Here is a 104102-nt window from a genome sequence, read left to right on the forward strand (position 1 = left end):
TGTCATGATGAGACACGATTCCCCAACTGTTTCTTATATCAATTTTTAAATTCCTCTTTCTTCTCTCATTCACCGCTTCTAGAATTCTAACAGTTTGCTGACAACTTTGCATCCTATACCCTTTCGTCCTTAACCTTCTTTGTTAGCGAAAAATGACTCCCCAACACCGCACCAAAGGATCTTCTCGACCCCGCAACGCCGCTCAAGCGTCCCCTGCTCTGGTTATCCTTCCCCCCGCCGGGGGGTTTCCCCTTAATGAAAATGAGAAAAACGCTTTTTGGCACCAAATCTTCTCCACCCTTCCCCCGACTACAACTCGGGAACCCACTCAAGGGGCCATCTGCCAACCCTCTGAGTTGTCCACTGACAAGTTCATCGCCGAGTTGGCCCGCCAGGCCGGAGGGTTCTGCCACGAGAAGTCCCTTGAGGATGCCCTCATCACCGGCCGGGGCTTGGTCATCCGCCGTCCCTGGAAGTGTCGCGCAATCGAGAAAGGCGCGGAACAGCCCCACTTCTTCTACGTTTATGAGTATTTCTTCTTTGATCTGGGAATCAAACTACCCTTCTCTCCCTTCCTCTGTCAGGTTATGAGGGAGATCAACGTAGCCCCGTGCCAACTTCATTTGAACGCCTGGTCCTTCATTTGATGCTTCGAGATTCTCTGTAACACCATTGGTCTTGAAGCGAAAACCTCCTATTTCTTCTTTTTCTACGGCGTGGAGCCGAAATCCTTGAAGACCGAAAATCCTGAGTGGATTTCTCTGAAATCCCGCACGGGCTGACATCGCCTCCATCCTTTCAAAAGTAACATCAAGAGGGGGCCTGGGCGCCGATACTTTCGCATAATCGTGCACCCCACCTATCCTGAAGCTTTCACCCGCCGAGACGGGACTGCTCTGTTCCCTTTCTACTGGACTGAGAGTCCCCGCGACGTTCCACCGCCGTCAGATGCGTCACTGAGCAACGAAGACAAAGCCCTCCTTGGCTTTTTCGCCGGGTTCCCCATCCTCGAATGCTCACAGTTGCTTGAGGCTGCCCGCGAGAACACCCTCCGCTCATTCCTAGAAGAAATAAACTTTACTGAAGCTGCGTTTCTGCACGCCCTGGCTTCTGATTCACCTGAGTTCCCTCCTGTTTTTAATACCAAGGTGATCAAGAGGAAACGCGCTGTCGCTGATCCTGACGCCGAGGCTGTCGTTCCTCCATTGAAGAAGGTCAAAGGATCCTCTCCGACTGACCCCGCCCCAGACGCCGCTGGATCTGGAGAAGCTATATCGGGCCCAGCCCCACCGCCAGCAACTGATGATCAAGTTCCCAGGTCCAACGATAATACCACTCAGCCTTCTCCCTCAAAAAAGTCCCGGAAATCCAAAAGGGTTGATCCTGGACCAGATGGAAAGTCTGAGGCCGAGACTTCCTCGCCTCAGAAGTTGAAAAAGAAAAAAAAAGAAAACCAAGAAGCCCAAGGTTGGTGAAGCATCTGCCCTTCGCCAAGACCTGGGGGCGAAGAAGAAACGGTCCCTACGGGCCATGCGGGGCCCTCGCCTCGTCTCAAGGGAGTTCTCGCTGATCAACAGGCTTCTGAAGGCATTCCCCTAGTGATCCTTTCTCTTGACCGCTCAAGTCCTAAGATCGAGGCGACCCACCTAGGGTCTCCCTCATCTATCCAGTGAGTCCTAACAGTGGAGGTCCAACTCTCACCGCCTCGCCCATTCCTCACCACTCTTCTCCTGACGCTAATCATCCTATTGCCGATGGTCAGATGGGTTGTGCTCCAAACCACCAGCCTTCTCCTATCGACTTCATGCTAACCGAATCTTTTCTCGAAAGTGTGAGGAGGTTTGAGAATCCTGACCTTGACGATGTGGCGCATGAAGCCATCCTCAACCTTCTGCGCGCGGGGTGTCTCTTTGCCAAGCTATCCCAGGATTCCGCCTCGTCTACGGAGGTGGAAGAGCTTCATCAGAAGGCTGAGGGTTATCGCGTGGCCACGCAGAAAGCGTACGACGAGCGCGACAAGTTGCTGACCCAAGTGGTGACTCAAACGGCAAAGCTGAACAACTTGGGTATTGAGATGAGCCAGCGCGAGGATGACTTCTCTGCTTGCAAAGAAAGAACGGAGGAACTGGAGATGGAGCGGGACGAGCTGCAACAGGAGGTGAAGGCGAAGACGGAGGTGATCAACGCGAGCAGAGCCGCTTCTATTGTCAAGGACAGGGAAATCGCGTCCCTTCGCAGCGAATTGGGGGCGAAGAATGAGTCTCTCGCCGACGTGAGGTCCTATCTCGCGTCAAAGGCCCAGGCCCTTGCGGATATGGACTCCAGAATCAGGACCTCTCAGGCAAGGTTGGTGGCTGGAGTTGCTGCCGAGGTTGTGGAAGAACGTGGCCGCGACTTCTTTCTTGTAACGCCCCAATTTCTCAACTGAGGAAACACATTGGAAACCTATCAAAGTCTAAGTACTAATTTGCAATCCGAAAATGCAAGATAATTTTTTTTTAAGAACTAAACACAACATCGCTAAAGCGAATACACCTGCCACTTGTTTGATAAAACACTTCAACCATAGGTTTGAAAACATAACATAACCTTAATTAAACATCCATTTCCCAATATATAATAATAGTGACTTACAATAACATAAGCATGGTTCCAAAATAAGTACACACACTTAACCAGTGGCAAAAACATGGTTTTAGTTATAGAGTTTCAGAAGATGAAGAAGGCTCAAAGCATAACCTACTAAGAGAAAACTAAACAACTTCTTCCATCTCTACTCCGCCACTTACTATCTCCCCTCCATCTCGTACTTGGCTAAGCATCGCCGGAGGGCTCTTCACCGCCTAATAGCGTTAAGCGCCCAAAAACCAAGTAGCAAACAGAAAGGGTTAACTCCAAGCAATTACCACATATAAAAGAGAAAACATGTTATTCAAGTTTAATTACATAACATTGAAGGTATGAAAAACGGTAGAAAGGGGGGGGTTTGAATAACGTTTTCAAGATAAAGCTTCCACCTTAAAGATTTTGACAAATCTTTCGAGAACTTAAGTGCTAAGAATAAGAGATAGAGAAGCACACAAGGATTTTTATCCTGGTTCACTTGATGAATCACTCAAGCTACTCCAGTCCACCCGTTAAGGTGATTTCTTCCTTCTTAGAATGAAGGCAATCCACTAATCAGGTAAAGTGTTACAACTGCACTTGAAACCTACAAGTGACTAACAATTACACTGACTTAGCTCACACTAAGATTCACTCTCTTAGTCTTCTCTAGGATCCGATCAACCTTGATCTCCTAAAGGAACTAAACAAACTGTTTATCAAAGAATTGTTTACAAGAGATTTGCTTCTAAAAAGCTAATAGTAAACACAATGAATTTCAGATGAAAGAAAGCTTAGAAGAATTTGAATTTGTCTTACGCGTATGTGAATGCTTCTAGCCGCTTCTTTCAGTCTTCAGCCTCTTTTTATACTCCAAGGATTAGGGTTGAACGTTGCATGGGAAATGCTACCGTTGGAGGGCAGTTCTGGAAAATCCAGCTTCTGCTGTGTCTGAGACTGTTAGGTAGGTCGTCAGGAAGGTACAGTTGCTTTTGTACTTGGATAGCGACTTGACCTTAAAACCTAGGAGACTTCTGATCAGGGGAATGCTTCATGTTGGAACTTGTGAAGCCGGTTGATCAGAGTCAGAGGGAAAGCCCAGATCCTCTGACCATTGTATCTTCTGATTCTGAACTCAGAGGGAAGTACATGATCTTCAGAGTATCTTGCTTCTGGACATCAGAGTTTCCACTATTCAGCTTCTGGATCTTCAGAGTCTTCTACACCATCAGAACATCTGAACCTTCAGTGTTTCTTGGTTATCAGACTTTCTGGATCTTCAGAACTTCTAGTGACTGAGTCCACATCAGAGTTTGTATAACTTCAGAACTTCTGAAGCTTTTCCACTGTTCATACTGAACATGGTGAATGCGAAAGCGTTGCTTGGGACACTCTTTAAGCACAGTGCTTCTGATTTGTGTGAGATTGAATAGAGGTCAGAGCCTGTAAATAGCACACTCAGAAAAACACGTTAGAGTACCACAATTGTTCATATCAAAAGGTTAACTTGTAATCATCAAAACATAGAGTTGTACTACTAGATCAAAACTTGATCTTACAAACATGATAATTAAACTAACTACTTATATCAAGTTAAATGACAATTCATTGAACAACATAACATCAAAACCAAACATCAATATCATCAAACGTTAATGTCCTATAATGCGACTATATGCTACTACCAATATGGATCGATCAATAACGTCTCACAAGACGGGACGATCACGTGGGACAATCACCACCACACCGCCACTTAGCGCCTCAAAGGACGGGACAATCACGTGAGACAATCACCACCACATTGCCACTTTAGGACATCTCGAAAGATGGGACGATCCCGTGGGACAATATCCACCACATCGCCACTTTATAACGCCTCGAAAGACGGGACAATCACGTGGGACCACACCCACCTCATCGCCACTTTAGAACATCTCGAAAGATGGGACAATCCCGTGGGACCACACCCACCTCATTGCCACTTTATAACGCCTCGAAAGACGGGACAATCACGTGGGACCACATCCACCTCATTGCCACTTTCCCTATATGCCAAGTCAGTCAATGACAATTTCCAAACGAATAATCAACTCAGAATAACCACATGTTATTCATAATTTCAACAATAACCAATGGCCGAAGCCCAGAAAACGGAGACGCGTGTCTCTATTGTTTAACAACGACCTTAGCCTCAGAAAACATTTGGCACAAGTCTCAAAAAAACATTCAACATAAGCAAGTATACAACATAGCAAGCATACCAATATTTCAATCAATTGTCAATCAAATTAAACACCTTCATCTCAAACGCATGCAGTGCAATAAAAGCATGCAAGACTCAAGGACACTTCTATACTGAGTTACCCTTACCTTAGCCACTTTCTTTCCTAAGTTGCGACTTCGATCCAATCACGCCATCGCTCCTCGTACCGGCAAGCTTTCCTTCCATTCTTTAGCTCTGACACGAACACATTCTCGCACTTTGTGTCCTTAGAAATTTAATCGCTTTCAAAAAAAATGCTAAGCTTCAGAATCCTAACTTTTGCTTCAAAACTCGAGAATCTCCTCACACTCAAAACAAACACTCAAGAATTTTCACCAAAACTAAATCACACAAAACAAGTGTGTGTTTGTATCCTCTCCTTTGAAATTTTCAATTGTTTCTGTGTATGTTTTCCAAAGCAATTCACGTTAATATATATAGGCCTTAGCCAAGCAGGAGGTGGCGATGGACCATGCCCCAAGTAGGAGGTGTGGAACATGCAGCAACAATCATAACGTGGAGGCTTGGAGGATAGGCATGTTGCAACAAGCATGAGGTGTCATTCTTGGAGATTAACATGTAAGAAGCGTGAGGTGTGTGAAGGATTCTTCAACGTGTTGAGCAAGGAGAGAAAACAAGTGAAACATAGGGACCGTGAATGATAAAAAGGCTGAATGCCTTGTTATATGTATGTGTTTTTTTTTTTGGTTTTATAATATATATAAAAGTAGTTGAAATGGAAAGAATACGAACGAAATTTGACAAGGACGTGAGGATCAGAGAAAGAAACTGGGAAAATAAAGATAAGAAATGAGTGTGTTGCATTATTAATATATATTAAGATAAGAATAATGGTGTAGGTTGATTTAGGGAATGTAGGATTTAACTCATAGAGCTATAGAAAAAATATTAGGAAGATGAATCATTATCCTAAAAATTATTAGGGACTCTATGATATAATTTAAGATCACTTTGACTAAGTTAAAATGATCCATGAACAAGGAAATGAGTAAAAACTGGCTAAAGAATAATTGTGAGACAATTAGAACAAATATGACGTCGTCATATTTTGCGTCTAAGCTAAGTATGAATTTATAGAAAAAATGACAATAGTGATTATTATCATTTGAGGAGAAAATATTTTAGAAACGACCTACTCCAAAATATGACACAAAACTGATTAGGGAAATATTCTCCAGATGAAAAAACTTACTTCACGGAAAATATTTCTAGAGACGAAAGGATTAAAGCAACGCGGACGCAAACTATGGAAAGAGCTCCGAACACAAACCCCTTTGGTTCAGGGTCTTGCTTAAGTCCCTGCGGAGATAAAGTCTAACTTTATCGAATTTCTGGAAAACGAAACCTATCGATCTTACAGTCGATAGTTCTGTAATGGAACATTTGTCATAATCAAACATATTCTGAATTTAATTATCATATAGATAATTTTCATGACTCACAAAGGGTTCGAGTCAGGAAAATAACATAAAAATAATAGAATATAAATACTTATTTAATTAATATGACGAAAGTAAATAAATAATCTAGTTATTTATTTCAGGGTCTTACATTTATCGCCCAGGCTCAGGGCCAACATCTTACAAGGGAATTAACCTCGACGGAATGAGAGCTTTCAAGAGGGTTACTCCACATGGGCTTGTTGGCCTTGATGATCCCCCAGGCTTCACTGCTGAGCGTTTTGCTGGTGCTGAAATTGAAAGAGAAAAGATGTCAATGTAATATAATTAGTTTGCACTGATTTTCCTTTTCCCTTTTTGTATTTGAATATTGTTCTCATTTTTGTTTAGTTTAATTTACGCATGGTTTCGCTATAAATTTCCGCCTTGTGATCGCCTCGTCGACTTTTAGGCCTCGTTTAAATTTTCCTCCGTCGTTTAGGCTTTGTTTCTCCTTTCGCGCTCGTGTAGCGATTTTAAAGGTGTGCCAAAGAAACTAGGACTTTCGCTCAGTTTTGAATTGAGGCTTTTCTTCACACCAATATTTCCCGCAAGAGCAGGTGCGGCCTTGGCGGTTTTGTCCCGTCAAGGACTTACATTGCTAGGGGCCCAATGGCCATATGGGTTTACCCAGACTTACGCCTAGTTTGTGTTCTCGCCCATATTTCGGGGAGGCCTCGTATTCCCAGATTTCGGGGAGACTAAGGGGATGAGAGACCCACCCCATTTTGGGGATAAGTCGCTTTCTCGCACACATCGCCAACGAGCGGTCAGCGTTTCGCGCCGGACTTTCCCAGAGCAATCCCCAGACATCAAGGTTGTGTTGGGATTGCCACCTTCGGGGAATTTTTCCCACCGAGCGAACATGACATGTTAGTTGAGTTGCTATTTGGATAGCACCGGTTCGCGCCGGACTTTCCCGGAGCAATCCCCAGACATAAAGGTCGTGTTGGGATTGCCACCTTCAGGGAATTTTTCCCACCGGGCGACCGTTTCTTTGCAGTTTGAGTTAGGAGTATTGCTGGTGAATATCCTTTTGTATTTCATTCGTAAAAGATTTGTGTACATTGAGGGATGCCTCATTAAAAAACTCCCGAGATGGAGAAAAAAAGTGCATCTTTATTTTTGGTCCTATTCCTTCCGATATTCCTTCCGATCTTGTTCCTCGGCTGCATCCTCGCCCCTGTTGCCAAGCCTTCAAGCTCCCATGTCAAAGTATTACGCCCAGCACCTCGCCCTTCGTGCCTGACGTACTCGCCACCCACTCACTGCTGTTGCGGAGTTGCCTTTCTCGCCAGCTTGCCTCTAATTCACTCTCTCGTTCATTCCACTTGGCTTTTTTGTTCTCGAGAGTCATTGTTCTCGCCGACTTCCACTGTTTTGCCTTAGCCCTTCCCTTACTCTTGCTGCGGTATGTTGGGCCCCTCTTCCTCGCCTTTTGCGTTTCCTGAGCTCGCCCGAGCACCTCATTTCCCTTTTGCTTGCAACCTTGGCGCTGGAGAATTCCTGGGTCCATTTCCCGGCTCGTCGCCGCTTTCTCCTTCTGCTCGTTCGGTCCCTTGCTCGAAAGAGCTGGTGTCCTGAACCGCGGAAGTTCCCATAGTGTCGCATCCTTTGGGCTCCAGCTGAAGAGGTCGAAATTGTCCTCTACCAACTTCTCCAATCGTTGTTCCTGTCCGGGCGCGAGCCTAGGCTTGACCGCCAGCACCCCCTACTAAACTTATATCTTTCCAAGTCGTCAACAATTCCTGCCCAGCGTTCCTCTGCCTTGATATCTGTGAACTGCTCATTTCGCCCTGCCTTACCATCTTGCTTACCCTGGTTCTGACTGTCCCGTTGCCTCTTTACCTTCCTGTCAAGGATCTGTTCTGTCTCCTACTTCTGCCCGCTCAACCCGTCTTGTTTGTCTCCTAAAATCTCAACCTCGTGGCACTTGTGTCCCTCGCCAGCTTTTTTCTTTCCGTACATGCTAAGGCAGTTGTTGTAGCATTCTCTTGCCTTTCTCTGGTCCACCACGATCTTCCCCACTCTTCCGCACATCAACGGGTATTTCACCGCTAAGTGAGCTGTCGAAATTACTGCGCAAAGGCGGTTGAGTGTGTTTCTCCCAATGATGACGTTGTATGAAGCCACAACCTGCAACACTAGGTACCTCACACGAAAAAGTTTGACATTCTCATCGACACCAAAGATTGTGTCCAAATCGATATACCCTCGTACCCATACCTGCTCGCCCGAGAAACCTACCAACGTCCCAGTGTAAGGCATCAGATCTTTATCCGTCAATCCCAGCTGATCAAACGCATCCCCATAAATGATGTCAGCAGAGCTTCCCTGATCTAGAAGAACTCGTCGCACATTGAAGCTGTTTATCCTTATCATGACAACTACCGGATCATCCTTGTGCGTCTTTATTCCTTCGAAATCCGCCGATGATATCACGATGTCGGGATGTTGGAAACCGAAAGGGATCTCATATTGTTGTACCGACGTTACTGCCCTGACGTGCCTTCTTCTCGTCGAAGTTGTTTCCCCGCCTCCACCGAAACCACTTGCAATCGTATTTATCGTTCCAACCGGCGGCTCAAGGTCCTTATTGAAGGTTTCCTCTGCCCCTTTTTTCCGTGTGGCCAGTGTTTCCTTTTTGTCAGCGCTTGGGGTACGGCGGCGATCTTCCCGTCTACGATCATCCTGCTGGTGGGACCCATAATACTGGTTTCCTCGTTGTCGCTCCCCGCTCCAGCGATCACCACGGTCACCCAGCTGTGATCGCCCTGCTCTGATGAGCCTCTCAATTTCATTCTTTAGAGTAAAGCAGTCCCCAGTGTCATGTCCTGCCGAGCGGTGGTACCCGCACCATTTTGTCTTATCTAACGTTGCCCGGGGCGAGCCTGCCTCCTTCTTGCCTTCCTCAACTGCGTGTGTCGCCTTAACCTCACGCAGCAGCTCCGTCAGATGCGCACTCAAAATTTTCCCTGACTCCTCTCGCCGACGAGAGTCGGCTTGATGCCAGGGTCGGCGGCGCTCAAAATTCTCCTTTTTGGGATACAATGGTTCTCTCGGCACTTTTTCACTCGTACGCACCTTTCTGTCTCGTCTCTTGCTCCCTTCCGCTTTCTCTTTGCTCGGCTTGTCTTCTGGCGATGCATCCCTCTGATCGCCATCTTTCTCTACCTTCGTGCGCCTTCGCTTAAAAGCATCATCCTCCTCATCGAGTATGTAGGTGTTTGCTCTCGCCTGAATCTCAGCCATTGATCGGGCCGGCTTGCGACTCAACTTGCTATCTAGCTTCCCAGGTTGCAAACCGTTCTTGAAGGCACGGGCACAGGCATTTGGCTCTGACTCCTCAATTTTTACTGACGCGGCGCTAAACCGTTTCACGTACTGCTTCAGAGTCTCGCCCTCGGACTGGCGTACATTGTATAAATCCTCGATCGTCACTTGTTTGGTCTTGCTTGCCGAGAATTGGACTAGGAACTTAGATGAGAAGTCACGGAAATTCGTGATTGATCCTCGGGGCAGTGTTGTGAACCATGCCATGGCAGTGCCTTTAAACGTAGCCGGAAACATCCTGCACTTTACAGCATCGGAAGCGGCACTGATCACCATCTTCGTGTTAAAGTATAGCAGGTGTTCCTTGGGATCAGCCTTCCCGCATTACGTCTCAAGGACAATATTCTTCATATTATCTAGAATTGCGACTTCCCTTACTGCCGCCGAGAACGGCTCGAACTCAGCCACGACCTCGGCCTCGCGCTCCTCCTCATCCTGCTGTTCGAAACGATAGTACTCCAGTTTCTCTTGTAAATAATCGTTTCGCTGGCGGATGTCATCAACACTACGAATCAAGCGTCTCCAATCTTGACTGGAGATCGGTGCCTGTGGTGCCTGAGTCTCCTCTCCCGAAACCGGAGGTGAACGCACCGGTGTTCTCTGCTGCTCCGGCGAGGAAGGTGGAGAAGGCAACGGAGGCGTCGGAGAAGGAGGAGGCGGAGGTGGTGGCGGAGGAGTTAATCGATCCGTCTCCTCACGGTGAACTTGCTCGCGTCGCGACCTACCTCTCACGCGACGCGGTTTCGAAACACGCCGCCGCTCTTGATCCTCATCACGTCGTCTACGACCCGTTTCCATCTGCTTCGCTAGTGAGCCAAAGAATGCAAACAAAAATTCCTGAAAACTGAAGAAAATCGCACAGAAAATCGAGCTTCTCTCAACTGAATCACGATCCACGTAGTCCGGGAATCGAAATCTACCGATCTCCACAGACGGCGCCAAATGTTCTATCCTAAGAACATTGAATGGGGGTAGAGTACCCAAAGTGTGAGGAGAGTGATACGAATGTGTTAGAGAGAGAAGTTCTAACCGCTAGAGAGAGAGAGAGAGAAAATAACTGAATTTCAATCTGAATATTTCACAAATGAGCCAAGAGTCCCTTACAAATGGTAACTGACCCCTATTTATAGGTGTGGAGTTGTGCTTGACATTACTAATGTATCTTAATGGGCCAGTTGGGCCTCGGGGAGAGAGGCCCAAGTCCCTGGTGCGCTCCCCGCATAAGGCCAAATGCCCCTGGGCGAGGGACCCTGGGGTCTCGCCCAGTCCAAGTGTGTTGGGTTTTGATAATGATTGTTTGAAGAAGAAGAAAAAAAAACACGAAGAACATGGAGATGAAAATTGAAGAACACAAATAAAAGTGAGGTCATTATTGAGTAAACTAAATAAAAGCAGGGTCATTAAGCAAATACTAAATTAATAAGTATAAATTAGAAAATAGTGTTATGTCATTACTAATTTATTCATGTCATCTTAAGTGTATTTATTTTAGTGGTACACATCACTAATGTATGATACACTCACCTGAATTTATGGGCACCCAAGCATGCACCTTTTAAATTGTGGTAATCTAACTAAAATTCAGCTGATTTTGGTTTGGGTTATCTGGTTTGTATATAAAATAAATAAATTATTATTTTTAAACTTCTTAACAATTGTTGAAAAATAGGAAATCACTTTTAGCCTAAATAATTTTTTTTTGGTACATCGGGAAAGTAAAAGACAAAAAGAAAAAAACTACAAAGCTAGCAGATTCCTAGCCAAGACGGGATCAATCTGAGAGGGGGGTCCTCTAACCGAAGAAAATCACACTGCTGAGACAGACCTAAACCGGCCAAGCAATCGACCACTTCATTAGCACTACGGGGAACATGCTGGAGCTGAACACTCTACTGACGCTGAAGGAGCTGATTAATCTCCAGAAAATATGATGCTAAGGCATGGTAGTGAAAAGCATCATCCCGAAGCACCTCAACAATCTCTAAATAATCAGCACTACGAATTCCAGTGTCCCATAAGAGAGAGAGACCCATCCTCAATGTCGTCACTTTTAGCCTATATTTGATTCATTGAAAAACATAAAATTCAAAGTTTTATGGAAAAAATGATACTAATGGTTCTAAATGCTAATATCACTTTAATCAATATTAATTTTTGACTTAATTGCACTTTGAGCCCTCACTACCGGCATTTGTGCAAAGTAAGTCACTAATTTTTTAGAAAGTTAAAAATATATTATAAAAAGCTTGAAAGCTCTCAAGCAGAGAAAACAACCCAATCAGCAATAACAGCACCAAAAAAACCGATAGATGCCAACAAAGGACCAAAGCAACAACACTCCCCAAAGAAGAAAACCTTCCACATTCATGTAATATATTTTTTTTAGAAGCAAAAGAATGCATTATAAGAGAGTAAAAGAGGTACTCCAACCCATAATACAAAGAAGCAAGAATTAGAGAATAAGCAAAGAGTGAAGAGTGAAGACATACAAGAGGTAGAAGAAAAGTTACAGAAAAACATCTTTGAGGATCCTAGAGTCGGTGGCTGCACCCTCTCATCCAGGCAAAACATATATGGAGAACATAGACCTAACACATTGGTAGCTATATCACCCTTCCTTATTCTCTATTGCCTTGTTCAACTTTAGATACATTGTCGTTGATGTAGGTGTCATCAATCTCCTAAACAATTTTCCATCAAAAAACGCTCCTAAACAACTCTATTCATTGAAACTACAGTTGTTACTCTATTGCAAATTTGCAACTAAAGTTTAAGTAACACATTAATATATAAAAAAATATTAGCTTTTCTAATAAACCATAAAAGTATTTCCACCTTTAAAGAACCTTAAAGTATGTGGGTTGAGTGTGGGAGGTCCATGTTGGGGGACACAGGGGAGCTCATGGGTCGAGGAGTAAGACACCAAAAAATATCGACACCACATCTTAACCTAAAATCTTAATGCATTAGATTTATGGGTCACATCTCTTATAAAGTCTTCTCCTTACTCATCTTAACCAATGTGGGACTACAACTCACACTTGAATTCTCAACAATCTCCTCCTCAAGTGCGAGTCACCACCACATTATCATGGCCTACCTCCGTCGAAACGTATCCACCCTTGTACCGCCGTTCGCACCATGGTCCAATCATGTGCAACGGGACACTCCACACTGACCACATCATTAGGAGATTTTCGATACAAGGAGTCGTTATCATGGTCTCACGAACCATTAACTCTAATTCCACTTTTTAGGGGAGATAGGGAAGTTCATGTGCCGATGAGCAAGACACCAAGAGATATCGGCACCACATCTTAACCCAAAACCTTAAGGCATTATATTTATGGGTCACATCTCTTATAAGTCTTCTTCTCACCCATACTTAATCAATGTGAGACTCCAACTCATTCTTAACTAGGGATCAATCCTTAGATGGTGCAAATTATATTTTCAATTAAAAAAAAAGTATTTTCACCTTTCATGAGTGTTGTTTTTCATTATGGACTTAGATTGTTTTAGCATTACTTCATGGCACCTCAAAATAGCCAATAACACTTTTCAAATATGTCCACTAATCGTTTCGGACCTATCATATTCTCTTTTCAATCATTCTATTTTTTAACTATTAACTTTTTAATCAAACTTTATCACTATTTTTTAAATCTTTTTCAGTATATCAATTAGATTATGAAAATATCCATACACACTACATATACAAGTGACTTCAAATTCAACGTATGTGTTTAGAAACTCTCTAAAGTCAATTTTAGAGAAGCTTCTTTAAATATAATTTAGGAAATATAATTGATAAGTACTCCAATTTGTACAAAAAAAAACATACTGCAATTAAAACAAAATTAGGGAAATGGTAGGAAGAAAGATTTGAAATGGCATGCAAGTCCCAAAATTTGTTCCTACCGGATAGGAGAACATGTATTTTTGAGAATTGTCTTAAGGGTAACATTATAACAACGTTGTTCAATGGATAGTACCACAAACATCACTGCCCAGTTGTATGTATGGGGCTTAAAAGTTTGTGACAAAAGGTTTGTATTTTTTTAGGTCAACCACTATACTAGCCACTGAGCCAACGACAGAAACAGCTGATACTACAAGACAGACAACACTTATAATTTGCAGACCAATCCATCTCCTACTCCATTTTGGGATCTTCTTTTGTGTGATATACATCTCCACTGGGAAATAAACTGTTAAAGGCCAAAATCCCAATGCTCCAAGCAACCCCAAAACGTCATTGAAGAATGGAATCAACATTGCTATAAAAGTGGTTGAGATAACAAATAAGGTTCTCCAAATCAATCTAAATAAATTCAGATTGTAGGGAGCAAAACCACCAGGTAATGGAATTTTGTATTGCTTGTTAACTTTGGGAAACCTTTTCACTGTCCCTTTCTCAACAAATGCAAAGAGGGGTTGGGCATACACTTGGTATGCTCCCACAAGGTGAATTGCAATGGCTGCATTAGCAATGTCTATAAGCCAATATGCTTTAGAGTAGCCAAATCCAGTGAGCAGATTCCCAGGTGCTGCGTCTCCAAAACCAGCATAGCCAGAGCACCCACAAAGCATGTAAAATGTTGTGATAACTCCAATACTTATCTTTGTAGCCTTCTTCATTGTTTTAGCTTCACATGGTGGGTTTTTAATGGTGTCCTGTAGTCAGAATTTATTGTTTGTTAATTCGTTTCTATGATAAAACTCTCTTTTCATTTGTTTCAAAAGTGAATGCTCAATTTTGTCATTAAAAGTGTAAGCATAGAACAAATTAGTCTCTAAAAGAAGGAAATACTCTTGTGATCCTCAATTGTATTAAATGTCGATCAAATTATTTATTGTTGACCAACATTTGACACAATCCCGCAAGAATATTTATTTCTTCTAGAGATTAACTTCTCATACATTTACACATTTTTCTCAATTTTTACAAAAGAATTAAAGGAGCCAATTACCTGAATTTCAATGAGAATTTGAGAGAATGAATAGGCGAAGGCTATGTCACCAAGAGCTTGGAAAGTTCCCCATACTTTTTCAGCTTTTGTCACCGTACCAATACTAACTCCCGTGAGACTACCCTTGATGGTACCATTCTCTGTTTTCAAGATTAAGACAAGAATATCAGCAATGAAAAATAATGAAGAAGTTTTTATTATCATACACAAATTAAAGTAGGCATGTCACCTGCAATTTTAGTAATTCCCAGATAGAGACTAATTAAGGAATAAGTGAAAGACATGATTGCTGCAAGTATTGAGAGCCACCATGTTTGATGAAAATCTGGAATTTGAGAAAAGAAAATTTGGATTACTCCAAAACTGATCATATATGGGTTGCTTGAAATGGGACATGGGTCTTTTCCGCCTGAGGAATGTTGACAGTCAGTCCTTTTTATCGTCCTGTCATCGAAAACTGGTTAGATTAAAACAGACCCATCAACTTTACTCAAACTAAATTAGATAATCTTATTATTAGACCTGTGGAAAATGCTGAAAATTTCGTAATTTCAAAATAAAATTATTCAATTAAAACTGTAAATCTTTTTAAAAATATATTATTTTTTGGTAGAAAATGCTAAAAGGAAAACAAAAAGAAAACACCACAGCAGACCATGTGAAGAATGTCGGTTAGAGTGAATCACCACATGTAGAAGAACTCTGAAGCGAAGAGAGCACTAACGTCAAATTAGAGTGAACCACCACATCACATAAACCAACCTCCCAGCAAAGACGCAACTCATGATACATGCACTTAAAAATATATTATAATAATATTATATTTTTATCAAATAATTTTTTAATTTTTTTTTAGTGAATGTCCGCATAATGCAAGCGCCAAGAAAGAAATTTTGTGACGTGACATAGAATGGGGAACATTTTAATAAATACAGAAATCTATATCTAGATTCTATATGTTTTATGAAATAAACTAGATATAAAGTGTTTGTGTTGCATAGATTATTTATAATATTTTATAAAAATAATTACATATTTTCATTTTTTTTTTACATTTATAAAGAAATTTTAACCATTAAAATTATGATATTTATATCTGTAATAATATAAACATCATTAGGTAAATTAAATATTTTTACTATGATAAGTAATTTATTTATGTTTTTAATTCAATTTTTACTAATATATACGTAGTTCATTACTTATATTTAAAGTAACTTGTTTTAAAATAATACACATATATATCAGATTAATAGTAGATAACATGATAAATTCTATTTTAGTTTCATTTTATTATTTTAAAATTTTTCATTTGATAATTAATATTTAAAATAATTTTAATGTTAATATTTTAATCATACGTATGAAGAGTTTTTTATTAATTGTTTGACACAACAAATCATATAAATGGAATTATTAAATATTTAATATCATTATTGATGAATAGGTCAGTTTTAGTTTTTGCCTTAAAATGCAATTAATATTACTATTGACTATTGAGTGCAATATATATAATTTGAGAAGCAATAATTACATAATTAAAGAAATGTTATTATAATTATTTAACATTTTTCTCAATAATATTTTTTATGATTAAAAAAATTGGGGAAAAACCAAAAGCAGACTAAGGGCACCCGAAAAGTCACATAATAAAGCTCAGATAACATATCAATTTTTTTGTGTTGTGCTTGAAAAAAAAAAAAATCAATCAAAAGCAGTAAGGAAGCATTAACTCACATCATGCTAAGGGCACCCGCAATTGTGTATCCTATTGCAGTGCCGTAAAGATTCGAGTACTGGACTATCCCACAAATCTTAGCATTGGTAGTACCTGCAAAATACATTAACATTATGATCAATATAATGTTTTTTTTTTGTGAACTCATGATCAATATAATGTTATATCATTCTAATTCATCTTTTTAGTTAATGTGAGACCTTAACACACATATTTCAAGCCCAAATTGAATATTACATGTGTGACTTTCCAGCACAAAACATTTGTGGGTGACCAATATACGGTTGAACTCCAATAAACAGATCTAATCATCTAATAGACTCGGATACATAATTAGAATTCAGATTATGTCTAACTCATATACTAATGTGTTATGTATAGTTACCAAGAATATTCTGAACTGCTTCCATGAAAGAATAGCTTCTCTTTCTCATATTTTGGTCTCCATAACGATAACAATCAGCTAGAAGTGCTGAAGTATACCAAGTGATGACACTGAAGAAGAGCATTGCAACAGTACCAGCAACCCAACCCATCTGAGCTATGGCCCATGCTAAGGACAGAACCCCAGATCCTACAACCGCGGTTACAATGTGCGAGCTTGTAGTCCAAACGGTTCCTACCACAAATAAATTACACATCAACTATGAAAATCTCCATGGAAATTGGTATACAATTTTCTATGTGACAGAACATAATCATCTGTGGAATTAAGAATTGGGACAAATTTCTTATGTGACAGAACAGAATCATGGGGGGTTTTAATATGATAAAGATCTATAGTGCTAAGAAACAAAAATTAAATTGAATTGGATTTGTACCTGTTCGCTTAATACGGCCATCATCATCATAAAATTTGGATTCGGGCTGTGAAGTGCCACCATCTATGGAGTGCTCCACCATGTCTAAATTTCGAGGATGGCTCAGGTTTGTTCTGGATAAGTTTCCAACCATCAATTGGGGAAATGAGTCAGAAAATGAAATATAATCGAGAGAATATTGATTATTTTCTTGAGTTTTGTTCGTCCCTAAATTGAGTTGCATTCCCCGATCAAAGAACAATTTATTTATATATCAAAAGCTTTTTGAAAAATAGAAGTAACATTATTTATTATAATTATTACTATTATTTTATTTCCTAATAGAATTTCATATCAATTTTGATAATATTATTATTTAACGTTTAAAAATATTAAAATTTAATGGTGCAATTATTTGGAAGCTGGTCATATTCTTATCCAAAAAATAAGCTTTGTCATACTCTTAAGACCCTTAAGAAAATGATGCTTATTAAGAAAATATATAATAAGATCAATAAATGTATTAATTATTTAAAAAAATTATTCAATCTTCCATGTTTATCCTTAATGAATGTATTGAATAGTGTGGAAGAGAATTAATCATAAGTGTTAGTCAAACTTTAGAATTAGAAAAACTAAATAAATACAAGGAGTATATAAAGAAGAAGATAATAAATATTCATAAAATATTGTGGGTCTTATATTAAGGAACACTAAAATGTCTTTAGGAGGTCATATAAAAAGGAACGAATGAAATATAATTAATGTTTTAACATAGAGTTTTAATCCTAAAATTAATTATTATTTATCTTTCTTCTGTCAATTATATTAGCTCACTTCTTTGCTAAGTTTTCTACATCCAAAAAAAAAACTGATAAATATGAATAAAAAATCCCTTAAAATTGTACTATAAAAAGGGCAAAGAGGTATTTTAATGGTCTTAGTCCCATTAGCTTGGTAATATTAATGAGCTGATGAATTTTATATTTTTTAAAACCTTCTATAATCGGGTTTTGGAATTCAAATGACTATCAATATTGGGTTCCTTGGCTTTGGTGGAGTGGCTTCTATCCTCAATACGGAGCTTGTGGCTATTTGGCGTGGTCTACAAGTAGCTTGGGACCAAAGCTATTCGAAGATTATCTAGGACGCTACTAATTTCTTGAGAACCCCTCCCTCCTATACGTTTGCGCCTCTGATTTAGCATATCACAGTCCGCCTTAGTAGGCAATGGGTGGTGTAGCCACTAGCTAATTCATACTCTTAGAGAAGCGAATGCATATGTGCATTTCTTGGCTAAAGTGTGAGCGCGCCAATTGTTAGATTTGATTGTCCACCTCCCCAACTTGAGTCTCTCCTATGAGCGGATGATGGGCCTAGTTGGCCTATCTTTTTGTTTCTTTTTTTTTGTTTTTCTCTTCCTTTTTTGTCTTCTAGCACAAAAAAAAAAGACTATCACTAACAAACTGTCAAAAAGATGTAAAATTAACAAATTGCCATGTTTTTAGATATTTCCATATAAACATGAAATTATTTTTAGGTAAATTGTATGTAGCCAAAGGAATCATTAAAAAAAAAACCCTAAAAGCAAGTTGGCATTGAGCCCCAAACTCAATGACAAGTGGAGAATCATTGTATTCCTGAAAGCTGTAATCCAAATTGAGAGTGATTTTATGTATTCCCTTCAATCCCACAACAATGGACCCAAAACTGAGTTACAGCAACTTGTTCCCATAATTCAACTTTTTTTCATCTTTTCTTTTACAAATTTGTGCATATATTATGTAAAAATCCAAAATCAGCTTAATCAGAGAATAAATCTGATACTAATTAACACCACACACTCACACATACTAGAAATCAATGGTTCAGAAAAAAAAAAAACTGAATGATTGAATCCATGAATTTGACAAAGAGATCAAAATAGAAGAGAATTAGTAGCAAGAAACGGTCGGTACCTGTGTGTGTGAAATCCAAAACAACGTTGTGAGAGAGAGTTCAATCCAGCGAGTTCACAACCGAATGAATGCAGTTTAGTCCTTCTTATACGAGTGTTCGGTCTAATTCGGCGTGCGAAAGCGAAAGAGCTAGTATCTATTTATCATTTGGATGGACGGTGTAGAATGAAGCAGCTCTGACTTATAAGTCTAAATGTTCGTGTTCTCATTTTCCACAATCTCTGGCCCCTACCACTGCCAATGCGGTTAAGCGTTGACAATCAATCACTCTCATCAAATGAAATTAAGGTTTTCATTTACATTTTCAATAAATATTCATTATTATTAATAGCCTCACATTAATATATATAAAACAAGAAAGGGTGGTATTCTAGTATATCATTAATTAGTAGCGCGTATGAAAAAGAATTTGTTGAAAGATGCCTACTTATTTAGTGCATTCTTTGGTTTAAAGCCATGAGACTAATTCTTTGAGGCTCTGAGATTATTTTCAGCTATTGTTGTTTGTTGCTACTTGCTACGACGAAGTCTGAGTTCTATGACTATGACTCCAATAACTTCCGGAAATTAGTTCATTTTTTAGTCCACAGGGAAATTAGTTTCTAAGGATAGAAATAAAAGCAATGGGAGAATCAAGAATGGCTTATCCTATTCAAGTTGCAACATCAGAATCAGTGAAGTAGACATGGGACAAAAGTATAACATGGAACTTCAATAATTATATAGAAGCAGAAATCTTAAGATATGCCTTTACTTTTTTCAAGATATGATGGTAGTACTATATACAATTTGGTACCGAATAATCCAAATTAAATAAAAAACGTAGATTGAAAATAACACGATATTCAACAGCAATTATTCTGAAGTGCCATTTCTTAAATGTAAGCAAGCTAAAAGATAACATTACAATTAGGCCACAGCCATAACCTTTCTTGCTACCTGCCAGTTTGGTTTCCTCGCAAATGGAGAAGACACATCTCAAAGACTTTGGCCACGTTGACTCAAACGTAGCATTGAGCTCAACGGAAATTCAAACATTTAAAAGTCTGAGCTGAATGCTTTGTATTTCTGGAGGTCGAGCAGAACACCGACCACTGAGCCGAGACCAGCCACGACTGATACTAAGAGGCAGAACACGCTCATCAATTCCATAAGAATCCATTTCGTGCTCCATCTTGGGATCTTCTTTTGTATGATGTACATCTCCAATGGAAAGTAAACAGTTAAAGGCCAAAACCCGAGTGCTCCAATCACTCCCAGAACGTCATTGAAGAATGGAATCAGCATTGCTATGAGAGTGGTGATGATAACAAACACTGACCTCGAAACTAACATAAATATGTTCTGGTTGTAGGATGGAAGACCAGGTATTTTAACTTTGAATCCCTTGTCAATTTTGGGCCATTTTTTTGCTGCCTCTTTCTCAATGAAGGCGAAGAGGGGTTGGGCATACACTTGGTATGCTCCCACAAGGTGAATTACGATAGCAGCGTTAGCAATGTCAATAATCCAATAAGCTTTGGTGACGCCAAATCCAGTGAGTAAGTTCCCAGGTGCTGAGTCTCCAAAAGCAGCATAGCCCATGCAGCCACAAAGCATATAAAACGTTGTAGTCACTGCAATACTTAACTTTGTAGCCTTCTTCATTGTATTTACTTCAGATGGTGGAGATTTGATGGTGTCCTGTGTAATTACATTATAAATTGATGAGTTCGGATAAAGCTTGTTACACGTCATGCAAACTCACATCTCTTCACATGCAGAAAACGAGATTTGTTAGGATCCAATAGCAAAGTATGGGACTTGAGTCCTCTACATTGAAAGTATGAAACTCTAACGTCAGGCAAACACTGCAAGGCTCTGATACCGATTGATAAAAACCTTCAGAGAACTATACCAGAAAAGGTATGAACCTTGCAATTGGATACTAACAGGTTCAGTTATAAGTAGATAGTAAAAAATGTATAAATGCAAGGTGATGTGTGGGTATAATGTAGGCATTAGTCAATTATTTTATAGGATAACATTCTACTTATTCCTTACTTTTTTAAGCAGGAAAAAGGGTTACCTGAATTTCAAGGAGAACGAAAGAATATGAATAGGCGAAGGCTATGTTACCAAGAGCTTGGAAAACCGCCCATACTTTTTGAACCGGTGTCACAGTTCCAATGCTTATTCCTGTGAGGCTACCCATGAAACTGCCCGTTTCTATTCCAGAACCAATTAAACAAAATAAGTTAAAATGTCTGAACCAATTTTAATTATAGATTAATCACAAAAATATATCATGGATTCAAAATTCAGAAACTACACTCCTTGAACTTAAAAACTTCATTGGCTGCCTACCTACATAAGCTTTTTGAATATCTATCTATAAGAGCATAAATTTACACTGCTCTACATGATGATCTGATAATAAAAGTAATGTTACGAAATTTTAAATTTAAGAGGTTTTCTGCAATAAACCTATAATTGGAGGACTTATATGCCGATAAATCAAACAAATTGAAGCAGGAATAAAAACCTGTAATTTTGTAAACTGCAAGACAGAGACCAATTGTGGAATAGCCAAAAGACATGATTGCAGCAACTATTGAGAGCCACCACATGTTATGAAAATCTGGAATTTGAGAAAAGAAAAGCTGTATTGCTCCAAAAGCCATCATGTATGGGTAGCCGGACACATGACATGAGTCTTCTCCACCAGAGGAATGCAAACAGAAAGACTTTCTGATTTCTCTGTCAACCAAAACCAGCTAAATTAAAACAACATATCCATTCAATCATTACCAAATATAAACTTATCAGTACAAAGAAATATTACCAAGTGACAATGAACTATCATGCTACATGTTTCGGTTTTATTGAATGTAACTTTGCCAATTGCAATCAATAGAATAAATTTAATTCAGAAGTACTATTTAAATTGATTGTAAATGGATGTCCGTATTTGGAATACATTTTTTTTTGTTTTTAATAACTTTATTTTGGTATCTTCACTTAATGTTGTTGAAATGGTTAAACCAATGTGAACAAAATTAAAATCCATTAAAAAGTTATATACACAGACACACAAACAAAATAGAGATGATTTTAAAATTCTTTTTTAACACTAAGTAAATTCAGTTTAATTTGTTTGTATTCCCTTGTATATTATTTAAGATCAAATCAATTTCATAAATTGTATGATTTCAAAGATATATAGAATGTCTTAACTCACATGAGGCTCATGGAAGCCGCAATTGTATATCCTATTGCACTTCCAAAAAGATTCAAGTACTGAACTATCCCACATATTGTAACACTGAACCCACCTACAAAACACACATTACAAATGCATGTTATTAAACATCAATTTTGCATTCCATTTTAAAAAGAGTATGATTGTCGATATATATACAGAAACGTTAACTCAGATGACAGTTCTCTAATAAATTAAACCACAAACTAGAAAATTGGGCTAGTAATTTATTCTTTTGTCAGTAAAGTAGAAAATCACATCATCCGTACCCGAGTACCAAAACAATTTTCATGTTATATAATGCTACCCCTGTATAAATGTGTATAGTTAAGTTACCAAGAATGTTCTGAACTGCGTCCATGAAAGTGTAGTTTCTCTTCCCAAAATGGGAATCGCCACAACGATAGCATTCAGCTAGAATTGATGAAGTGTACAAAGCGACGACACTGAAGAAGATCATCACTCCAGGACCAGCGATCCAACCCATCTGAGCTATGGACCAGGCTAAGGAGAGCACCCCAGAACCTACCACAGCTGTTATTATGTGGGAACTTGTAGTCCAAACGTTTCCTGCCTCACATATAAAGATCTCAAATACCATTTCATCCAATCAAGAAACTGAAGTAATAGAAAAGTATATAACTAAATTAATCTGTACCTGTTCTCTTAAGACGGCCATCGTCATCGTAGAATTTGGAGTCAGTTTGTATAGGCACACCATCTATGGCCTCCTCAATGCCGGAATCTCGACGGTGGCTAAGGCTGGCTAAGGAAGCGTTTTCGACCACCATCTTTTATGGATAAGGGATCTAAAGCAAAGCAAAAAAATTGAGATGCCATAGTAAAATATCTTTTTTTGTTCATCCAACTACTGAGTTTCATTCACAAATCACTAACAACATATGAAGCTTGCACGAATAGAAGAGGCTGGTACATGCATCAGGTGGCATAGAGTAGTTATGGGCGGGTATTTGAAAAGTTTAAATTTTAAGAGATGAAATCATTATGGAAAATTTGAAAGGAAAACACTAGGTAGCTGAATTTTTTAGTCAAATTTTTGGCAATATTAGTTTATATGCCTACTTGCTTTTGAAATGGAATATAAGTTCCTAGTTCCTACTACTACTGCATACAAAAACCATCTAATCTAGGTGGTTAATTTTTTTTAAAATGGGATTAACTCAAAAGGAGTTGAGCAAAGTCGTAAGTGTCTTCACTCTCAAGAGAGAATAAAGTTTGACACCTTGACACACTATTTGTACAAAAAATCTACCGGTATCGTTCCATGTCTAAAGGATCTTACACCCAAAAAATTAAAGAATATGAGGAAAAAACCTTTACAAACCATCCGATACATCCAATGATCAAAGTTATATAAGGCCCATTTGGGTAGACTTATTGGAGCTTATCTACTAGAAAAAAAAACACTTGGGAGAGCTTATTTGAGCTTATCTGATAGCATAAGCGCTTGTGTAAGTGTTTGGGAGAGCTTATGCAAACAACTTATGGCCTACCATAAGTTATTTTGAGCTTATTTTCATAAGCTACTCAGGATAGCTTATGAAAAAGAGCTTATGCTTATATATAGGTTATTTTCAATAAATTTTTTAAAATAGCTTATGAATAAGCGCTTAATTAAGTTGTTTTCCCAAACGGGGCCTAGATAAGCATTACACAAGTGAGATTAAGGTTCTCATGAATGCAGTACCAAAAAACAGAATGTCATGAATGTGTTGAGGATTATTTCATGTTAAAATTTCACACAATCTTGATCATAAATATTAAATTGGTGAAGCCTATCAATAATTTTAAAATCTACTGAGAATGTTTTCGCAGCGGAATGAAAATAAAATTAAATTAGTCAGAGGAGGTGGTGGTACCTGGCGGTTCACGGCGAAGTGCGGCGGTTAGGGGTTCTGGTTCTCTGCTTTGAATTGGCTTGCTTGCTTAATTTCAAGTGAAGAGATTCCGATTCCGATTCTTTGTGGTGTGGTGCTGGTGCATGCAGTTAACCGGCCAATAGAAACAAAGAAAACTGAATCAATCAACCAATCAAACTTGACGCAGATGAGAGAGCATCTAATGAAAAGGGAATAATTCAATCGGAATTGGATAGAATAGAGAATAAAGAGAAGTAGTAGCAACTTGAGTTCACTTACTTGAGAGAGAGATTGAGAGAGAGAATCAGAATCGGTAACCGTCGCCTTCTTCCTGGACCCCACTCCGGCCGCCGAATAATTCGGTAACCGCCGCCTTCTTCTTCTTCTTCTTCTTCTTCTTCTTCTTCCTTTGTGGTGCTGGACTCAACTCGAGTCAGCCGCAACCCCTGCCATTCCGCTTCTCATTCTGATTACTTATTCAAATTTCATTTTTCTGCCACATGCTTTAAACAATCATTCATTATTATTATATTTTTATTTTTTTGCACTTGGAAAATTATTATTAATTTTATACTTTGTTTATTGAATGTATCTGTGAATTTTTTGTTACTATTCATCTGTGGAAGTAGCACTTTATATATTAATTATAAAGTGAAGAAAGCAGCATGCTGTCAGCATGCGACTCTTTAACTCAATAATTGATGAACTTTCTTCTAAGATTTGCTTGTTTAAAACATTGAGAATATATATTTTGTGATGAACAGTAAGGTAGTGTTTGGCCCAGCTTATTTCTGACTTAAAAGTCACTTTTAAGGTAAAGTTGGGCCAAGCAGATTTTAACATAAGCTCCTTAAAAAATAAGCTCCTTAAATTTTACAAAGAAAATGAAGAAAAGTAACTTATAAGCCAAGGCTATCAATAGGAGCTTTTTTGAAAAGGCTAAATTTTATTTCATGCATCTATTGTGTGGATCGCTAAGTCACTAATCATCAAACTTCGTTCTTCACCATTACATGCTATCAAAGGGCATCCGCTAACTGGTCGAATAGAAAGAAGGATGAAACTTGGAAGTGATGGTTTGAAAAGGAGGATGAACTCTGTCATGGTGGTCACAGGCCAAGACATGGTATTTAAAAAAAAATTGACAGGAACAAGACCCTTTCCTTCTTCACAAATTTTTGTTTCTATTTTGATTTTTACTGATATTGTTGACGAAATCAATTTCAAAGTGTTATGGAAGGGTTAATTTTGGTGTTTTTAACAGGGAAATGACCATGTCTGGAAAGATGGGTTGAGTCACTTGAGTGGATGAAAACTTTTTTAAATTGCAAAATTGCTTCCTTTAGATTTGCTTTGACCATTGTGTTTGATCTGTATAATACTTGTGGGCAAAAGTGTCGTGAAGCTTTGTGAAGGTTTGATCATGTATATAAAAGCGCAAGTCAAGTGTTTGACAAAATGTTTAGATGAGTACGTGTGAATAGCACATGTTATTTAAGGTGGAAAAATATGAAAATTACCAAACAACTTTAACCTTATATTTAAAGCTCTTATTTTTATCTTTAGCTTTAAAGTAACTTTTAAGTTAAAAAAAAGTCGGGCCAAACTCTACCTAAGAATAAATATTATGTAGGAACTTCTATAAAAAAGAATTTATAGGGTAACTTAATTATAACACTCATAAAATTTGAGAGACTAAATTTCCTTATTATAAGTCAAATTTTGGAAAGGAGGGAATGATATGGGTGGGCATATGAAGAAGTCATCACCTCCCCTTATTTGAAAGATTTTAAAGAAAGGGAGGGAAGGGTTTGAGATATTTATAAAAGAGAGGAGACATGTTATTTAGAACGATATGATAGCACACTTGAATGTTCTAGCTTCTAAAAAAGTTATAATATAATTAAAATTTTAAGTTATACTAGGGTTTTTGACAATAGAAACTATTATTTTGAGTTTCGTGGCATGTAAATTTCCTACTATAAAGCATTTTCCTTTCTTAAATCCATTCAAGACCCCTCCAGCCTATAAAAAAAAAAAATTCAAGACCCCTCCACGCTATTTTTTTTAGTTATATTTTTTTAGCATCTTCAAATTGAGGGGTTAGGAAATTTATAACTCTTAAGAGATTACCCTTCTTTACGTATCATTTTCTCCCTTAAGTTGTTCTCTAATACATCATTTTGCTTTTAAAAAAACAATTTAAGTATCATAACAAATGTTAAATCAAGATGGAGACAGACATCAATCTAAGCGTTAAATATCAACATAAAAAAAATATTGCATTACCTTAAATTTACAAATTTCATTAGCAATAAATCGAATACAACCAAAATTTTGAAGTTTCTCAATCACAACCTCAGAATGATTAAAGGGCAGAGCTACTGCTACCATTCTTGTCGCATATTGTAGTTGTGTATATGCATGCCAACTTTCATCCAAAAATGATAAAAACATCTTTTAGAATATAAAAAAGCACAATATTCTGTACCTCAGAGTTTCATAAAAATATTGAAGATCGAATATAATAGAAGGAAAGGTAAGAACAGATAACCTTATTTATTGAGAAAAAAATGTGTTGTTAATTCAAAAATCTAAATAATATATATGCAATGAAACACTTCCTCATGCATGTAAAGAAAATGTCATAATTCATGAAGATTAAAGAGAGTAATTAAGATTTGAAGAACATGCATGTAGAAAACAGAAGCATTTTGTAAAAGAAAAAGGGAGAAAATTACCAGAAAGGAAGAATGGAAGAAAGAAAAGAAAAGTTGTTTGGCGTTTGTACGGAAATAGAACCTTGCGCATCCTCTCGATCGCTTTTAAGTTTAGTTTTCTTTTTTCTTGGTTACAGAGGAAAAAACGCTTTTAAGTTTAGTTTGGAAGAGAAAAGAACATGATGATACAGATAATAATAATTGAAAAGAAAGGTCAATTTGAGAATCCAAAAATAACAAAAAGAGAAGCGGGAAAGGGAATGCCACGTTTCCTATATTGAAAAGAACAATCTCTATTCTTTTTATTTATTTACTTACTTATGATTGGAAAAAATATCTATTCAAAATTCATGGTTTGATTATATTTCCAGCTAGCACATCTTGGAGGACAATATATGTTGCTGGGGTGAAAGACTAAGGACAATAGACGTTGCTTCGGATGCGAGCGGTGGTCATTATGCGTTGGTAGGTGTTATTGCCACAACAATGGTATACACATACTTCATTTTTAAAATACTTTATTTACATTCATTTTATTTTATGGGAATTGTTATTCAGACCCCCCAACAGATATTTAGACCCTGTTAAATTCGTAAAATTCGAAAAAACCTTTTATAAAAAAAAAGATTGCTCGCACTGTGAAAGTGCGACCAAAAGGCACTTGGAAAGTGCGTCCATCACACACTTTCAACGTGCGTTTAGGTCGCACTTTCACAATACGAGCGAAACGCACTGATTTCTTTTTTTTTCCTGTTTAATTTCTGTAAGAAATTTGGGACTGACACTTTTTAGATAAGGTAATAGAACCATTCTGAACTCAAAATATGCAGTTAGAATCTCCAAATTCCTACACCTTCTAGTAGTCGCTTTAGAATCAGGAGCAGTGCGGTTTGAAAAATTGGACAAATTCCTTCATCGAAAGTCCTAAGATTTGTGTAATTTAGCCAAATTCCTTCATCTGGTATTTTATTTTTAATTTCAAACATTTTTTATTCCACCATAAATCTCCAAATATTCTAACTTGATTTACTGTGGAGGCTTATAATTTTTAAAAATCATCTGACATTAGTTCTGTACAAATTTACAGCAATTCGCCATTTAAAAGTATGTTTACTTCGCACTTTGTACCTGCGTTAACGACGCACTTTTAAAGTGTGTGCGTAATGCACTTCTAAAGTGCATTTATCTGCTGAGAAAAAATTAAAAACGACAGTAACAACTCCCTACAGTTGGAAATTTTCAAAAACGACTAAAGATGAAGTTTGTGGTGGTGGTGGTGGTGGCGGCGGCGGTAGCCATATGGGTGGTGGTAGTTGTGGGTGGTGGTGTTGGTGTGTGGTGGTGGTGGGTGAGAGTAAGAGGAAAGAGGTAAGGAGAGAGGAGAGAGAATGTGAGGAGGGGTGGGGTTTTTTTATATTTTTTTTCATTAAGGGTATTTAAGTATTTTTTCACTTTTTCAGGGGTCTGAATAGCTGTTTGGGGGGAGGTCTAAATAACAATTCCCTTTATTTATATCTCTCTTTTTTCTTATCATCTATCACATCTCATATTTTTTCTCTCTTACTTTTCTTTTTCTTCCTATCTCTCTCTTCATTCCACCTCCAAGAGAGGTTTGAATGGAACATTATTCGCTTTAGTATGTTCGCTAGAATTGACAATTGTCTGGTCTTCACCGCAGCTTGATGAGTTTGTCCCGCATAGAGATATTTGGAGATCGTTTGGTGACCTCTATAACAATTCTAAACCTCGCCCAACATATTTGAGGTAGTTTCTTCCATAGGGCCTAGAATCTTAAGCTAGATTAATTTCAAGGTCATGCTAGTTATTTTACTCTCTTCATCCCTATTTATAAGTTACTTTAGAGATTGTTTCGCTAAAACACGTTGATTCTTGGTCTACTTTAAAAAATGTGATTTTGAAAGTACTTCATTGCTAGGTAGAAAGAGGTAGAGATGATGACACAAAATGAGTTCCAATGACCTTTCCTATCATTATGGGGTATGAAGAAGGTGCATTCCCCATGAGATACTTTATTGGCAATGTCCTTGCTGACTCTCATACTCCAAAGGTCATTTAAAGCTCGATGTAACTGTAAACCGTAGCCTCTTCTTCTGAGAAGCCAACCAATACTCCTTTGTAGGGTTGTAATCTTTCTTTGAGGAGACCTAGTTTTTGGAAGGCTCCCAAATACATTATATCCATAGAAATCCCCTGGTCAATGAGCACTCTTTTAAATTTGTAACTGTTTAAAATGACCACTATGTGGTCTCCCTTGTGGGGAGAAATTCCCTCAATTTTTTGTTAGGGTGAATGTGATTTGAGGATGTTCAAAACTGAATCCAACGATACTTATCAACATAATTGACTTAGCATACATCTTCCAACTAGAGATACTCTCGCCTTCCTATATGAATCCTCCTACAATTGTGGACATTACCTCGTTAGCTTTCGGGTCTATGTCACTCAAGTTTTCCTCCAACATCTTTCCCCTTGCTCAGATCTTGTTCCCTTACTTGAGTTTTCGTCCTTCCTTTTACCTATGCATTGCTTCATGTGCCCCTCATTGATGGTCCTCTATATCTCCTATTGGAGAGATATACAATCTTTTATATCATGCCCGGCTGTCTAATTAATACACAACACTTGTCCTTGTCAGGACCAATATTATTATTTTTTTCCAATGGGGGTTAGCACAAAAGTTGTGTTTGAAATGCTTCCTTGAATATTTTGTGACTTGTTTGTGTTCACAAGTGAAGAGTGATAGCAATTTCGCAAGTGTACGGATTGATCGAAGTAATACAAAAGATTGTCGAACCACAGGGATAGTTGTTCATCAATTGCTTCTAAGAGTTTTGTGTTCAGAATGTGAAAAAGAAAGCAATATAAGTTTGAGGGTTTGTTGTGTTTAACACACTTGTGATGAAGAGCAAGAATTATAATTCAGATAAAGAAGTACCCTGGACAAAGCTCCACTTAGTCCAATTATGGTTCTCAAATCAAATTCTTATATGAAGTTCAGAATCCTTATCCATGATGTTATAGCCTCTACCTCTACTTGTTAATTCCTTAATCAAGTAAATCATTCAATTTCATTTGTCAAACCTAATGCCTTAGTGCCTAGTCAATTCAATTGAAGAATGAAGTTTATAAGTTCAGGCCAACACAATAAGTCTCTACCCTTATTCCTAAGTGATAGCAAACAAATCAATCTAATCCCAAGTCCCTTAATCCTCACCAACTTCCGTTGTGCAAGAAGAAAGCAAAACACTTGTGTGCACTCAAGAGAATATTGATTCAGAGAAAAGATACATGGAAAAGAAACTTTATTCATATAAGAAAATAAGAAGTTTAAACCATAATCAGAACTAAGGTTCACTTCACCCAAAGTACAAAGAGAAACTAGCCAAGCATGGCTATGAAATTCATAATGCAAATTAAAAAAGCAAAAAACCTGAATCAAGAGTGCCAAGAAGCCTCCCACAAGCTCCAAGAAACTAGAACTTAAGTTTTGCTCAGAAATTACAAAGGTCCCTAAAAGAAATAACAAAATCCCTATTTATAGAGTTTCCAGCGGTAATCCACGCATGCGTGGGCAAAACGCTCAAAATCGCACAGTTCGCAGCATCAGATTTTGCCACCATGCATGTGCGTGGATCAGACGGGATCAGACGGCGCACATGCGTGGGCATCAGGTTTTTCTAACAGGAGCTCCACGCATGTGCGTGGGATACATGGCGCACATGCGTGGCTCATCTGATTTTTCTTCAATTTTGTAACTCCCACTTCTCCTATCATCATGGCTCTTAACTTAGCTTTCAACCATCATCATTAGCCATCAAAAACCTATCAAACCGGAAAAGAATCTCAAGAAACCATCAAAACAACATATAACTCATTGGAACATGTCATTAATCATGATAATTCACCATCCTTTCCTTCAATTCAGCAAATAAAACCCCCAATGTGCAATCAACACTCATGAACTCAAAGGACTTCAGCTCAAAACTGACCATAGGAATTACTCTCTAACAAAACTAATAAAAAGACTAAATAAATTGATTAAAAACACCTAAACTAATGCAGATGCAATTATGAAATAAAAAGGGACTCAACTTGACTTAAAACTCAATAAATGACTCAAAAAGGAAAAGATAGAAACAAGAAGGACTCGATAAACATAGAATAAACCTCGGGTCATCAAAGAGTTCTCTTCACTTAGGGAACCTTGGTCTTGATTGCCTTCCTTTAGTCTGTTTGGAAGGCTTGCGCTCCCAAGTCTTCCTTTGGTTCTATATTCTCTCTTCTTCCCTTCTTTCTCTAGTCATTGAGTTCCTATTTATCTTAGTCGTTTTTCTAGCTATCTTCTAGGCTTCACCATCTTCATTCTTAATGAACCATGTTGCTCTTTCACGACTTTCCTTCATCGAGCCTATTGGGGTCTTGTTGAAATCTCTTGACCTTAAGCCAGCTGTGAGTGCTAGCATCCTAACACGCACAAAAAATAGGTTTTCTTGCCAAGTGAATGGAGGAAATGTTGAATCGGCCAAGGAACCTCGGGAGCGACTCTTCAAGTTTCTACTTCGTATTGAAAAGGCCTCCTAGGGTCATCCTCTTTGCTTTGTTGCATGGAGAAGTGGTCTATGATTTTGCTGGAGAAATCTCCAAAACCAACTATGCAATGGGTTGGTAGATTAATGAACCATGTCAGAGATGACTTTGACAAAGTCCCTCAAAAGAGTTTTCACTTAGGAATTTGTTAGCTCCGTGAACCGACATTTTGGTTTTCAACAATGGAAAGTGTTGGTCACAGTTAGTGCTTCCATCATACATGTCGAATTGTACATTCATGTATTTGTCACGATTGGGTTCCTTCATAATGGTAGCGGAAAAAAGTTGGAAATCCTCTTCCAATAACTCTATAGAGGTTGCCTTAGCCTTACCCTTCTCAGCTGCAATCGTGTTCACTTGGGCTTGTGGTGTCATGTTGTGTTCCCTGACATGACTTTTACGCAGGCACAAGTTCTTGGTGAATGAAGGTGGGTAAGTTCTGCCTAACCACCATGCTGGGCGCCAAAATTCTCCCTAACCTCTGGGAGTCCCAGGCGGGTGGTTAAGTTACCAAGCACAAACCATAACTTAGGATTAGAGGTGAGACATCTTTCTCTTAATTCCTTTTGTCTTCTTATAGATCTTTTCGACGACCTCTTGGATTTCTTGTTGTTATGAAATTTTTACATGGTTTATTACATATTAAATGTGTTAATGATTATCTTAATTTCTTTTAGGCGTTCCGAGCAGCTATTCACTACTAATGGTCATGGTTTCCGAGCTCTTAGGATCCCATTTGGTTATCTAGTCGGTCATTTGTATGTCAATGTAGTTTGGGAAATGAGACAAATAGACATTTCCCTTCGACCAAGTTATCAATGGGAATAATAACTCAAGAGGTTCACGTTCAATCCACTACCATCCAACAAGAGACATCCGTCTTTACTTGCAATGAAGAGACATGACTCGCCTTAAATGAGGAGATTTCCATTGAACATTAGCATCCCATCAAGATGATCCCCAACTTGGTAAAATGTTGATTTTTTTGGATAACTTTTTATTATTTTTTGGTTAAGAAAAACACTCTTCAATGCACTTTTTGTGATTAGTTTAATCTTTTAAAAGTCCAAAGTCATTTTTCTCACTACTTAGAAAATTAAATCAACCGCATAAACGTGTTAAGAGTGTGTTTTGTAAGACCATCCACAATGGATGGTTGAATCCTTTGTTGAAGTGTGTTGAATTGTGTTGAATAGGTTTAATGGTTTGTTGAAATTGGTTGAAAGGGGAGAGAGAGGGTGAATTTGTTGAAGATTTTAAACATGTTGAAAGAGCCTGCGGTGTGCCACGTGGCGCGAGGCCAGTGGCCACCGCAGGCGCGTGTCCTGCACGCCCAGACAAGGCGCGTGCCACGTGGCTGCCTCTGGTTGGTCAATCCGGATTTCGTTTTTCCTTATCTTTTGAACTCAATTATTTCATCAAAAAAAATATTTTCTGAAAAAAAAATATACCAAAATTCATGATTTTTTTTTCTCTATAAATAGAGACTTGGTTCGTTTGATTTGGACACAGAAAAAAAAAACCAAGTTTTTTCACTCTCTTATTATCTCTCTCACCATCTTATTTATCTATCTATTAGCATTTGTATTGAAATGGATCCCAACAATCCCCATTTCAACACCCAGAATTCTTCAAACAACCCATTTTACAACCAAAACCACAACAACTATGAAGATCCAAATCAAATTTCTTACCAACGTCCTCAAAATCCCACCAATTATCAAGTCACACATCAATTGTTCAACCAACGTCCTCAAAATCCAAACTATTATCAAGTCCCACATCAAATCTCCAACCAACGTCCTCGAAATCCAAACAATTATCCAGATCTGAATCAATATTCGTACCAACCTCCTCAAAACATACAAAATTTTAACCAGTCATCAATTGTTCCAAACTCTCATCCATCTTATGGATCTGTGAGATATTCATCTCAAACACCTTAGTCTAGTGGTTATATGCCAGTGGTTCCTGAAAATTTTCCGAGTGTTGATGTACCGGAATTTCCGGAATTTTCAACACAAGTCAATCTTGGTGGCGGGTCAGCTGATAATGAAGTCAATGAAATCACTCCTAAGAGCAAAAAAGCCTATTTACCCGCATGGAACACTGCACAAAATCTAGTGCTAATTAGTGGGTGGATTAATTGTGGAACAAACAGTGTTGTCGGAAGAAACCAGAAAGGAGAAACATTTTGGAGAGATATTGCTGAGTATTGTAATGAGCATTGCTCATTCGATCCTCCGCGCGATTGGGTTGCCTGCCGAAACCGTTGGAATTATATGAACACAAGACTGGGTAAATGGATTGGCGCTTATGATAGCGCTAAGCGTGAGAACCGAAGCGGTTGGTCGGAGGATGATGTTATCGCAAGAGCGCAGGAATTATACGCAAGTGGGAAGATTGGTCAATTTACTTTGATGGAAGAATGGCGCGTTCTCCGTGATCAACCACGTTTTTGTAGTCAGGTAGGAGGAAATAGTGGCTCGAGAAGTAGTGGATCTAAGAGATCACACGACAGTGATGCAAGTGGCTCAAACTCTATAGGATCAATTCCTCGTCCAATGGGTAGGGAGGCAGCTAAAAAAAAGAGTAAAAAGAAAATTAGAGAAGATGCCGACGAGGTGGTGGACAAAGAGTGGGATTCTTATATCCATTTCAAGGAGAAAGAGCTTGAACGATTGGACAAGATAGCATCGGTGCAAGCAGAGACTAACGAATTGATGAAAGAGAAGACTAATGCGATGAAAGAGAAGACTAATGCTAAGAAAGTTAGTATGTATCTAAAGCTAACTTCGGAAGATCATCTCAGTGACCGTAAGAAAGAGTTGTTAGAGCAGTTGTCCAAAGAGCTATTTGGAAATTAATTTCAAGCGAGTCTTTGTCTGTATTCGGTCAAACTTGTCAGTGGTGTGAAGTCTGTAGTGTTTGCTTTAATGTTTGCTTTAATAATTTTCAAGTGGTGACAGCTATGTAATGTTTGCTTTAATGTATGGGTAACTGTGTTTGAATATGTACCACTCAATTCGAATCTTGTCCTTTTCCGATAATTAACTCTGGTTGATAACTTATTTCAAATCCACCAGTGGTTTCAAGTCTGTAGTGTTTGCTTTAATAATTTGCCCGTGGTGTTAGGTCAGTAGTGTTTGGCTTTTATAATTCTCGGGTAACTGTGTTTGAATATGTACCACTCAATTCGAATCTTGTCCTTTTCCGATAATTAACTATGGTTGATAACTTATTTCAAATCCGGCACTCAACCACCATTCAATGTACCTACTTATATGGACTCATAGATCCATTGATGTACCAATATCCCAAATCTCTTCCAATCTACTTCAAATTTCACAAAAAAATGGATCCATCTGAGTGTCCTTTTGATCTTGCAGCATACATTCAAAATAGTCAAATTGAAGAAGCTTATGTACTCAACCGATTTAGAGAGCGTCGAAGAAAAATTCGAGAAGATACTGCACCTCGTAGTAGAAAATATCTCGGTAGAGATCATACAGCGGCAAACCAGAGGCTAATTGGCGACTACTTTGCCAATGAGCCTACATATGACGATGCAATGATTCGTCGTCGGTACCGGATGCAAAAACATCTTTTCCTTCGAATCGTTGATGACCTTTCAAGTAGTGATAACTACTTCACCCAACGCGTTGATGCAGCCAATAAACAAGGTATATCACCCTTAGCAAAATGTACCACAGCAATGCGAATGTTAGCATATGGTGTGGCAGCAGATGCGGTCGATGAGTACATCAAAATTGGAGGTACTACAACATTGGAGTGTTTACGTAGATTCTGTAAAGGAATCATACGATTGTATGAGCAACAGTACCTGAGAGCACCAACCCAAGAAGACCTGCAAAGAATACTACATGCTAATGACATGTGGGGGTTCCCAGGCATGATCGGGAGTATTGACTGCATGCACTGGGAGTGGAAAAATTGTCCTAAAGCATGGGAAGGTCAATTTACTAGAGGGGATAAGGGAACCACAACAGTTATTCTTGAAGCAGTTGCAACTTATGACCTATGGATCTGGCATGCCTTTTTTGGATGTCCTGGAACGTTGAGCGACATAAACGTTCTAGATCGGTCACCAGTGTTTGATGACGTGGAACAGGGAAAGGCTCCAGCTGTGAATTTCTTTGTGAATCAATGTCCCTATAATATGGCATACTATCTAGCCGATGGTATCTATCCTTCTTATCCAACTTTCGTCAAAACGATTAGACTTCCTCAAAGTGAACCCGATAAGTTATTTGCAAAAGTTCAGGAGGGATGTCGGAAGGACATCGAACGTGCATTTGGAGTTCTTCAAGCTCGTTTTAAAATCATCCGTGAACCAGCTCGCTTGTGGAACATAGATGACTTGAGTATCATTATGAGGTCATGCATCATATTACATAATATGATTGTCGAGGATGAACGAGATTCATATGCTCAACGTTGGACCGATTTTGAGCAATCTGGGGAAGGTGGATCTAGTACACAACAACCATACTCGACCGAGGTTTTACCCGCTTTTGCAAATCATGTGCGTGCTAGATCCGAGTTGCGTGATTCAAATGTTCATCATGAACTGCAAGCAGATCTAGTGAAGCACATATGGGCAAAGTTTGGAATGTCTCAGGATTGAAGATGATTTGTATCGTACTATTTACGTTATTTGTGTGTTGTGTGCTTAGTTTTTCCTTGTCTTGCATTTTAAGATATTGTGTGCTTAGTTTGTTGTCTTGCATTTTATTTTAAGAAAATAAAATAAATTCTTGTATGCTTAGTTTGTTGTCTTGCATTTTAAGTTAAGAAAAAAAAAATTATAGTCTATATTTTAAAAAAATAAATAAATTGTTAAGTGTTTATTGTTTTAATTTAATTTAAATCGATAATTGTAATTTTATGTAATTATAAAAACAAAAATATAAAATTAAATAAAAATGTGAAATAAAAAAGTGGTGGGGTAGGGTGAGTGGTGGGGTAGGGTGTTGAGAGTTAAATAAAACCATTGGAGTGGGTAATTGTTGAAAGTTTGTTGAATTGGAGAGAGAAGATGATATGAAGTGTTAAGAAGAGAAAAAGTGGGGTAGAAAATGGTTAAACAAATCTAACACTAATATCAAATCTAATCATCATAACTAGTACTAGTACTAGTAGATAGCATGAGTCTCTTTGAGATATCTATTTGTATTTGTACTCGCACTAGCAAAGGTAGAGTGCAACAGAAATGGCGGCACCAACCTTGAATGGTTTCCCCTCCACCATTATCAGAGCTGAATTCTCCTCTCTTCACTCCAACCTCAACCAAGCACGGTTCTCACTCCGAATCCCTAGGCTGAGGCTGAGACTCCACCGTGGTATCTGCTTTGCCTCCAAGTCCCACACCGTCCCACCCAAAAACCGTTCCTCTTCCTCCTCCAACAGAAACAACAACAACAACAACAAGCACAATATCAAGCGTGCCAATGGCGGTGGAGGCGGCGCTGTTGATTCCATTTCCACTTCAACTTCAACTTCAACTTCCTCTCCGCCTCCGGTTCCTACTTCACTTCCCAAACCGCCAGCTGGGTTCGTTGTAGACGACACCGGCAAGCTTCTCTCGTCTTCCAAAGACCGGCTCGCCACACTGGTGAGTTTTGCTTGCTTTCTCCAGTTGTGACTATTCATGAATCATGATGATTTCCTCATTTCATGTCATTGAAATTTGATAGCAATGTTGTTATTGCAAGAAATTAGAATGTTAAGAGTTTTAGCATTGTTTGAATTGCAGATTGATCCTGTGAACCAGCTTCCATTAGAGTGTGTCATAAGGAGAGTGTTCACTAGTTCTAAAGGTGATGAATGTGTGCTGCTTTGCCCGGTTGACATGTAAGTTGAAATTTTGGTAGGGTTGAATCTCAGGCCTTGTGTGAATGTACATACTAGAATTTCAGAATTTGGGTGACCCTTTATTTTGTTATTTATTGACTTTAGAGTGTGGGAATTTTACTGCAGGCCTATCCAAATTTTACAGAGCACTGGTGTTGGATGGTCAGATGTAAGTTTCTATTCCAAATTCTAAGTCTCTATTTATTTGTATGTTCAATGATGCTGGTGCATCGAATCTTGATTTAGGATTCGATTTTATTGAGATTTTGAACAAAACTTTAAAAAAATAGCACAATTAGTCTTGACATTGATATCATGTTGTTACAAGTCATTCTTGTTAAAGCCCTCAAGTATCCTCCTGCTTTCACTAATTGCTTATAATGCGGAAAAAAGGACATTTCCCTTTTATTTCCTGGTGAAGCTTCATTCCCAACTTCATTGCTTGTCATGCTTTCTGGCCAACTGTTACATAGCTAGTCACGAGTGAGGGCTGTGTTAGGTGATTGAGAGGCTAATTTAAAATGTTTTCGAATCTTTATGAAATGTACATACAATTTGATTGAGTTCAACGGTTATTTTGTCGAAACATGAGGGTGTCGTTTTGATTATATGCATTCATGTAGTTGATCTCACTTAAATGGAAAAAAGGCTTGTTGTCGTAGTAGTTGTTATTGAAGCTTTATTCAAATTTTTATTTTTTCGTTCTCTTTTTAGGTCATTGATGAGGCACTTGAGTCTATTCTGCCTGCTGCTGCTTATGCACTTGCCAAGATACGCATGTATCTGGTTCATAGTGGGTATGTCTGTCTCTTCTCTTGATTCAGATCTGTAAGCATTGTGTTTGGTTACTAAATATTTCTTTCTGGCCCATGTTAGGTACTGTTATACAGCTCGTGGCGGTTTTTGTTACACAGAAGAGAGCATATTTGACTTTCATGCAGGCAAGGATTTCTTTGCTTGTCCTTTTCACTAAAATAATGATGTCTTGTGTTTCTGACATCAGAAGACAATTGTTATGGTCTATGGAAGATTTACTAGTTCATCACATGGCAGTTTATGTTGCAGAGGTTATATATTTTATGGGGTACTAGTTCCATCCTGGTTAGAGCTTGGTCCCGCTGTTTGTTCATTTCCCTTTGGTTTTAAGCCATCTTTTTGTGAAGGTGTTGCTTTCTTTTTGTTCTAAATGTTCATAAGCTCAGTGATATTTCCTGATTACATTGTGAGAGAAATTGATGTCCCCTTTAAAATGAAAGAAAGTTTGTTAGTGTACAACCATAAAAAGTATATTGATCTGCTGAGGATTTATTGATTGCTCGCAAGTCTGTTTATTCCTTTATATTTTTGACACTCCTCAAGAGCAAGCTATTAACTTCTATTACAATAATTACTTATACTTATAAATATCAGCAGAGTCAGTATAATTTTATCTGTCCATTACTCTCACAATTTGTAAGAGTAAAATTATAATACTGACTAGTCACAATGCTATATCTACTTTTACCAAAACTAAAACTGATGAATTTAGAGATTGTTTGGTTGGAAAAAACCTTTTTCTGTTTCCAATTTTTGTTGTCCCTGATAATTACAAAAAATGCTAAAATAATCTTCACTTTGTTTCCTGTTTTGAAACATTATTATGATGAAAACAACAAAATGGAGAACATAATAATATTTGAAAGCAGGAAACGGTGTGTGATATTTTTGTAAGTGTCAGCAAAACTAGGAAATAGAAAGACAACATTTTCTCTAACCAAACAGACTCCTAAGTTTGTAGAGATGCCTTTTATTTTCCCCTGCTATTCAATCTTCATGTGTAAGTTGGGCCAGGAATAGCTAATTGGTAAAATGATATCTTCCTTTCATGCCTTTTCAATTGATTTATTATTGTGTTTCTGATTTGGACAAGAATACCATACATGCTCTACATACTGAATTTTCATTTTTCATTCCCCCACTTTCATGTCTGATCTAAAACAGATCAAATAAAAGGGTAATATATAGGCAGCTACTGTCAATTTATTGCCTGACTTTGTCTTTTTGTTGTAAGCCTTGTACGATGATCAACTTACTATATTCAGGGAATGCTAATGTGAAAATATAATGCATAACCATTTCAATTGGGTGCCCAAAATTTTATGGACGATACTTTACATTTTGCAGATGATGAAGACAATGGTGTGCCGACCGAAGGTGTAGAAATTACACACTTCAGTCATGTAATATACCTTCAGTTGCACAAATATTTTATTATACTTTTGTTGACTTCTGAAATGTCTATCATTAACAGAAACAAAACTCCTCTGTTTCTGTTTGTCTTCATAGAATTTGGTTGTTTTGAAATTATTGCACGTGTAACAATAAGGGTTAATAATATTCTATTGCCTGAGTTATTTTATCAGTTGCTAGTATGCACATAATAATGACTGGTTTTATGAAATCAATTTTATATGTTTCATTTTTTGAAAGGAGTGTTCTTGACATAACTAGGAATAATAAATGTGAGCAAACTTATGAAGGTGAACAAACGAAGGTTTTAGTTTATAAAAGCCTTATCATACTGCTTGTTTAGAATTAAGATACATTTCTTTTGCATTTTCCATCGTCTAATTCTTATAGGTTTGCTAAAATTCTGGCTTGTTACTAACCTATGAGCATTGGAATTTAGCTGTGCTAACTTATAACCATATTGTTGCAGGAAGGAGCACACTACATGATATATACACCATCTGATCCACTTCTTTTTGTTGCTGCTAAGGTAAGCTTCTATGCACAAGTTTCTTACAGCAACCATTGCCTCTGCTGAACAATGGCAGCAGTCCATCTACCTGTTAGAACTGGTAATCAAGATACTTGAGAAATTGGGAACAAGATGAGAATTCTCCAGAAATGGGAAGAATCTTATTGAACTGAAACAGAAACGGTTACAGAGATAGAAAGAACCCAACTGAATTCCACAATTCAGTTATGCCAATTCCAACTAACCAAAAACTGACTAACTAAACAGCTAACCAGCTATTTATAGTCTCTCTGTAATTATTCTACTAATTGGACTTGAAGTCCCTTAACAAACACATTATTACTCCCAAACCCCTAACTGAGTATTCAGTTTATTTATCCCTAGTAGGCCTCCTAACATACACATTCACTATAGGCCTACCTCTAATCCTATCAATACTCCCCCCTAAAAGATTGACCTTGTCCTCAAGGGGAAATTGAGGAAAAGCAGCCAACATATCAGTAGCTAATTCCCAGGAATTCTCACAAGATGGGAGACCCTGCCAAGAAATGAGAACTTCCAAATGGCCTTGAGCAGTTTTCCTCCATTCCAACAGATCTGCAGGCTCCACTTCTAATTCATACTCCTCATTGAGCATGGGAGGGAGTGGCTGAGGGTGCTGTTGAGGCTTGAGGGCTGGCTTCAACAATGAAACATGAAAGACAGGATGGATCTTGGCATGAGCAGGTAATGCTAATTTGTAGGCCACCTCCCCAATCCTTTCCACCACTTGGTAAGGGCCATAGTATCTAGCAGCCAGCTTAGCATAGGGTCTATGTGCCAAGGACTTCAGCTTGTAAGGCTGCAATTTCAAGTAAACCCAATCCTCTACAGCAAAGACCACATCCCTTCTATGCTTATTTGCCTGAGCTTTCATTAAATCTTGAGCTTTAAGCAGATGTTGTTGTAATTCACTTAACAGCTCATCTCTATGCTGGACCAGCTGGTTGACATCCTCAATTTTGGAGGGAATGTCACAGCTCCTGATCAAGACTGGTGCGTCTCTGCCATAGAGAGCCTTAAAAGGGGTCATCCTAGCTGAAATATGGTAGGTAGTGTTCTACCAATATTCTGCCCACATCAACCCTTCCAACCACCTCTTGGGATGAGGACCCACATAGCACCTGAGATAGATTTCTAAGCAACGATTTACCACCTCTGTCTGGCCATCAGTCTGAGGGTGGTAAGAAGTGCTGAACTTCAGCAAAGTGCCTGACAACTTGAAGAGCTCCTTCTAGAAATTACTCAAAAAAATTGGGTCTCTGTCAGTGATAATGGAAGAGGGAAAACCATGCAATCTGATCACTTCAGAAGTGAAAAGCAAGGCCACATCCTAGGCTGTAAAAGGGTGTCCCAAAGCAAGAAAGTGAGCATACTTTGTTAACCTGTCCACTACCACCAATATAGTGTCTTTAGCTCTTACCCTAGGCAACCCAGTGACAAAATCCATAGATATGTCTTGCCACACCTGAGTAGGGATGGGTAATGGCTGTAATAAGCCTACTGGAGCCAAGGTTGCATATTTACTTTTCTGACAGACATCACATTCAGCTATGAATTGCTGAATGTCCTTTTTCATACCCCTCCAATAGAGGAAACTGGAACTCCTCTTGTAGGTTCGTAGCAAACCAGAATGGTCTCCAATAGGTGTTGTATGGCACTCAACAATGAGAAGAGAAATTCTATTGGATGAGCTGGACAGAACCAATTTGTCTTGGAAATGCAATAAGCCTTGCTTGAGGGAATAACCAGAATGAGAATTTGGGGAAACCACCAAGGCTTGCTTGATTTGTTGCAGCTCCTCATCCTGATCAACCTCCTGAATCCAAGCTGCTGTATCCTCACTATTGATTACAGACAAAGCACAATACATATCTCTTCTGGATAATGCATCTGCAACCTTGTTCTCCACCCCAGGCTTGTACTGAATTTCGAAGTCCAATCCAATGAGTTTCACAGCCCATTTAAATTGTTCATCAGTGAACAACCTCTGGTCAGTCAAGAACCTCAAGCTTCTCTGATCAGTTTTTATCACAAAATGTCTTCCCATTAAATAGTGCTTCCATCTCTGTACTGCCTGCACTAGTGCCATAAGTTCTCTTTCATAGACTGACTTCTGTTGTGTTCTCTTGGATAGGCCCTTACTCCAATAAGCCAAGGGTCTGCCCTCCTGCATTAGAACTGCCCCTAAGCCCTTGCTGGAAGCATCAGTTTCAATTACAAACTGCTTGGAAAAATCAGGTACAGCCAGTAGTGGTAACTCTACCATGGCAGATTTCAAGGAATTAAAAGCATGGGTAGCTTCCTCACTCCATTTGAAACCATCCTTTTTAGTCAAGTCAGTCAAAGGTCTGGCTAATTTGCCATAATCCTTCACAAATTTCCTGTAGTATCCAGTCAAACCAAGGAAACCTCTCAGCCCTTTGATATCCTTTGGAATAGGCCACTGCTGCATGACTTCCACCTTCTTCAAATCTGCAGCAACTCCTTGCCCTGAGATGATGTGGCCTAAGTATTCCAAGCTACCTTGACCAAAGCTACACTTCTTCCTGTTGGCCTTTAAGGAATTTCAGTCCAGAACCTCCAACACTTGGCCCAAATGAGAAACATGATCAGTAATATCTCTGCTATATACCAGAATATCATCAAAGAAAACCAAAGCAAATTTCCTCAGAAATGGTTTCAAAACCTTATTCATTAAGGCTTGAAATGTAGAGGGAGCATTTGTAAGGCCAAAAGGCATTACAAGGAACTCATAGTGTCCTTCATGAGTTTTGAATGCAGTCTTTTCTATATCCTCAGTCCTCATTCGAATTTGATGATAACCAGACTTGAGGTCAAGCTTAGAAAAGACTTGAGCTCCCCCAATCTCATCCAGTAGCTCTTCAATAATAGGAATAGGGAACTTATTAGGAATTGTAATCTTATTCAAAGCCCTATAATCTACACAAAACCTCCATCCTCCATCCTTCTTCTTCACCAAAATAATAGGACTAGAATAAGGACTTATGCTAGGTCTTATTATTCCAGCTTGTAACATTTCCCCAACAAGCTTCTCTATTTCTGATTTCTGGAAATGAGGGCATTTGTATGGTCTTAAATTTGGAATCTCAGCCCCCTCCTTAAGGTGTATGGCATGGTCTTGCACCCTTGAAGGTGGTAGTCCCTCAAGATCTTGAAAGACATTACTAGCTTGCTGCAGCACCTTCAAAAGCTCCTCTGGTACTGTTGTTTCTTTCCTGTTCTCTGAAACTTCTCCTGTACAATGTAGCAGTAACCCTTCCTCTTCAGTTTTCAGTACTTGCATAAGAGAACCCAGGGATAGTTGAGTTTTGGCCAGGGATGGATCACCAGAAATCTTCATCCATTTGTTCCCCTGTTTGATAGACAGTTCCAATTTTCCAAAGTCTGCCTTCACCTTCCCTAGACTTGCTAACCAGTCAAGTCCTAAAACCAAATCAACCCCTTGCAGCCCAAAGAGATAGAAATCTTGTAAGATTTCAACTCCTTGCACATCCAGCATTAGCTGCTAGCATTTTCCTTGACACTTGACCTTGTGTCCATCCCCCACTTCTACCACATATTTGGGAGTAGCCAACACTGGAATTTGCAACTGAAAGGCAGTCTCCTCTGCAATGAAGTTGTGGGAAGCTCCACAATCAATGAGTACTACCACAGATTGCCCCCTTAAAGTTCCTGCAATCTTCCATGATTTAGCAGTTGTCAGGCCAGCCATGGAGTAAATGGACAATTGGATGGATTTAAATTGTTCCACATCCATGTTCTCTTCCTCCCCCTCACTTCCATCATCTTCCTCCATGATAATCATTCTCAACTGCTTATTCTTGCATATGTGCTCCCTGCTGTAAGGTTCATCACATCTAAAGCAGAGTTTCTTTTCCCTCTTGTCTCTCATTTCAGCACTAGTGAGATGCCTATAATCTCCACTTCTGATTGTATTTGTAATTCCAGTATTACCAGTATTAGAAGTTCCAGCTACTGACTCAGTTTTCTTATCACTAAGTCCCTTAGCATCAACAGTTACAACTCTATTAAATGTGTTGCTCCTATTGTAATTACTAGGCTTGGAGTAATTGTTTGAGCTAGATTTATGCAAGACTGAGTTTTTCTGTTCTATCATCAGTGATTTCTGAATTACAGCAGTTAAAGAAGAGAGTTCATACAATTTTACCTCCACTCGAACCTCCTCCTTCAAGCCATTCAAGAAGATTCCTTTGGCAAAGTCTTGATCAATCTCTTTCAATGCACCTACATACTTCTCGAATTCTTCAACATAGGCTTCTACAGTACTGGTTTGCTTCAAGGACAACAACAGTTCAAAAGGATTTTGTACCATCGCAGGCTGAAACCTTCTGATTACAGCTAGCTTGAACCCTTCCCAGGTAGGTGCAGGATTACACCTCTCCTACCATTGGAACCAGCTTAAAGCCTTCCCTTCCAAGGCCAAGAGTGTTGCTTGCATGTGTTCATCTTCCTCAACTCCTCTCAAAGCAAAATAACGCTCCAATTTGTGAGTCCAACCGTAAGCATCGTCACCTCCAAAGATTGGAATCTCCAATTTTCTCCATCTACTGCTACTGCTACCTTTGTCGCGTTCGGGATTGGGGTCGACTCCGTCCTCAGCTTGCACTTCACGAGCTAGGGTTTCTTCAACAGGGGAAATCCCCAATTTTGTGAGAACCGCGAAGAGCGAATCTTCAATTCTCTTTGCTCTGGCTTCGTTTTCCTGAATCGCGTCTTCAATGCGCTTGGTTCTAGCTTCGTTGAGCTCCATGCGAGCTCGAAGCTCCTCTTTCTCCGTCGAACCTTCGTCTCCGACCTGCGCCACCGCGCGAGTAGTCACCATCTCCACAATTCTTCCGGTGTTCACGAATCCTTCAGCGGAAGCGAATCAGGGCACCAAGATCGGTGCTCTGATACCAGTGTTAGAACTGGTAATCAAGATCCTTGAGAAATTGGGAACAAGATGAGAATTCTCCAGAAATGGGAAGAATCTTATTGAACTGAAACAGAAACGGTTACAGAGATAGAAAGAACCCAACTGAATTCCACAATTCAGTTATGCCAATTCCAACTAACCAAAAACTGACTAACTAAACAGCTAACCAGCTATTTATAGTCTCTCTGTAATTATTCTACTAATTGGACTTGAAGTCCCTTAACAAACACATTATTACTCCCAAACCCCTAACTGAGTATTCAGTTTATTTATCCCTAGTAGGCCTCCTAACATACACATTCACTATAGGCCTACCTCTAATCCTATCAATCTACCTGTTCTGTATCAGTTGCATTTTATAGTCCACTGGAAACTGCTCAGGATACCACTGAGATTTTTGGATGAAAGTACTCTAGGTTCCCACTGTTTATTCGATTGGTATGAGAACATGAAATGCATTTCACAGTCGATTGTGCTCAGAGTACTAATAAGAATTTAGAATTCAGTTGCCCTTGTTTCCCACAATTAACCTAATTGGCATGAGAAACCAGTGTTCCAAAGTCGACAGAACTGATTTAGCCTTCCATTGTGCAGGATCAGAACGGGATGTTGCAAATTGCTGATGATGTAAGTATTAATACGATACATAATTTGGCTACTGTTTCCTTTCTCAGCAGAATCAGTATCAAAATTTCCAAACAATCTCAACGTGTCTAGTAATATCATGTTTAGATCAGCTTCTCTTTTCCTTTTCTGAAACTACTTACAGAAACGTCTCATCAGAATTGATTTTGGCTTTAGAATTAATTGTAGAAAAATTTACAAACATGCACTAAATCAAATGGTCTTTATTTGTTTTGTACTGGTGCACTCTAATGGTACAAGTGCAGTGTAGACTTTCTCATTTTCTAATGTGTAGCATAAGGTTTATTATCAGCATGATGCACGGTTGCTAATTTAATTTTAAACTTCTATGAACAGGAATTGCTTCAGGATCCTGCTGTCATGAGCGCCATAGATGAAGAGACTGAATTTAATGCCTTGGTGGTATGTGATTTTATTTTTCCCAAGCAACACTTCCTTTGGTAATTGAATTAGACTATTCATTTCTGTGGTTTGTGTTGTCTTGCACGCAGGAGGAAGAAGCTGCACTCCTTGACTCCCTGTTGGGTAATGTTGACATGTCCTGAAGTTTTGGTTTTAGTCATTCTCATTTTCCTCTAGAACGATGAGTCCTGGTCAGACCGCAGATCAGCAAATGCCAAATATTTGGGGATAGAAGGGCTTCTTTTTGTATATATGATCAATTGATTCAATTTTGTATGTATGCTATGCTATACTCTAGTCTGTATTAGAAAGGAACAATTATTGTTTTAGAATTTTGGTTATTGATCTATGAGTGTGAGGAAGGAAAAGATAAATGTTGAGACAAATAATTCCAGTCAGATTCAAACATTGATAACTAAGTTCCCGTAGACCGTAGTGGTTCAACACTTCATCTCTTAAGCAAGCCGTTGAGAGATCGAATTCAATTGGCGAGTCCTACCGCTTAGTGTGTTGACCATGGATCGAATGATTGATTTCACGGCTATTGTTTGTAAGGATACTTTGCTTAAGAAAAAAAATTGAATATATTAAATTAGGAGTAAGATTTATATAATTCAAGGATGAAATTTTTGTGAAAAGAAGGTGTAAGTTTTAGAGAGGTTTTTTTGTTTGTTTAAGCTGGACAGTGGCCCAAACCAGAAGAGTAAAAAAGAAAAGAAAAAAAGAGGCTATTACTGAGTGAGCTACGTGAGTTGCAGAGAGACTCTCCTCTCTCTTTCTTTCATTTCACTTGCGTTTGCATTGCTATGACACTGACAAGATGAGGAATCAAACGCTGCGTTTCACGCTCCTCCTCCTCCTCTGCTCCTCCGTCATCTCCTGGAAGAAAGAAGAGTTCAGAAACTGCGATCAGACCCCATTCTGCAAGCGAGCCCGATCCCGCACCCCCTCCTCCTCCGCCCTCATCGCCACCCATGTCACCATCTCCGACGGCGACCTCACCGCCAACCTCCTCCCCAAACACCCACCCTCCGACACCGACCCCAAACCCTTGATCCTCACCCTCTCCGTCCACAACCACGGCATCCTCCGCCTCACCATCGACGAAGACGCTTCCCTCAACCCGCCCAAGACCCGCTTCCGAGTCCCCGACGTCGTCGTCCCCGAGTTCCCCTCCACCAAGCTCTGGCTCCAGCGTCTCACCTCCGAGGATCTCCCCTCCGCCTCCTCCTCCGTCTACCTCTCCGACGGCCACTCCGCCGTCCTCCGCCACGACCCCTTCGAGCTCTTCATCCGTCACGACGCCACCGGCGACCGCGTCATTTCCCTAAACTACCACGGCCTCTTCGACTTCGAGCAATTGAGGACGGAGAAAACCGAAGGCGAGGAATGGGAAGAGCGATTCCGGAGCCACACCGATAAGAGACCACACGGCCCTCAATCGATCAGCTTCGATGTGTCATTCCACGGCGCCGATTTCGTCTCCGGCATCCCCGAACGCGCTGCAAGCCTCGCGCTGAAACCTACCAAAGGACCCAACGTTGATCACTCTGAGCCTTACCGTCTCTTCAACCTGGATGTGTTTGAGTATGTTCACGATGCACCGTTCGGGCTCTATGGCTCGATCCCGTTCATGGTTTCGCACGGCAAGGCTAGGGGATCTTCTGGGTTCTTCTGGCTCAATGCGGCCGAGATGCAGATTGATGTTCTTGCCCCGGGATGGGACGCTGAGTCTGGGATCTCGCTGCCTTCTTCTAAGGGAAGGATCGATACGTTGTGGATGAGCGAGGCGGGTGTGGTTGATGCGTTTTTCTTCATTGGTCCTGGCCCTAAGGATGTTCTGAGGCAGTACTCGGCGGTGACCGGAGCTCAGGCGATGCCGCCGATGTTCTCGGTGGCTTATCACCAATGCCGGTGGAACTACCGCGACGAGGAGGATGTGGCGCAGGTGGATTCGAAGTTTGATGAGGTGGACATTCCTTATGATGTGCTGTGGCTTGATATTGAGCATACCGATGGGAAGAGGTATTTTACTTGGGATAGTGTGCTTTTCCCTCACCCTGAGGAGATGCAGAGGAAGTTGAGTGATAAGGGTAGGAGAATGGTGACCATTGTGGATCCTCATATTAAGAGGGATGATTCATATTTTTTGCACAAGGAAGCCTCAGAAAAAGGGTATTATGTTAAGGATTCCAGTGGCAATGATTTTGATGGTTGGTGCTGGCCTGGTTCATCGTCCTACGCCGACACTTTGAACCCTGAGATTAGGAACTGGTGGGCTGATAAGTTTTCTTATCAGAGTTATGTTGGTTCCACTCCTTCACTTTACATATGGAATGACATGAATGAGCCTTCTGTCTTCAATGGTCCTGAGGTATGTCAGTTATTTCCAGGCTTCTTTTGTTTATTTAGTTGTGTGATTTTGATCATGATATGGAAATTGAAATCTACCTTTGCAATGTTTTCATGGCTGGGACTTTCATCATGATGCATTTGGGTTTAGGTCAAGGTCAAGGAAAGGAAATGATGTGCTTGTTAGGAATAGGAACTCACTATCACCATCTGATTCCATGATAATCATGGGTTATATGTATTACAGATCTTATGACTCCCTAAAAACATTTCTTATAGACTATTTATGCACATGTTGACTTTAATTATCAATGACTTCATACTTTGGGATTAGTAATCAAACAAATGCTATATCTAAAGCATTAAGCCCAATATAAAAGACAAAATACATGTGTGAACATTAGTAGAGGTCAATTTCATCCCACTTGTCGGTCACACCATCTTGGCTCATGCCATTTAGTGGTTCTGTGGTTGTGGCACTAGAATGGTAGCGTGGCTGTTATGCCATGTTGGACTTGAGGAGAAGGAGGAGGAAAGCAGGATGATGAACAATAACAAAAGGCTAATTAGCCTGAGTTAGAATATTCAACCAATCTAGGGAGATTCTGTGATTTGGCTGAGTCGTAGTGAAGCCAAACCATCATGTTATTTTTCATCTTTAAGTTTGGGGTTGTGTCTATTACTAAACTTGCATTCCATATACTCTCATGATTTTAAAAACCAGACGCCAGTCTGATCATTAAACCAGTGAAGCGGTTTGTTGCCCGATCAATATCATTTCCTGCCTCACTGCTTCGATCTAAATCATTTGATCCACAGCCATCAAGATTCTGTAATCATCTGATCTATAGCCATAAAGATTCCTTTGCTGATGGGAGTAGCTACTGCGGTAACCTGTGATGACTTGCAGTTACTGAGGAAGTTGCTGGGTAGAAGAAAGAAGCAAGCAGCTGAGAATGTCCCATGATTCCCTAGAACACTTTGATGTTCCTCTTCCACTTCCTCAAAATGATGACAAATAGATGCTGTCACCCTGAACCAAAAGCCTTTTCTTTTCTTTTCTTTGTTTAGGTAGGTGGTGTTTTATGCTCGATGAGAAGAAAAGTTTTGAAATATTTATCACAGGAAGGGGACGGGAGATTATTTACTTCTTCGCTTGATTCTCTGATTAAGACTATGTCATCTGCAAACTACTTACATTGTGGTATGGCCTTTTGGATGTGTTCAATAAGCACTTCTAGAAGCAGGAGAAGGAGTTAAAGGCTTAGAATTGACAGTTGGTACATGCCTATAGTTATAAGGAAACTTCTGCATCCCCTCATGGTGAAGCCAAACAATATTGATTTATAGATCTGAAAGAAAAGAAAGAACAAGTGGCTAAAGTTGTCAGAGATCCTGTGATTTTGAATTGCCAAAAATGTCTAGTGATCCAACTTGTGGGTGTTAATGTCTTATGTCTGTCCTTATGACTTCTCGTTTCTCATGTCGTCTATTTTGTATGATTTAAATTTTATGCCCCTTGAGAGCCAGAGCCTGGATCCATGGGTCCTTGTAATCCACGTTAAACTTTGCATTTGTAACAGTCCGCCAGGAGATAGGGAAACTGAAGTTATGGTTGCTTGTGTTGTATCTAGGTGACAATGCCTAGAGATGCTTTACATTATGGAGGTGTGGAACATCGGGAGTTGCACAATGCCTATGGATATTACTTCCACATGGCGACAGCTGAAGGGCTATTAAAGCGTGGTGAAGGAAAAGACAGACCATTTGTTTTATCAAGAGCATTATTTGCTGGAACTCAAAGGTATGGAGCAGTTTGGACTGGGGATAACACTGCTGATTGGGATCACCTACGAGTTTCTATCCCAATGATTTTGAGTCTTGGTCTTACTGGGATGTCATTCACTGGTTGGTAGCCTTCTTCTCATGATGTATTGGCTATTTTGTAATTCTTTTATTCACATATTCGTGCTCAGCATACTTATCTGTATGAGTTAGGATTTGCCCTCTTTATGTTCAGATGCTCATATTTTAATGTGCATTATGCAGGTGCTGATGTTGGTGGATTTTTCGGGAATCCTGAACCTGAGTTATTGGTTCGCTGGTATCAGTTAGGAGCTTACTATCCTTTCTTTAGGGCCCATGCCCATCATGATACAAAAAGACGAGAACCATGGTTGTTTGGGTAGGATCGCATTACTTATTTCTTTATCCCAATGTCAATACATGTTGGTGGTTTTGGTACTTCTTTCTTTTATACTTCCAATGATAAAACTGTGATTTCTCCACCATTCTTTTCCTTGGCTAACAACTGATTGCCTATGAAAAATTATTGAAAGGTGTTGTAAGAGGAGTTATACTAAATCAGGCTATATGCTCTTATCAGGGAATGAACCGGGCCTCAGAAATGAGTGGCAATATTTATTGAATTTATAAAAATCAAATTAACCCAGATGTGATTGCATGCCTTGACTCTCAAAAGCAACCTGAATTTATTGGAATCTGTTTTTTCGATATTGTGAATTATTTGTATTAATATTGCAGAGAACGAAAGACAGAATTGATCAGGGATGCTATACATATTCGTTATGCGCTTCTCCCCTATTTCTACACATTATTCAGGGAGGCTAACACTACTGGCGTTCCTGTGGCCCGTCCATTATGGATGGAATTCCCATCTGATGAAGCTACTTTTAGCAATGATGAAGCTTTCATGGTTGGGAACAGTATTTTAGTGCAAGGGATCTATACTGAGGTGCATTAGTCTCTTTCTGGATATAGATTTTTTATTTCAGTTAATAATTTCCTTCATTTTTGTGGTCCTTAGCAGAAGTTTTTATAATGCTTTGTTGCTTGCAGCGAGCTAAACACACATCTGTCTATCTGCCCGGAAAAGAATCCTGGTATGACCTAAAAACTGGAACTGTGTACAAGGGAGGGGTGACACACAAGCTGGAGGTTACAGAGGAGAGCATTCCTGCTTTCCAGAGAGCTGGCACCATTCTACCAAGGAAAGATCGATCTCGGCGGAGTTCCACTCAGATGACAAATGATCCCTATACTCTGGTATGTATTTGCGCTGATTTGCTGTAATTCTTTTTAATATGCTTGAGTGCCAGATGTTCTCGGAGAATATATTTCTTGCCAGTGTTATCAAATAGCGGCTATAGCGACGCTATGCCGCTATAGCGTTGCGGATTTTTGGCTAATCGTGACGCCGCTATTGCCCGCTATAGCGCTCTATTCCCACTATTTCCGCTATTCGCCGCCAAATAGTGGCCGAAATAGCGGATTTTTGGCTCACTGCGATGGTCCGCGATCGCGATTTGATAACACTGTTTCTTGCCTTTTCCCTTAGTTTTCAGACTCTTAGGTCTTTGGCCACTGCATTTCTATTAATCCCGTTGCTGTCATACAAATTTTACAATAGAGTTCATGCTAGTTTGTTCTTCATGCTTCTTGGCATCAAGCCATATCCGCATGCTCACTTAGAAATTGAGGAAAATCTCCAGAAAATATGCAGCTGAACTTTTACGTTTACTTACGAGGATGCAAACTTGAGGACTTTATGCATAGCAAAAGTAATCTACATGCCTGAATGTTGTGTGAACCCTAGTATCCAACAAAGAAATATCCGGATCTCATCTTTCCACTTTCATGGATTATGCCTGATGACTTTATCATAAATATGCGGTTATTGATTGAGTAACCTGATTAGTTATTGTTGCATTCCAACCATAACAATGGCAGCATGTAGAGTGAGTTGGGAATTAGTGACAGTTATGGAAAGGAAAGAGTGCTACTCGTTTGATTGATGATGAAATCATTATGGTTGTCTGTTTGACAGGTTATAGCTCTGAATAGTTCTCAAGCAGCTGAAGGTGAAATCTACATTGATGATGGCAAAAGCTTTGATTTTCTACAAGGGGGCTACATCCACAGACGTTTTATTTTCTCAAATGGGAAACTTTCATCTGTAGACCTGGCACCTTCTTCTGGTGGCAATGTTCGGTATTCATCAGATGTTGTCATTGAGAGGATTATCCTTCTGGGTCATGCTCCTGGCTCCAAAAATGCACTCATTGAACCATCAAACCAGAAGGTTAATATCGAACTTGGTCCCCTTTGGGTTCATAGGGCACAATCCCCAGCTGTCACGACCATACGTAAACCTAATGTCCCTGTTGCAGAAGATTGGACCATAAAATTTTTGTAACTTAAAGTGCAAAATGAGATTTTTGTTTGTAGTTGAGTTGATTTGAAGTTGACCCGCAAATGTTGGCGCAAGAAGGAAAGAGAAGCACTAGTCTTGAAGAATGGATTTGCACCAATACAAGTTGAGAGGCTTGTTTAATGACACTTAGGATTTGAGATCATGAAAGATTTGATTTGATAAGATAAATTTTTATCATCTGGAATGGTGCCCCACTTGTTTTGTGGTCCGTTTCTGTTGTGTTGGTTCTTAGAAAAGTAGATGTGATGATGAATGCAATAACACTTTGTAGGTTTAGGTAGGTTGGAAAATCAAATTATTCAGTCATACAAGGATTGTTATCTGATTTTTCTTTTCATAAATAAAAATTGAGTAACTTATTGTATGCATAAAGGTACCAAGCTTATGATAATCGAGGAATTTGGATAACTTGCATTATTGATCTCAAATTTGTACACAATGTAGTCGTAGTTAAAGGTCGATCAGGAGTTCACTTTAGGCGAGTTATTGAGGGTAATATAATATCTGTCAGTGAGAAGAATGCTCTTGTATGAATTTTCACCATTCTTTTATCGATAATTATAAGATATAAATCTCACTTATTTGGTCAAGATTATCTAAATTATGCTAGAGACGAGAAAAAAACACCTCTAAACTGAGGCCAACTTCTAGGTAAGTAGAATGCCAGGAGATTTCCATGAGGAGGATTGCTGGTCAACTAAAATCTTTCATTCTCCTATAGGATCCCTCGACCTATAAGGATGTGATAGTTAATCTTAGAACTTATGGTCAATCATACTAACCCAACTTGGCTAGTAGGTGCTACTATTAGTAGAAGAATCTTAAGAAATCTCCAAATATGCATATATGCTATATATAAATTTACCCAAAACAAATACTATATAGTTCCATTAACATGCAATGGAGAGCCATAATTTAAGTCAAGGTCGATTTACATCATACACAACCATTATGAATTTTCTTACAAAAATGCTGAAACTGTATAAAACTGCAAGTAAAACAAAACTAGCTAAAGCTCTCAATCTATCTTCTTCTCTGATACTTGTGGTTTGTTGCTGGATACAAATCGCTTGTCCTCTGCTGTCTTAGCATAGATCTCTCCCCTCTCTTGGAAATACCTCTCAAAAGCTCTTGGAAGGAACCTTGGTATCAAGAACCCAAATAGATTGATGGAGAAATAAGCCAGATTGACCACTGCCAAACCCTTCCCAAACCAATGCCATGCCATGTCCTGCAATACATGTAAAACACTTGCAATATTCATTCATTTCCCATAAACATACATATCTAAGGCCTAGTAGACTAATCCTGTTAGTTAATTAAAGCAACTATCAAGCTCAACCGGACTGCTCACATAAACTTCTGCTCAAAATTGATTTCGGCATCAGAATTGATTATATCAAAACATAATGAATGGTTTTTACATGAAAATGAATGAATTACCTGAACCCGTGCATTAGCAGGCAAAGTCTTGTTAATCCACACATTAGTAATCCAATCCATATCCACAAAGATCCTCCTAATGGTGTAGATCATGGGCACCAACGCCCTCACTGGCGGCGAAAACAGAGACAGCCCACTGATAATATTCTCAGTCAAAATCTGAAACGAGAGCAAGAACAAATGTGGCGTCGCGGAACGCACAGCATGCTCATCCCCTCTAGCAAACCCTCCAAGCACGTAAGCCAGTGGCAAGAACAGCCCCACGGTGGTTCCAACCACCACATACATCCGAAACAACCTGCTTCCTTTAAAAACCTCCGGCGAGGCAGAAACAGAACCGGCCGGCGGCGATGGAAAAGCGAAACGCGAGAGTGCTAAGATGTATGCAGAGGCAAGTGCTGGAAAGATAAGATCAAAGAGTGGAACAAGGCCACTTGCTGAGAAAACTAAGATGAATGCCACGAGCTGAAGCTCTATGACGCGCAGTGAACCCATCATGCCACCGAGAGGGGTTGGTTGATGTTCCTTCTGCTGTTTAGGATTTGTGGCTGAAGGTGCAGCAGTAGCAGCAGCAGTGCCGGTAGCAGCAGCAGCATCTCTTTGTTGTGGCACTGATGAACGATCAACAGCTAGAGTCACACCAGACATTGTTGATATTTTCAGAGGTTACAATTTTTAAAGACAATCTTGCTTCTTGGAAACTTCACTTGGACACCAAATCTGGGAACAAAAAGGTTGTTGCATAAACATATGCTGATATAAGTGTATGACATGACATAGATATGTCACATGCAATCATTTAAGATAAATAGCATGTTTGGAAATCCGTTGTACAATTGACACAATCAATTCTATCAATTATTAAAAAGCTTAGAGTGTGTTAGTTTCCTTCCCGTAATCAATTTCTGGTAGAGAATTGATGTTTGGAAGACATTTTGTAGGTACAAACTAGAGAGAGTCAGCATCATAAACAGTCAATTATGAGATTTTACAACTGAATTTTATTACTGACATTCATGTGACTTTTAATGTAATCAATTTTACCAAAATTAATTGTGACATTTGCTGATCCAAACACGCACAATATAAAGCCATAATCAATTCTGAGAAAATAATAAGCTTCTAGGTGTCAAATGCTGAGAAAAAATAAGCTGATGATGATACAAACATGCTATCTAATCCATGCACTTGTGAAACAACTATTATAAGAAGTAATAAGCATTAATTCAATTTCAATCAAGGTACATGTAAATATCAAAAGGGTTTCTGATTTTGTAATTCACAGAACAGTCTGAGTGTTCTTACATTAGCAAAACTGGATGCAATTTCAAGCTAATTAATTTGTCATCTCTTGTTTGATGCGGCAATACATGACTAAGAGAACCAAAAGTGGTGATGAAAATTGAAAGATTAGTGTTAGAGTCTAAGAAAAGAGACAGAATAAGAGAGACAAGAAACAAATAAGAGAGATGGAAATTAGTCTTACATGTGAAAGAAATGGTAAAAAGAGAAGAGGTAGAAAAGAGTGGAATGAGCGTTGCCGTAGGCTATGAAAGAGAAGAGGAGCGGTGTTGATGAATGAGATCGATCCTAGTTTGCTGAAGAGAAGAATGTGGTATATATAGCAACGTTGTAACGTGTAATGTAGCATGCATGACACTTGTTTCTCTTCCACGTCTACAGTGGCCTATGCTCTGCACGTGTTACGTTCTACTTCTGCCTGATCCATTTAGTTATCTTTAATGAGAAAACATTTGTTTTCACTTTTGATTTTGATCCTCTTAATTTAACATCTACAACCCGATCCCATGTTCAGCGACATCTTATCCTCTTATGACAAGAAAATTGGCCTAGTCATGTTCCTCTGTCAATGACTGTCATTGATATTTTCTCCCATGGAAGTGATATCTTTATAATTGGCTTAATTCGGATGGTAAAATAGACCGATTAACTAAATAAATTCGAACCAATCATATTAGTTTCATTTTGATTATCGGATTTAACGGGTCGATCCAAATTGATAAGTACTCTAATTTACATCAATTTGACTGTTAAGAATAAAAAAAGTTAGTGTCCTCAAATTTACCTCCCGACCACACTCAAATTCATTTCTTAGGCATGTTATTAATGGTGGTTTTTAGTTTTAAGTTTTAAAATTTAAAAATAAAAAATAGTTTTTAATTTTATAAATTCAGTTTCAATTTTTTTTTGCTGTTTTCAGTTTTTAAAAAGTTATTATAGATTCTGTAAAGTGAGAACATTCACCATATTTGCTAACTTTGTAAATTTACAATAATGAATTGTAGAACCTCACGATAGTGGAGGGACCAGTAGTAGTGGTGATAGAAGTTGGTGTTATCAAGTTGCGATAACAGTGGATGTTACTTTGTGATGATGGTGGCTGCGACAATGGTGGTGGATAGTGGTTGTGGAAGCGACGAAGGTGAGTGTTACCTTATGAAGGTGGTGTTGGCGACAACAATGATGGTGGTGAAGGTGGTGACTGTAGTGGAGAGTGGTGATGGCAGTGGAGGTGGTGGTGCAGATGGTTGTGGTGGCGTTGAAATGGAGGTAGATTTGGGTGTTACCTGGTGGGGACGGAAATGGTAGTGGTGGCACCGATGGTGTGGTGGCAAAGGGTGGAGGTGGAAGTAGAAGAGATGATGCTGGAAGAGGTGGCGACAATGATGGTGAGGAAGGTGGTGGGGGCAGAGGTGGAAGTAATTGTATTGGAGGTTGGTGGTGGCGTGGCGAGAGGTAGTGCTGGTAGCGATGGAGCTGAAAATGGTGGTGTTGGACGGTGGTGGTTGTTGAAGTGGCAGTTGTGGTGGTGGATGTGACGATAGTGGTGGAGGGTGGTGGTGGAGTTGAAGGTGGTTTCGATGGAGGCAGCTTGGTTTTCTCACTCAGAGTATGAGAGGGTTGTGGCTTCGGCTTGGTCCTCTCAAGAGAACCTCCCTGTTAATTTGCGCACGGTCCAGGAGCGTTCATTGGTATTTAACTGGGAGGTCTTTGGTGATATTTTGAGACGGAAACGCACCTTGGAGGCACGGATTAGAGGAATCCAACTGAGGCTTGATAGGGTGGACTCAACTTCTCTTTCTCTGTTGCATGACCAGCTCCAGGTTGAACTCCATCATACTCTTGCTCAGGAAGATCTCCTATGGTTTCAGAAATCTAGGGAGAAGGAGGATTTAATTGGGGGCGGAACACTAGGTATTTTCATACTAAAACCCTTATTCGACGACGACGTCATAGAATTCTATCACTCACTTTACCATCAGGTGAGGCGTGTACTGATGAGGCCACGTTACAGTTGGAGGCTCTTCGTTATTTTAAAGGCTTATTTTGTTCCCCTGTGATGTTTCGGCCCCTAGAGAAGGGGAAGTATGGCTGCCCTAGGCTGTCCCAACGCTATGTTCATAGGCTTGGAGATGATGTGTCTAACCAAGAGATGTGGGATGCAGTGTCTACCATGGGGTCTTTCAAGGCTCTTGGGCCGGATGGGTTCCAAGCCATTTTCTTTAAGTCTTGCTGGCACATTGTAGGAGAGAGTGTATGTGCGGTTGTCAGAGACACTTTTGCCTCTGGTACTTTTGATAGTGCCCTTTTAGAGGCGCTTGTTGCTCTCATCCCGAAGGTTGATGTGTCGTCGTCTTTTCGTGAGTTGAGGCCTATTAGTTTGTGCAACGTGATGTATAAGGTTATTACCAAGGTTTTGGTTCTTCGCCTTAGACATTGCTTGCAGGAGATTGTTGGGCCCCTTCAGAGTAGCTTCATTCACGGCCGAGGAACCTCTGATAATGTCATTGTTCTTCAGGAGGTAGCCCACTTCATGACAAATAGGAAAAAGAGGAACAGGAATGTCATTTTTAAGCTACACTTGGAGAAAGCTTATGATCAGGTGAGATGGCCTTTCCATCAGAAAACCTTGGTAGAGTTTGGCTTCCCTCCCTCTGTTGTTGCTTTGATTATGCATTGTATCACTTCTTCTGCTATAACCATTCTTTGGAATGGGAATCGCCTTCCGACGTTTAGTGCGACTAGGGGTCTTCGTCAAGGGGATCCTCTATCTCCTTATCTGTTTGTGCTTTGCATGGAGAGACTTGCCCATATGATCCATCATGAGGTGGTGCAAGGGCGTTGGAAGCCTGTCCAAATCAGTCAAGGAGGTCTAGGTATCGCTCACCTTTTCTTTGCTGATAATGTGTTGTTGTTTGCTAAGGTAGAAGTAGCTCAGATTCGGAATATCTATCGGGTATTGGAGGAGTTTTGTGGTGTGTCTGGACTTAAAATTAATCTCTCTAAGTCTAAAGCGTTGGCGTCGTGGTGTGTGGATGGTGCCTTAAAGGAGAGGATCACAGCTATTACCTCCATTCCTTCTACAAACTCCATTGGCAAGTACCTTGGCTTTCCTATTCATGTTGGCCGGGTTAGGAAGGAGGACTTTGGCTTTATTATTGATAGAGTGACTGCCCGGTTGGAAACTTGGAAGGCGAATTTGCTGAATAAGCCGGCTCGCATCACCCAAGCTAAATCGGTTTTATCCGCTATCCCAGTTTATGTCATGCAATTAAACTGGCTCCCTCAGGCTGTGTGTGACCTGTTGGATACGGTGGTAAGGAGATTCATTTGGGGTAATGGCCATTCTAGGGGCATTCCCTTAGTAGATTGGGACAAGGTGACCCGCCCGAAGAAGCACAGAGGTTTGGGATTGCGGAGTGCGCGAATGAATAATGTGGCTATGTTGGGTAAACAACTTTGGACTCTGGTTCAGCAGGAGGATAAGTTTTGGGTGAATGTGGTGCGTGACCAACATGTTGTAGGACCAGCGGTGCTTTCTTGTGATTACAATGATGGTTCTTATTTTTGGCGGTCCGTCCTTAAGGCTCGTAGGTTGCTGCGGGACGGCTTTGATGTCCAGTTTGGGGATGGGACTTCTTCCTTTTGGTACTCTTACTGGTCTCTGCTGGGTTACTTGTGCTAGAAGGTCCCAGTAGTTGACATTCATGATGTGGCGCTGACTCTCAAAGATGTCTTCTCCAATGGCTCCTTCGATCCTTTATTACTATATACAGCTTTGCCGCATGAGATTACACAGTTCTTCTCCACTTTCCAGCATGTTTTCTTTGATGCCGGGACTCGGGATTGCCTAGTGTGGAAGCATAATCAGAATGGAATTTACTCAGCTAAGGATGGGTTCCAGTGGTTGACTCAACAAGATGATGAAGTTGCAGGTCACAGGCTGGTTGGGGAGCTGTGGACCAAGGTCTGGAAGGTGCAAGCGCCAGAGAATATTCGTGTGTTCCTTTGGCAGGTGCTACATGCTGCCTTGCCCACTCGATGGTTGTTGTTACAGCGATCGTTAGTGGTGTATGCCTTGTGCCCTCGTTGTGGTAGCGGGGATGAAACAAGTTTGCATTGTGTTAGGGACTGTGTGGCCGCAAGGAGCGTTTGAAGGGGCACCGGTTTTATTTTACCTCAAGCGTTCTTCGACATGCAGAGTTTTGGGGAGGTCCTTCGCATTTTTGATGGCTTCGGGTTGCACATCGTGTTGGCTACTACGTAGGTTATTTGGAAGGAGAGATGCCGCTTCATTTTCGCTGGTCAGCCACTCGTGGTCCACAAGGTTGTTCGGGAAGCTCGTGAGCTGTGGTTGCTCCTCGCGGATGTGTACCATCGGGAGGTTTCGCGACCATCAGTGAGGTGGGTGCGTTGGCAGCCTCCTAGGGAGGGGTCGGTTGCTTTGAATGCTCTTTGGGAAACCCAGGAGCTGCTAGGTTTCGTGGCGTCGTGCGTACCGTTGACGGGAGCTGGCGTCTGGGATATGCAGGACATCTTGGTATAGCAGATAACTTGTGTGCAGAATTGTTTGCTATCCTCCATGGCTTAACACTTTGTTGGGACCATGGATTTAGGGAAATTGATTTATTTTCTGACTCCTTGTTAGCATTGGGACTGATCACAAAGGTTCTTCCTCCTTTTCATAGGTATGGATCGGTAATTGGTCGGGTTAAAGCTTTGCTTCAGCGACCGTGGCAAGTGCGATGTCAACATATTCTTCGGGAAGGGAATGCTGTGGCGGATTACCTAGCTAAGCACGGAGCTTCGTCTGAGTCTGCGCTGCTAGTGTGGGATACTCCTGTCCAGGGTGCTGTGTCGTTGTTGAGGGCAGACCGAATGGGCACTTTGTTCATGAGAGTCTAGTTTTTCTTTTGTTTGTTTTGTAAGTGTTTACTATCCAAAAAAAAATGCTCCACTTTTAATCTAGAAAAGTAAATGCTCATAAGACTGACTTTGAAAAAAATAAAACGCTTATAAGCACGTGTCTACTCCTGTTTCGCCCCTTAACTAATACTCCCTCCGTTCCACAAAGTTTGTTGTTTTGGACCATCTTTCAATATCCCAAAATGTTTGTTGTTTTAGAAAACCAATGCATTTTTTGCCAATTTTTTCCACATATACCCTCTTTTAATAAATATTCTCTAACTTATCACCTCTCATATCAACTAACTACAACTCTTCTCTATTAACTACATTCTTCTCTATCAAAGTATAATTTAATTGGTGCACTTAGTACTAGTAAAATTAAATAAGGGTATTATAGTAACATTATACTATCAATAATTGTCATCTTAGTCTTTGTGCCACAACCTTAAACAACAAACTTTGTGGAACGGAGGAAGTACACTTCTTCAAATAAATCGGTGTTTGCTATGGTACCTTAACCCAAATCAAGGTATGGTACCCAAAATAAGGAAATTCAATATTAAAGAAGCATGTACAAGTTATAATTTTGATGTTATTTTATCGTAGTGATGCAACATTTCATTCTTAGAGAAATGAGATTTGTAAGTTGTGTTTTTTTAGGCTTTGTTCATCCGTCAATCATGGTCATTTTGCGCACATCTCAACCATCATCGTTCATCTCTACAACTAAACCATTTTTCATTAAAAAACAAATTTTATGGGATGCAATTAATTGAATAGTAAAATGAAATGCGAAAATGTAAAATTTACCTAAAAAATTATAATAATCATCTATTAAATTACTTAATGCGAGTACCATACCAAAAATATTTTATGGGTACCAAAGAATTTACAATAAATCTTTATACAATATCAGAAACGAAAACCCTCTTTTGCTACACGTTTTCTCTCATGAAAATCTTAAAATTTTACATGCTTAAAGATGCATAAATTTTTTTCCTCACTCTAACTTGCTTTCTTTTCAAATATGTAATGACAAAGAAATTAAAGATACTAACAATGAAAAATGTTAAATCCCTCTAATTTCATTTACAATCTCAACTCCTCTTTTATAAGGGAGTTGGATGACAAAGGTTCGTGAACTACCCAATGTGGGACTACAACCTTTTATAAGAAAGTGGGGTTTCGGATTTCTAAGACTAAGGAGAAACCCAACACTTTGAAGGAGCATGATTGGAGGCCAAGGAAAGATGTTGGGCACTAGTACTACAATTTGGGATGTTCTATGGTGGTTCATAGAGGGTGATGGATGCCGCTGCATTTCTTGGGAGAAGATGCTGGAGCTGTTTTCAGTAGCTTTTGATGAAATCTTACGCCTCATGTTGGTGCCACTGCAACCTTAATTAACATCTACAATCCGGTCCCATGTTCAGGGACTTCTAATGACAAGAAAAAGGGCCTAGTCAAGTTCCTCTGTCAATGACTGTCATATATATTTTCTCCCATCCCATGGAAGTGAAACTTCAATCAGTGTTTTATGTAGGGGTTAAATGGCTATCCTAATATCTGAAGGCCTCGGGTGAATTCAACTGCTCTCATGCTCTGTAAAATTTATTTATTTTTTATGTAACAACTAACAACTTGTGGATACACCGGCGGCGTGGAATTACCGGTGACAACTTGTGCCCGGTTTGTGGCGTAGAGCTTGAAACAGCTTTCCATGCCCTGTTCTCATGTGGTGCTGCCCGTGCAATCTGGTTCGCATCCCAGCTTTCGGTTCGTGTTCCTACTGATCTTGGATCCCTTCAAGAATGGCTAGCTGGTTGAGTTGGCTTGGATGATTCATGGGCATCTGGTTTGTTTGCAGCAACTGTTTGGCCATTTGGATGCGGCGCAACCGGTGGCATTTCAGTGGATACTTGCTCACCGTTCAACAGACTCTGCAACTGCGCGTGTTGTGTGGTTGCCTTAATAATAAATTTATTAAATTTTCTACAATATTATTTGATTGATAATTTCTTAAAAAAATTAGTAAGAAAAATCTATATTAGAGATAAATATTAAAATCAATAGACACTAAAAAGTGAAATTGAGTAGAAATGCTTTGATTATGGCTCACACCCTCATGAAAACTTTTATAGCAGATTTCCCTGCCACAAAATTTTACAGCAGAAACTAGCTGACAACTATAACTATATGCAAAAATGTCATCTACTACATTACTTGATACAACCAAGCTAGTAAAATAAATGGTGTAATGCAACGTTCCAATCAACTCTCCCAAGATCAATAGTATTATTATCAGCTACAAACCGCTTCCACCGCAAGTGTCCTTGATAAACCAGGACATAAACTGGTCTTGAAATTCTCTTCAGTTAATTTTATCACACAGTCATTTTTGTTTAGGCACGCCTGCAAAAACAATGAAAAGTATAAAGATCTTTCTTTGGCCTAACACAGGTATTCTCCACATGATACAATCTTGTTCGAGCCGGGAACATCAACCCCTGATGAAACTAGCGCTCCCAGCAGGGGAAAAAATACAAAGATTCGTCTGTGTACTAATTAAATTCTTATTATAATCCTTTAAAATAAAAGACCAAATAATGGAACACTGCATTAACTCTATTCCTATAAAGTAAAAAGACAGATAGTTCAAAGTGAAGAGCATAAGCTTGAATTTTTGCATACCTTCTCAACAACTATGCTAGAATTTGGATCATGGCAATCTCCCTTCAGGTAAGATCCACATGTTCCAGAAGGTGTTCCAAAGCTAGCAAATTTTATAGCAGATATAAGAGTGTTACTGGGGCATGTTAAACGGGCAAAAGGAACGTTTTTGTTGTTCTCCATTTTGTCTTCACCCTCAGCAAGGAGTCCAACAGAGGGGTAATCCTCAGCAACAAGAGAACACAACCCTGACACTTTTCGTCTCAAAAAACTAATCTTTCTTGGATCTCCACCTTTCTCCTCGAAAATTACAAGAACATTTCCAGATGGCTTGAACCAAGATCGTGGAACATGATACCTGATCCAATGCAAATAAAGAATGTTTTATCAAAACAAGAAGAATGATACATAACTCTGAGAACTACCAAGTAAACTTTAAGTAATTATGCTGAATAATAAATGCTTTCTAATCTACACCACTTGTGCAATTGGCATATGATGTAAAAAGAACTGAGCTATAGAAGAAACTCAATCTATCATGATTGTAGAAGTGCACTACGGATCCTAATTCCTATAGAAACTGAGGACAGGCTCTTGAAGAACTAAACAAGACATACAGAAAGTCAGAAACTCACTAAACCTTCAAATATACCTTCCTTACTTCTATTTATCAACAATTTTTAGATAAAATAAAAGAACCTGTCAAGGATCTCTCCTTAACCATAAACTACTTCAATTTGTACTAAAAATTTTATGCTAACACTTCTCTTGGCCTATTTTTACTAGTTATGAAGTTTGGCACAAAATCTTTTAACCACTTGTTGTCTAAGCTAAAAAAATTCTGAATAAAAGAAGGAAAAGAGAGCGCATTCAAATTCCTCAATTTCACTTAAATCATCATGTCTATATTTTTACCATTGCTGTGTAGGTTGTCCACAACCAGTGTCACATTTGTCAGGGTTGAATTTGCCTCTGTAGTCGCATTTTTCAACACAATCTTCATTCTTGAATTCACTTATCCTCGGCCAATATCTTCCAATTTCTTCTCCATTTAACCAGGCTAGACCTTTTCCCATATGCAACATATCCAGTCCAACTGGTTCATCTCCAGGTGGAGCATCCACAACAGCCTGCAAGACCAAGTGTTTTAAAACAATACTTAAGCAAAAGAAAATAAAAAAATAAAAAAATAAAAAAATAAAAAAATAAAAAAATAAAAAATGATGTATTGGTAATTTCAGTGACTCCAAAAACAAAAAAAAGGCATTACCTTATACCACGTCAATGGCTTCCCTACGGGTGGTTCAGAAGTAGATGTCCATTTCACACTATTTAACCCATCTTGCTGGTATATCTTTAGATGTTCTCCTTGTACCCCAATCTGAGAAAGCAGGACATAGAAGAGATCAAAGGACAAACGCTAATAAAAATGTTCATGGTTAATATATAATACTGCCACCAAAAGTGTCATTGAGAGATTGAGAAGGAAAAGGAAAAGTACCTTGTAAGTCCAGGCATAAGAAGACAAGTCTAGTGTCTCATTGTTGAGTCCCTTAATCTTCACACTTGTTAGTCCAGCCCCTACGAAGTCATAAAATGGTCCTGCGGTCTAAACATAATAAAAAAGTAGTAATGAGACTTCAAATTCATTTAAAGAGCATTTTAAAAATAGACACCTAACATTAATTCATTCTCAAATCTCTCGTTTAAGTTAACAACTATTTATCTCATAGCAGTGTGGTTATCTGTATCTATCTACCAAAAAACTTTGAGACGATATATAATAAGTTTTTTAGTCTCAGACAAATTCCTTGAATTTCTATGGTCATTTTAAAAACTCCGTGCACAAAGGAAAAAGGAACATATATTTGTATTGGAGCTCAGAAAGAAACACGACTCTGAAAATCAGAGAAACCCGTTGTCCCAATGTGTCTTTGATAAAACTCAACATTTAATAAACTGTTAAGTGCATAATCTAGTCAATCTACATCAAAAGAAACTGTTTGCTCAAAATGTAATTGTGACCTTCATATGTTGAATATTTTCAGCACCTTTTTCCTTAATTTCACTTTTGGTCTAAATTCTGAAAAAAAATTCAGCACTGAGAGTTTTCAAATGGATCCTTCTAAAATTTAGCAACTCTAATATTTGTCATGAGATATTACAAATATCTCAGATATTACAAATATCTCACCTGTAGGCCAACAGTCAAGCTCAATAAAGTGATTTCATTCTTCCCTGGCCGGAGAGAGATGGGATTCTTATAAGTGAAGGCTGAGTGTGAACCGTTCCCAGTTGCAGTTCCTAAATGATAAAATTTGAAATTACTGAATATAATGGGAGAAAAAGAAATCATTTGTAAGAGCTGTTGCTCTAACTTTTTTACTGTACCCAGTTCAACAGTTTCAAGAGTCCATCCACATGATTTAGATTTCAACATTTAACGAAAAAATAATGCATATAACAAAATTGATTCTAAAGTATGACAGGGAAGCTGAATGCATGTAACTGAAGGGCATATCCCAAGCAAGTCGCAGTATTCAGACTTTGAAGTGGTTGATTGGATTGAAGGTAAAGAGTGCTTGCACACTGTTACTTTTTTATAGATTGCTGAAGTGTTGATGCATCCAAGAGATAGAAGCAATATGTTAAAGACAAGTAAAAATCCTTTTTTTTTTTCTTCCTTCCTATTTCCTTTTCTTTAATAATGAATTTTCTCCAATTAATATATAAATGTGAAAGAAAGGCTTGAACTACTTGCTCAGATTCAAAAAATTTAGATGAAATTATGGTTTCACATGATAAATTCGTCATATCACTTTTGTCAGTATAGTGCCTGTTTTAAATTTGTTCAATAGACGTTAACCAAAGACAAAAATTTGTTCAATAGATAATACTATCTATCAGAGGATAACCTTGATATATCTGATTCACAAAAGCATGGAGAGCATGACCCTTGGATTCTATTAGAAGAATTGGTTTGCTTCCGTTCTTTAAAAACTCCTCCTTTTCACCAACAATTATACTGCCATCAACAGAAAAATGAGCTTTAATCGACAGCATATCTACTTTAAAAATACACTTCAATTTATTGCACTACATTATATATAAATGAGCTTATAATATAAACTATGCATAACTGTATCAACATCTACATTTTTATAGACATTATTTATCATCGTAAGTAAAATTTATACGATACCTGTGCATTGTGCAATGCAAAAGCAGATGTTTCATACAAACTTCATTTAAGATCATGAATAATGTTTGAGACAAACCTTGTTGTATGCCACAGGTAGTCAGTGGTATCTTTGGTAGTATTTATGTGGTCAACAAAGCCATTTTTAACAAAGTCTGCCTTCCCCCAGATTCCCGGCTTCTCCTCCAATACATCCCATTGCAAAGTTTTCACACCTTTATTTGATTGCTGCAAATTCTCTGGAATCATCGCAATTGTATTCGTCTGGGAAGTAACCTGATGAAACTTTCACGACTAAGTGCAGAGGCAGGGAAAAAATACATAAACAGATTAATAAAATCATATTTTTTACATTTACCTTATTTTTTTATTATTAAATTTTACTATTACAGTGAACCAAAAATTGGAAATTAAGATAACTTCTATTGCAGAAAAAGGTGCCATCATGATATATGACAGTGATTTTGGATATGGTTTCAGTTTAATTGTGTTTCTGCTCTCTTACATCGAAAAACCAAAATTTTAATCATGATAGTCCTTGATATAATCAACAACACCAAAATTTTAAGTAATGTAGCAAAACTGAACTAACTCCTTGATGTTGGTTTTTGTGAATCCTAAGACATGATAAGTTGCATTGTCTAGGGAAGATGTCGGTGGAATGTGGAAAAAAGAACAACAATAACCACCTTTGCTGTATTGAACACTACATTCTTGCAATCAGGAAGGATGCTAACTGACCACGCTGGGAGGTGATATGATGCATTGCGAAACTCCACTGTCTTATCATTTTTATCATCAATATTAGCAATAAATGCAGCACAGCCTCCAGATGAGTCAGTATACACATCAGCCTGCAGTACAGTGGTTACCACATGATGACTTAATTCCACATAGTTAGATTATTAAGTACATTCAAAATCGAAGACATCAATAGTGTCACCAAAATATATGACTGGAAAAAAGCAACAATTCAAAATCATATAAAATGTTTGGAAAAAGCAAACAAGCAATTAGAATTACTATGCTGTCATTGAATGTGAGTAAGGAAAATACCTCCACAGAAGGACTGAGGGTGATATTGACTGATTTACCATTAAGCAATACACGCTCACATAACTTGATAGCTCTGTGAAGTTCCTTCAGATGCCCCCACTTTGGAAGTCTAGGTAACCCTACGATCATATGATATCTTTAGTAATCAATAAACTTTATCATCAATTATAAGGAATTTTTGAAAATAAAGGAAAGAAATGAGGTCATAAATTACACTGGAAAATAAGAACTTCAGTTCAGATGACTTACCATACTCATCTATTGGGGCATCATAGTCATAACTTGTAGTGATGAATGGGCCACCTGCTGTACGCCCAAAATTTGTTCCTCCATGATACTAAACCACAAGGATGGCACAAAGAAGTCAACATATCAGAAAATAAACTAAAATATGGCATATCATTTAGAGAAATATCTTCATTACTGGCACATCCTAATATAATAAAATGTATAGTACCTATAGTCATAATTTAAAAAAAAAAAACATAATCTATACCATGTAGTAATTATGTACACTTCCACCTTTCTGGAAGAAACGAGCAACAGAAAATGCAACATCTTCTGCCGGCCTGTGAGGATCTCTGCCCCCAAAAGTTTTAAACCTTAAAATAGTAGAAAATACCAGAAGAAGAACATTAGTGTGAGATCATTCCCTATTGCAAGATCAAGAGAAAATATTGAACTTCTGCACACTTCTAACTGTGATAACCAGGGGGAAAAAGAAGAAGAAGAAAGAAAAACATCCTCATAGTTTAGGTTCTATATGAACTGAAAAAGATAAATTTCCAAAACTTGTACATGTTCATTATTTGCCTAGGTTTGAGTCTACCAGAAGCATTAGTGTATCTTCTAGCCTTTTGGGAAGGTGATAATTTAAATCCCCCAACAAATTTTTCAATTGTAACACTCAAAAATAAATAATTTTTAAAACCAGAACCTATATAGAAACACTAGCTCAAAACTGTGGTTAGTTCAGTTTAAAAATACTTTTAATGTTGAATTAATTAACATAATGTGAAAGAATGTGATAATTTACATGAAAAAAAAACTGGGCATGCTTATAGGCAATTGAATAAATGAGTGATCCCTTCAACTATATTTCACCCAATAAAAATCCTTATATCTAGCTAGAGAAGAAGAAACGGTGAATGAAAGAAGGAAACTTGAAAATGTTGAACAAGAAAAAACCAAATTTAAAACTAGTTTTTGTCTCAAATTAAGATCAGATAATAACTAGTAGAGAGAGTGAATTCAACATACCATCCAGGCCAGTTCTCAGTCCACATTTTGGGCCTATTTGGAGAGGTAGGTGTAAATTGATCACAGTAGAATGAGTTACAGGTATCAATCTGCAAAAGAATCATGAATAGTCAGGTTAATATCTAAATGTGACACAGCTGGATAGATATTTATACAGGAAAATAAACCTTTATTGTAGAAAACAATATAAAATTAAGAACAAGAGCCATATGTAATAATTCAATGACACATTATAGTATGACATTTCTCACTTATGATTGGATATATTTAACATGTTCTTGTAACAAGTACTATGAATTTAAATTTAATTTGAGTTTACAAAGTAAAACAACAACAACAACAACAACAAAAGCCTTATCCCACTAAGTGAGGTCGGCTTTATGGATCACGCTACGCCATTGAGCTCGATCAACCATATTAAAGATATCGACTAGTAACTTTTAAAAAATTATAATCTTACCACAGGATCTGGAGCATCCCATTGTTGACACATTATCCAAGGGACACCTATATTTTGAGACACAGCCATTTTTGCAGCCCATAAGGCATATTTCTTACCATCGTCTCCATAAAATTTTTCATAGTATCCATATTCGTTTTCTATCTGCAATATTGTGAAGATGCTCGATGAAGTCATAATATGTTTCAAGGACAAAGTAATCAAGCATATTGAAGGAAAGCTATGAAAAAATAGCTGCACATATGAGAATCCAAGTGACAAACCTCTGTAACATTTAGTGCCCACTCTAGATACATGCAATGAAATTGAAACTGAGAACAAATTGAAATGTTTGAGGTTCTACACTTCTACTTGCCTGGGATAAGATTATGGGACCCCCTTGTGAGGCGAAAAGCTTCTCTTGTTTCATAAGGTTCACTATGTATGTTGTAAATTTCTGCATATGATACTGAACACCAGGGAAGACTCAACAAAGTTAGAGCAGTCTCAGTTATTTTACTTTAAATAAATGAAAGAAGATGGCATTTCAACTTTAACAGGAGTTACAATTCAAAGTCCTACTCACATACCATAAAAGGCTTATTGTAAGTCCGAAAGACAGTGCCTGGAACATAATGCAGCCACACTGGTACACCACTGTAACATACAATTATGGTTAAGAACTATGAAAGCAAAGCGGTTAACATAAACTAATACCTCCATCACACACCACTGTAAATTCCAGCTATAATATAAACTCCAAAAGAAAATCATAGTAGAGATAATAATAACACACCCATAATTCCATTCTGCAGCAACAAATGGGCCAATTCGAAGAATCAAGTACATCTTAGCCTCCTGAACAATCTTGGCAAACTTGACCAGATCAAACCTTCCTCCAAAGTAATACTACAAGTTCACAGTGGGAGGAAAAAAGTTTCAAAATTACATCTCACACCATAAGCTCTACTGTTATAGGACTCTTACATAAAACTAACAAGCACTACATCTAAGCTACTTCATCTTACTCACATTGCCAGGAGAAAGTTCATGGCCATTCCAGAAAACATAGGTTTCGATCACATCCGCGCCTCCTTCCTTGGCTGTTTGAACAAGACCAGGCCACATCTGTTACAAAGCACATCACACAAACACTACTTATTATCACCACCCCAAAAATAGAAGGAAAACAAAAACACTAGTGGTTGGTTACCATAATAGTAATAATCAAAATCAAAATTCAACTACAAAGTACATAAACTCAAAAGCTTCATCTTCAGGTTCCCTCCAATTTTGCATCAAGCAAACAATGGGAGATGATATCCAATAAACCAAGATATAAACAAATCAAGTAATAAGTTCAATAACCTTTCTTTATAGCAAATTAAAAAAAAAAACAATGATCAATACAGAAATGAGGAATTTGGTTTTGATTGAAAACTTGAAAATAATAATTAAAGATAGGATTTTTATGAGGAATCAAAACAAAGGTGCAGACTTTACAGGTTAGAAACTGAAATGAAGTTGAAAATGGAGTCTCACCGCAGGAACACTTCGTGGGTAATGAATGGAAGCAGAGATAAGAAGCTTGCGTTGGCCATCAATGATGAGGGAGCGACCATCATAGGAGACATTGCTAGCCAAGGCAAAGGTGAAGAATGTGAAGAAGAAGAAGAAGAAGAAACAGAGCTTCATTTTGCTGTGAGTGAATCTGATGTGGGAAACAACCAATGGAGGGGTTTTAATGGCGGTGGAAAGAAAGGTAGTACCAGTTTAGCTAGTGTTAGTGAGAAACAGACAGAGTGTGTTTTACTGTAATTGATTACTAGTTAGAGTTTCAAAGTATCATAGTCATGGTTTTTTCTTCTTTTTTTGATGTTTTTAGTCATAGTTAGGTAAGTGGTTTTGTTGCTATTAAGGTTAGCAAAGCACAGACAACTTGCCAGCTAGTTTACAACTATGTTTTTGTTTTCTTTTTCATGACAAAAAACAAATTACATTTTCCTTACTTGAGAGTGTTTGCTATTTATGTTTATATTTTTGGATAAAACTATTACTAACTATTAATATAATCCTCACACTTATTCATGTTATCCTCATTGAACAAATGTATACAGCTTTACAGGGTTGTTTAGTGAAATATATCAATAAGTTAGACTCATACTTCGAGATTGTTTTATAATGGGCATAATTGGACCGTGTCTTTGATGGCGTCTGATTTCTTCGAAATCAAAGTTCAGAAATCAGAATCAACAAGGGTTCTTTATAAAACGAAGGGATTGTCCTTATTGGTGATAAAGAAGTCCATGAATCAACAAAACTGACATTGTATTTTTAAGGGTTAAACATGTATTTGGTCCTCCATTTATAGCGAGTTTTGGATTTGGTTCCTCCGACAAACAAAGTTGCATTCTAGTACATAGGTTTTAGGGCTGTCCATTAGGGCCCGGCCCGATCCAAATCCGACCAATCCGAGTGTTTTTTTGGTCAATGGGTCGGTCCGGTCCGGGTCTCGGGTTAATAGGGGGAAAAAACGGTTCAGGATGGGTTAGTTCGGTCGGTGTCGGATTGGGCCATCGACCAACCGAACCGACCGAACCAGATCTGTATAAAAAAAGAAAATAACACGAGCCCAGCCCAACACGTGAAACAGAAGGCCTAAAATGCGTGGGATGATAAAAAAACGCGTGTCTGGCCAAAAACGCGTGGGTCCACACCGTTGAGTTGTGTTTCTTCTCACAGGTTCCACACCGTTAGATCTAGCTTTATCAACGGCTCACGTTGCTCCTAGGGTGGATTGCCAACATGTCACACTAATGAGAGAGAGACTCCTTCGATTTGCAATCAAAATTCAAAACGTGTCTCTCGTCCTCTCTCCCATCCGGAACGCTCTCTCCTCTGGAACCCTAACACCATTCTCACAATTCTCTTCTCCTTTCCATCGCTGCACTCCACCATCCATCTCCTCCTTTTCCATTGTCACACTCCACCAGTCTTGTGCCTACAACATTACTCAGAAATTAGGGGTTATTAGCGCACTGGGTTAGGAGGTGGGTGAGTATCGAAAGTGAATGTGCAATGTGCATGTCAGCGCCAAAGGCAGTGAGCAAACATCAACTGTAGAATTATAAGAACCAACAACAAATCCACACACATTTCTGGGTTTCTTTCATTTTATTCCAGATCTGAATTTTAATTTTTGTTGAGATTGTTCTAGATCTGATTGTATTTAGATGTTATTATATATTTGAATCATAGATTTGTAATGAAAAATTATTTATGTTAAGATCCATCTTGGTTTCTGCTTTCTTTCCTCATCATCCTCTTGTTTTTTTTTTTTAATTTCCTTCTGCTGAACAAACCGACAGATCCGAACCGATAAATCTGTGATCCGTCGAACCCGAACCCGATCTACCCGAAGGGTGCGTTCGGACGGCGGCGGTTCCGGTGATTTTGCGGTTTTCACCCGACCAAAACCGAAGGTCCGGCCCGAATCCGACCGAACCCGACCTATGGACACCCCTAATAGGTTTATAGAATTGTTTGATTTTAAATTTAGTTATCGTTTGAAATTGAGTTCAGACGAAATGCTCACATGTCTGATGAGCGCTTATGTACCGTTGTGTATGTCATTTGATTACGGTTATGTGGCTGACACATGGATAATTATCAAATGTAGGGGCTAAATTGCAATTTTGCTAATTCGAGGGACCAAATTCAAAATTCGCTACAAATAACATATTTAACCATTTTCTGAAGTCCTAAGACGGTGCCCCGCTTTTCAGTCTCAAATCTCCCCTCAATCAAGATATTTTATGCAGAGGGGTCATGACAGTATGTGCATTATTAATTTATCATGGATCCAACATATCTCTGTTCTTCAACAACCTGACCAATGTTTTGGCAACTAACACTGCCCCCACGTTCCTCTATTAAAATAACACTTTTTTAATTCATGTTTATGCAAACTTCCAAGATATCACAAACCATACTATAAGTGCTATGCATCTACATCAACGTGCTTTTGTTGAGTCTTAAATGCATCCCAATTAAATTAATTACTTTTGAGTAAAATTCCTTTAGATTGAAAATTCCAACTCCCAATCCTATTCAGAAGATTGATCACGTGAGCAGATCCAAAGATTGTCTGGTTTACAAAGCATCAATTCGAATGTGAATGTCAATAAACAATTATCCTAAAAGTTAAGGTGTTAATTAAAAAACACATGAATAATTTTATGTTATATTTATAATACGGCCCTCATACAAGAGATCACTTAGTTTTAAACCGTGAATAATGCACTGACTCATCTATTATGTACTTAAATTCATGTTTTTCATTAGAATAAACGGGGCAACAAGAATCGAACCATATACCATTAACTCAGATGCCATATCAAGAACATTGTATTTCTAACACTGCAGATATTTTTTCAAGAAATATTTTTGTAATAATCAAATTTGTATCATGTGTACAAGCTAGAAATGTTTCAATTTTCTAGCCCTGTAAGGAAACAGGTTCTGTATGTGTGTGATTACATGTATATTTTCTTTATAATTAACAATACTAAGCAGAGGAAGGGAATGATAATTTAGAAGAGTTTTCATGTAAATCTGTGACTGAAACAGTGTTCACTGAGATATGAAGAGGGTTCCCACCACCTTCCTCCACCAAAACCAAAGTGTTGTTTCCTTTGTCTTTAAGGAAAGACCGAGGCACATGATATCTGCAGAACCATAACACATAGCATTAATTAGTATCTCAACACCGTGATTCTAGTTAGACCCTCTTTCTCATCTGTTTTCTTCCTTTTCCTCCCTTTTTTTATCTCTACAATATGAGCTAGAATATATTTCGGTCGCGAAATTCAATCGACATACACTTTTTCTAGCAGTGTTTTAGAAATGCATTCTGGATTTGAATTTCCAGCAGGTGTTTTTGCTGTAACTATGCACATTATCGGCCGTTTTAGACTGTCAGAAACCTCACATGTCGATTGAATGTCGGCAGTGTGATTACGGGGGTTTATAATAACAAAAAATGTAATGGTTTGTAGTCGATTAACTTACAGTGATTGTGAAGGTTTGCCTTTGGAATCATGAAACAAAATCCAATAGCGACCAATGCTTTGTCCATTTACCCAAGCCTCGCCTTTTCCCATTGAGCTAAGGTCCAATGCAACAGGATCAACCCCCTCAGGTGTGTCAAATGTAGTCTACCAATTCAAAAGTTCATCATCAAAGTCATACTTATATTACAAGCATGTAACTAAAAAGTTAACAATTTCTTTGCTATCTTCTTTTAATTACTTAAACTCTTATGCTAATTATTTATTATTGTACTTCAGAAAATGTAAAATAGTGCAATCAGGACCACAGTCATAACATACTGCATCATTTTTTTACCTTGTACCAAATGAGAGTCTGATCCATAATATTCCCCAGTTGAGTCCATTCAACATCACTGCTATTTTGTCCATTATATGCTTCTAGTTGCTCCCCTAGTAATCCAACCTATATCATGAATGAATTTTTTTTTGGCACACTTGCACCAGTGACTTGTATAATAAAATGTAAAACTTAAGAGAAAACCTGATATCCCCATGTAGACTTGGTCAAATGAAGAGACTCCTTCTCACTGCACTGAAGTCCCACACTGATTAAACCAGCAAATCTCCTTTCAAGATATGCCCCTGAATCCTTTTAGTAAACACAATCTTAGACAATAGTTAGACTTATATATTACAATGACAAAGGAAAATATGTATTATCATGAACTCTTTCAAAATGAATTTGGATTCCCTAGTCAAGAAAATCTCACATTCACGCTGTCAAACATTTTAAGTCATCTGAATTCTGAACTTCATCGGACGATTCATAAAATGTTTGAATGCGTGAATGCGGGTTCCCCTAATTGCAGGGAATTCAAACCCCTTCAAAACATACCGCAAGTCCAACCATGACGCTGAGTATAGAAAGGTTGTTTGCCCCTTCATTTAGTGTAACCGGGAACTCTAAGGTGAAATTCTTTACATCATGATTTCCATGTACAGCTCCTAGATTTAATTAGAATAAATCAATAAATTAATCACTTAGGCGAACTTCTTTTGCAATTTTCATACTTTGGATTGTGTGTGTCAGTGTGTGCATTTATGTACCTATGTATGTGTTGTTCACAAAAGCATGGGCAACATGAGCAGCAGAGCGAACATTAAGTGTTGGCTCACTGCAAGATAGATTATATTCAAACCTGTTCATAAAAGTAATCACTTCAGTTATGAGTTCAAAGTTTATGAATAATGTGATGTTCAATGAAATAGATACTAAGGAATGACTTGAACATTTGACAGATATTTTTTTTTTCCAGAAGTGAAACTATGAAACTAACCTGAGAGTATACCAAAGGTAATCTGATTTGTCTTTTGTTGTGTTCATTTGCTCGAGTAATGAATTTGATTTTAGTGAGGTGTCATCAAAGTTTGGAATCACATCTTGGAATTGCTCCCAATCATCCACTGAGCTGAAGTTTTGTCTAGGACTTATGATCCTTCTGTTGCTTGTTGTAGTAACCTATATGCACAAGTATAATTAAAAAGACGAAGAATCCGTTTGAAAAAAGCTTATTTGAGCTTATCTTACAGCAAAAGCACATGCACAAGTGTTTCAGCAAGCTTATGACCTGTCTACAAGCTATTTTGGGTTTATTTTCATAAGCTGTTTATGAATAAGCACTTAATTAAACTGTCTACTTAAACGCACTCTAAATGAAACCAAAAAATCACCATATTAGGCCTATACATTCTAGATAATGATGAAGTTATAACTTACATTTGCAGTGTTGAAAATCACATTCTGGCAATCTGGTAAGATACTTATGGACTTGGGGAGCAATTCATATGATTTGTTCCGGAACTGGACAGAAACATTGTTTCCTCCATCATAGTTTATAAGGAAAGCAACACATTCTCCTTTTTCTTCTTCAAAAACACAAGCCTGATCAAAATGAAACGAAAACCTATGAATATTAATGAAAATGTAAATCACCTCTTGGAGAAAGAAAATGTGAGAGCAATTAAATCACCTCTTGGAGACGACCTAAAGAGAAGTTACTCTGCACTCCTTGCAATATAGTTGTGGAGTTAGACTTGATTGCAGCATGCAATTCCTTGAGATGTCCCCATTTTGGTTGCCTGAACAAACCTAATAAGGAAAATTTGCAAAATTAATTGAACTTCAAGTTTAGGAATTCAGGTAAGAAACTGATTAATGTTGTGCACTTAATTACCATATTCATCAAGTGGGGCTTGATCATAATATCCTGTTATACAATAAGCTGAGGCTGTTCTCCCAAAGTTGGTTCCACCATGATACTATTTCATTTTGCAAACAATGTTAATTAGATGTCTATAGTGTAATAGCTATAACTTGATTGCTATACATGATTATCTGGTATACAAATATAACAAAGCATAATTAAGTGACAATACCATATAATAGTTGACATAGCTTCCATTTTTTGCAATAAAAAGAGTGACATGAAGTGCAATGTCTTCAGCAGACCTTATATATGGGAGTCCACCATACACTTGATAGCTTCAAGCAAAAAAGAAAGAAAACCAAAGAGTTAATTCTGTTGAAAGTTGAAACATGGTACCAACACATCAATATATCAATAAAAAATGCTAGTTGCATAATGCTTAGCTTAAAATCTTTCAGGATTGAAAGTATGTGTTAGAAGTATAGTGTAATTGTAGAAAGGGGTGAGATCAACTACAAGTAGATGGTAAAAATTATGTAAGTGTAAATGATCTATATATATATTTTTTTGTTGAGGTCTATTATTATTTGTATTATAAACCAAAATTTGATTCACTTACAATTGAATGTTGAGATTTGAGGAACTTACAAAGACGTCCAGTTCTCCGTCCACAGCCTAGGCTTATTGGGGGAGTTTGGTCCGGTAAAAGTTTTTCCACAGTACATGCCATTGCATGTATTGATCTAAATGAAAGAAAAGCAGATCTAAATGAATAAAAAAACATATCATAAAAAATGGTACAAAGAAACTAATGTGAACTTCTATGGTTTAGTTATGTTAGGGTTTGATCTAGTGGAAGCGTGTTAGGTTCGTAAGACTTGAGAGTGTGTATAGAGGAATACTCCACAAGAAGATCCCTAGCTCAACTTCTTGCGAAAAACATCCTCATGGAAAGAAGGTTTATCCATGTCGCTCTAACATCTCGGTTGTTGAAGTTTTCTCTCCACCGTTTAGATTGTATAAAAAGTAAAAACACGTTATATTTTTAGTCTCTATTTATTTTTACTCTGTTTACTTCAATTCATACTCAAATGATAGCCAAGTGGTAACGGTCGATGGACATGTAGGTGCAGGTGTAGGGATGATAAAGCCCTCTCTCCACCTTGTTGGTGAATTAATTTAATTTAGTACAATAATTTTTAAGCTGATTTAATTTACTATCTTAACTTTTTTAATTATTACAATTAAGCCCGCAATCACTAATATTTTAGTTAAAACTTTCAAATTTTATTTTTTAAGAAAAATGTTCATAAATTGAGTTGATTTAAAAAAAATCATAATAGACGTTCTTCTCACAAAACTCACTAATTAACATAATAATTTTTAACCGAAAAATGAACAAAAAAAAACCAAATTCCCTCTCTTTAAACCATCATCTCGTATCCTATAAATTCCTTTAATTTTTATAAAAATAATCACTAATTTTTATTTTAAATTTTTAAAATTGCATCGTATATCCAATGCATCACAAACTCTAAAATACTTGAAAAGTAAAATGCTTATGCGATGAAAATTGAGAAAATGACTATATTTGTTTTTTTTTGAAAGATATATTTGTTTAATTTTAAAAAGAGGGGACTTGATTACCAAAAAACTAGGGGAGTATAAATGCTGTTAAACCTAATTTTTTTTTTTGTCGATAACCTAATTTCTTTTCAACTTTACAAACAAGTGAGTTGGGTTGGGCTAAATAAAACTGACCACAGGATCAGGAGCATCATCTTCCTTGCACATAACCCATGGTACGCCAGTCTGAAGGCCCACAGCCATTTTTGCAGCCCATTGAACATATTGTTTTCCTGCTATGCCAAATGCCTTTTGGACATTTTGATATTCATTCTCAATCTGTATATAAAATTCAATACATATATAATTTGCAATCAACAATGGGAAATTTTCAATTAAATTAAACTAAGTGATTGGATGAATTAATAATTATATATACCTGTGACAATATGATTGGGCCTCCTTGTGAAGCATATAAACCCTCTGCTTTCATCATGTTCACAATTTTTGTTGTAAAATTTTGCATGTAGAACTATACATTGGAATACATCCATGAAATTAAAAGGGGGTGAAAAATATAAATTGACCCTTGTACTAGACCGCATAACAATATCAACCGCATTCATACACTCACTATAGTAGCAGTTAAAAATTGCAAAAATAGAGTGTATGAAAATGGTTGTTATTGTTACGTGTTTGTTTAACTTTTTGAATGTAAATAAGTATCATTGATAGAAGTATGGTAGTACCTAGCTAGCTAGCTTGGTCAAATTATATTACCTTGAAAGGTTCATTGTCTGATCTGTAGACAATCCCAGGGACATCATGTAACCAAAATGGGAATCCCCTACAAGCTCAATAACAATATCAGTTAGTTAGACTTAGAGGTGCCAATTTTGGCTTATTAGCCGGAAAAACATGCATTACTTTTAATTTTTTCCAAGTTCGTGATATACTAAGTTGATGTTGATTGATGGCTATCATTAATAATGTGTTGGTCTATTTGCAAACAAGTTTGAATGTTGTGAGAATTGTGTGAAAGCAACATTATTCTTTTACATGTGTGTATTATTACTCATAAAATAATTCTAATTAAGAAGTAAAAATACCCACCCGTATGTCCATTCAGCCTCGATGAAAGGTCCAATTCTGAGGCAGACATAGAGTCCTTGAGCTTGAATTTCCCTTATGAATCTCACCAAGTCATATCTTCCACTGAAATCATACTGCAATTGCATTGCATGTATTTACACCATATAGTTAACTAATTAACTACTTCAAACCAAATATGTATAATTTTATAATTTTCATGTATGTATTATGCATATGAGGAATAAATTAAAATACCTGTCCAGGTTGCAGGGGTTCATGAAGATTCCAAAACACATAAGTCTGAATAACGTCCAATCCTCCTTGTTTTGCTTTCGCTATCAAACCTGGCCACATCTGCAACAACGTAACGTCTTAATATATTTGTTAAAATTCCTCTGTCTTTTTCTTTCTTTCATCCATATTTTCCTTTCAAGCAATCCAAATTCATGTGTATTCGTGAAGTCTACTCGATCATCACACGGTTCCTTTGTTTTATTAACAACCAAATTAAGGATGCTTAATGTAACTAACTATATCAAATTAGGGATATATAAAAGTTAAATTTGACTAGCCAAATTAACCCAAAAGTTTTTCATTTGCACTATATCCGACCGCCGATAGCCATAAGATTAATTTATTCGAGGCTAAGAGATTACATTTAGAGGATAGACATCTCCAACAAATCACTCTCCACCGAAGGATCGATTCTTAGATTAGATGCTTAAGGAGTTCAGTTATCTATCAGCTGTACTAGACATTACTGGTTAACCCAAAGTTTTGAGGAATAACTTCCTCTAACATATATTCATTCATTCATACCCGTGATTCAATAGTGGTGGAATTACAACTGTAAAATGATTTTGCTGTTCTGTAGTTTCCAAGGGATATTGCATGTTCAAAGTACAGGACAGGTTGGTTAGTTGAAAAAGGGGACTTTTTAATCAAATGGTACTAGACCACCTGGTATTGGTAATTAATTATCTTGAAGTTCAAAATTTGGAAATGATAAATTGAATATTAATTTAAATGAAAATACAATTTAATCCTAATTCATTACCTTTACCTACCTCTTGGAAATAAAGAAAGTATGAGCTAGTTTCAGAACTGGATAAGAAAGTGTGTTCTAACTACAACTGCTAATTATATTGATGACATCAACTACTCAATTAGTTAATATGAATTGTGCAGACACAACTATCCAAAAATGCGGCTTCATCATAAAGTTGTTATCAGAAATCAAAGTTTTCACGAAAGATGTATGTACTTATAGATGAAGACATTCAGTTCATCCCCAAAAGATACCCAAAATGCAGAAAGTGTTTAAAAAGTACCTATTGATCATGTCATTGTTGAGATATCTTGTGTTCTCATGAATGTATGAGAAAGTGTATTGAATCAGTGACTATAGAGACATGAATGAAGTACAGCTAGCTAGCAGTCTAACACAATTTTTTATCCAATGTGAAGCAAGCAAAGAGCATGATCAGAGTTGATGATCAGAGTTGAATTAATTACCTGAGGAGTGCTGCGAGGATAATGAATTGAACCAGAGAAGAGAAGTTTTCTTTGTCCATCAATGATGAGTGATCTTCCATCATATGTCACCTCTGCAGCTTCAATTACTTTTAACAACACCACCAGTAGCACTAGCAGAACCACCCATTTTCCCATCTTCTTCAGTAGTACTAATTAACTAACTCTGCCACTTCTTTTTGCCTATATTTATAATTATCTATCTTCCTCTCTCACCCTCTCAAGAAGTATATATAAAAATTACAACACATTGCGTGGCAGAAAATAAAACCATATAAAGAAAAGGAAGAAATAAAGGCAAAACAGTGCTTGTAAATTAGAGGGAGAAAGAAACTATATATAGAGACACATGTGAGAGTCACAATTGAAGTGGGTGACTGACCAGCATATATTGTTAAGGTGAAGGTGGGGCTGGTACAAGATTTTTCTTTTCTTTTTCAATGTTCCAACTAGCTAATTGCAGAGTCTGGTTCAATTTTGTGATCACCAATCCTTCAAAAAATGGGAATTTCTATTTCTAGCATCAAATTTTTGTAATAAATGTTGTGTTTTTAAATAATAATGATTTTTTATCATATTTTTCCAATGTTAACTACGGTATATCTCACAATCAATAGCTGAGAATTTATTTCTTCGTGTGACTGTGCAGGAAAGGTTGAAGCACTACATCAACTCATTTGATTTTTTATTATCATCATTTGAACAAAATAATTTTTATTTATTTTATAAATTACTTCTATTCTTACATTGCTATACTAAGGCAAAAACTAGAATAGTTGTTTTTCCAGTACGTTTGATCACTATCCCCTAGTAGGATACTGCTTTACACTATGCTTTGCTTCTCTGGGTTTGGAGTGTTGGCCAGACACATGGCCTTATGTCAAGCAATCACTTATCCTAAAAGCTTAAGTTGTTGGGTACGTAAAAGTCATTTTAATGGTTTTATATTATATTCTAACACCTTATAAGTTTTAACCCTCTATTAGACACGTAAATATGGAACAAGCATTATCAATATCAATATTTAGTACCTATTTATTCTTTACCCAAGAAATAACAAAAAGTTTGGCAAACCACATTACAGTATTTTGACATCTCATTTTTTTTTGTGATTTTTTAACTTCATAAATTGAAAAGTTAATTTTATTTTCACTACTTTCCAATTTGTGAAACCGCACAAAATTAAAATGCCTAAAGTAGTAGACATTGTTGAGTGGTCTGTCAATCACCACTGAAAAATAAATGTATGTTTGTCACATATCTGAACATAGAAATATATACCGTTAAATTCGCATTAAGTTCAACAGAAAAGTAAGTCGACTCATTTTTTAATAAATGGATAAGTGTTAGTAAGTTGTAAGTTGTAAGTGTAACACATTATTTCAGTCTTTTCTTGGTTACGCACATGATTTCAGTCTAGCACACTTATTGTGATTAATTTATATATTTAGGTGCTTAGTTCCCGTCACCTAACCAAAAGGTTTTTAAGCAAATTGGAGTATTGGACCATTTCAAAAAAAAAAAAAAATTGGAGTATTGGACAATTGATGGAGTGCCAATCACGATATTCGGATGTAAATCCACGTTTTCTTGCAGATTCTGAGATGAAGAAATCACTTCCTCAATTGATGGAGTACTAAATTGGTAAAGATAATTTTCTATGTAATAATTGTAAGATAGAGGTCAAATTAAAGTTATACTAGATATTATTCCCGTGCGTTGTACGAGTTTATTTATAATATTTTTTAATATTATATGGAAACTACTACAGAGTAATTATATAAATAATAAATATTTAAATATTTAAATATTTCTTCAATATAAATATAATAGAAAAAATTATTGTGTTTAGACTTTAGACATCTACATAGAGAGTATTATAGTTTTTTTATGCATTAAATTGCTTGTATTATAGTTCTCTTTAAGTAAATAATTATATTACTGAAATTTAATAAATTTTTGGGTTAATGATCAAATTAGTCCCTGAGTTTGATTTTAATCCCTCTAAGGAAAAATTACGTTTAGTGACATTCATTCTTACAATCACTGGCAGTTTTTTACTGCCACTACGCGTCATTTAGACATTTATCATCAGAAGAACTAAAATCAAACTCGCTTACAAACTCAGCGATTAATTTGACAATTACCCTAAAGAAATTTGAAAAGGAAAATATTATTAATGACATATGAAAACTTGAGAAAATGTTTTTACTACTATATAATAGACCAAAACACATTTGAAAGTATTTTTTCAAATAATACACACATGCAATATATTTAATAGTAAATATTTTATAGAGACTTATTTAATTTTTAAACGATTTTTCTAGAGTGTTCATTAATAAATTTTATCTAGACTATTATTTTTTTCGACCACAAGAAATTATAATTATTTTAGACTATTATTGAATTTAACTAATTAATATTTTCAACTTTCAAAAAAAACTAATTAATATTTTCTACATATAAATATATTTATTAATTTTTCCCTCAATTTATGATTGATAGTTAATATTCTAACTATTTTTAAAAACTACTTAATAAATTATTCTTTTGTATAAGAAACTGAAAAGTTGACAATTCATACTTAATAAAGTTAATAACATAAAATATTCATCAATAATTTATAACTATCATTATTCTATTCAGACAAATCACAATTAAATTTAAAATTATTTTTTAAAATAACACGCAACTACATTATAGTTAATTTAAACAACATACAAAATCATTTCATATTCTATAAGTAAATTTCAAAATATATATTTACAAAATGCATTCAACCATTAACTAATTTCAATATCTAACATGTTTATTTTACTTAAAAGATATTAGTTTGTTGCTATTTTTGTATCTTTTATTTTTTTTCAACCTTATGTTGATAATTAATTGAAATGAAAATAAAAATAAAAATTTAATTAATATTGCCAGTAATGTAGAACTCAAGTCAAATATTCTGTTATATATATCTATATATATATATATATATGTATGTATATAAAATTGTTTTTTGAAAGCAAAATCTTTATTGAATATAAAGTCGAGATACAAATCATTTCGACAAAGGAATAATTACAACGACCGAAAACAAAGATCGCAAACAAAGACTTCAAACACAAACAACGACCGATGTATATAAAACTTATTAACATGATATCTAACTTTAGTATTTAATTTGTTATTTATACATAAAAAGTAGTAATAAGATTTATTGGTTAATTTTTAAAATTCATCAACTTATGAATAATAATGAAAATAAAAATAATAATTTTAATTTTAGCATATAATAATTTTAATTTTTTAGAATTAGTTATAAATGTAAAATTTATTTTTACTATATATTTTTATTAATGTAAAGGTAGTCAACTTAAATTACTATTATTATTAAAAATTTGTCCTCAAGTTATAATTAATAATTAAAACTTAATCAATATAAAAAATTATTTTAAAATATGGGAAATTGAAAATTTTAATAATTATTAATTAATATAATGAATATTAAATTAAATGTAGTTTGTTTTATTTTTATATTTAATTATTAAATGTATTTTATACAAAGGTAAAGTAATCAATGCAAAAGTTCAAGTGTGTTTTATATATATATATATATATATATATATATATATATATATATATATATATGCATATATATATATATATATAGAAGATAGATATTGATAGATAGATAGATATATTGAAGATAGATAGATTTAAAAGTATTTTATATAAATTATTTATTATTTATTTTAATTTTTAATATTTGTCAAATGCAAAGCTCAAGTCAAAGTTTATGAATGTTGTTATTTAATATAAGTAGTTGAATAGTTTTTTATTATATAATTGTTTTTCAGTTTTTAATATTTTTTGTTATTTTTTAATATATTTAATATAAATGTATAGGAGCTTTATAGTTTAATGCATTTAATACATGTAAAACCCCAAGTCTCCTTTACATATATATATAGATGGTTGATTAAATTAAGGATGTCATTTTGAACGAGTGTCATAAAATGTTTTATCAACTAAAAAAAGAGTTCATATTTTTGTAATGATTTAAAGAATTTTTTTTAACAAGTATTACATTTTATTCTTCCTTTATTAATATTTTTAATTCACTTTGTTTTGACAAAATATTCTAAATTCACTTTAAACTCATTTTGAAGGTTCCCGGATGATAACTTAAGTGGTAAAAATTATGTGATATATGGATTGGGTGGAAAAGGTCCGGGAATTAAATTCTTAGAGACTGCAATTTATCTTTCCGATATATATATAAGAAAAAATTCATTTTAAGGTAAAAGCAAGAATCTTTTCTCCGAATTAGTTTGCTGCAGTACCGAACTAAGTCCAAAGGCATGCTTTTTTTTGAAAGGCATGGATTTTTGTTAGAGAAGTACTCCATGTGAGCTATATAAAAAATTACTCAATGTGAGACTTTTTTTTTTCTTGTGGAACCCAGTGCCGTTTTTTTAACCCAAAAAAACTCAGTGTGCTTTTTGTTGAAAAACAAAACAGTGCGTTTTATGATTAATTTTGTGAATAGAATTCAGGCCTAAATATGTTTTTAATCCTTGAAAATATAGTAAATGTTGTTTTAATCATTGAAAATATATTTTTTAATCTTTAATTTATAAAGCTATACATCGTTATCCTAGTCATTGTTATTAACTTTTGCTTATATGGCACACAAAATGGCGACTCACTCAATTTATATGTTTTTTTGTTTGATTGTACATTGCGCGTCACACAATCTGATTTAAAGCTAATTATGTGTTGCACAATCTGAGTTGAAGTTCCACCAAGATCCACATGATTCTCACATGCACAATTTACGTGACATTGAATAGTGTTAATGAGTGAGTCCCACAATGTCAAATTAAATAAAAACAAATTCCTAGTAGGGAGATACGACATTATGTGATTTGCATAATCAAAACTTAACGGTAGAGACTTAAAAAGATAACAATGTTTATTTTTAAAATTAAAAACTAAGAAATATTTTTTTTCAAAGACTAAACCAACATTTATTATATTTTCAAGCACTAAAAACATATTTAAGGAGGGTGTTTGTGATCCCTTTCCTTGTATCTTTCCCTCAATTCCCATTTGGGAATTAGGGTTTTATCATTGAATAATATCATATTTGGCTGGGTTCTATCAGTTTGTTTTGTGTTTTGAAATGTATGATTGAGAAGAGAAAGGGCAAGTCAATTTCTGATTCTCTTCTCTTGCTTCCATTCCACCACTAACCAAGCTGAGGTGAGATATTTATTACTTTAGTTGAAGGGAAAAGGATTACTGGGTTTGTGGAGGTTGGGATTGCTGGGTTTGTTTATGGGTTGGGGTGGAGGTTAAAGAAGATGCTGATGAAGTAGAAGATTAGAATTTTTTATTTAATTAAATGAAGGATTTAATTAGTGTGTCTTAATCATTTTTTAATGAAAAAAGAAAAAAAAATCCACCAAGGCTCATTAATTGACGTGGCAAGGCCACATCAGCTCCCAGAGCTCCGGCATTGACCTAAACGGCCCGAGGGACCAAACTCAACCATTTGTCAAAAAACTGGGACCAATCCTCACATTTATGTCGGCGATGGACTAAAACTATATTTATGGCAAAACATAGAGACCAAAAACTTAATTAAGCGAAAAATAAAACCCATCCTACATTGATGAAGCCAGTCCCTTGTACTTTAAGAAATCCGAAAAAGTCTCCAAAAAACCAGCAGAAAACGAAATTATTCAGACAATTTTTTAACCAGTAGACATCATATGCAACTCTAGAACAAACTAGACTAAGACCCGCGCGTTGCGCGGGCGGATACAATTATTTCAATATTAAAATTGGTTCATTTTTACTTGTAGATGTCCTTGATAAAAGACATAAGTTGAGTTACCTTTCATTTTCAACCGGCACTTGTGTTTGGTTGACCTGAATCTATAGATAACTAATGGAAATTATGGATGGTTCCCTCTACTTTTACATGTCCATTGAAGTAAGGATCAACCAGTGTCATGAGACACCAAAGCATTTATGATTCTCAAGCAAGAATTCAAATGAGAAAGACATCTATATATCCTGTTTATGATCCACGGGCCCTTTTATTGTTTTTTTTTTTGTTGTCAAATGGCCCTTTTATTGTTCAAATGAGAAAGATAAGTTCAAGAAATAGACTATAGTACAACTAAAATTCATTTAAGAGCAAATGAAAGCAGTAGAGTACATGTAACAAAATTCTTCGACAGTGGGCCTGTTTTTTTGGATCAAAAGCCGGAAACATTTCCAATAGTTGCAGTGTTAAAGGGCTCTCTCCATTAGAACTTTTTTGTTGCAAAAAGCACAAATTGCAAAAGAAATGCATTAAAAATAAAGTAGTAATAAACTCATTTCATTGTCAAACAAATTAAACTAACTGTGTAGCCTTCATCCATCAATAATAGAACTTCACTTCAAACACCATTAAAACTATCTCCTTAAAAAATAATCCAAATGCAAATAGTGTTAAAAGGTTCTGTAAAACTATTTAGTTATGCTAAATTTAGAACTAATTTGCAAACAAATTATACATACTCAATTCCTCCACTATGAGCAAGAATTATCTTCTATTACAGTTTACAGGGAATATCATCAACAGAGGAAGATATTACAGTTCAATATGAGACTGCTAGAGACAATTGATCATTGATTAAGAAAATTTATATAAGGGAAAAACTCCTTGACAATGTGAAAAAGGATTTTGATGTCCCTAACCAACTCTGCAAGACCAGTCTCTCAATCAAAGCAAAGACCATCACTTCCTTCTTTGGTGCACCAAATTAAAAATCTTTCGGCTGCAAATAATGACAGAACATATAAAAGAGAAGTTCCGCAAACTTAAAAAACAGAACAAAAGAAATGACATGGTACAACAATTCAATCAATATCTAATACAAAAACCGGATCCATGTTAAGTCAATCAATATTTAAAACACCGACACCATATTATTAGTGAGATGCATCATTCCATAAAAAATGAGATGCACCAAAAGAACTTTTGTCCTTAGATGCTTTTGGTTGAGAATAACACAAGCTACACATTACAAAATGGAGAGAGTCAACAACAAAGTGAGCACTCTTACACAGACTAATATATCACTCCACCCATTCAAAGGGTCCACGGTAAGTCAATTTTTTGACACAAACATAGTAGATCATATAAAATATACACATCCCATTATCACTCACTACTATTAACTACTAACACATAAATTCCTTTATATTGTTGCACGAAAGAGCATGTACAAAAGAGCAGCACAAATGGTAGAGATTGTCTCTGCTTTCCTATCACTGAGGAGGCTGCCCTGGAAACACCTTGGTTTACACGTGGGTTTAGAAGAAGTTACTAAGAAGGGATGCCTTCATAGTTCATATTAAATGATCTGAGCACATACCATATGCCTAAGCAAAATACAAAACCAGCTATGATAGAAATAAGGACTAATAATTATCTAACATATGGTCCAGTAAAAAGAAGATTGGGAAATGAATGAAGTGACAACTAAGAAAAGATGCTTACATGGCGAAAATATTGTGAAGAATAGGGTTAAGGTGGCAACTCTACAAGTTGAGCTTCAGAATTAATAGATATAAGTCCCATTTGGAAGAGCTTATTTGAGCTTATCTGATAGCATAAGCTCTTATGTCAGTGTTTTGAGCTTATTTTCATAAGCTAATCAGGATAGCTTATGGAAAAGAGCTTATGCTTATATATAGCTTATTTTCAATTTACTTTAATAAATTTTTTAAAATAGCTTTTGAATAAGCGCTTATGTCATAAACGCTCAATTAAGCTGTTTTCCAAAACGGGACCATACTAATATATAGTGACAGAATAACATATCTTAAGCTATTTTTCAAATAAAGGGATAACAAAAGAAGATAAGTGAAAATAGAACAGGTAAGCCACAACTCTCTAGCCTCTCCTCCTCCGCCCACAGGTATGTGCAAAACACTGTGGGGGCGGGTGTCTAAAGCGTGTGCTTGAGAAAAATCAGAAGTTATATGACCACATTAATATATTTTTACCAAAGAAACACCATTATGAAATATATACCAAAGTCCTTAACAACTGGCATACTAAATTTCAAATTGCAATAACATTGAGGGTAGTTTTTTTCCAATTTAGTTACACAATTGAGAGAAGTTTTTTTTTCCCAATTTAGTTATGGACTGAAACAAAACAGTTATCACTTGGAAGGATTCCATGACCATAGAATGATAGCATAAAAAGCTCACCAAAACTCCTTGAGGAACAGTTGAATGCTGAGATATAGTAAAACAAATCCTTTGACATTCAGAATTTAAGAATCACCTATTGAGCCTCCTTCACTATATCCTGCATACTGAAAAGAAATTAATATGATGATAGGGATAGATTGATAGAATAACAAATGGCAAGCTATTTTCCAAATAAAGGAATCATGGTTTTCAATTCAGATCTTAACTGCAATTGAAATTTGGTGCCTGCAAACTAAAGATGGCACAAATTTCTCGAGTTCCAGTAGGCATCAAATTGGGATAATCATGCAGATCAAACTTGCTATTTAATGGTAGAAGGTCGAGGAACGGAATTGATTACCTACCTGATCAGAGAGAGATAGAGGTGATGACTGGCTCGATTTCCATGGCGCCTCAAAAACATACTCTTGTTGTAACTTCTGAAGCTTCTCCTACTCTTACTCCTCTATTTTGATCTATCTGAGTATAAACCTTTATGCATTGAAATTGAACACTGAACATGTTAGGGACAATAATTAGAATAAGATTAAAAATAATGGAATTTTGAAAAGGGTTTATTATACATGAATTCACCTTCTCAACATATTGCTCTGTGATGACCAAACCCACAATTTCCGCATTCTCCAAAGTCTAAAATGTAAATAAGGTGGTTGATTAGGGTTAGGGAATAGGAACTTGAGAGAAGAAAATGATCCCTAAAATCGAATGGAAGGGAACCTCGGAATTTCTGGAGCCAAATTGGAGGCTTGTTAATGTGAAATGGTGGTGGATCCCGTTAGAGATGGGGAGGTCAGATAGAATGTGAAAGATGAAAGATGCATTACTGAGAAAATAGAGAAGGTGAACCTGTTTGGTTTCCACAGAGAAGAGAACGTTTAGTGGTTTAGAATGCCGATGCTCTTCTATTTGCTACATGTTGAATCCTTGAGAAGAATTGAAAGTGACACGTATGTAAAATTGCTGAGCTGGACAGTGTTGTTGGAAGTATAAATGATGATGTGGCAGCGCTATATTGCGCGCTTCACAATTCCTATATAATTATAGATTATAGATTATAGATTGAAAGCTGACAAAGGAATTGAAACTAAGCCTCTGTGTCTTTGCCAGATAGCTTCCAATACAATGCTGCAAAAGTCTCCAAGAAAAACTGTCCAGAGAATGATAAAGATAAAATTTACAAGAAATGAATAAAAACTGGTACAATTTACAAAGGTAAATTAAGTTGCAAACTTTACAGGAAAATCACAACTTTCAGACACATGATTAACCATGGGAATTCATTTTCCAATATATACATGCACATTCATTGACATGGTAAAGAGACGTATTATCCTATAAAAGAAACTTCTTCTGATGGTTGATTAAACAACATGTTAACTTTGTATGTTGATGGGAAACAATACCTCTACCTTCATAATCTTTGGACTGGGCGGGACATAAAGAAGATTATGTCCCGCCCAAAATGAACAATAAACCATTGAAGATAGCCATGGCGGGAAGTGCGACACAACGAGCTTCATTGCCCTCCCTTAGATGATGGACCCACAAGCCAGCTGGAAGATTCCTTTGGATTTGTCTTATATGTACAGGGATTTGGGCCCTGATTGTCAGGCCCAAATATAGGAAAGGTCCATATCATGACCACCCCCTCTATAAAAGGGGAGGTCATCCACTTGTACGAAACCAATTTTTCAGCATTAATGAGAATATTCCTTTTATGGTAGTTTTGCTATTTTAGTGCTCTGCTAGGGTTTACTTTTTGTCTTTCTCCTACGTAAGCTTGCCCTAGTACAGAACAATCTTGGATCCATCAACTCGATACCTCCTCCGCTTCCCAACAATCTCCGCAGGCAATAATACATCCTCCAGCATTGCTTCATGAACAGTAGAACCCTTCTTTGGTGGCCTCAATATCCTCCCGGTGGCAATGAAAATTACATCCTAGAAGTTAAATATGATTTAAACTGCACAGTAATGAAATGAAGCTACTCAAAAGTAAAGATTAATAAAGATGAGATTACTCAACAAGAATTCTTAATGAGGGCTTAATACTTCGTACAAGCTAATAGGGATAAGTCACACTGAAATTTCTCAAGACAGAAGAATAACAGATATTATCATGCCAACATGCAATGCAATAAATAAATTACACTCTAAACTCAATTTCATGCAATCATTTATTGTGATTTGTGGATATAACTCTACTACCAGGAGGTCATACCAAAACACTTCCTCATGGTCTATAGTGTGTTTAATTTCCATTAGCAATGGTTAAAATCACTTAAAAGTTATAACATAAGTCATGCCTCACAAAGGATTGCAGAAAAAAGTACTTTCCAGTGAATGTAACAGAAATTCAACCACACAAGCAAGATAAAAGATTGCTTAAATTATAGAATACATCCTCTCGGGAAATAACTACATCAAAATGGCCAATGCAAGGGGCAGGAACACAAATATCATCAAATGTATTCAAACTAAGAAAAAACAATGTCAATGAAAGAAAAATTACCTTCGGATGTACATGATAGAAATAAATTAGAATGAACTTACCTTTCCACTAAACTTCTTCTCAAGCATCCTCACAAGCCTAACATGGATCTTCCGGAAAGCTTTCCTCAATCTGTAAGGAACATGGATAACAACAGCTTTGCAGTTCCCGGAAACGTCAATTTATCTGCAGATCAGTAAAAAACACAAGTCAAAATAGAGAGAAAACTCATGATCCTTCCTACGCACACAGAAGCATGTAATACTCATCCTTACACTGCTGAATTTATGCATAGATCTTGAAATCTCTTTTAAGCTCCTGATAGGTATACTCCAAATGAAACAATGTCTGTATCAGCAACTGCATCCACAGCAACATTCAAAACAACACCTGCCCAACTGACTCTTCAAACTCAGTAGCCTCAGCATCCTTATCCTTGTGGATTTTCTTCCTTGCATACATCCTCACAAACTGCTAACAAAGAACAGAAGTTGTGAGTGGATAACAAGAGGCAATATTTTCCCACTTATCAAGTGGGTGCCTCCAATTGATAAGAAACATCTTAAGGAAGAAAGCTTAAGAGTATTTCTTCTGATACTTTAAAATTCGTTCCACTTTCATAATTCAAAATGAATTAAATATGAGCTGGCTCTGTAATGACTGATGCTCAACTTGAAATGCAGACAAGACAAGCTTGGTAATCAGGACAGACCAGAGTTGTGGCGTGTCCATCAAATCCAAATGAATTTGAAATGCCTGCAATAAAAATAAACACCTATTAAAGTTAATACATAAATAAAAACACAAAGTAAAAAGGAAAGTCACCTGGTTTGGAATTACAGCATACCCAAAACCAAGATCAATAACAAATAACATCTTATCATTAGTTGTTCCAGGTTGACAAAGCAAAAACATTTCTGGGTTTAACTGCATATGGTTGTGGTTCACAGCTAAAACTTATGACATCATGTTTCACCTTAGACACTGCCTCTTCTCACAACGTTCTTCAAAGTCATCTTTTTCTTTGGAATAAAGAGGGCATATACCGCACTCTTTCACCTCAGGATATAATTTAAAACTCTGCTGATTCTTGCCCTCGAAGTCAAAAGTGAAGTTGTCAGCATGAAAGGTCCCTCTGTCGATGCTTGCAGAGACCATTAAGTAATGTTTCCATAGGAATGTGTGCTCGACATGTCCCATTCTATAACAACAAAAACTGAAATAGTCGTTTAACTTATTATTGTTGGGAATGATGTATATTTGGCCATCAGACTCAAATGTTAATCTGCATCTAAAATCACGAATACTATCTTTTGTATAGTTTTTCTTTTCAAACCGCAAAACGACACACATAGAAAAACCAATGAGCCTATCATCATTGCACCAATCTAGAGAATCTTTACCCACAGTAATTGAATTTCCCTCGCAACGATAGGGGAACCAATTAGGAACTGCACTCCCTGGAAAGCAAAAGAACTCAAACCTATACGCATCCTCACCGATCATTCTTCTAATCGATGGGCACTTTAATGCCAATAACTGATTCAGAAATGGTGGAAGCTGTGGGATACAATCAAGCTGTCTGCATTCACTTACATTAAGTGATTTCAAACTTGTAAGATGAGCAATACTCTCTGGAAGGCTCACGATTCTGGTGTCACTTACATCAAGAGATTCCAAGCATAAAAGATGAGCCAAATTCTCTGGAAGGTACACGATTCCGGTACCTCGCAATGACAGTTCCCTTAATGATGACAAGCGGCCTATGTCATTTGGGATTTCTGTTAATTTACGACAGGCTGAACAGTCAAGCACAGAGAGAAGGCTTAGATTACCAATACTGTTTGGAAGTGACTCCAGACCACAGCACCAGTTCAGACACAAGGTTTGAAGACCCACCAAACAGTCCAATGATGAAGGCAGTTCTTTAACTACTGTCCATGATAAGTCAATGTGAGCAAAACTTTCTGCAGGATTCAAGATCTCTGGGAAGTTCTTTAGCTTTGAGCAACCAAACAAATTAAGTTTTGTCAACTTCAATTTGTAAATGCTGCGTGGAAAAGTTTCAAGTGATTCACAATAGGCAAGGTCTAACTTACAGAGTTTGGTGAGTCTTCCAATCGAGGAGGGAATAATTTCAAGCCTTCGGCAACTACGCAAGCTCAGCTCTTCAAGCCCCACCAAACGGTGTAAGGATGAAGGTAGTTCTTGTATTGCTGTTTCGTCTAAGACAAGCACGGCTAAATTTTCTAGTGTCTCCTCGATTTCAGGGATTTTGTTCAAATTAGAGCAGCCACTTAGATAAAGTCTTCTTAGCAATTTCAACTTACAAAGGTCAATTGGAAGGCTTGTAAATAACTTACATTTACCGAGATCTAACCAACAAAGCTCCTGGGAAAGCTGTGAAGGCAAATTTTCTCTCAAATCTTCAATCTCTATACAAGATTTTTCACCCAGATCTCTTCCATTCATGTCTTGATAGCCAGAGGTGCCTTCTAGGTAAGTCCAGCGAAATTTCACATCATCGTAAATTTGGGAACAACCACGTGATTGAACCACCTCAGTTCTATTGATTGAAAACGTTTCCAGTTTACAACAATTGTAGAGCCCCACTAATCCAGAAGTTCTTGATAGAGCATTACTAGAAAGATCTAAACTCGTAAGCTCAAGACAACCATTTAAATATAATAATTTGAGCTTGCAGAGGAAACTCGAGGAGTAAACTTGAATCAAACTTTCACAACCACTAAGAATAATTTCTTCAATATTTGGGAACTTAGAAAGGTCTGGTATTCGAATCAAGTTCAAAGAAGCACGAAGATCGAGCCTTTTCAAATTCGGTAATTCCTGATGTAAAAAGTAAATGATTAGGTGACAAAAAAATTATGTAAACATAATGAACAAGAGTACTATATTATTATACAAAACATGAAAAACTAACTCATAGCATTCAATTCTACACTAATCAGATTGAAAATCAAAGACTGATGATAACTAAAATAGAAAGGAGCACAACGTAAAGCTTGAAGGACCTGATCATCCTCCCAAAGTTGTTCAAGATCGCTATATTGCATCAAAAGTTCAACAAGATTTTTTGGACAAAAGTCCAACGGCAAAGATCTTTGAGGAAATTCATCCCAATCAAGAAGTTTTAAACTATTCGAAAGACTTTCAACACATGCAGGAAGGATCACATTTGTTTGACGTCTTCCCGGAAAATAGTTATGGAAACAAAGCATTCTCAGATTAGGCATGCTTTTGAAACTTTTTGGATGAACTTCAAGTTTTTTTATCCTCCACATGGCGAGGAATATACATTGGACTGCATCCGTCCCCTGAAGGTAAATACAAGGAACTAAAGATAAATAAACATGAAAGGATGTGTCTGAGAAGTTAATCCATGAGACTGTGAGTCATCAAGTAAATATACCTGGTTGTTTCTTAAAACATCATAAATTTCTTCATGGTCCCATAGACGACTGCGTTTTCCAGGATGATTGACACATTCTTGACGAACAATTTGTTTTCCCATTTCCACTATTAGATCATGCACCACGATGCGATCTCTTAAAGTAGATATAAGGCTCTTATCTTTCAGAACATGCATTCCAATGTCAGCAGAGAAACCACAACCATTTAGCATATCCACTACATCATTCACAAAATCGCCTACATATAAGCAAGCTATGTCAAGAAATATGTCCTTCTGTTCACCATCCAGCCCATCATAGCTTAATTTCAACACATTGAAAATCTCAATCTCAGGAAGCTTTTCCAGCTTTTGCAGCTCACTTTCCCATGCTTTCCTTGTTCTACCATAAAGCAGTGAGCCTAAAACTTTGAGAGCTAATGGAACCCCTTTAGCATATTCCAATACCTTTTCTACTAAGTCAGCATAACCTTCCATGGGGCAGATTTGTTTAAAGGCATATAAACTGAAGAGCTGCAGAGAATCTTGGGGATTCATCTCCTTGACTTCATGTATATCATCAGCTTCAGCATTCCTAAGCACCTGCATGTCTCTGCTAGTCACAATGATTCTACTTCCCTGGCCGAAGTTTCCATGCCCTCCAATTAACTCTTGAATTTGACTCGAAGTTTTCACCCCATCAAGAATAAGGAGAACCTTTGCCCGTTTGACCCTTTCAATAGCAAAATGCAATCCATTTGACGAGATATCTTCCTCTAGAAGTTCTGATAAATATTTTTTATGTAGACAGTCAATTCCATCTTTTTCTATTTCTTGCTGAGCATTTACAACACAACTCCTGGAACTGAATTGGGTCGCCAGTTTGTGATGTAGTGTCCGAGCCAGTGTAGTTTTACCTATTCCTCCCATGCCCCAAATTCCTATGATCCGAACAGCTTCTGGCTCAAGCTGCAACAAGGACTGGATTTGTGCAATGTGCTTGTCAATTCCAACCATTCTATGATCGTCACTTGAAAAAGAACGATCCAATTTTCTTAAAATATCTTCCACAATACCATCAACAAGCATGGATTCTGGTCTGGAACATATAAAAGGAACAAAATAAAAGCATTAGTCTGCCATTCTACGTTTGCTTTGATTATATGAACCAAAAGCATATAAATTTGTTGCTTTTGATTTGTAAAAATATAAGTTCATCTTAATTATTACCATACTCTGTAGATGATAATTAATGAAATAAGTTAATACCATATTTATCTAGAATGGTCACTGATAAGTGGTGTTTTTGATGTTTGGGTTTGTATTCTAATTAAAGTTCAAAAAGATTTAACTATAGATGAAAAGCGGTTTTACCTAGTGGTGTTTGAATCCCAGCCAGAGATTGCAGCTGCTTCGGTTAGAGCATCCTTCCACGTCTGTATTACTTCGTCCCGAAATCGCTTTTCATGCTTAACAAATGCATCTTTATAACACCCTTCCTGATGCCTAACATTTGATGGATCCACCTTGTAGAAAACCGGTATCACATTCCTTCCATATCTCTTCTTGCATTTCAGAATCTTGTCGAGTTCATCCAAACACCACGAGGAAGAAGCGTAGTGTTGGGAGAAAATGATGATGTAAATCATTGATTCTTCCATAGCTTTGCACAGTTCAGGTGAGATTGCATCGCCTTTGTCTAGCCTGTAATCTATAAATGTTTGGATCCTTTTCCTACAAAGACCATCATAAAGATGACTAGTGAAGTTGTCACGTGTGTCTTCTCCTCTAAAGCTCAAGAACACATCATACTTTGGAGGAGTCATAACAATAGCAGCAGCAGAAGATGAAGATGAAGAACTCCCCAACATTGGAATCAAAATTTCTTTCCTTCAGCTGGTTGGTAATCTGTAAGTTGTTGCACTTGGCTTTAGTATATATATTATATAATTGTATCATGCCATAAAACTCTGATAGATCATATAGTATTATATAATTTGAAAACTTCCATGTGCCATCTAATACTGACCAGTCAACTATAAACTTTTCACATTACACAAGATTCCCTTTGTTTTTGTTGCTCTAAGAAGTTGCTAAAAAATTCATTAAAACGAAAGTTAAAAATATAAATTGTAATTACACTGTAGGAGTGATGTTATATTGTAGAAAATCACACTGTAGAATCATAATGCAGTGACAGTAACGATTACACAAAGTGGAAAAGAACAGAACAAACCAAAATCTAAGAGTAAGAGGTGATATATAAAAAGTCATTATCACAGTTTCATCATAAAGTGGACTCAGCAAATAATAATTGCTAATTGCTAATTACTATATAGACCCAAATCTAAAATGCCATTATTGATAGAATTAAAGTGAGGAAAACCTGTGAGCCGCAAACGAACTTGAAAGGGTAGAGGAAGACGCGAAGAGGGGAGCTGTGAGGAAGAGTGAAGCCAGGGAGAGGGTAGCTGCAGAAAATACAAGTAGTTGCTAGAACTTGGCAGTGGAATAGAGCAAATATGGAAAGGGTTTGGCTATCTTTTTTCGAGTGGTGTACAAATCTGGTGATGTGTGTGCCCTCTGTGTAATCCGGTTTTATTTGGTTTTGGAGTTGGCGAATAATTATATCTTGACATGGTGTAGACAGGTGGGGAAGAAGAGGGATAGAAAAAAAGGAAAGATAAAATAAGGGTTATATATGGAAGAGTAGAATATTTTTTGCTAGATTATTGTTAAAGGTCTTATATTTAGGAACTAGAAAATTTTAAAACTAGGTCTTATCATTAGGAACGGAGGGAGTAGTTTTTTCTGGTTACTTCTTTTTTCTTCCCATTATATTTGGGTTTAACGCCTTTTATATTAAGTGTAAATACAATATTTAACTTAAAATAAGGATGTTAATATAACATCAAAAACAACAAAAATGCAGTTGGGGGCACCACTGTTGACATCATTTAAATATGTTTTTGTGGCCGTTTTTAAACGCCACATGATGATGTCATTATAAAAGGTGTGTGTTTATATATAATTATAATCACTCAAATAATCACTCAAAACAAAGGGTTTCCCAATAGCAATATGCCAATTACGGATCTTTCCGAGGAAAAGTGATATTAAAATTACCATTTTGCTCCATTTTCTTCAACAATTGATGTTTTTCCTTGTGGTTAGGCAAATGCCCAACGAAAATGCAGTTGGGGGCATCATTTTTTTTGCTCGAACACGGATTAGTGGTTAAATAATTCATTTCTTAAACAAGCGGTTGAGAATTCATGTCTTAAACAAGTAGTTAAAAGTTCGATTACAACTCTTATGAATGAAAAAACATTTTACTCAACCCTTTATAATTTAGTACGTCGATTACAAAAAAAAATATTTAGATGCTTAATTCCCGTGACCAATCCCTAAAACCAGAAGGTTTTGAAGCAAATTTGACAGTTGGTGGCGTGTCAATTACTAGAAAATCCAGGTTTTTTTGCGGATTCTGAGATGAAAAAATAATTTCAATTTTTAGAGTAGTGTATTGGTAAAGATAATTATATATATGTAATTGTAATGTAAAGGTCGAAAGTATATGGTTGATTAAATTAAGGATGTTTTGAACAAATAGTCGATTACGAGTGTTCTAAAATGTTTTTATTTATTTAAAAAGTGTTAACATTTTTTATTTAATAAATATTTACTTTCAACAAGAAATGCATTTTATTCTCCCTTTATTAATATTCAAAATCCCCTCTAAACTTATTTTGAAGCAAAAGCAAGAATCTTTTCTCAGAATTAGTTTGTTTTTGTTGTTGTTAAAAATGTATGAAATTAAAACTCAAAGGTTTGTCAAACGACACTTACAACATGCGAGAAAACTCCCTAAGAGTGCTATTCGCAATGCACAAATACATAAGAAAATTAAGAGCAAGCATGCACACTCAACTGAAACAAACAGCTAAAACATGATGTAAAAACCCTAGAGCCCAACAAAAGCCCATAAAATCCAAAAGAACAGAGAGCCAATTAACTTCTGAGGAGATAAAAAAACATTTTTAACCAGTGCTCCCTCTTTACAACGAAACGGCTTAACCGAAGTTGTAGTGCAGCGGCGAAAAGCGAAGCCAGTATGCTTCAGCGGCACAAATATGGGTCAACTCTACAACTCTGAGAACAAGGAAAAGAGGAGAACTTTTGTAGATTCCATACATGCAGCAGCAGGAGCTGCAGAACTGGGATGCCAAGAACACCAAAGCATCTAGATCGAGCTTGTAGATCACTAAAGCATTATCAGAGAACCTGGATTTGAGAAGAACAGTGCCAGATCTGGAGCTTTGACGCTCCGGTGGTAGATGACGGCGGAAAAGACCAGAGGAGGCGAGGGTGGCAACGAGGGCGACATGAATGGTCGTGGAGGAGAGGGTGGCAGCGGTTTGAGGAAGATGGTGATGGCCAAGGAGAAAAACCAAAACAAACCCACTTATTTGGGTAAAGGATCCACCTAATGTGGAAGAGAACCCACCTGATGTGGAAAGAAACCTACCTAAAGTAGGAAAAGAACTCCCTAGAGGAGAAGAAGAAGTCCCCCAAAGGGAGAGGAACCCCCAAGGGGGAGAAGCACCACTCAGCAAACAAACCCTAGCAGACGTTTAAAACAGAGAAACCTAACAACAAATACATAAATGCACAAATACATAAGAAAATATATTTTTTTTTCCTTGTCGAGCCCAGTGAGTTTCTTCACCCAAAAAGAAACCAGTTCACTTGGATTAGTTTTGTGAATAGAATTAATTTTGATAAAGTTGATTAGGATTCCTTTCAAAACAAAAGATTAGGATTAAATCAAGCTAAAAGTGAGGTGATATTTAGATAATATTTATGAACAAAAATTGTATGGTCATTTTGTGAATTCTAGTGGTAAATAAATTAGGCTTAAATAAGCTTTAGGTCCCTGAAATTTTAAAGGGAATTAAATTAAGTCCCTGTAATTATTTTACATGAAATGTTGCTCCTGGAAATTATTTGTAATCAAATTGGGTCCCTACGTGTGTTTTAGTCTTATGTGGCTCGAATTTTGCCCAATCATCATTTCCATGTGGTTTTTATTTTTATTTTTAATGCTTAGGTGAAAAATTTAATTCATATTTGTATTAAACGTGTGTAATTTGTTGTTCCTATTTTCTTAGTTGTCTACATTTTAACTAAGATGTTTTATCTACCAAGATGTGCGACCAAATGTTGGAGCATCTGGTGCAACATTTGTCCCTGCATAGCTGCTGTGTGTTGCACGTGCTTTCTAGAAGTTTTGGATTGATTGACGTGATCAACAAGTTAGGGTTGTTGAAGAAGCTTCTGCATGTTTATCTGAAAATAAATCAAGTGTAACCAAATCTGTTGAAGAAGATTTGATTTGGTTTAAAGTGTAGAATATTATATCTTTTTGTGTTCAAATTTTATTTGATAAGATTTGCTACTGGTTTAAAAGATTTCTTCCAGATTCAGTATGAGGTGATTGTTTTTATTATGTGAACAAATCTTCTGAAGAAAGATTTGTTGTTGCTTTTTTTTGTGGAGAAAATATGTTTGACATCAAATCTTTGAAAACAAGATTTGTTCCATTTTTAGTTTATGGACTCAGATTGTTTCAAGCCCATTGAAGATCAAAGCCTGCAGAAGAACAACTATTTAAGGACGCTAAACCTTAGTTGATGGGTGTGCGTTGGGCACCAAATTATGATGTTGTTAGGGTTTTGTTTTTGTGATTCCTTGTTGTTATTTTGTACACCACTCTACTACCAGCATTGATCATTATAACGCTTAGAGTTGGTTTGTTTAGTTGAGTTGTAATCTCTTCAAACCTGTATTGTTTTTGTGGGCCTCATACTTAGGGGGAAGGACTAAGTATAAATCACTAGGTAGTATTAGGTGGGAAGGCTTTGAACATGATGATCGTTCATCTAAGACTGGGTGTACCAATATTACTAATAGTGGATTTACTTTCTCAAGTGAAAATCCTCCAGATGTAGAGGATGTTGCACCGAAGTGGGTTACCAATTCTATGTGTTAATCTTTACAATCTTGTTGTAGTTATTACTGAACTGAACTTTATATGTGTCATATGTTGTACGCGTTGTCCTGAACATTGTGTTCGACATCCTTCTTGAGCGTGAACCAAAATTTCATAATTAATAAATAATACTAAATTATTAATTAAATTATTCTCTTATTATATATTTAAATTATTAATTAAATCTCATAAATCCTAATTAAAACACACCATTAATGTAAGGGTTATATATGGAAGAGTAGAATATTTTTTGCTAGATTATTGTTAAAGGTCTTATATTTAGGAACTAGAAAATTTTAAAACTAGGTCTTATAATTAGGAATGGAGGGAGTAGTTTTTTCTGGTTACTTCTTTTTTCTTCCCATTATATTTGGGTTTAACGCCTTTTATATTAAGTGTAAATACAATATTTAACTTAAACTAAGGATGTTAATATAACATCAAAAACAACAAAAATGCAGTTGGGGGCACCACTTTTTGTTGACATCATTTAAATATGTTTTTGTGGCCGTTTTTAAACGCCACATGATGATGTCATTATAAAAGGTGTGTGTTTATATATAATTATAATCACTCAAATAATCACTCAAAACAAAGGGTTTCCCAATAGCAATATGCCAATTACGGATCTTCCCGAGGAAAAGTGATATTAAAATTACCATTTTGCTCCATTTTCTTCAACAATTGATGTTTTTCCTTGTGGTTAGGCAAATGCCCAACGAAAATGCAGTTGGGGGCATCATTTTTTTTGCTCGAACACGGATTAGTGGTTAAATAATTCATTTCTTAAACAAGCGGTTGAGAATTCATGTCTTAAACAAGTAGTTAAAAGTTCGATTACAACTCTTATGAATGAAAAAACATTTTACTCAACTCTTTATATTTAGTACGTCGATTACAAAAAAAAATATTTAGATGCTTAATTCCCATAAATCCTAATTAAACTAATTTAAAATCAATTAGACATTGCATCTTCATATTCATCAAACTTCCATAAATACACTTCTTCATCAAATTTCTCCATCATCTACACTTGTTGGCATACCCAGAACCTCAACTCCAACTTCTTTCTTCACTTTCTTCATCAAGATCAACCTCTTTTATCATCTTTCAGAAAAAACCCTCAACCAAGAAAAACCCCAATCACTTTCACATAAGAAAGAAATTCATGTGGAAATGCTGATTGGGAAAAATTCGAGCCACATAAGATTGAAGCACACGTAGGGACCCAATTTGATTAAAAAAATTATTTCCAAGGACAACATTTCATGCAAAAAAATTTCAGGGACTTAATTTGATTCTCTTTACAATTTTAAGGACCTAAAGCTTATTTAAGCCAATCAATTATTACAATTGATTATTAGTGTGTTAGAATTGGCCGTCGACACACAATACAAAGCACAGTAACTAAAGATGAAAAATATGACACTTCAGTCATAAACGTTTAATATTTTTGAGTAGGCTAGACTATTTACTTAAAGTTTAACATATCCCAGCCTATTTCCACCATGAACGGTAGGTAATCTCTGAAGTTATATTTTGTAGCTTCTTCCTAAAAGTGATTATAAAATTTTCAACCACATTACCAAACATGTTATATATGTTACGGTGGTGGATATTTAAGACTTGTGCATTCATTTCATAATTGATTTTGGAGTTAAAATCTAGAGAGAAACAATCCAACTAAACACCCCAAAACTAATAGTGGAGAATCAGTTTTAACACTTACAAATGTGAAATCAAGCATACCCTAAGTGGAGCTTGTGATCGACCCTTAAGCACAAGTTGAAGGCTCAATCTAGTCATTCTAGTGTATGCAAACACATCAAGCATGTGGAAAAGGGGTTATTTTGGGCTTTTTGTATTGCTGTATCAGCCTGTTGGGCTTTTATTAATGGACCCTTGGACCAAAAAGAAGGTTGAAGGCTCATGAAGCCCAATCCTAATTTTGTGAGCATGTTGAATCCGAGTCAAGATTGGCAGCTCGTACGACAGAAGAAGAAACTTCCCAGAAAGTGGCGCATTTATATGTTCATTTCACTTGGACCTGCTGCTGCTAGTTGCTGCATCTTAGGTACATTCACTACTGACAGAGATGTTCCTCAGCTTACTTTTTTATATTACTTTTCATCTTCATAAAAAATCAAGTTGTTTCTAAATTATAATTAGCCACTTTACTAGACAGGTTGAAATATCATGTATACTTTATGCCCAAGTAATACCTACCTCAACAGAACCAAATATTCAAATATCAAAAGATGGCATAAGACCATTCATTTGACAAAGTACCATCAGATATTTTAAAATAATCTCTTTTTAAGGCAACTTGCCAGAAAATTATTATACATGCAATTTTTTTATGTATAACTCTTGTACTTATTAAGAAAAATGTTGAGTACACACCTAATGAGTGTATACACCCAAAATCATAAATATGTAGAAATGAGAAAAATATAAATGTATATATAATGTAATATGATAATAGAAAAAAATATAGCGATGAAGCTTAAACTATCTTATGACCTTATGTAAATTACTCAAACTCTTGATCACTATTCAGTTTCAATTAATGGCTTAGCTAACCACAAATTGTGATTTGACAAAAAAAAATATTTTGTATTAATTAGACTATATAAAATCTGAGTAACTAGTATTACAATATTATATTATATGCTGAAGTTGATATTTGAGGCTGTGAATAAGAAAAAAGAAGTAGAAGTCTTTGTCTTACAATTTGGCCAAATTGGAAAGAAAATGACAAGAATTTGACTTATGGAATTAAAAAAGATTGCAACTTAATCCCAATCAATGGACAATCTCACCTTACCATAACCACTGGCCCTATCTTTTTCGAAGTAAACATCCTGGTAGTTTCTACATTAGCTCCAACTCTGTGTTTGAATTTTTTTTACAGAAGGAAAATTAATAATAAAACAAAAAAAAAAACTAACTAGCTAACATCTAAATACAAGGATTTTCAGAATAAAATAAAATAAATACAAGGATGTATTAGCAAAGGAAGAAGACCTCCTCTAAACTTGGATTGAGGTGCCGCATCTCTCTGCCTCACGAGCTAAATAGTCCGCTATATTATTCCTTTCTCGTTGCACATGAGTGAACTGAATACTCTGAAATCTCAACGATCAACAACATCACGAGCCCAATACAAACTAACATCTTCATTTGTTTGTAACACAGTAACCACTTGTAGACAGTCAGATGAGCACAATACACATGTAATGTTGAGATCCAAAGCATGTTGAAGCCCCATGTCCACTACTGTCATTTATGCTCGAAACAACACCGCCAGGTCCAGCTCT

The 104102-nt window shown here is 37.1% G+C and overlaps 10 protein-coding genes across 42 annotated transcripts; 3 read left to right on the forward strand and 7 right to left on the reverse strand.

Annotated features, from left to right (window-relative positions):
* Positions 1 to 8205: 8205 nt before the first annotated feature.
* LOC130747102 (uncharacterized) lies at positions 8206 to 9939 on the reverse strand. The gene has a single exon (XM_057599940.1). It carries the CDS (start codon positions 9937 to 9939, stop codon positions 8206 to 8208), a length of 1734 nt encoding a protein of 577 aa, XP_057455923.1.
* Positions 9940 to 13504: 3565 nt separating this feature from the next.
* On the reverse strand, positions 13505 to 19302 carry LOC130713947 (amino acid permease 2-like). 3 transcript variants are annotated; one of them, XM_057563783.1, is made up of 7 exons: positions 19133 to 19302; positions 17196 to 17308; positions 16760 to 16993; positions 16374 to 16467; positions 14866 to 15080; positions 14637 to 14776; positions 13505 to 14340 (listed from the first exon to the last, which is right to left on the reverse strand). In XM_057563783.1, the coding sequence occupies exons 2-7, from the start codon at positions 17275 to 17277 to the stop codon at positions 13693 to 13695; spliced, it is 1413 nt and encodes a 470-aa protein (XP_057419766.1). In that variant the 5' UTR covers positions 17278 to 17308; positions 19133 to 19302; the 3' UTR covers positions 13505 to 13692. The 3 variants fall into 3 exon arrangements, with proteins under 3 accessions (XP_057419766.1, XP_057419770.1, XP_057419760.1); XM_057563787.1 differs by lacking the exon at positions 19133 to 19302 and adding an exon at positions 18172 to 18417; XM_057563777.1 differs by lacking the exon at positions 19133 to 19302 and having other exon boundaries at positions 17196 to 17343.
* Positions 19303 to 19831: 529 nt separating this feature from the next.
* LOC130713970 (amino acid permease 3-like) lies at positions 19832 to 27131 on the reverse strand. 2 transcript variants are annotated; one of them, XM_057563797.1, is made up of 9 exons: positions 26995 to 27131; positions 24533 to 24699; positions 24254 to 24368; positions 23032 to 23182; positions 22710 to 22943; positions 22353 to 22446; positions 21657 to 21871; positions 21201 to 21340; positions 19832 to 20815 (listed from the first exon to the last, which is right to left on the reverse strand). In XM_057563797.1, exons 4-9 carry the CDS (start codon positions 23162 to 23164, stop codon positions 20171 to 20173), a joined length of 1461 nt encoding a protein of 486 aa, XP_057419780.1. In that variant the 5' UTR covers positions 23165 to 23182; positions 24254 to 24368; positions 24533 to 24699; positions 26995 to 27131; the 3' UTR covers positions 19832 to 20170. The 2 variants fall into 2 exon arrangements, with proteins under 2 accessions (XP_057419780.1, XP_057419787.1); XM_057563804.1 differs by having other exon boundaries at positions 24254 to 24408.
* Positions 27132 to 36753: 9622 nt separating this feature from the next.
* LOC130713982 (uncharacterized) lies at positions 36754 to 46687 on the forward strand. Its single transcript, XM_057563836.1, has 10 exons — positions 36754 to 37216; positions 37358 to 37455; positions 37582 to 37624; positions 38170 to 38252; positions 38332 to 38396; positions 39619 to 39674; positions 40154 to 40213; positions 45789 to 45821; positions 46176 to 46241; positions 46331 to 46687. Exons 1-10 carry the CDS (start codon positions 36815 to 36817, stop codon positions 46382 to 46384), a joined length of 960 nt encoding a protein of 319 aa, XP_057419819.1. The 5' UTR covers positions 36754 to 36814; the 3' UTR covers positions 46385 to 46687.
* A 274-nt stretch (positions 46688 to 46961) lies between these two features.
* On the forward strand, positions 46962 to 53199 carry LOC130713981 (probable glucan 1,3-alpha-glucosidase). The gene is made up of 6 exons (XM_057563820.1): positions 46962 to 48615; positions 50228 to 50501; positions 50643 to 50778; positions 51138 to 51348; positions 51453 to 51659; positions 52441 to 53199. Exons 1-6 carry the CDS (start codon positions 47062 to 47064, stop codon positions 52807 to 52809), a joined length of 2751 nt encoding a protein of 916 aa, XP_057419803.1. The 5' UTR covers positions 46962 to 47061; the 3' UTR covers positions 52810 to 53199.
* Positions 53200 to 53697: 498 nt separating this feature from the next.
* LOC130732069 (uncharacterized) lies at positions 53698 to 55955 on the reverse strand. Of its 2 annotated transcripts, none has more exons than XM_057584195.1 (3): positions 55757 to 55955; positions 54271 to 54990; positions 53698 to 54058 (listed from the first exon to the last, which is right to left on the reverse strand). In XM_057584195.1, the coding sequence occupies exons 2-3, from the start codon at positions 54916 to 54918 to the stop codon at positions 53846 to 53848; spliced, it is 861 nt and encodes a 286-aa protein (XP_057440178.1). In that variant the 5' UTR covers positions 54919 to 54990; positions 55757 to 55955; the 3' UTR covers positions 53698 to 53845. The 2 variants fall into 2 exon arrangements, with proteins under 2 accessions (XP_057440178.1, XP_057440177.1); XM_057584194.1 differs by lacking the exon at positions 55757 to 55955 and adding an exon at positions 55576 to 55750.
* A 3901-nt stretch (positions 55956 to 59856) lies between these two features.
* Positions 59857 to 60477, forward strand: LOC130747118 (uncharacterized). Its single transcript, XM_057599962.1, has 2 exons — positions 59857 to 59899; positions 60041 to 60477. The coding sequence occupies exons 1-2, from the start codon at positions 59857 to 59859 to the stop codon at positions 60475 to 60477; spliced, it is 480 nt and encodes a 159-aa protein (XP_057455945.1).
* Positions 60478 to 62538: 2061 nt separating this feature from the next.
* LOC130713990 (beta-galactosidase 10) lies at positions 62539 to 70939 on the reverse strand. The gene is made up of 19 exons (XM_057563845.1): positions 70647 to 70939; positions 70137 to 70232; positions 69901 to 70013; positions 69695 to 69761; positions 69481 to 69573; positions 69126 to 69269; positions 68666 to 68754; positions 67902 to 68007; positions 67655 to 67742; positions 67406 to 67524; positions 67039 to 67203; positions 66429 to 66625; positions 66066 to 66175; positions 65345 to 65454; positions 64652 to 64759; positions 64421 to 64531; positions 64066 to 64280; positions 63172 to 63508; positions 62539 to 62892 (listed from the first exon to the last, which is right to left on the reverse strand). Exons 1-19 carry the CDS (start codon positions 70797 to 70799, stop codon positions 62782 to 62784), a joined length of 2532 nt encoding a protein of 843 aa, XP_057419828.1. The 5' UTR covers positions 70800 to 70939; the 3' UTR covers positions 62539 to 62781.
* A 2531-nt stretch (positions 70940 to 73470) lies between these two features.
* LOC130713999 (beta-galactosidase 6-like) lies at positions 73471 to 80872 on the reverse strand. The gene is made up of 18 exons (XM_057563856.1): positions 80536 to 80872; positions 79276 to 79374; positions 79042 to 79154; positions 78709 to 78775; positions 78368 to 78460; positions 78124 to 78267; positions 77011 to 77105; positions 76592 to 76697; positions 76390 to 76474; positions 76186 to 76304; positions 75933 to 76097; positions 75493 to 75674; positions 75263 to 75354; positions 75051 to 75160; positions 74697 to 74804; positions 74511 to 74618; positions 74175 to 74320; positions 73471 to 73831 (listed from the first exon to the last, which is right to left on the reverse strand). Exons 1-18 carry the CDS (start codon positions 80689 to 80691, stop codon positions 73672 to 73674), a joined length of 2148 nt encoding a protein of 715 aa, XP_057419839.1. The 5' UTR covers positions 80692 to 80872; the 3' UTR covers positions 73471 to 73671.
* Positions 80873 to 86996: 6124 nt separating this feature from the next.
* On the reverse strand, positions 86997 to 97384 carry LOC130714030 (disease resistance protein RPV1-like). 29 transcript variants are annotated; one of them, XM_057564059.1, is made up of 12 exons: positions 97117 to 97383; positions 96105 to 96638; positions 94752 to 95829; positions 94354 to 94656; positions 93685 to 94168; positions 92034 to 92077; positions 91597 to 91792; positions 91384 to 91507; positions 89404 to 89860; positions 89175 to 89301; positions 88828 to 88934; positions 86997 to 87383 (listed from the first exon to the last, which is right to left on the reverse strand). In XM_057564059.1, exons 2-7 carry the CDS (start codon positions 96599 to 96601, stop codon positions 91700 to 91702), a joined length of 2499 nt encoding a protein of 832 aa, XP_057420042.1. In that variant the 5' UTR covers positions 96602 to 96638; positions 97117 to 97383; the 3' UTR covers positions 86997 to 87383; positions 88828 to 88934; positions 89175 to 89301; positions 89404 to 89860; positions 91384 to 91507; positions 91597 to 91699. The 29 variants fall into 29 exon arrangements, with proteins under 29 accessions (XP_057420042.1, XP_057420035.1, XP_057420024.1 ...); XM_057564052.1 differs by having other exon boundaries at positions 89404 to 89977; XM_057564041.1 differs by having other exon boundaries at positions 89404 to 90771.
* Between the last annotated feature and the right edge of the window lie 6718 nt (positions 97385 to 104102).

This window comes from Lotus japonicus, chromosome 1, assembly GCF_012489685.1.
Source record: "Lotus japonicus ecotype B-129 chromosome 1, LjGifu_v1.2".
NCBI classification, from domain to species: Eukaryota; Viridiplantae; Streptophyta; class Magnoliopsida; order Fabales; family Fabaceae; genus Lotus; species Lotus japonicus.

Coding starts and splice junctions, on each gene's coding strand:
- LOC130747102 (XM_057599940.1), bottom strand. CDS start 9,939: ATGGTGATCAGTGCCGCTTCCGATGCTGTAAAGTGCAGGATGTTTCCG.
- LOC130713990 (XM_057563845.1), bottom strand. CDS start 70,799: ATGAAGCTCTGTTTCTTCTTCTTCTTCTTCTTCACATTCTTCACCTTT. Junction 70,233..70,646: donor ACCCACGAAGTGTTCCTGCG/GTGAGACTCCAT, acceptor GCTTTGTAACAG/ATGTGGCCTGGTCTTGTTCA. Junction 70,014..70,136: donor ATGAACTTTCTCCTGGCAAT/GTGAGTAAGATG, acceptor GTGAACTTGTAG/TATTACTTTGGAGGAAGGTT.
- LOC130713947 (XM_057563777.1), bottom strand. CDS start 17,328: ATGGTTGGAAACTTATCCAGAACAAACCTGAGCCATCCTCGAAATTTA. Junction 16,468..16,759: donor AGCAGTTCAGAATATTCTTG/GTAACTATACAT, acceptor TGTATTTTGCAG/GTACTACCAATGCTAAGATT. Junction 14,341..14,636: donor AAATTCTCATTGAAATTCAG/GTAATTGGCTCC, acceptor TTCTGACTACAG/GACACCATTAAAAACCCACC.
- LOC130713999 (XM_057563856.1), bottom strand. CDS start 80,691: ATGGGAAAATGGGTGGTTCTGCTAGTGCTACTGGTGGTGTTGTTAAAA. Junction 78,268..78,367: donor GCCCAATCATATTGTCACAG/GTATATATAATT, acceptor TTTTATATACAG/ATTGAGAATGAATATCAAAA. Junction 74,805..75,050: donor GCGTCATGGTTGGACTTGCG/GTATGTTTTGAA, acceptor GTTTACTAAAAG/GATTCAGGGGCATATCTTGA.
- LOC130713982 (XM_057563836.1), top strand. CDS start 36,815: ATGGCGGCACCAACCTTGAATGGTTTCCCCTCCACCATTATCAGAGCT. Junction 38,253..38,331: donor ATGTATCTGGTTCATAGTGG/GTATGTCTGTCT, acceptor GGCCCATGTTAG/GTACTGTTATACAGCTCGTG. Junction 39,675..40,153: donor AAATTACACACTTCAGTCAT/GTAATATACCTT, acceptor ATATTGTTGCAG/GAAGGAGCACACTACATGAT.
- LOC130713981 (XM_057563820.1), top strand. CDS start 47,062: ATGAGGAATCAAACGCTGCGTTTCACGCTCCTCCTCCTCCTCTGCTCC. Junction 50,779..51,137: donor CGAGAACCATGGTTGTTTGG/GTAGGATCGCAT, acceptor TTAATATTGCAG/AGAACGAAAGACAGAATTGA. Junction 51,349..51,452: donor TGCAAGGGATCTATACTGAG/GTGCATTAGTCT, acceptor TGTTGCTTGCAG/CGAGCTAAACACACATCTGT.
- LOC130714030 (XM_057563917.1), bottom strand. CDS start 96,601: ATGTTGGGGAGTTCTTCATCTTCATCTTCTGCTGCTGCTATTGTTATG. Junction 95,830..96,104: donor TGGGATTCAAACACCACTAG/GTAAAACCGCTT, acceptor TATATGTTCCAG/ACCAGAATCCATGCTTGTTG. Junction 94,657..94,751: donor ATGTTTTAAGAAACAACCAG/GTATATTTACTT, acceptor ATTTACCTTCAG/GGGACGGATGCAGTCCAATG.
- LOC130747118 (XM_057599962.1), top strand. CDS start 59,857: ATGCCGCTTCATTTTCGCTGGTCAGCCACTCGTGGTCCACAAG. Junction 59,900..60,040: donor AGCCACTCGTGGTCCACAAG/GTTGTTCGGGAA, acceptor TGGGAAACCCAG/GAGCTGCTAGGTTTCGTGGC.
- LOC130713970 (XM_057563797.1), bottom strand. CDS start 23,164: ATGGTGGTCGAAAACGCTTCCTTAGCCAGCCTTAGCCACCGTCGAGAT. Junction 22,944..23,031: donor TGGCCGTCTTAAGAGAACAG/GTACAGATTAAT, acceptor TATGTGAGGCAG/GAAACGTTTGGACTACAAGT. Junction 20,816..21,200: donor TCGTTCTCCTTGAAATTCAG/GTAACCCTTTTT, acceptor GTAATTACACAG/GACACCATCAAATCTCCACC.
- LOC130732069 (XM_057584195.1), bottom strand. CDS start 54,918: ATGTCTGGTGTGACTCTAGCTGTTGATCGTTCATCAGTGCCACAACAA. Junction 54,059..54,270: donor CTGCTAATGCACGGGTTCAG/GTAATTCATTCA, acceptor CATGTATTGCAG/GACATGGCATGGCATTGGTT.